Source organism: Rhinolophus hipposideros, assembly GCF_964194185.1.
Source record: "Rhinolophus hipposideros genome assembly, chromosome: 9".
Classification (NCBI taxonomy): Eukaryota; Metazoa; Chordata; class Mammalia; order Chiroptera; family Rhinolophidae; genus Rhinolophus; species Rhinolophus hipposideros.
Window position 1 is genome coordinate 71,477,331 of NC_138055.1, and position 121,896 is coordinate 71,599,226.

The 121,896-nt window shown below is 36.3% G+C and overlaps 2 protein-coding genes across 7 annotated transcripts; one reads left to right on the forward strand and one right to left on the reverse strand.

Moving 5' to 3' along the window:
- The first annotated feature begins 11,076 nt into the window (after positions 1-11,076).
- ZDHHC17 (zDHHC palmitoyltransferase 17) lies at positions 11,077-95,631 on the forward strand. Of its 5 annotated transcripts, none has more exons than XM_081060784.1 (17): positions 11,077-11,354; positions 37,150-37,253; positions 43,188-43,310; positions 51,436-51,513; positions 52,100-52,244; positions 57,176-57,240; positions 57,896-58,058; positions 64,699-64,824; positions 73,323-73,465; positions 74,823-74,923; positions 82,171-82,295; positions 83,307-83,369; positions 86,071-86,164; positions 87,020-87,103; positions 88,311-88,468; positions 89,128-89,222; positions 92,748-95,631. In XM_081060784.1, the coding sequence occupies exons 1-17, from the start codon at positions 11,262-11,264 to the stop codon at positions 92,884-92,886; spliced, it is 1,899 nt and encodes a 632-aa protein (XP_080916910.1). In that variant the 5' UTR covers positions 11,077-11,261; the 3' UTR covers positions 92,887-95,631. The 5 variants fall into 5 exon arrangements, with proteins under 5 accessions (XP_080916910.1, XP_080916911.1, XP_080916913.1 ...); XM_081060785.1 differs by lacking the exon at positions 11,077-11,354 and adding an exon at positions 11,562-11,927; XM_081060787.1 differs by lacking the exon at positions 11,077-11,354 and adding an exon at positions 11,583-11,846.
- Positions 95,632-100,337: 4,706 nt separating this feature from the next.
- On the reverse strand, positions 100,338-118,601 carry CSRP2 (cysteine and glycine rich protein 2). 2 transcript variants are annotated; one of them, XM_081060789.1, is made up of 6 exons: positions 117,902-118,601; positions 107,889-108,001; positions 105,603-105,771; positions 102,186-102,315; positions 101,466-101,559; positions 100,338-100,651 (listed from the first exon to the last, which is right to left on the reverse strand). In XM_081060789.1, exons 2-6 carry the CDS (start codon positions 107,998-108,000, stop codon positions 100,575-100,577), a joined length of 582 nt encoding a protein of 193 aa, XP_080916915.1. In that variant the 5' UTR covers position 108,001; positions 117,902-118,601; the 3' UTR covers positions 100,338-100,574. The 2 variants fall into 2 exon arrangements, with proteins under 2 accessions (XP_080916915.1, XP_080916916.1); XM_081060790.1 differs by having other exon boundaries at positions 117,226-118,601.
- Positions 118,602-121,896: the final 3,295 nt, after the last annotated feature.

Genomic DNA, 121,896 nt, shown 5'->3' on the forward strand with positions numbered 1-121,896 from the left:
TCTCTCTTTTTACTAATTTCTTCAGCTCCAGGATTTCTATTTGGTTCTTTTGGGTTCTTTTTTGAAGTTTCAATCTCTTTGGTAAAGTACTTATTTTGTTCGTTGGTTTTCATTTCTGAGTTCATTAAACTGCTTATCTGAATTTTCTTGCATCTTGTTTAGTTTTTTCAAAATTGCAATTTTTAAATCTCTGTTATTTATGTCATATATTTCCATGTCTTTAGTTTATTTTTTGAATATTTTTCATTTTCTTTCTGAGCTGCTTTGTTACCTTAGTTGTTCATGGTATTTAATGGATCATTTCTCTGCCTAGGAATTTATGGGAGTAGGTTGGTAAGAAGAGGTCTTTCTTTTACTTTCCAGTAGGTGGTGCTGGAGCATTTTATTTTCTCTTGCATTGCTCAGGCTGGCGTCTTGGCTCTCTGCTGGTGGGTAGAAGATGACTTGTTTTCCTTGGAGAGGTATCTCCATCTCGGGACATCACCCCATGGTAGAATGTCATGGGCGATAGGGTTCTGAGCCCCTGAAATCCCAGTGCTGTCCTGCCTGAGCAGTCCTACGTGCCCCCACTGGGATCAGCTGTGAAGGGTGGGGGTAAGGTTGTCTGGAAGAGGCCACTGTTGTGTTTGTAGCTCTGTTATTTTCCTGTTAATGGTGACTGCCAGACCTCAACTGCCTCACTTCTTTTTTTTTATTGTGTATTTATTTATTTATTTATTTATTTATTTATTTATTTATTTATTTATTTATTTATTGGGGTGACAATTGTTAGTAAAATTACATAGATTTCAAGTATACAATTCTGTATTACATTATCTATAAATCCCATTGTGTGTTCACCACCCAGTCAGTTCTCCTTCCATCACCATATATTTGATCCCCCTTACCCTCATCTCCCACCCCCCAACCCCCTTACCCTCTGATAACCACTAAACTATTGTCTGTGTCTATGAGATTTTGTTTCTCATTTGTTTGTCTTATTCTTTTGTTGTTTTTGGTTTATATACCACATATCAGTGAAATCATATGGTTCTCTGCTTTTTCTGTCTGACTTATTTCACTTAGCGTTATACTCTCAAGATCCATCCATGTTGTCACAAATGTTCCTATTTCATCTTTTCTTACCACTGAATAGTATTCCATTGTGTATATATATACCACAACTTCTTTATCCATTCATCTATTGAAGGACATTTTGGTTGTTTCCATGTCTTGGCCACCGTAAACAAATCTGCAATGAACATTGGAGCACATGTGTCTTTATGTATAAATGTTTTCAGATTTTTTGGGTAGATACCCAGGAGAGCGATTGCTGGGTCATATAGTAATTCTATTCGTAATTTTTTGAGGAACCTCCACACTGCCTTCCATAGCGGCTGCACCAGTCTGCATTCCCACCAACAGTGTTTGAGGGTTCCTTTTTCCCCACAGCCTCTCCAACACTTGTTACTATTTGTCTTGTTGATGATAGCCATTCTGACTGGGGTGAGGTGATATCTCATTGTGGTTTTTATTTGCATTTCTCTGATGATTAGTGATGTTGAGCATTTTTTCATATGTCTGTTTGCCATTTGTATGTCCTCTTTGGAGAAATGTTTCTTCAGGTCGTCTGCCCATTTTTCAATTGGGTTGTTTGTTTTTTTATTGTTGAGTTTCATGAGTTCCTTGTATATTTTTGATATTAGCCCCTTATTGGAGGCACTGTTTGCAAAAACCTTCTCCCATTCATTTGGTTGCCTCTTTATTTTGTCGATGGTTTCTTTTGCAGTGCAGAAGCTTTTAAGTTTCATATAGTCCCATTTGTTTATTTTAGCTTTTACTTCCATTGCCTTTGGAGTCAAATTCATAAAATGCTCTTTGAACCCAAGGTCCATAAGTTTAGTACCTATGTTTTCTTCTATGCAGTTTATTATGTCAGGTCTTATGCTTAATTCTTTGATCCATTTTGAATTAATTTTGGTACATGGTGACAGATAGCAGTTCAGTTTCATTCTTTTGCACATGGCTATCCAATTCTCCCAGCACCATTTATTGAAGAGGCTGTATTTTCTCCATTGTATGTTTTTTGCTTCTTTGTCAAAAATTATCTGTCCATATCTATGTGGTTTTATTTCTGGGTTCTCAGTTCTATTCCATTGGTCTATGTGTCTGTTTTTCTGCCAATACCATGCTGTTTTGATTATTGTAGCGCTGTAGTACAAGCTAAAGTCAGGGAGTGTGATACTTCCATTATTGTTCTTTTTTTTTAAGATTGCTTTGGCTATTCGGGGTCTTTTGTGGTTCCAAACAAATCTGATGATTTTTTTGTTTGATTTCTTTAAAAAATGCCATTGGGATTTTGATGGGGATTGCATTAAAGCTGTATATTGCTTTGGGTAATATGGCCATTTTAACTATGTTGATTCTTTCAATCCATGAGCACTGAATGTCTTTCCATTTCTTTGTGTCTTCTTCAATTTCTTTAAAAAATGTCTTATAGTTTTCAGCATATCGGTCTTTCACATCCCTGGTTAAGTTTTTTCCTAGGTATTTTATTCTTTTTGCTGCAATTGCAAAAGGAATTTTTCTTGTATTTCTTTTTCTGAGATTTTATTGTTAGTATATAGGAATGCAATGGACTTTTGTACATTGATTTTGTAGCCGGCAACTTTACTGTATTCGCTGATTGTTTCTAATAGCTTTTTGGTGGAGTCTTTAGGGTTTTCTGTATATAGCATCATGTCATCTGCAAAGAGTGACAATTTAACTTCTTCATCCCCAATTTGGATGCCTTTTATTTCTTTCTCTTGCCTGATTGCTCTGGCAAGGACTTCCAACACTATGTTGAAAAGCAGAGGTGAAAGAAGCTGCCTCACTTCTGTATCTCCATCCTTGTCACTGGGATTAGCTGTTCCGAGCGTCTGCTACTCAGGAACTGTCTGTCCAGTTCTCAGGGCTGTAGATATTGTGCTCTGTAACCTGACACTCACTGCTACAGTTTCTTCTGGGGCCCACTGCTAGCTCTGGGAGGGTGGGGGTAAGCATCCAGGTTCCATGGCATTATTTTTTGCCTGGTGATGGTGGCTGCTAGGTGACAGGTGTCACGCTTTTGTATTTAGTCTGTGTCCCAATTGCTGGGTTCAGCCATAATAAATGCTGATCACTCAAGCAGGAATGCTGAGGCCCACAGAGAGTGCACCTGCAGCCTGAATCCCCCCCTCCCAAGATGTGCAGTGGGCTGTGTCTGTAGCACTATCTCTACTATTCTCCCTTCCTGTCTCCCCCATTTGTCCCCATTTGGCCACCTTCCTATGTTTGTTTGTTGTTGTTGTTGCTTTTTATTTTTATTGGGTAATGTTGGGGAACAGTGTGTTTTTCCATGACCCATCAGCTCCAAGTCAAGCCATTGTTCTCACTCTATCTAGTTGTGGAAGGCACAGCTCACTGGCCCATGTGGGAACTGAACCGGAGACCTTGGTGTTATGGGCACTGCACTCTAACCAACTGAGCCACCTGGCTGTCCGCACATTCAGATGTTTTGATGCGTGATCAGATATGTTTGTGTGTTGCACAGGGAATCCTTTGTTAAATTATAGCTGTTTAACTTGTAACTTCAAGGGGAGAGATCAAGGGGATCTCTCCCCATTCTTCCACCTTCACTCCCATATGGGCATTTCAAGGCTCAGTGGATAAAGGGCCTGAGCTGACACTAATACCAAGAAGCTAGAAGCACTATAAAGCCTCCAGGTAGAGAGGGAAACCAGATGGCTCAAATTCCTCTCACACTGTTCCAATGGAGTCACAGACCCTCCTTTGCTTATATCTCTGGTTTCCAAGTGAACAATTGGAATGGAATGTGCTTAGCACCTGGCAGAACCCTCACTTTGTTTTCTTGACCTGGGTAGTAAGAATTATTGTAATAGGAAGGACCAATGAGGCCCCTCAAACTGCACATGCTTACTGGCTAAGATAGTGAATCAGAAGGAATACAACATCCTGAGAGCAAATATATGGAGACTCATGCCACCATCAAAAAACTAAAGGATTCAGAGGATTCAGAGGATTCAGAGCACCCATCATTTTCTGTTCAACTTGCCTATTTAGCCTGTTTGGCCACTGCAGAAAACCAGATCCATCATAGAAAATGATGATGGACTACTGTAAACTTAACCTAAGGATAGCCAAAATCACAGCTGCTATGGTATATTTACTAGAATGTAACCACACAACCTTTTGGCACCTAGTACATCGTTGTTGCTCCAGGGAGTAGAATCTTCTCAATCCTTGTCAATAAAAGGGAGCTAAAAGCAGTCCCCATTATGTGGGAAGGGGAGCAGTGTACACTCACTGTTTCCCCAGAGCTTTCTGCTCTCTGTTACAATGTGTGTGGTCCTGAAGGACATTGATCAACTTGACATTCTATAGAACTACACCGATGACATTATGCCAGCTGGACCTGCTAGGCAAGGTGCTTCCACACCAAGTTCTTAGGGCTTCCACATGCAATGATAACCATAAAAGGACAAATGCAACGGTCCTTACCCAATCAGGCTAAAACATCTAAGGGCTCAGGCCCCTTGAAGACAAAGAACTGGGTAACCCACCAGGCAAACAATGTAGATCCAGCAGAGTGGCAGAAGAGAGAGAAGATGAATTGATCACTTATGGCATTGAGACCAATTATAGCTTCAGGGCATGTTGCTTGTTCCTCTAACACTCCTGTATCGATTCTTATGTAGGCATTGCTGTTAGCTACCACCTTGAAAGTTCTGTGATAGAACACATATAATGCAGGCTACCAACAGATCTGGGGAATGCACATTCTGGAGTATATCAGATGTCTCTTATGCCCATTTCATACTCAAAGCTGCCGGTTGAGCCAAGGTGATACTTGATGGCTGCACCAGGTATCTCTTACTTTCTACCATCAGGCTTCGCTGCTCAGGAAACACGGAAGTATGAGAGAGTGAACACTTTCTGGGACAACATATATTAATAGGGGATGAGATGCTCCCTTCTTCTGTGTCTCAGCAAACAATTTTGAATTCTGGCCTCTCAGAAAGTCTCCAGCAGGGCCGAGCCCCCATTGCCTATTAAGCTAACTAAATCAATAATATACCTCTGTATTGGTTTTCTTCTTATTCTGTTTTACTCCTAGTTCTCTACCCTTAACTCTTGTTCCCTGGGATTACATCCCGAAATAAATGGATGTGAGGAACCCTTGTCTCAGGTTCTTCTTTTTAGAGAACCTAAGAAAGACAATAAAGATAGAGCCTCAGATGTGGTGCTATAAGGTTTTTTGGAGGAAATAACAAATGAGTTATGTCTTAAAGTCTCACCTTAGAAATTTTCCATGTGGAAAAGAGGGAAGAGTGTTTAGATAGAGGCAACAGCATGGATAAGAGCAAAGAGGCAGGAAAAGGGTTGATAAATTCAGGAAGCTTTAAGTGTTTCACAATGGGAGAAGCAATAGAGTCATGTGCTGGAGGTGGTAAGGGATCCTGGAGAGGTAAGTAGGAGTCAGATTCAGAAATTTTGTGTGCCATGCTAGTTGGGACTTCTTTTCATAAACAATGAAGAGACAATTACAGAGTTCTTATACCAAACCTGCCTAGCCTAAAGCAATGTGAAAACCAGCTCACTTTCCACCATTGAGACCAGAGTTGCCCTTACCTGTGAACATTTCAAGATGAATCTGTTCTGAGAGAGCTGATTGAAATTTCTAGGGAAAATGTGTGGTAACATAGAACAGACATTGTCGACTACCTAGTCAAATCCATTTCTTCTCCCCCTTTTCTTTCTTGCTGAGAAGAGCCCAGATTTTGTTTCTGCTTACTGACCAAATTGTCTGGTTCCCTGACCTCTGGTGATAGTCTAAATCAGACGCCAGCAAGCTTTCCCTGTAAAGGACCAGGTAGTAAATATTTTAGGCTCTGTGAGCCATATGGTCTTTGTTCCAACTGCTGTTGTAGTGTAAAGGACAGTCTTTAAGAATACTTAAACTTTATTTATGGACATTGAACTTTGAATTTCACATAACTTTCCTATGCCACAAAATATTATTTTTCTTCTGATTTTTTGCAACCATTTAAGACTGTAAAACCCATAGCTCACCAGCCATACAAAAACAGGCAATAGACCAGATTTACCCATAAGCCACAGTTTGCCAATCCTTTGTATAAGCTAATCAGGGTGGTCTCGTTTTCTTTGCCAAAGATTGACTGTAATATGGACAAGTAGTCAAATCCTGACCAATGTGACTTGAAAGGTGGTATTCTGCAAGCTTTTCTTGATTTAAAAAAGGGGCAAATAAGAAGGAACAGTCCTTTTTATTTCCTGTAGATACTGCTGCGGTAAGAGATGAATAATGCCTAGAGCTGCTCAAGCCATGTTGCGTTGGTGGTTTTCTCACCTTTTTACTGAGAATAGCAGAGTAGAAGGAAGGAATCAGATTGAATCTTCATAATAGAACTGAGCTGTTGAATTAATTTGAAAAATACGGAATCTTCATGAAATTAGTGAAATATTGAATTAACCTGACTGTAAACTTCTTGTTGTAAGAAATAATAAAGGTCCTTATCATATAAGCCCCTTTTAGACAAGTTTTCTGTTACTTAAAACCAAAAATATTCAATATTCTAACTGATATACAACAGTTAGAATGTTGTGAAAAAGGTCCTTCTGATATACAAGGACCTGGGAGAATATTAAATAAGTCATTAAATAGAATAAAATAGAACTATAAAGGCTGCAATGGAAATATTCAAGACAAATTTTTTTAAAAAAGATATATATATACACACATATATGTGTATATATATACATGTAAGTATATATATACACACACATATATATATGTATATATATACACATATATATCTTAAAATTTGGGGAAGACTTTGATTAACCATGGTTATTAACTCTGGGAAGTATTCTTGGGATGAATAGGGAGGAAAAAAGGCTTAATTTTAACTGCAGATATTACTTTATTATTTACATTTTTAAAAGAATGTGAAATTATTACTTTTAAGATTGAAAATATGATTTAAAAAAAGAGAGAAAATTGTTCATTTCTAGATAGACAGGTACTTTGAATAGGATTCTGCAGGAGTCTGGGGGTGTAGTAACTCAATATTGATGCCTAAAATGGAATAAGGCCCTAGCTTCAGATAAATGATTTCACTTCTATTTTTGCATTTCTTAATGTGGTATCTTTAGCTATGCCATCTTCTCTCTGAGTGAAGCTTAGAAGGGTATAATCTAATAGAAAAGAGCAGGGAATAGCTCTCTTAGATACTACAACAGTTTAGCTGCTCTTATCTGGGAGACAGACTATCTAATGGACTGCCTTTGGGTGTTAGGACTGTGTCTTGTTTCAGTTACCATATGCATTAATGATTTAGAAGTGGGAAAAGGTGTACTTAGTGATGGAAGTCCTTCCTTAGTTTTCACTAGTCCAACTTTACCGGTCTGGGAATGATTTAGGTAAGGAAGATAAAATAAAATATTAAGAAGTTTGAGAAGAAAATAAAATGAAGGAGACCTACAGCATGAGAGGTTTAGGATAGAAATCAGGAAGAAATTTCAGGTTGTAAAAACTACCAGAGACAGAACAGAACAGAGGTTAATTATAGACAGTGTAAACTTTTCATTCTGATAGTTAAAAAGGAAATTATCATCTGTTGAGGATGGTATTATTACAATTAGAATCATAAAGATAAAAGAAACTTTAGAGAACACCTATTACAACCCCCTTGGTTTTACAGATGAAAAAACTGAAGCTGAAAAATTAAAGTGACAGAGATCATACAGTTAATTAGCTGTAAAGCTAGAACCAGTATTCAGTTTCTTATAATACTCATTCTTCTATATCACATTTACTGAGAATTATTTCTTTTGAAGTCACTATGATAAACTACTAATAGATGAGCTCTCAAAATCCTTTATAGGTTAAAGACATTATTCCAGAATTAAAACTATGATTTATAACAATCAGGGATTTTTTTCACATGGGGTCTGTGGACTATGCTCTGGGAGTCCTGAACCCTCCAATATTTATGCAAAACTGTGTGTATGTATGTTTGGAAATCTGTAGTTCTCAGGATATTCTAATGATGGACTAATCTAACAGCATGTATTCCAAAAGCTGCATTTGAGATTAATCTCAGAGAATTAAATTAGGAAAAATCATGGAATGAATGGAATAACCAGTTATAGAAAGAGCCCAACTCAGCAGTCAGGGGTGGAGGAGTTAAGGAGACTCTCAGGTTCAGTGATGTGAGAATACTTTCTACATCTAATTATGTCACCATCTGATTATATCAGCATCTGATTATATCAGCATAACAGAAGCTGAGCGGGTGTGAAGGAAAACTCCTATGTGTTGGGGTTTTTTGAAATGTCCTGGTGACCAACTAAAACTGCACCACAGATTTCCTACCCTTAATAGCTGTCCACTGTCTTGACTGTCCTTTACAGTACCTTGAATATATTGTCTCAAATCTGGGTGAAGAACTCTGTAATTACCAAAATGGCCTCTGATTGTATCTACAGAGTTCATTTTGGTCCACACTGAACAATCCAAGCCTCATCTTCAACATATTTTTGCAAGAATGGCTGCTCTTGTTCCTGGTTTCTTTCTTTCTTCATGTAATAACTATTTATTTCAGTCTTACAGAAGTAAGCAAGGCAGATATAGACTCTAGTTGAGTTGTTTCAAGTTTTTACACCTACTTTTAGTATTTTCTCTGTTTAAGTTGTAGAATCCTCAGAAGTCACAAATAAAAATGTCTACAGCAGCCAGGCACGTAATAAAAATGAGTGAAGCAGATTTCTCATGTTTTCCAGGTAAACTAGCAATCTAGATTTTAAGGTAAAAATCTCTTGGCTTATTGAATTTTGGTATCTACTGAAAATATATTTGGAAAACTCCCATGTGGGCCAAATGAAACATTTTTGCTGGCTGAATCTGGCCCTTGATCCTTCCATTGAGGACCTTTGTGAGCCTAGGATCAAGATCTTCACTTTTTGAAATTTCCTTATCATACTTCTGCCTCCATGTTCCTAGTACAGAGGCACCCATGAAACATCCTTTCCATTCTCCATGCCTAATATCTTCACTCCACTACACTTCAATACTTTCTTTACCCCATCTCCCAACTTTTCACTGTTTCCATTCTTTAGTCCCATATTCTCTCTACTCCCAGTAAATGCATTACATAAGGGTAAGGAGGGGCAACATGAAACTTGAAGTGAAAATAACTTCTGTCCGTATTAAAATGTGTCTGAAAGCAGTTTGGAGCATTCAAGGCAGATTTCTAATTCTGTCTAGTTCTTGGTTTGAGCCTGGACCAAAAAAAAAAAAGAAAATCAGCTCAGACTGAAATGGGAAAAGGCACCAGTCCTGGGAAGATAGACACAGATAAAACCAGTTGCAAAGTTATCAGAGAACCCTGTTTTTCCCACAGCAGCTGTAAAATGCCATATCCACCCTTCTTTGAGTGATACTGCTTTCTTACCAATGACATCCAGGCCTACTTTGAGATTTCATTGATTACTGGGCATAGCTAATTAATAAATGGCCCTCTCTTCATGATAACATCCAGTCCCTGGTTAATCTCCGCTTTTAATCCCGCCTTAGAAACAGCATCCAATCCAGAATTGATACCCGCTCTCCCTACACACTCCTGACTCCTTTGGCGGGAACCTAAACCTTACCAAAGATGCTTCATCCTGCCTTTTCTGGTAGTATCCGCACGTCCTCTGGCGTGCCCTTTGTCCTGATATACAAATAAATCTGATGTTTGCAGATTGTACGCTTCTTCCTGATTCTCTTTGGCTGATTTGGCTTTAATGTGAGATAGGTTAAGTGTCAGGATCTCTAACAGATCATGTTTCATGATCTCTGCTAAGTCTTCCTCCCGGCATTTAGATTTACAATTTTTTTAACTCTTCCCCCCCCCCCCTTCTTCCACCTCCCACCTCCACTCTGGTCCAAGCTGTTGTTTCTCAGTCTAGCTGTGCAGGACACCCGCTCCCTGGCCCATGCTGGTATTATGGTGTTATGAGCCCGGTGCGCCCTCACCCCCCCACCCCCCCCAGGCAGTCGGTTGCCGGTAGGCCACTCACAGCAGCTCTCCCCGGCTGCCGGCCGCTCACGCTGCCCACCGGCTGCTCCTGGCAGCACACAGTAGCCCGCGCCAGCACAGCAGCAGCAGGCCTGGCCAGATCGTGCCCACCTCTGGCTGAGCCAGTTGTTCACCATCTTAGCTGGAGAGGGCGCAGCGCACGGGCCCACGTGCTAACGGAAAGGCGCTCCAACCACCTGGGCCACTCGCCCGTCCTACAGTTTTTTAACAGCTCAAAACCTATAATTGTCCCATCAGTACACTTTGAAGAAGAAATGTCCCCCACACGAATACAGCCCTAATATCCGCTTTTGAAAGTGGCGTTAGTCATTTTATCTGGTTCGCATTTCAGCACGTTCAGTTTAAGTCACTTCAGTTCTGAATTCCTGGGTTATATTAAAATACAGGAGACGGGAGTGTATGGGCCTTGAGGGCGTAGATTTTTGACGTGGTTACTGTTCATTCAAGACCAAGGAAAACAGGTTGGGATCATTTTAAAAAGGCTTTTTTCGGAGGACGCCTCAAGCATTATCCGTCTTTTTCCCCGGCGGCCCCTGGGGGCATACATTTCGGAGCGACCTTTTTGATCATGGAGGAAGGGGGTGCCGGTCTTTTGTCTTCCGCAGAGATGCACGTCTGGACTCCAGCCTGAGAGCCCCAAACCTTGCAGCTGGAGCCGTGTGATGGTTTCGCCCCGGGTCTCTTAAGAGGGGTCGCGGGGATCTCGGGGCGCCACAGTGGATCTTGCGGTCGGGGGGCCGCCTCGGCAGCTGGGGCCTCCGACCTCCGCTACGCGGCTCCGGAGCTTTGTTCTCGCTCCCGAGCGGCCGCTAGGTTTCCCACCTTAACCCCTCGCTGGGCCCCGCCGCGCACCGCTGGGGAATCCAGAGGCGCACATCTGCCTCCGGCCCGGGCCCGCCCCCAGCGGCGGCGCCCACGCCCACAGCCTTCCGCCCGCCCGCCCGCCCGCCGGCCCGGCGCAGTGCAGCAGAGCGCGCTCCCGCTCGGGCCGGGCCGGCTCGCGCGCACGCGCGCAGGGACCCGCGCCCTCCGAGGAGGAGGCGGTCGCGTCGCCGCCGGCGGGGCTCGCGCCGGCCCTCGCGCTCGCCCTCCGCCTCACCCGAGCCCCGCGAGGGTGAAACGCTTTCTCCCGGCATGCAGCGGGAGGAGGCATTTAACACCAAGATGGCGGACGGCCCGGATGAGTACGATCCTGAAGCAGGCTGCGTGCCTCTTCTCCATCCAGAGGTGAGCCACCGCGCCGAGCGCATTCCTCGCCCTCAGGCCCCGGGACCTTTGCTCCCCGGACTCGCGGAGGGCGGTGGCCTACGCGTGGGGAGCAGGCGGCCGTGCCGAAGTTGGGGAGGGCGGGGAGGCAGCTCCAGGCCCGAGCGCGGCGGCGAGCGGATAACGGGGGAGGAGATAGCGGGGCGGGCCCGTCCGGGGCGGGCTCTGGGACGCGGTCTCGGGCAGAGCGTGGAAGGCGGAGGGGGAGATGTTGATGGTCCTGCTCTGTCGCCGCGCTGCTCGCGGGGGCACAGCCTGCGAGGGCCTGCTGCTGGTTTGGACCCGAAGCTTAAGTCTCTGGTCCTGCCCCGAGCCTCTCCGGGGCGCGGAGGAAGCCCGTCTCGTGTGGATTTTTTCTCTCTGCCTTCGCCAGGGTGAAGGACGCTGTCTGTTCACGGTGGGGGAGTGTGGGGTGAGGACCCAGCTTTTTGGACAACGTGATGTCCTTTCCAGGTGATGCCAGAGGCAGCCCCTCAGGCACCTTTTGTCGGATGCCTCGTGTGAGCATTTGTCCTTAAGCAGTGAGGAAGACAGGTCAGAACTTTTGCCAATAGACCCACGCTCACATTGGCTCTTCCGAGTACCTTCTTTTGTTGTTGTTTGTTTGTTTGTTTGATTTTGGAGTCGGGGAAGATAGTGCAACACGTTTCCCATCACAGGAGCATCTTCCCCTGTAAGTAAACGGTGCCCCGCTCCAGGATCGGTCACGTCATGGCCTTGCTTACCCCTTAGTTTATAGCTGGACGAGGGCTAGCTCCGGCCTGGAAACAATTCTTGATGCACTTCTTGTTTTTAGTGACCCACGGTGACGTGTGGATGGGCAGTGGCAAAACTTCCGGAAGAACTGGAGTTTTTCTGAAGTTAAAGGAGGCAGACGATCTTTGTGTTGTAGTGGGGTGAACAGACATGGAAGTCTCTGCCTGGCTATTTCGCATTAGAATGATAATGTTTTTTTCTGGGTTTTGATTTGTAGCATGCTCACATTATTTATTAAAATACGAATAAAGACAAGCACTTACCCGTGTTATATATTAGTACTCAACTACCCTCTCCTCCATCACTTTGAAACAGATGAGACAGTTCCTTAGGGATATACTTGGGACAGTCTCAATAGAAAAGGCTACTTTGGATTTCTGGTAAACTGTACAGTAAGAATCACTATTTTTTTTTTTTTTTAACCAAAGTGGTAACATTTTCAGAACTGGAATTGGAGGCACCTGTCTTTTAGTTCACACTTAGGCCCTGAAAAAGGTCAAGAAATAAAGTAGTTTTCAGATGATGCATTGAAAATGTCATCAAGGAATATTTGTATTCATCTATTCCTGTGAAAGTATTTCAAATACTTAAATGTTGATTGTATGTATATTTTAACATACTGTGCTCTCTTCATAAACTTTTACTTTGTGAAATATAGTACATTGTTTGGTATTTTAAGAATAATTTTAGCTGGTAACAAATCTGAAGATTGCCTGTTATAATGGAATGGTCTGTAGGCTTGAAGTTTAGAGACCAGTCTTCAGGTTGGCGTTTAATAGGATATTACTAGAAAATTGACTTCCTCAGACTTAAAAGTGGAAGTTAGTATAAATGATATCTACCAATCCTTTTCACCCAACAGATACAAGGGCTGATTAGTTGAGGCGCTTTGCATCTTAAGCTTGTAACTATAGGACTACAGTCTTTCTGCATTTTTCCTGTGGTTAGTGTTGCATCTACACCTGGTGCAGAACTGGTATAGTTCTGCTTTCTTGCAGTGCATTCTCGGGCAAGCTACTTCTCTGAATTCTAGCCTGATCATTTATAGTAGTGGGATGAAATAATAATAACTAGTAGGCTATTGTGAGGATTAGTGAGATAATCTTTTCTTTTTTTCTTGTAAAATAAGCACTGTTTTCAGTCTCCGTTGGAAAGAAACTCATATTCTGCCTTGGTGAGCAAATAAAATAATAATACTTTTAATCCCCTTTTGGAGAGAACATAGACTTTTGGTCAGACAGATTTGGGTTCCAGTTCTGGATTTGTAGTTATTCAATTATCTAAATAACCTGAGACACGTACTTAATCTCTTAAAGCCTCAATTTGTTCATCGGAAAGTGGAGATGTTGCCTACCTAGTTCACTTGGCTGTAAGGGATTAGGTGAGACTATATGAGGTGTGATCAAACAATACGGTGAATGTTTAAATAAAAAAAAATTATAGTAAAAGACACATTGCCATTAATCCCTCTCAATATACTCCCCCTCGCTTCGAACACACTTATCCCATCATTTTCACCACTTTGTGAAGCCGTTCTGGAAGTCCTCTTTCAAGAGTGTTTTTAGTTGCTCTGATGTGGCTGCCTCGATGTCCTGACTCATTTTGACTTTGGGGAAGAGCCAGAAGTCGCGTAGTGCCAGATTCGGTGAATAAGGTGGTTGAGGACACACCATAATGTTTTTATTTGACAGAAATTGCCGTGTACCAAAAGCAATGTGTGACACGGTGCGTTGTCATGATGGAAGATGATTGATGGCACACTTTAAAACACACCTTCTCTCAACCGTAGCTCACACCCGACTGACTGCACCAAACAAGTTGAAACATCACAGTTACTAAGGTTTGGCGTGCTCCTTCCCGTATTGAAGATTCCTGTCTTTCTGTTGGATGTCACTTGGCAGCAGCAGTCACAGTATTTTGTGATCACAACAGAAAGGCTCTGTGTCATGCATCACTTCTGGTATGACAATTTCTGTCAAATACAATAAAAACATTATGGTGTGCCCTCATCCACCTTATTCACTGAATCTGGCACCATTTGACTCCTGGCTCTTCCCCAAAGTCAGAATGACCTTGAAAGGTAAACATTTTGAGTAGATTCAGGACATTGAGGTAGCCACAACAGAGCAATTAAAGACACTCATGAAAGCAAATTTCCAGAAAGTGGCAAGAATGATGGGATAAATGTGTTCGAAACAAGGGGGAGTAAGGTGAGGGGGATTAATGTGTCTTTTACTGTAATAATATTTTTAAAATTTAAACATTCACCATAGTTTTTGATCACACTTTGTTCATGTTCAAGAACTGACACATTGTTGGTGCTCAGTCAATGTTGCTTTTTCCTCTGTCAGAGGAAGGAGAGAACTGTTACACCTTTAATTTGGTTTTGGTGAATGGTTTATAAACTTGCGTGAGTTTTAATTTAGTAGATTGGGACCTTGAAGGAACAAGTTTTATTTTACTGTTCATCTTCAAATTTAACACTGTCTCACTAAAAAAAAATAGTTACTCACTAAATATTTGTTGAATAGATGAGTTGTTTGTAGGATAAAGAAATTAGCCATTCCTTAAATTTTCTGTTTGTACGCAAACTGCTTACCTGTAAAACCTTTCTTAAGGGATTATATAATTAGATGAACAATGAACCCCCCCCCCCTTTTTTTTTACAGTGAATCCTTTTTAGAGGTATTCACTATGAGAGCACCTTACTTTTTGATTAATTAAATAATCCATTTGTTTAGTCAGTCATTTAAACATTTATCCTGCTTGGGTTAGGCACTGTGCTGGATGGACTCTAGACTTTGGAATTTTTGTGGTAAATTCACTGAGAGGCAATATAGGATACTGATTAAGAGAGCCACGGCTTTGGTGACAAACTGAGAATGTAGGTTCTGCCACTTACTATCATCATGGGCAAATTACATTTTCTGCATTTGTACAGTTGGCTTAATAGTGCCTACCTCTAAAGTTATTGTGAGTATTAAACAATGTTTATAGAGCAGTCATACTGATCTAGGCACATAGTATGCCAAGCAAATCTTAACATACTAAAGTTCTTGACATGTAGTGAGTACTGGTGCTGCTACTTTGTTTTCTGATGAAATGGATGATTATTCATTTTATCATAATGGAAGAAATTAGAGGCTGTTTGGAAAAGGATGAACTGATTATGAGGGGATTCGAGTGCTAATCCCGGGTTTGTGACTTTAGGCTAGTGGACATTTAACTACTCTTAGTTTCTTTGCTTTTAAGATAAAGAGGCTAGACCAGATGATCTCTTAAGATTTCCTCTAATGTTCTGATTGAATGTTGTGACCTTTCAAGATCTGTAGGCTTGAGCACCTACTTACTAGCTGCATAGCACTGTGCTAGGTTGTATGGGTAGAGGAAAATAAATAGGATAGCTTCTGCTCTCCAGAAGTTAATGATTTAGTTGGGAAGATACATGCATAGGAAACACTTAACAGAATCCAAATAACTGCTGAATTGAGTAGTGTAGCCCATAAACTGTGTCAGAGACCTATCATCTAGAATGGCTAGAAGAAAGACTTCAGCGGAGAGATGGAGACCATATGTTGGTCTACAGGTTCAGCTGACTTGCTATCCCCAGTCTTCCATTTCACCCACTGGTACGTCCTCAGCAAGCTGTCTCAGCTCTTTCCTAGAATGAGGCCGCAATACTCCCTTCTGCCAGAGTGGTGTTACAGGGGCTCTCTGTTTCAGCGAGATCTGATTCAAAGCTTTGAACTAGATTGCCTAGGTTATCTAAGGCTTTCATCTCTTGCTCGCTTCCTTTTTTTTCTCAGTTTCAAAACTTTTATTATTGCCTTTTCTTTAGTTTCTCATTTTTTTTTAATGGTCACATTTTTTGCTTCACATTAATTTTGTCCACATTTATGTCTCATTTTTTTATTTAGAATATTAAACCGAAGTATTACTATGTCTCTTGTCTTCACAGATTTTATAAGTGATTTTGCCTTTTTCCATTACTATTTTTTTGCCCTATTGTGTAGAGATATATATGTGGTTACATGTATAAATGAATTCATTTGCTTCAGAAAGCAGATATAAAATTACTTTGAAAATTGTTTTTCTCATTCTGATTGGTTACTGGCACACTCTTACCTTTCAAAACAGCTTTCTGGCAGTCTTTAGGATCTCATGCCTATCAGTAAAATGCTGTCGGTCATTTAAATGTCATTTAGATTCATAAAGATATACCTTAAGCATAGTTCCCAGTGAGTCAATATATATAAAATGAAGATGCAACTAATTGGTTACCTCATGGATTGGGGCAAAGCCAAAGTTGAAAATTACTGACCTGTGGAACCAAAAAATTATGTTTGGTTGTAAGAAATACCATTTTACTGTTTTGATTTCTTTGTTTTATTTTGCTCACTATTTTTTATTGAATTTGAGATAATTATCCCAAAATTATTTATTAAGAGTGGACTGTAGAGTGGGTAGATACAAGAGCAGATAAGTTAAAAGTGTGAATGCGAGTGTATTGCTGATTGAGTTCAAATCCTAGTTCTGCTGCTTACTAGCTTATGTGATCCTGGGCATGTTATTGAACTGTGTGTTGATTTTCCAGACTAAAATGGGGATGTAATAGCAGCCTCCTCATGAGGTTTTGAAGATTAAATGAGATAATATATACAAAGTTCTGTGTCCGGCACTTAGTAAGGCAATAAATGTTAGCTGTTGATGTTGTGGTGAGAAGTTAGTAACATATCAAGCAATAGTAATACATATATATATATACACATGTACATGTATGTATTAGATATGTAGACAACTGACTAAGCTAATTAGAATCAGTTGTCTGGGTATTGAGGAGAGGATGGGCAGAGGACTCTATTACAAACCTGTTTTGCACTGTGTTCTTAAAGATGTGTGCTATGATTTGAGAAGTATTTATTGAGCATCTAAGTATGGTCTTGACACTCTGTTAGGCTATAAAGTAATGGGGAATACAGAACAGGGCATTGCAGAATAACAAGATTAACTGTAGGCCTACAGATCCCTCAGTATAGATAAAGGTGAGTATGTGTGTGAGTACATGCACATTTTGGTAAAAATTAAAAAATGCATCTTGACCTCTTTTCCTCCAGAGTATCCTAAGAGTATGTTAGGGTGATTAGGCTTAGCTAGTCAGTTAAGGGGGTCTTGATGTAATGTGTTTTTAACAGAATCCCCACCAACCACATTATCCAAAAACGTGTTATTTCAATATCAAGGTTATGTGCAATTCTCTTTCAAAGCATCATCTAATTCTATCATTACTTTATGATTAGATTGTATTACAGATGAGTAATTCAAGAATAAAATATCAAATATTTTAAACTTCCAACTCTGAAAAATTGAGTCAGGGCAATATTATGTTTATAAAATATGCAAGTAAAATTTTTACCCAGTGTAATAATTGTTCAATCATCAGATAATATCTTCTACTAAAAACTCTTTAAAGTAAACCTACAGGCAGCTAATTTGAAAGTACAATGAAACTTCAGCCTTCTGTAAATGAGATACTATGAAGAACTTAATTTCCCGAGTTACAGAGGGTTAAACAGAGTATTTTTCAGTTTTGTATCAAACGTTGAAAATTTGCCAAATGAATTACTCCATTTTCTAGGTTTAATACATACTAAATATGATAGAATCTTTCTTTGGGAAATCAGAATATATAGTGTCTTAAGCTCATCTCTTTGATTACCAATGATTATTGTTGAGGAGATGGAGCTGATAGGGCTAAATGTACCTGAAGGTTTTTTGTGTTTTTTTGGTATATATGTCAAATAGCTTGTGTTTTTTTTTTTTTTATCAGTTGTTGTACACTAGAAAAAAATCAAGTGAAAAATAATAACTACTGATTGAGATGTTACTATACTAAAGTTTTGTTCAGTTTTAAAAAATAAGTTTCTGATTATGAACACTTGTTAATTTATGCAGGATTTAATGAGGGATGAACAGAACTGGTGACCAAAACTATCCCCATTCTCATGAAAATAAATAAAATAAAATAAACCATTCTGTGAGCTGAAGACCGAAGTCACTTGTGTTAGAATTCTTAGGTTTCAAATATTTCCAACCCATTTAAAACTTATTGGCTCACCCAAATTCAGGATGCCAGAGGTGCAGTAGAATTTAAGGATAACTGGAAGCTGAGCTGAGAATGTCACTAAGACTCTCGTGTCTCTCTTCTCATCTTTGCCTTTTAACTCCGTGTTCTCCTAGTGTAGAGTATCTTTTTCTTCCATGTGGTGGGGCTATGGATGCCAGCAGATTTTTTGCCATACATCTCAAGTCTCAACCGTTAGAGACGGTCTGCATACCTTCCTTATTCCACACTGAAAAGTAGCATAGGGTGTCCTGATTTAGGTTATGTGCTCACCCCTGTGGTCATGGGAAAGGCACTGTGATTGGCCAAGATCTCATGGAGTTAGGATGGGAACAGTTTCCTTAAAGAAGGACTCTATCAGGCAAAACTATTTCTGTCCTCTATACTCTTACGTAAAGAATTGTTTATTTGCTTTAATTACATTGAAATCATTCTTAACACTATATGTTCTAGTTGAGCTACTGAACAATATTCTATATGAATAATCTAGACCAAGGGTTGGGAAACTTACTCCATGAAGGCCAGATAATAAATACTATTTTCAAGTTTGTGGGCCATATAGTCTCTGGAGCAGCTACTCAACTTTGTGGTAGTTGTATGAAAACAGCCATAGACAATATGAATTGGTGTACTGTGTTCCAATAAAACTTTATATATAAAATCAGGTGGTGGGTCAGATTTGATTTGTGGGCTGTTTTTGCCAGCCCCTGATCTAAACAGTACCTAGAAACTCCAAGAAATGTATATTAAAATATGTGGTATTTCAATGCATTGAATCTCATTAATCACTAGTGTGCAGTAACTTCATCAGAACTGGATTTGTGTGAGAGATGGGTTAGGTGAATTAAGAACGTGTGTTTGTGTGTGTGTGTGTGTGTTAGTGTTACAATCTTGGAGAATGTTGTTAGAATACACATACACATCTCTCAAAGTTTCTAATTTAGTATGTGGATTTGTGGTTTGTATATTTTCAAAATGTTCTAGAGGTGATTCTGATAAACATTCCCACACTCTGATACGCGCATGATATGTAGGAAAAGTTTTGTTACAGGAGGAGAAAGGAAGCTAATTTGATATTTAATGTATGAGGCATTGTATTGTATGCTTTTCATGTTACCTCCTCAATCTGATAGTTAATAAATGGGAATTGCTAAAACTTACCAAATTATAACCATGAACTAGGCACTATCCTAAATAGTTTTACACATATATTCATTTTTCAATTCTCATACTTTTTTTATATCTGTTTTACAAGTGAGGCTATTGAGGTATAGAGAAGGTATGTTGCTGGTAAGTGGCGGAACTGAATTTCAATCCAGGTTCAAAATGCTAACATGCAGTTGCCTCTTTTTTTATAGCGCAGCACAATGTGATAGTGATGATATAGAGTAGTTATAGAGTTGATTGAATATCATTTGCCAGCTACTGGCTAGCTGTGGTTGCAAATATCCTCATTCACTTAAAAATTAAAAAAAAGTTTTTTTAATAGACTTTATGTTTTAGAGTAGTTTTAGGTTCACAGCAAAATTGAGCAGAAAGTCCAGAGATTTCCCATTTACCCGCGGTCCCCACACACTCACAATCTTCCCCACTATCAACATCCGGCATGAGAGTAGTGCATTTTTTTACAGTTGATGAACCTATATTGATTGACACATTGTTTTCACCCAAAGTCCATACTTTACAGTAGGACTTTTAGGAGACAGAGATCCGTCATATTGCTTTTGTGTCCCCACACTAATCTCAACGCCTTTGTGTACCCCTACTAATCTATTCTTCATTCCTATAATTTTGTAATTTTAAGAATTTTTTTTAAGTGGGATCATGTAGTGTGTGACCTTATGGATTGGTCTTTTTCATTCAGCATAATTCTCTGGAAATTCATCCAGGTTGTAATGTGTATCAGTAATTCATTCCTTTTTATTATTGGGTAGTATGTTGATGTATCACTGTTTGTTTAACCATTTACCCATTGATGGACATGTGGGTTGTTTCCAGTTTTGGGGTATTATAAATAAAGTTGCTTTAACCATTTATGTATAGGTCTTTGTGTAAACATAAATTTTTATTTTTCTGGGATAAATGCCCAGAAAAGTGCAGTTATTGAGTCATATGGTGGTTGTATGTTAATGTTTTTAAGAAACCGTCAAGCTGTTTGCCATAGTGGCAGTACATTTCACATTCCAATCAGGAATATGCGAGTGATCTGATCTCTGTATCTTTACCAGCATTTGGTGTTGTCACTTTTTAATCTTAGCCCATTTTAATAAGTATGTGATGATAAATCATTGTGGTATTTCCCTGATAGCTAATGATGCTCACTGTTATTTCATGTGCTTATTTGCCATCTGTATATGAGCTTGGGTGAAATGTCTCTTTGTGTCAGTCTTAGTTTGCTAGGGCTGCCATAACGAAATACCACAGATTGGGTGGCTTGAATAACGGAATGTTATTTTCTCACAGTTTTTGAGGCTAGAAGTCTGAGATCAAGGTATTGACAGGTTTAGTTTCTTCTGAGGTCTCACTCTTTGCCTTACAGGTGGCTGCCCTATTGTTGTGTTTTTCCTTTGTGCACATGTGCCCTTAGTGTTACAAGTCTAGGTTTTTTCTTCCTTGAAAGTCACCAGTCATACTGGATTAGGGTCCCCCTTTGATGGCCTCATTTTAGCTTAACCCCTTCTTTAAAGGGCCTAGATTCAAATACAGGAACATTCAGAGGTACTGGGAGTTGGGACTTCAACATATTTTTTGGGGGACATAGTCCAGCTTATAACAGTGTCTTTTGCCAATTTTTAAAATTGATTGTTTATTTTACTGTTGATTTTTTTTTTCTTTCTTAGTAGGGAGAGACTTTATTTGAAATGATTATTGCAAGAGAAGAAAGAACTATTGCAGTAGGGAGAGGGAAGCTTTTGCCCTAGGAGAATGCTCTGACCATAACATTTACACATGTCTCCAGCATTAGGCAAAAATAGTTTTCCTTTCATAGGGAGGAGTAAACAGGGCTAGAAAGAACTGGGTGTAAGGAATTAGAATGACCAGCAGTGGCATGATAGGACAGTAGGTCAGAGAATGCTTTACTCTGAAGCCAGCCTATTTTCAGGAGGGGTTGTGAAGGAGGGGTTGTGTGCTGGCTTTACTGTTGAGTTTTGAAAGCTTTTTATTAGGTTGGTGCAAAAGCAGTTGTGGTTTAAAAGGTTAAAAATAATTGCAAAATCTGCAATTACTTTTGCACCAACCTAATATATCCCAGATACCAGTCCTTTGTTGTGGTTTGCAAATATTTTCTCCCAGTCTGTAGCTTGTTTTCCATACTCATAACAGGATTGTTCTGGGATCATAAGTTTAAATTTTGATGAAGTCCAATTTTTTAATACACATACACACACACACACACACACACACACACACACACGGTGCCAAAAAAATGTGTACACATTTTAAGAAAGGAAATCTAAAATACATACTGATAACAAAAGATGAACACAAGTCATGTTTGACTTCTGCAATCACAAGAGATGCTCAAAGTGGTTACCATCAGCGTCCAGACACTTCTGATCACAATGAACTACTAGAGCAACGTTGACCAAAGTGTCCACTTGCGTACATTTTTTTTGGCACCCCAGGGTGTGTGTGTGTGTGTGTGTGTGTGTGTGTGTATGGTTTTTGTGTCAAGTCAGATCTTTTTGCCAAAATCCCAAACATTTTCTCCCTTTTGTTTTTTACAGTTTGTAGTTTTACATGTAACATTTAAGTTCAAATGTCAATATTGAGTTATTTTTATGTCAAGTGTGAGAATTAGCTTGAGGCTTGTTTGTTTGTTTATTTTCCTATAAGATGTTCAATTGCTCCAACACCATTTATTGAAAAGCTTATTTTTCATCTGTTGAATTATTTTTACGTTGTCAAAAATTAGTTGAACATATTTGTATGTTTTTATTTGAGTCCTCTGTTCTTTTCATTGATCTATGTGTCTATCCCTCAGCCAATATTATGCAATGTTCATTACTGTAGCTATATAATAGGTCTTAAAATTGAGTAGACTGCTTCTTCCTACTTTATTCATCTTGTTCACAATTATTTTAGCTCTTTTAGTTTCTCCCCATATAAATTTTAAAGTAACGTCTATGTCTACAAAAAATCTTGCTGGGATTTTGATAGGAATTGTGTTAAACTTGCATATCAGTAAGGGGAGAATTGACATCTTAACGTGTTGTGACTTCCAATCCATGAATATGGTATGTCTGTCTATTTATTTAGATCTTCCTTGATTTCTTTCATCAGCATTTTGTGGTTTTCATCATAAAAATACTGCATGTGTTTGTTTACACTAATTTCTATCCTCTCATGCCCATTAAGGCATCTCTCTAGCAGTTCTTGACTCATACTCCTACATCATCAGTTTTGGGTCTCCCAGATAATTTCTAATAGCCATCATTTCTGCCATCCAAAAACAAAACAAAACAAAACTAAAATTATATTTTTCTTTGATCCCATGTCTATTTTGTCTATTGTCCTATTTGTAGCAAAACTCAAGAGTTGTCTGTATTTGCTGTTCCCAATTCTTGTCCTTCCATCTTTTCTTTAATCAGTTTCAGTCTGGTATACATATGCCCCCACCTTGTCAAAGTAACACAATATCTATATTGCTAAATTCAGTGGTCCTTATCCTTCTTGACTTTTCAACAACATTGATATAGATGATCATCTCTCTCAATAACTTTTTTATTTCGCATCAGGGAATTACATATCAAAACAAGATATAATTTGGTATCTATCAGATTCCTCCCAAATTAAGAAGTCTGGTAAATCTAAGTATAGTAAAAGGAAAACTCATGCATTTCTAGTGAGAATATAAGTTGGTACAATCACCTTAGAAAGCTGTTTAATTGTAGTAAAGTTGTAGATACTCAGGTCTTTTTATCCAGAAGTTCCACTACTAGGTGATTACCCTAGAGAAACTTTTACAAATGATACCTTTATAAGATTGTTCATTGTAGTATGGTTTATAGTAACAAAAAGTCTCTTAGAAGGGGAATGTATGTGGTTTATATAATGGAATATCATCCAGCAATTGCGTTGAATAAACTAGAACTTTATATGTATGAGCACAGATAAATCTCCAAAACATGTTAAGTGGAAAATACTAGGTATGAAAGGATAAGTACTTTATAAAGTATTCGTGTATAATAGGATATTAAGTGGGACTTTTCTTGTCATCTAAGCATTTTTCCTGGAGCTCGTAGCTGACAGAGGATTCCTGCAGTATAAATAGTGGTGCTGAACTTGCTGGGAAATGGCCATGATTTGCCCTGGAACTCTGTTACTTCCAGCCTATACAAGGTAAAGAGAGACTTTAATGGGAGGAAGTATTCTTTAAAAAATTTTCATCCCAAGAGGGAATGCTGTAGTGTTTATATTGTCCTCCATGTGGCTTGCAAACGATTCCTCAGGAACACTGGGACTTTTCAAGACAAGATGTTTCTTTGGTCAAATGCCTGCTAACTTGCAAGAAAATAGTTAGGCCTCCCTGGCATACTGAGTGGAGTGTTAGAGATTCTTTGGAAAAGTGTGATAAGGGTCCCTTGGAGTTATTGAAGGCCCAAAGACTGGGGGCTGCTGCTGCTTTACTGGGGAAGGATAAAGGTAAGAGATATAAAGTAATGTTGCAAAGGAGGAGCCAGAAACAAGAGCTTCCTCTGTGTATCCAGTGATACTGAATTAACAGTGTTTCCGTGGGCCACACACTTTAGAGGTTAGATAGGCTTGAACCACCTTGAAAGAAACTTAGCAGAGAGTCGTCTGCTTGGCACAAGCAGCCCCAGGGTTATACTACTGGCACAGGGGCTGAGGAATTTTTGGAAGTGATCTGGAGAGTATCTCTTCTGCACCTGAGAATGTTAGAGAGGGAGGATCTGTCAAAGAAAACTTGAGCTGGACAGGAAATAAAGTGGTCAAAATGGATTTCATTTAGATATTTTTACAATAGGGAACTGAGCTCAATTCCAAACACAACAAGGACAATTGGGGATTTAAAGCCAACAAGCAGAGTGAAAGTCACTGGATGGAAAATACTTAGAGGAGACATCAAGGAAAGGGGATTCTTGCTAAACCAACTTAACAGAATTCTTGCTGAAGGCAGGCCAGGGTGATCACATATCAAGGATGGGAAATTCTCTCTAAACTGACTTACCAGCAAGGTTCTTGTTAAAGCTGGACTGTGCAGTTCCAGTAAGGATGGGGACCAAGTTTGAGGTCTAGTTGAAAAGAGAGCTCAGAGGAATTGGACTAAAGTTTGGTCATAAGAGAGTCTTTGTTTCCGTGGGATGAATTTCAGAATTCTCAAAATGCTTTCTATGAGAGAGTCAACAGTTGATATTGCCAGTGATTGAGGTTTTGATAGCCGAGAGAAAATTACAACCTTATGAACTTTGTCCCTTTACTTGTCTGTTTTCCAACTTTATTCCCATCCTATGGTAGGCAGAATACTGGCCCCCCTCACAACCCCAGATATCAAGTCTTAATACCTGGAAATTTTATGTGTTACAAGGGAAAAAGATTTTATGAGGGCTGATAAAATTAAGGGTCTTGGGAAGATTATTCTGAATATCCAGGTATCTCGGAAATGTATCTCGGTTTTCGAACGTCTCCATTGATGAACATTTCAGTTTATGAACGCCATAAACCTGGAAGTAAATGCTTCGGAAATCGAACATGTCACGCAGCTTCCGCTGAGTGCAAGACCCTGAGGCCTAGCTGTCGGCTGTTTTTGAATGTTTCAGAACTCAAAGGGTCTTCTGGAAAGGATTACGATCGAAAACTGAGGTACCACTGTATTCTTATAAGAGGCAGGCAGAGGGAGATTTGAACATACACAGAAGAGAAGGCTGTGTGAAACAGACCAGAGAGATTTGAAGATGCTGGCCTTGAGTATTGGAGTGAGGTCGCCACAAGCCAAGGAATACCAGAAGCCCACCAGAGCTGGAAGAGGCAAGGAATGGCTTCTCCCATAGAGCTTCCTGAGGGAGTGTGGCCCTGCTGACACTTTGTGACTTTGACACTTGATTTTGGATTCTGACCTCCAGAACTATAAGATAATAAATTCCTGTTGTTTGTGGTAATCTATTATAGCAGCACTAGGAAACTAACACATGCACTGTAATAATTTGTTTGCATGGCAGTGGGAACACAGAGCAGGACAGTTAACTCTGCCTGAGGGAAACAAGGAAGGCTATGGTGACATTTGAATTGTGAATTGAAGGATCTGTAAAAGTTTTCCAAACCTGAGATGGAGTGTGCCTGCTGAATAGAATAGCTAACATGAGCAAAAAGCTACTGAGATTTTTTAAAGTACATGACTTCTTGGAATGGCTGGTGTACACATCGGATCCTTAGAAGGGAACAGTGGATACTAAAGCTGGAAAAAGTAAATTGGGGCCAGTTTATGTGATTGTAGATTGTATGTGATTGTAGAATTGCTGAAATTTTCTCATTTTACCCTATCTGCATGATTTTAAGAATTTTAAGCAGAGGAGTGATTGGAACAGCAATGTGGACTGCAATGTGTTGAGAGAATATTACAGAGTCAAAACAGAAAAGGACTGATAAAGATTTGTTTTGAGAAAAGAAGTATTAAGATTTGGTAACTAATTAGTTACTCCTGAGATTTTGGGACCCTGAGTCAAGGTTGAATGGGTTGGACGTTTGCTAGTTGGAAATGCGTTTAGTAAATAGTACAGGAAGGAGGAAGAATATATTGAAGTGGTGAAGAGGAAAAAATTATTAGATTATCTTTTAAAATTGCATATCTGATGTTACTTCCTTGCTCAAACAAAACTTCCTGCTTGAGTCTCTGTTGCCCACTGAACTAGATGCCAAAAGTGCCTTTGTTTATTCTCAATTGGATCTCAAGATGGGATGTGTACATTTCTTCTTTTAGGATTTTCAGTGTTTCTTTGTCATCTATATTTGCATTTTGGTAATTAAATTTAAGTAATTTGCGTGTGCACTTGATCTATATGGTTAAAAAAAGTAAAACAACTTGCAACTTCTAAAAGGTACTTCCTCAGATGTTCCAGACATGGGGCATTCTGTCTGCTTTCTGGGTCTAGTTGGAAATGTGGCCAGTTCTTGAGTTAGGGCTGCTGGTATGAAGAGTTGGCTGTGTGTGTGAAGGGTAGGAGGGAGCGAAGGTGACTTCCATAATCAGTCCAACAAGGAAATATATTAAAAGAATGCTAGTCAGAGTTCTATAGTTGGAGGATAAAAATGGGAATTAATCTTAAGTGAAATATAAAATCGCACATATTCTCTAATGCAAGGGTGTGGTGGTCAAGTGGGCATTTACATCCAAATGCAGTTATTCATTCTTTGGGATGTATTTGAATAAGGGCAATTGAACAACTTTATAAATAGTGGAGAAATAATAAAAGCATTGCCTTTTTAAAATGGACAAAAATATAAAGGACTAAGGATGTACTGTCATTATTATTGTTATTGTTTTTACCAATATTGTGTTTGATGTTTTTGCCAATGCCATGGAAATGAAAGACTACACTTATTTGCAGATTTGATTTTATTCTTAGACTGTTCAAAGAGATCATCAAAAAAAAATCAAAGAGATTCTATTTTACCTTGTGTCCAGATACAAGATAAATCTGAACCTTAGCGGTACTCCCCTATACCAGTTATAACCATCTCCAAATACAGTGAAAATGGTTCGTGTAGAACCCCATCTGCATACAACGTATCAAAATAACTCTCAGAGCTGTAAAAGTCACCATTAACTATGTTTTGCTGCAGTAGCAACCCTATAATCTTATAGTTTAAATGTTAGTAGTTCAGCACACATGCATTGTAAGTTGGATAGTGGCTGCTCTCGGACCCGGACTGGACATCTACATGTCTCTTATTTGTATTCTACTGGTTAAAAACAAAAGTCAGTCACTTGGACACACTTAACTTTCAAGGGACCGCGGACATATATTTCTACCATGTGCTTGGGAAGAGAGCTGGAAATATTTGATGGGTAGCACTAATGATTACAGTAGTATTTAAATATAAAAGTTAAGATCAAAAAGTCCAGGAAGAAGATTAATGTATGTGATTATAGAAGGTATGTTCCTTGAAGCATATTGCGAGCTAAAATACTTCCAAAAATGGAACAGAAATCTTTATTTAGATGAGTATGAAAAAGATTAATATCTGATCTTCTATATACATAAAAGTCTGATTCAAAATTATTAAACCTATTTCAGGACTCAGAATAAAATGGCCAAAAGATAGGAACAGGAAATTCTCAAAAAAGGAAAATATAATTAAAGTTGAAATTTCTGTTTAAATTAGGGGAGAATTTAAAAATACCAAGTGCTGGGGAGTTTATGGAAAAATGGTTAATCATATATTGGTGGGATTATAAACATAATCCCTTTGCAAAAAACAATTTAGATATTGTATCAAGAACCATAAAAATATTCATATCCTTTAAGAGTTCCTGTCCAGGAAGTTTACTGCAGTTAAAAAAAAGAAATATTAAAGTATTTTTTAGTGAAGAATAATCCATCCATTTATTCTTTCATTTCATTTAAGGGCACTAATGTTATGCCATACTCTGTGTGTTCTAAGCTCTGGGATACACAGGTGATTAGAACAGGATTCTTGCCCTGTCATAGCGTCTGGTCTAGTGGTGAAGAGAATGTTAGCGCAAGACAGAAGAATGTGTCTTGAGAAGTAACATGAGTTTAGTTAGGAAATATAAAAATAACATGAATGTTCAGTGATTGGGAAATGTTTTAGTATGTTTCAATATATCCGCTTAATTAAATATTTTTCAGTGGTTAAAAGCAATGTAATACTTATAAAAATTATGTGTAATGGCATGAGGAAATATAAAAGGGAAGAATATAAAATATATGAGCACTATGATTACATATGACATGAAATATATAAACATTTGACCAATAGAGATTGTATAGTAGCTTTGAAAGAACTTTGCAAAATTAGGTACATTAAAAAACAATGTTCCACATCATTCCAGTCTATTAATGAAAAAAAAAAAATCAGTCAAATCCCAGTTGAGGGGCATTCTACAAAATACCTGATTAGTTCTCAAAACTGGGAAGTTTATCAAAAACAAGGAAAGTCTGAGAATTGTCATAGCCAAGAGGAGCCTGGAGAACCATGGTAATTTATATGTAATGTGATATCCTAGCGGGGATCCTGGAACTGAAAAAAGGTCATTATGTAAAAACTAAGGAAATCTGAATAAAGTATAGACTTCAGTTAAGAATAACATCAATATTGGCTCATTAATTGTAACAAATGTAGCATATTAATATTCAATGTTAATAACAGGAAACTGGATGTGTGGAATGTGGGAACTCTGTTTTGTTTTTGTAAATCTTAAACTATCCTAAAAAATAAAGTTCATTTTTAAAAAGATAGGAGAGGGAGAAAATATACGTATAGGCATTTGTTCATCAAATGTCTGGAAAGAAAAAATGTGTGCCAAACTTATGCATATTGTTACAAATACATATGTACATATGGATTAATGCCAGAAGGAAATCAAGTGAAAACCAGTTTTTAAAGATGCTAAAAGATAATGAGCATATTCCTAGCCTAAAATTTGTTGAAAAGCAGTGTTAATTTGATAGTTTGGATTGAGTCAATGGTGATACCGTGTTTCCCTGAAAATGAGATCTAGCCAGACCATCAGCTCTCATGTGTCTTTTGGAGCAAAAATTAATATAAGATCTGGTATTATATTTATTATATCATACCCGGTATTATATTAATATTATATTATACCTGGTCTTATGTTATATGAGACCCGGTCTTATTTTAACATAAGACCGGGTCTTATATTAATTTTTGCTTCAAAAGGTGCATTAGAGCTGATGGTCTGGCTAGGGCTTATTTTCGGGGAAACACTGTACGACGCCATAAAAAGAATGTGTGCTTCAATTTGGACTCTTTATTAGAAGCAACACTCATATAATGTTCGCCTGGGATCAGGGGCCACAGCAGAATACGTAACATGAAGACATCAGTTGCTTACTGAAAAAAATTATTTGAAATTTTTCCATTACATAACCACATCATTTTTGTCCAATCTTCCCTTAAAAGGTGTAACGAATCAGTTAGTAAAGGATTCTATCTTTAGTGTAGTGCCATCTGGTGGCACTTTTAACTAAATACATTTTTAAAGAAAGTTTTATAATTTTGGGTGGCTAGTGGTTTTCCTTGTTTTCATTGTTCACTTGGTTATATGTTTTATACTTATTCTGTCTTTTCATTGTATGTAATCAATATTCCTTTTTAAAAATCCTTGTGGTATCCCTAGAATTTAATTAACCACTCCCTCAGGTTTTAAGTAGGTCTCATATTTGGCTCATTGATTTTAGTTAGGACTTAGAAATGAGTCATCTATTGAGACCTTTTTTCCTTTCCTATCTTCTAGTTAGCAACCCTATATAGTACTCTAATCTAATCTTACACATTTAATGGAATTAAATTTCAGCAGCTCAAAATTATATAGTTAAGTATATTTAGCGTTTCTTAAATCAGAGTCCACCCTGTTAGAATGATACCCAACAGCAGACGTTTACAATGCAAGTCATAAGTATATGGTTAAGCCCTAATGGGTTGCTGATTCACCTGTTGTATGGTCTATGCACCAAAGGCAGAGGCAGGTAACATGTGTTTTGTAGGTAACACGTATGTGCCCTAGAATTTTATTGATTTCTTCTCCCCCACCTTTTTTTTTAGTTTGGAAATACATTTAATTGATTTAGGATTATGGCATCTCATTTACCATTGTATTTTGTCCTCTCTGGATTGTCTTCACATCCTTTGCCAATTTTTCAAATGTGTTGTTATTTATGGTTTTTTCAAAGGTTTTTTGTTTTGTTTTGTTTTTCATTTTTCCATTAGGACTCTTTTTGCCAGTATTCTTATACCTAAATCTTTGGTCTGGCTGAAAGTTATCTGGTATAAGGAGTGAGGTGGGATCTATAGGAAGAGTCCTTAGGCAGACTGTGGCCTGGTCCTGCCAGAGTATAGTTAGGTCTCTAGGAAGCCGGGAAAATGGATCTTCAGTTTACCCTGTCTTGCAGTCAACATTGAGAAAAAGCCCTGGAGTGGTCTTGGACAAGTTACTGAGACCTGATGTACATCAGGCATATGGCCAGAGTCTCCAGAACAGTCTTTAATCCAGGGGGCACTAAGACTCCCCAAGAACAGGAGGATGTGCATGCTTCTCTCACCAGGGAATGGTATAGGCATCTGTGTGTTCTCGTGGGGAATGGGGCTGACCTGGAAATCTTCCACCTGGGGTCATCCTGCCCTGAATTCTGCTTTGTATGGCCCTGCTATTTTCACATTCATTTCAGTGTATTCTGCCATTAAAGAAACTATAGCCTTGGCTGTATTTGTTGTCATCTTTCCATCAAGCATATCACCCTTTTATGTGGAAGCCTGTTGAATTTTTTTTTTTTATCTCAAATGGTTAGCCAATTGTCCGTTTATACCATTTATCGAATAATATATCTTTCCCTCCTGATTCTAATTCTCCTTCTTCAAGCTCTATTCTGTTGCTCTGATTATAACTGCACTGCCCCTATTTTTACATTAGTTTGCTTTCTAATATATTGTAATTGCTGGTGGGGCAAGTCCCTTCCCTTATCCTTCTTTCTGAATATTCCTGAACTTACCCATCTTGTATATTTGTTTTTAGATATGCTCTACCATATTCTTGGAGAACCTATTCTTGGAGAACCTATTCTTGGAGAATCTTTTCTGATAGAGCACTTATTAAACACCTGTATTTGGTTGGTAGTAAACTTAGAAGCAGTAGGTCAACAGTGGATTCTTTGGTGAACTCTGCCTCCCTCTTTTTTTTTTTTTTAAATATTATGTATTAAACTAAAGATTTAATAGGTCTAGCATTTTTAAAAAGTTAACTAGATTGCACACAGACACTTGGCAACTAGTTCATTGGTTTTATAATTCTTCCCGGGCATGTGAATAAATGTATTGTGGTATCTTGTCATCTTGACATACAAGCCAGCATTTGCCTACACCTGCTGTGTAAGTTTGAGTTCGGACAGGTTGATTTCTCCTAGCAGCAGTGTATAGCAGCTGAGCTTATCCCAGCTCCTCTTATTCCTGCCTGCTACTTCAGCGGCAGATTTTGGAGGTGTTTCTGTCCTTACAATTCTCTTCAACAACAGCCAGGGCTGTAAAAACCTTTTGCTGTCGCCTAGGTGCTTTAAGGCACTTCCTCGTGGCTGTAATTTCCAACATATATTATGTTAACCTTACAAAGGGTCTTGGAGGACTTCAAATCAAAAAGTAGTTTTTGAACTTTAAAAAGCATCTGAATATTTTTTTAAAGATTAAATCTGATAGAAAGCTACAGTATCTAAAAACAGGATAAATAACAGTGCTTTATTTTAGAAGGGAATGAATTAAGTGGGGCTTGAAACCTGCCAGCTCTTTGATGCCTTGGTACTGATCCTTGAAGCAACTCAGATACTCTATGCAGATCTTATTCATCCTCCTCTTTTTACAAATGAGGGACCTGAATCCTATAGTAGTTAATTAATTGCCTTGTTGGATTGCAGCCGAGATAAAAGAGTGGCAGACTTTCAATTCAATAGACTCTTGATCAAGAACTTTTTCTATTACACCAAGCTATTTCTAATGGAATTACTTCATTTTTAAAAGTTATAATACCTTACATATGTATTTTAAAATTATTATTTTCTTGGCAGAACTATCAAATAAATCTTAGTTCCCGTCAAAATCAAGGAAAAATTATAGAATTTTAAAGAGTGTCATTAAATACTGGGGGTGCCAAAAAAATGTACACATTTTAAGAGATGTTATCTATGTATTACTTTTCAAAGTTGAATTACGGTAGCAATGTGTAGTATGACATTCACTCAAAAGATGGCATTAATCAAATGATTGCTAGTCATTCATCATATTACAATTTTAATACAGTTTTTTCCTTTCTTAAAATGTGTATACGTTGTTTTGGCACCCTCTATATAGTAGCAAATTTGTAATTTAAAAAAATTAATATTATGATATATGCATTTATAAGATACTTATTTACGTGAGCACAGCATTGTTTTATGTTTTTAAAGTTTAAAAATTACCGTTGTTATTCCTAGGCCTAGTGATAGTGCTGGTTATCTTGCTGGACAGTGTTGGCATTTATCATATTGACAGGGTACTAGTTCTAGAGATGAACCAGTTTCCAATCTGTTTAAAAGTGGGAAAAATAATGTAAGTTCTCTGTTGTAAAATTCTTTTTGATAATAAAGCAGGTTGGAGATTTGATTAAATACCATTGCTTCTACTTTATGATGGCCATAACTCTACCTCTGGAATTACTATAGGGATATGTTTATGGCCATCTTTTAAAAAATCGTTTCTTTTACTAAAAAGTGAAAACACAAATGAAAACCTTACAGATGGGGTAAAACAGGTACTGGTATAGGTTTAATATAAAAAGTTACTAGAAAAAAGTTATTTTTAGTCTATTTGGAAGATTATATTTGGCAATGTCAGTGAGACAAAATGGACTGTAGAGAAACTGAGAATACAGTTTAATCATGTGCAGTAGGTGAGGTCTCAGGATAAAAATGAAATTAAAGCTCAAGAAAACATTAGAGTAGTAAACCTTAAATATAAATTCATTGTTTGTTTTATGAATATTTGTTATTTGTCTGTAATAGCAATATGAGAGGTTTGGCAATTAAGTTCGTGAACTGGCCTTCTTGTGTTTCCATTGGCAGCACTGTACAAACAGCTCGGTAAAGTTTCATAACCTTGGTATATCAGTGTCGTAGCTGTGTTTGCGTCGACATGTGGCGGTGTCTTGCTGAGTGGTGTTCATTATTGTTGTGTATTTTTGTGTGCCTTTGCAAGAATGACTGAGCTTGAATTAGGGCAATGAACAAACATTAAATTTCTGGTTAAAACTGGCAAGAATGGAAGTGAAGTCAGGAACATGTTAGTCCAAGTTTATGAGGATAGTGCCATGAAGGAAACAACACTGTAAAAATGGATTAAAAGTGTTTCTGAGGGGAGAGAAGGCGTCACTGATGAAGACAGGTTAGGGTGACCAGAAACGAGCAGAACTGATGAAAACTTTGCAAAAATTCATCTGTTAGGGTCCGGAGTCAACCCCTCCTCAAGTGAACAGAAGTCACACGATAATGTAAGTCACACAGCGAGGTTTATTTCCAGCTAGCTGGGGTCGGAGTATCTGCCCGACGCAGCGGGTTTCAACAAGGACCCCAAACACTTAAAACCCAGGGTTTATATAGCATCTTCAAGGCACACAGTAATTAAACTACAGGACTTACACAGCTTTAAGGAGTATATGATAAACTGCAGGACTTACACAGCTTCAAAGAGTATAAGATAAGCTACAGGGCCGCTTGTCTCCTCGCGGTCACTGCCCACATCTTGGAATTTACAGTCAGGTTGTGTTTACACTTAGGTTGTGTTTCAAGCCAGTGGCCGTTAACACTGACCTTAAGATAGCAGTTCTCACTCTAATAGTCTCTTACACATCCAATTGTGCGTCAATATCGTCGGCTGACTGTGAGAAGAATAGCAGACCAAGTAAACATTGATAGAGAAACAGTTAGGAAAATCTTAACTAAAAATCTTGGCATGAGAAAGGCGTGTGCAAAAATGGTCCTAAGGAGCTCACCGATGAACAAAAGCAAAAGGAGATTTGAAGTTTGCCAAGACCTTCTGGAGAGGCAAGATGATGTTTTGGGCTGTGTTGTCACTTGGTGATGAAACATGGGTGTGCCAATACGACCCTGAAACAAAGCGTCAAAGTGCACAATGGAAGTCAGCCACTTCTCCACTACCGGAAAAGTTCTGTTAGTCCAAATCAAGAGTCAAAACGATGTTGCTAACCTGTTTTGATATCAGAGGGATTATTCACTATGAATTTGTACCAACTGGACAAACGGTTAACCAAGTGTACTATTTGGAAGTGCTGAAAAGGCTGCGTGTAAAGGACCTGAACTTTTTGCCAACAGTCCATGACTCTTGCATCACGACAATGCACCAGCTCCCACAGCAATGTCTGTGAGGGAGTTTTTAGCCAGTAAACAAATCACCGTATTGGAACACCCTCCCTACTCAACTGATCTGGCCCCCAAAGCCTTCTTTCTTTACCTGAAGATAAAGGAAATATTGAAAGGAAGACATTCTGATGACATTGAGGACATCAAGGGTAATACGACGACAGCTCTGATGACCATTCCAGAAAAAGAGTTCCCAAATTGCTTTGAAGGATGGACTAGGGGCTGTCATCAGTGCATAGCTTCCCAAGGGGAGGACTTTGAAGGTGACCATAGTGATATTCAGCAATGAGGTATGTAGGTCTTTTTCTGGGATGAGTTTACGAACTTAATTGCCAGACCTTGTGTTTATCCTTAGTAAAAAAGAACAGCAGTTTGCCCAAGCAGATTTTCAAATTGAAGTAGTATTTAAAGTTATCAACTTTTTTGGAACTTTATATTGTCTTTATTTAGGTTTTAACTTATTATTGGAAGGTTCTTTTTTTTCTCAATTATAGTTGACATTCAATATTATGTTAGTTTCAGGTGTACAGCTTAGTGGTTAGACATTTATATAACTTACGAAGTCTGGTATCCACCTGGCACCATACATAGTATTACAATATTATTGACTGTGTTCTCTGTGCTGTAATTTACATCCTCATGACTATTTTTTAATTGCCAATTTGTACTTCTTAATCCCTTGGCAGGTTCTTGTTTCTAATATTTGACTTAATGTTTCTTACCTGCTTTGTCCTTCATTCTGGAAGTATGGATTGTAAAGTCCTTGAGGGCAAGAGACCATATTTGGTATATGTTTGCAGTGCTGCTCTGAGCTACAGTGGAGCCTGGTGGATACGGAAAAATCAGCAATACTGATGCTGTCTATATTTAAAATGTTGATGTTTGGGATTTGTCTTTCTTTGCTTTGGTTTTGATTTTTAAAAGATAACCCATTAAAATATCCTAAAATCTTGATTACTGAGTTTTTTGGTACCTCTTAAACTTTGTACTGGCCTCGTACTGCTTTGGCCTGGGATCCCAGAACATAGGAGAGTGATTTATGAATAGTGGGCTCTCAACGCTTATTTTGTGAGATATACGGTATTCCATTCTGCTTGTAAACTATGACTGGTTTTTATTTTCCTTCAGATTTCTTACAGCATTACAGAAGTCAGAATCGAAAGTTTAAAAAATTATTTTCCCACTGGTAGGGGAGAAGAAAATCAGAAAAGAAAATTTAGAAAAGAAGTGTCCCAAGAAGTGTCTTCACTTAGCTCCACTGACTATAGAACATAGAGAAGTTGAGAATTGTAATTCAGTGGAAAAATTAGATAGAAAAAGTTTAAAAGTATTAAATGGGTCTTATGTATCGGTTTGCTTCATCAGTTATTTAGAATGTTGCACGTACCCAAAATACTATACTTTCCCATGTTCAAATTTAACTAGTTCTACTTTAATGGAGTCTAAGAACAGTCTCTCAAATCACTCGATAAACTATGTGCATTATGTATGTTGTGAATGTTAGCTTAAGACTGACATCTGTTTTCTTCTGATAACGTGGTTTTATGATTATTAATGTGGTATTTTAATAGTGGCTATAGCATTTTCATAAGGAAGCATTTATCAGTTGAAGGTTATATACTAAGTAGAATTTGCTTTTGTGAAACTTTTTAATTCCACATCCTTGAAAATATTCAGATTAATAATCTTCTAAATTTATGGCTCAAACAAATTAATTTTGGAATATCCCACTCAAATTGAATGGTTAGAGTAATCTAAAAATAATAGCCTTTTTCCTCTAATAAAATGCCATTAAATTTGGCTTATTGAGTATTAGTGGGCAACAGAGCATGAATTCTTTTAACTATTTCTTTCTTTCCAAATACCTTGTTATGCCTTATCCTTTTACTTATATTTACATTTGTGTTTGTGTGTGTGTGTGTGTATGTGTGTGTGAGAGAGAGAGAGAGAGAGAGACACCAGAATCACAGAAATTTGAACACATGATATTAGTGCTGAACATGCTCAATTTTTCTGTTTGCATATAAAAATATAATTGTATCTTAGTGCTACATTATATTGAGGAAGCTGAGTATTCATAGTAAATTTTGTAATTTTAAGTAGAAAATTGCACATAGCATGTAAGCTTTGAATGGATGTAATAGTCTATGAAACTGTTGTTTAATGGCATTTTTATATAAAAAGTTACTTTCTTTAAGAGTGTTGATGTTTTTAGAACTATTCAAGTGGATTTACATTTTATCAGAGCTGCTCCATTGTTCCTTATTCACCTAATGGTAGATGCTTAAGAAGTTCTCAGCCTGAAGTAGAATAAGAAAAGGTAATACCTGAGAATAATAAAATAATAATATCCCTGCGTTCCTGTTTTTAGGACCTGAGAATTTATTTGGCATATAATAAAGGTTTTAAAGTGGGATGTTAGAACTAGGGGTAATGCTAGAATCATAGAAAAAGTGGTCTGAGAGATTGAGAGTTGATTTGATAAGAAGATAAGAGTTTTATGGAGCTAAAGATAAATTTCAGTTACTAGTTTGTTACTAATTTCTAGTCTTGCTGTTTTTCTGTTTTGAGAGTGTGTCTAAAGGGTAGATCTATTTGAACATGCTTTTTCTCTAAAGAGTACAGACTTGAATAAAAGGTAAAACTTAATCATTTCAGTAATGAATATTCTTCAAATAGTGCAAAAACAGTAGAAAAATATTGAAATGTTTTCTGTACCTTTTCTCAGTTCTTACCTCTGTGATTGTCTCTTTAACAGGAAATCAAACCCCAAAGCCATTATAGCCACGGGTATGGTGAACCGCTGGGACGGAAAACTCATATTGATGATTACAGCACCTGGGACATAGTCAAGGCTACGCAGTAAGTTTCTGTTGTAGTTGATTTCTTCTTTGGCAGCTGTGTTTTAAGTGAAATATGGACACATTTATTTTTGTCTGTATTTATAATTCTTTTTTTGGTGAGACGTTGTTTTCATACTTTCCTTTAGTTCTTTAGACATGGTTTCCTTTAGTTCTTGGTACAAATTTAAAATGGCTGATTTAAAGTCTTTGTCTAGTCCAATGTCTAGGATTCCTCAGGGACAGTTTCTGTTTCTTGCTCCCCACCAACTTTGTATGAGTTTTACTTTCTTATTTCTTTGGATGTCTTACAATATTTTGTTGAAAATTGGACAATACAAATAATATAATGTGTCAATTCTAGATAACAGGTTCTTCCAGGGTTGTTGTTTGTCACATTTTTAAACTAATTTTGTTAAGTCTGTGTCTTTGTCTTGTGTGGCCACTGAAGTCTTTACTTGGTTAGTTAGTAGTCAGCTAATGACTCCTTAAATCCCTGGAATCATTAAGTCTTGATCTTTGTTGAGGGATTCTCTGTGCATGTTGGGACACTAGGTACTTAGCCAGGCAGCTTCCAACTCTGACTTAGCTTTCACTTGCTGCTTACACAAAACCTCATGGGAATCAGAGGTGAGAGAGCCTGGGACCTTCTCAGGTTTTTTTTGAACATGTACACACAACCTTGTGCGAGTGCAAGGCCTTCTAGATTCCCAAGAAAGAGTTATGTCCAAGCTTTCAGAGCCCCTATCGTCGTCTCATTCCTCAGGTTTTGCTTTGAAGCTTTTTGATTTACCTGTTGTCTGTCCCAACTGTTACCCACCCTCTCAAGCAACTGTGATGTTAAAACATTTGACAAACACCCCCCAGGGAGAAGCTTTTAATAAATTTGGGTGAGGTCTAATTGGTAAGCCTTTCAACTAGACTTTTCCAGAGAATGTCCAGACAGGTCAAATAATGACTCCTCTTTGGAAATGAAGCTTTGAAAGAACGCCGTCCCTGTCATGCTCACTGCAGTACCAGTACCAGGAATATAGACTTATTTTTCAAGGCTGATGGGACCACAAAATGTTAAAATGCCACCAAGATCTCTGTTCTACTGAAGTTTAGTTGTTTTTCTTGAATAAATATTCCTTGGATTGCTGAAAGCCTTTTGTTAATTTCTGGAGTTCTGAAAAAGTTGATTGTGATATTTTTGCTAGATTTGTCATTACTTTTGTGGAGCGGAAAACTTTCGAAGGTCCTTAGGCTACTGATGTCATTCTGCTTTCTTGACTGTTAATGTATCAAAAATCAAAGCACATTGTGTCAACTGTATTTAGCAAATAAATTTTCTAATCTATGCTCATTTTTTTCTTTTTTTTAAATTAAAGTTTATTGGGGTGACAATTGTTAGTAAAGTTAATAAATTTCAGGTGTACAATTCTGTATTACATCATCTATAAATTCCATCGTGTGTTCACTACCCAGAGTCAGTTCTCCTTCCATCACCATATACATTCATTTTTTTCTTTTTGAGACTTTGCTCCTTTTGATATCTCCTTTCACTCCTTTGTCATTAACCTCTTTCACCCTAATGCATCATTGCCATCAGCAAATGTATTCCAGCATCTTTCATTTTAAGAAAAAACCAACCACCTTTCTTTATCCCTCACATATTCTTGTAACTGTCCTATCTTGGAAAGTGTCTAAGTATGCTGTCAATATTTTATACCTTTAAAAACATTTATTTAAATTTTGAAACATTTCAATCCTGCAGAAAAGTACAGAGAAGGATAACTCTCAGGTTAAGCAGATGCTAACATTTTGCTGTAATTGCTACAGGTTGCTCAGCCTGTTTTTTCCCATATCTCCCCCAAGGAAACCTCTTGAAATGGCTGTGAATAATTCTCATTGAACATTCTTGTACATTTCTGCAAATGTCGATAAAAGTATGCTATTGTAATGTATGTTGTATTTAAAAAAACTATATAGCTTTGTGATTTATCATTGTTATTAGATATAGACCTAGTTTATTCTGTATAACTGCTCTGAATTAAGTAGTCCCCCCTAATCCACAGTTTCACTTTCCATGGTGTTAGTTACCTTTGGTCATCTAATAATCCAAAACTGTTAAATGGAAAATTGCAGAAATAAACAATTCATAAGTTTTAAGTTGTATGCCATTCTGAGCAGTGTGGTGAAATTTCGTGCTGTCCCACCTGGGACCTGAATCATTCCTTCGTCCAGCGTATTCGTGCTGTGTAATCTCTGTTAGTCACTTAGTTGCTGTTTGATTATCAGATTGACTGTCTAGGTATCGCAGTGCTTGTGTTCAAATAACCCTTATTTTACTTAACGGCCCCAAAGAGCAAGATTAGTGATGCTGGCAATTTGGATATGCCAAAGAGAAGCTCTACAGTGCTTCCTTTAAGTGGAAAGACTCTTAATCAGTCCTTTTATCATTTTATCACAAGAAGGATGAGTACAGTACAATAAAATATTTTGAGAGTGAGAGAGACCACATTCATGGAACTTATTACAGTACATTACATTACAATTTTTCTATTTTATTATTGGTTATTAATCTCTTACTGTGCATAATGTATAGATTAAACTTTATCATAGGTATATATATACATACAGTATATATAGGGTTCGCTACTATCGGCAATTTTAAGCATCCACTTGGAGTCTTGGAATGTCTCTCCCAGGGATAAGCGGTGGGGAGGGAGGGGCTACTGTATTCTATCATTCCTTCCTAAGGGACACTTAAAATCGGTTCTACTTTTTAATTAATTAGAAACATTGTGTCAGCAAATGTCCTTTTCACCGTATCCCAGTGTACATAAAAAAGAGTTTTTCTAGGGTAGACAACTTAAGTGGAATTTTTGGTTTGTTCAGTATGTTCTTTTTCAAGTTTAGCAGTTATTCCAAATTGATTTCCAAAGTGGCTGTGTCAGTTTATACTTCCACTGCAGGAATAGAATTCTTTCACTACATTCTTGCTAAATCCTAGTTTTGTCACACTTAATTAAATTGTCAGTTTGATGGTTGTAAAATGGTTTTTCCCTGTTTTGATTGGCCTTTCTCTGATTACAAATAGTGTTGAATATATTTTTTATGTTTATTAACCACTTGAGTTTCTTCCTGTGTGAATTGCCTTTTTAAATTCTTTACCCATTTTGAGTTCTTTTGTCTTTTTGTAATTGACTTTTAAAAGTTCTTTATGTATTTAGATGCAGTGGGATCTGTGTCCCTTTAATGCCCTCTGAGAGTCCTATGTGCTACTCTCCCAGACTCACAATTCAGTACTCCTCTCTAGGTGTGTTCACATTTATCTATTTTTTCTGCAATGACGTTCTGGAACTTCTCTGGAAACCTGGACTTCCACAGAGACTCTCTCATGTGACGGTGATTGTCTAAGACAGTGTTTTCCAGAGCTACCAGACCACAGCCGAGAGGGACTGGAGCCAGTTCATGGATCATTGTAGGGTCCACAGCTGGGATTGAGGTCTGTATGCCTATTACCCAGCACAAGCATGGGCGAGACTCCTCCCAGCTCCTTTGGCATAAGCTGCTGGAACCCACAGCTCCCACAGGCACTTTTGTCTATTGATATCTGCTGAATTATTGTGGGAGGAAGGACAAAATGAGTGATGGTTAATGCAACCATCATGCTGATACCACCCTGTGGTCCATTTCTAAATACTCTTTTCCCTTCCATTTGTTTCATTTTGTGCAGTTCCACATTGTTTTAATCATTTCGTAGTCTTCAGAATTTTCTCAGCTGTTGTTGGCTTTTACGCTCACAAGTGAGTTTTAGGGTTCTGCTTGGGAAGTTCATGGCATTTTCACTTAGGATTTTAATTAGAATTTCATTGAATTTGTAGAGTAACTTGGGGGAAATTGGTGTATATATTTTATGTATATATTAAATACATACTTTAATGTTTTTTGTTAATCTTATTTACAGTGAGAGTAGTATAATTAAATATGCTTCCTCGTGATTATTTTAGGTGGTTTAATATTTTATGTTGCAATGATATGGAAATCTGATCCTAAATTGGTTTTATTTGGATACTTGGCTCTAATAATTATTTTTGCTGAAGAAAGGATAGCCTCACAAAGACATGTAATTCCCTAATGGAAGAATTACAATGTATGCTGCAGTTACTAAGTCACAGCAATTACTTTTTCAGTATTGTCCACTAAGCAAAGATTTTACTGAACTTTTCCTTGTAAATATCCATTTTCTGATGACAGTTCTTGCAAACGAATCAGCATTTTTATAATTACAACAAATGGGTTCACTCATTAGAAAATTGTATGAAATGTTTTTAGTGTGTTTCCATGAGAAAGTTTTTATAGGTGACATGTTAATATTTAGATCTTTCAGAAACTATATTATATCATGATAGAAATATTTCCAAACACACAGTTTTTTAAAAAAGAATATTCTCTATAGCAGGTGTTTTCTGAAATAAAAATAATTAACTTTCTCACTATTGTTTAAAATATTCCCGTTGTCTTGAAGGGGAACAAAATAAATATCTTTACCTTTCTTAAGAATATATGGTTGATAGTGTACTACTCACAGTGATTTGTCATCACTACCTTTCTCCCTGCCCAAAAAGCCAGCAAATTTGAAACACTTGTCTTTTTTGTCTTTCCCTTTTGTAAAGGGAAAATGCATACTCACTTTTAAGTGTTAGAAAAATAACCAATGATTCTCTGTATGGTTAAAAAGATTGTTGTGGTCACTTACCAGCTCAAAGTGTGAGGTAGATTCTGCTCTTTATAAGGTAATGTGCCTAGTTAACTGGGCACATGTAAACAATTTTCTGAAAAAGAACAAGAACTGAAGGTACCACTGTCATCTCCTATGCATTGTGGAACTCTTGTTCTTCCCTTAGATGGGTTACCTGTGTGTGTGTGTGTGTGTATGTGTGTGTGTACACTTGTACTACAGTATTAGTGAGGACAGCAGTGTGAAGGCTGTATTAAGTATTAGGAAAGCTTAATTTTTTTATTAACTAAGATGTGGATATAGGTACAAGTTTTAATATTTGTTTCTAGTGCTCCATTAATGTGCCGCTTCTGCCCTAGCCTCACTCTCTGGTGTGCCTTCCCCATTTTGGGGACCATTCTGATTAAGAAATTATAGTTAAAGCTCATTTAAATTTGTTTTGTGTCTCATATCTTTCAGGAGCAAATATTTTGTTTAGGATAACATTGATGGTTCTTGACGCTCGATGATGGATTCTTGGTGGTTTATTGTACTATTCTACTTTTGTTTATGCTTGAAAATTTCCATAATAATTTAAAAATATTTTATGCTGCCTCACAATGACCAAAAGAAGAAAGGCAAAGGATCGGGCTCTTCTTCTTCATCAAATGAACATCTTTCCTAGAACTCTCCCAGGAGACTTCCTTACATCTCATTGACTTGAACTCATAGGACTCGTCCCCTTCCCAGAAGACTCCCCACCTCCACTCTTACTTTTTTATTGGCCTTCGTGAATATCAAAGCTAAATTTGTAAAAAAGAATCCTGGGGTTTGTAAAGCATCCTTTCTTCTTGATGTTCTTACAAATCATGGATATATTCTTTGTTACTGCTTTTTATGTATTTAATTATTTTTAAAATAATTGTGTGTATTTTTATAAGCTGCCTCAAGTGTTTTGTGGAATAAGTGGTGATATAAATAAAAGCAAACAACTGATAAATATTTTATTTCTGGTATCCTCTTCCACCTAATGAGATGTTGCATTCTTACAGATGACACATTTAAAATGTAAAATGGATTAGTAAAAGCTGTTGGAATATTGATACATTAAAAGTAACATTTTATGTTGAAAAATTTCTCTTAATTTCCAGGTATCAAAATGGAGCCTTGTTTTCTTCTGAAAATGTTATTTTCGGCTTTAAATTGCTTGTCCAATAATAGTAACAATCTCTATTTTCTTTTCTTTTCGAGATATGGAATATATGAACGTTGCCGAGAATTGGTGGAAGCAGGTTATGACGTACGGCAACCAGACAAAGAAAATGTTACACTCCTCCACTGGGCTGCCATCAATAACAGAATAGATTTAGTCAAGTATGTGTTTTCTGTATTGTTAAGTATTTAGATATAAAAATTAGCAATTTCTAGTAGCTTTTAAAGTATAGGTTCGGTGTACCTTTTTTCGTTAAAAAAATTGTTTTTAACATATGGAATGGTTATGTGCCAGGTACTGCGCTGAGTGCTTTCCCATGTGTATTTCCTTTAATCTTAACTCTTGAAGTAACCCTATGTGAAAAATGACCATTACTGTGGTCCTGCTGATGGGGAAACTGAAACCCAAAGAGGTTAAATAGGCTATCGATGCCATATAGCTAATAAAGATTGGGATCAGGACATTAATTCTAGCAATCTAATTTGCAGCCCACCTTCTAAATATGAGTTCTGTAGGGGGAAAGCTATAAAAGGAAAGAAAGGAGTTGAAAAGATAATAGGCAATAATAATCCGATTAACTATTCATACCAGCATAAGGGATGAATACTTTACATACTAAATGTAAAATTATTTTTAGTACTTACGGTTAATCTGCTTATTTATTATTAGTGAGAGGTAGTTAGATAAGCAAGAATCAGATGGTAGAAACTTAGTAAATCTAGTTTACTAGACTCTGATAATTTGGACACAAGATATTTAGATAAAGACAAGAATCTGAAATGAACTGCTTGCAGATGTGCAGGTAAGTACACAGCACGCAGAGTCGACAGGAAATTTGGATATTACTGCCAGGTAAAAGAATTTGCCCTTATAGTTCTAAAGTTTAAGCAAGTAATATCTAAAGCATTGAACTCCATGAATTACTTTCTTCCAGAGAGTGTATTTCCATTTTATTTATTTCTTTTTTCCTTCAGTGTGGGTCTCCTGATGTCTAATTCTGTTTTGCTTTTTGGAAAATGTTTTTTTTATTTCATCTTCATTAGTGAATAAAATTTTCACATGGTATAGAAATCTAGGTTCGCAGTTTGTATTTGTTTTACTGTTGTTTTTCACCCATTGAAAATAGCATTCCACTGTTTTCTGACTTCTGTTAGTTTTGAGAGATCAATCTAAGTATTGTGCTTTTGAAGGTTTCCCCCTCCCCGGCTGCTTTTATGATTTTCTCTTTGATTCTGGTTTTCTGCAGTTTCATAATGATGTATCTAGGGGTGGATTTCTTTTTATTTACCTGAATGAGATTGCAAGGAATTCTTGATTCTGTGGATTGATGTTTTCATCAGTTCTGGAAAAATCTCAGCCATTATTTCTTCGAATATTACTTCTGCCCATTCTCTTTTTGCTCTCCTTCTGGAACTTCAGTTAAACGTATGTTTGACCTTTTCATTACATACTGTATCTCTTATCCTCTCTTTTGTGTTGTTCTAGCCTTTTGTTTCTGTTTCATTCTGGAAACTTCTTCTGGCGTATTTTGCAGTTCATTTATTCTCTATTTATATATAATCTGTTAAAGTTATTCAGTGTGTTTCTAATTTTATTTTTCAGTTCTGGAATTTTTATTGTTTTTTAAACATGAATTAACATTATTTGTGACTGAAATTGCCAGTCTTGTCTTATATACTTGAACATAGTAAATACACTTATTTTATAATCTGTTTCTGAGAATATAGCAGTTGGAGTCAGTGTGGGTTTTTGTTTGTTATGTTGTTCTTTGTGTGCCTGATTATCTTTGAATATGTACTAGCTATTGTTTGAAAAATTATTTGTTATTGAATAAGTTGAGGCGTAAGTTGGATTTGATCCAACTTTAATTTTAAGGCTTAGATTTTTTTCGATCACTCGGGTTGCTGCAGACCACGTTGGAACCAGTTTTGCTTCTGGTTCTTAATTACTACTGCAGTACAATTTTTTTGGATCCCAGCCCCTATTTTGCTTTTGTCTGCTTAGCTTGCCTTTTGGCCAATTCTTCTGCATCACCAAAATGTCTCTAGTGCACATGGTGCCCAAGTGGATTTCTAACTTGTCTGGGTTTTAACATTATCCTGAGTCTTGACCTGGTTAATGCCCTTACTCTTCACAGGCTTTGCTTTTTAGGAAATGTTTCTTACATTTCATTGAGCTTTTTTAGTTGTCTTTAATGGGAGGGTTGGCTCAAACGATCTAGACTTCCACAGCCTCTAGTTTTTCAATTAATGTTATTTTAATCAAAATAGTACATAAACAATTTGAAAAATCAAATAGCACTTAAAAGTTTACAATGGGAAACAGCAATCCATCCCCACTCTTTGGGTCCTATATCTCAAAAGTAACTATTTTCAATACTTCAGCGGTTTCAGTATTTACTCTTGATTTTACATATTTGTATTGCTACTTTTATCTAGAAAGTTATTTTTCTTACACAAATGATAGCAGACACTTTTCTGCTTTTCATTTAATTTATATATCTTGAGCTTTTTCGTATCACTATAATTAGAGCTGCATCATTCTTTTTATATAATATTCAATTATATGGATTTAATTTATTTTTATTATATATAATATTTTATTATATATAATATTCAGTATATGGATTTAATTTATTTTTTTAATGATTTCTTTATTGATAGACATTTAGATTGATTTTGGTGCTGTTACTATTACAGAGAGTGCTGTACTTGTTCTCATATCATTTTGCTTTTATGTTCATATATATCTGTTGAATTCTTAGAAGTAGGAAAGTTAGAAAGATGAATTTTGAATTTAAATAAATATTGCCAACTTCTATGCTGTTATTTCTTGATTAATCAGTTATTATATTTTGACTTTCTATTTTAGGTTAACTAAATGTCCTAGATCACCTCACCACTAATGTTTCTTTCTCCATCCTTTATTATGGTTTTACTTCAATCACTATGCGAAGTTTAAATTGTTGTTAGTATGTAAATTCTCACTGCTAAGCTCAGAACTGCTAAGCCCAGATATGTTCTATGATTATCTGTTCTTTCCTGCAGAATTCTGATTTTTGTTTGAAGTAGCAGTTGCTTCATTTTTTCTTTCTTCATTTCATTTTTTATATATTGTAACTAATTCTTCCCATAATCTTAGAATTGTAAAACCCCTTTGTATGCAAACAGTAACAGATAATTTATCAGTTCTTTTTTGGTGGAGGAAGGTGTATGAAATTGTTCCTGGATGTCTCCACCTTTCTGTTCCAGCCTAGACTGTTTGGTCTTTAGAGCTGCTATGAGTCCCATTGTCATGGGACTTTCCTTCACCATCATCCTGGGAAATCCCTTTGTTCCAGTGTTGGTCTCAGTTTCCTGGATCTCAGGTTTTTACTTCTATTGGTTTGCTTTCTGGTTTTAGTAGAGAACATTTTCTGATAGCTTTCTTAAGAGAAAGTACTGGGGAGGTTAATGTTTTGAAGTTACAATCTCTTCTGCTCTCACACCTTTTTGTTTATTTGGCTGAGCATAAATTTGTAGATTAAAAATAGTTGTCTCAGGATTTTAAAGCATTACTTTGTTATTTTCTTGCTTCAAATCTTATAGTTGAGATGTGTTTGATCTCCTTCTGTTGATCAAAAATTCACACTTGTCTTGTGTTCAAAAATAAGAAAATCTAAAATGAGAAATATAGACAAAAAGTGTTGATGCTGCCTGCCTTACTAATTGTGTCAAGCCACATATAAACTAGTGAGATTGCAGAATAAAGTCAGTAAACTATAGTTCACTAACTCAGTTAGTAGTTTACTCTATAGAGTGAGTTAGTAATCATAGTGTCTGTATATATTATATCTTCAAGTGGGTAAACTTAATTTCTTACAGTACATAGTCAAGTAAGTTACTTTCCTAAAACAAATATGTGGTGAGTAAATACACTTTTCAGTGACAGCTGGTAGTCATAGCTTCAAGATTAATTTTTACTATTGGGTCTGGAATTACACCCTGCAACGTATTAGTAGTTTATGGATGCTGGTAGAAGGTACATGACTCAGGTAGAGACAAAGGGCTTGATTAGCCATAGCGTAGCAAATGGCACGAACATCATATTTGCATAGGACCCTCTTGTTCCCTAGGTGTTATGGGAGTGGCTTAATATGGTCCAGGTGGATATAGCACACACAGTGGGTTTTTTGTTGCAGCTTGGGGAATTCAGTGCTTTTATAGTAAATGGTAAGTAAGCTTGCTCTTTGTCCCAGAGGAGGACGTGACCTCATCTCTCAAAGTTGCTTGATGCAAACAACTCTGAGAAAAGGCCTGTGTAAAGAGTGGTCAGGGACTTACAATTTTGATACACCCAGCAAGACATATGGGAGCACAAGAGACCCATGGAGAAGTATTTCTTCTAATAGTTATGTTCCATCAGGATGTATTAAAGCATCTTACTGCAAGCAAAATACTGTATTTTGCTGTGTATAATACACGCTATTTTGCCGAAATTTGTGAGGGAAAAATAAGGATGCACATTATACATGGGTAGCACTTATTCTGTATCTACTATATAAATGTTTTTAATTCTTTTATTTATACTTATGAGATAAAAGTGTAACTCTAGAAATCAATAACGATATCCGTATTCAAAATAATACCCTGGAATACGATAATCTGTTTTATTGAATTTGCGATGAACTTGCAACAACGAAGAGTTCTTGGCCTTCTGTGTTGTGTTAAATATCGTAAATTTGTTACTGGTACATAAAATTTCTTGTACCTTGTATCTCTTACTGTGTTTTGTAATTATTTGTTACATAAAATTTATTGTACCATGTTACAAAATAAATATTAAAATTCCTTTGTAATACAAAAAAAGTACCTACATGTAAACAAATAAAAATTTGAATTAAAAAATTAAAACGAAAGATTTTTTTTCTCTGAAAGTTTGAGCCAAAAACGTGAGTGTGCATTATACATGGGAGCACATTATACACGGCAAAATACAGTAGTTGGGTCACTTACATAATAAGATATAAAGTAAGTATAATTTAGAAAGGAGGAGGCCTTCAGCCGGGATTAGATTTATATTCAAGTGAAAGTCAACTGTTTCTCAGCTTTTACCCTAATATAATAAAATAAAAAGGATTAGCTCAGTCTCTTGTCTTCAACAGTCTACTGTTACCTTAAGATTCATTAACAAAAGCTAAGAATGCGTGTAGTCTCTGATTTCAGTTTGATTTCAAGTCGAGGCTTTATTAAAGAATATGGACTTTATTAAAAAATATGGAGTTATAATTTTCTGAGAACATACTGCAAGTGTGGCTTATTCTTCTGGCAACATGTAAGTTTTTTTCTTTATCCTCGACTTTGTGAAACTTTATTATGCATTGATAGTGTTGTTTCTATTTATTTATTTTTTTAAATTGAGTTTGTGGCCTTTAAGTTGCCACTTTTAGTCTGGAAACGTGCCTTTTTAGTTCAGGGAAGTATTCTTGCATTGTGCTCTCAAGAGTGCCTCATTTTCATTTTCTCGTTTTTTGTTTGTTTTTTTGTTTTTCCTCAGGAATTCTTATTTGTCAGATACTGGAACTAACCAAATTGGTTGTCTCTTTTTCTTAGCTTTATTCCAACTACCCTTTATCTCCCTGTATAGCAATTGTACTTTGGGGAGATTTTCTTAATTTATCATCTAATCATCCATTTGAATTTCTAATTTTATCTAACATTTTCAATTTTCAAGCATTCTTTCTTGATCTCTGTTCTCTGTTTCCTTTTTCTTTTAGGTATTTTGTTCTTACATGATGGGTATTACCTTCTCTTAATTTCTGGAGGATATTAGTTGTAATTTCTGTTTGTTTTTAAAGTTTTCTCTATATTGTGTTTATTTTAGACTTCTGCTTTATTTTGGTCTTCTCCCATATTTGAAGCTTTACAAAATTATCTGGTCATATTTGACCATTCATACTTAGGAGAGATATGTAAAGCTGACTGGAAGTTGTGAGACTGAGAGGGTTCACAGCAGGAACCTCCCAAATGTCCATGTCTGGAGGATTTTCTCTCTAATTGTTCAGTTTCTCTTAGAGAAGAATCTTCTAATCTCTTTGTGGGGAGGGACTGAGCCATCTGTCTGTCTGCCAGCTGACCTGAGCAAGGAAAATGGCCTGGGGTTCTTATTCATATGTAAACTTTCATTGAATGGCTACAAAATTGTTTCATGTGGTTCTCTGATTAATTCCCTGAGTCTCAAACTTCTCTGGTAAAGGTTCACGGAACACACTTTTTGGCAAATGCTGAATGGTTAAATATTAAAATCAACTTGAGCGGAGGCTGAAGCCCAATCACTGTCTTACAATGAAGTTTAAGTATGCAAGAATGAATCTGAACTTTAAGAGTTTGAATTATTACTACAATAATATTCAAAATTGGAGTAGTCAAATTTTAAGATTTAACATTACAGTACACAAAGTGTACAAAGAATACTTTTCTATCACTGTCAGTTGCTTGTTTCCATATCGCTAAAATGCTTATTTGTGATACTAAATAAATGCTAACTTTCAGTGAAAATACAAGGTAGCAAACAACAATTTTTCAGCAACTTACATTGACTTTCAACCAGTGTTTCTATTTACAGCCCCGCTTCTTAATACTTTTTTCAGAGGTAATAACTGAGTTTAATCTGTTAGCTTTTTTAGGGTTTTGTAACATATTCTGGTTTGTTTCTCATTGGTATACCCCTGGAGACATTTGAGTTTTAGCTATTTGCTTTTCATCTTTCAAATGCTTGTTGATATCTCTCGTTCATTGATGGTCCCATCTCCAAAGCGGGGATCATTAGTACGTGCAAGAGCATTCCTTGATAATAACCTTGTCGTATTGCAGGGAGGCTTGAGTTTAAAAGGAAGAATTATATGATCTTCTCAGGAGTTTATTGTTTTGAGCTAGGGGCTTAAAGTGACAAAGAATAACATGTTATAAGGGATTTTTTTTTTAACATGCAGAAAAAAGTTCCTCTATCCTTGTGAAAAAAAAGTTGTACTTTAGAACCAGGTTGGCAATCACTTGTTGTCAAAGCCCTAGTTTGTATTTGAATTGTGAGTAAATATAACTTTCCGGAGCAGATATGTTGACTACATACAAATTGGAATTTTTAAGAAAGTATTTCCTTTTAGAGCTGTTCTTTGGCTGAGCTGTAGCCCATTTCTCTTTGGGCTCAAAAAAACATTTTCAACTATTATAATAATGTCTACTAGTTACCTTAAGGAACAATTTTGCACTAGTTAAATATTTGCGTTCAGACTACATTCTGTATTTTTGTTCAGAATATACAGAATTCAAAATTGTCTGATGTTTTGGACTGAAAATATTGTACGGTAATATGGAAATATTTTAAGATACTTCAAACTATTTTACATGATAGATTTGGGTCCTTCATTGCATAATGCTTTAAAAGCACCAATTTAACAAATACTTATATAAAGCAGAACATTTCTGAATAAACTGTGTAAGTATGAGTACGTATGTTAAATGTTAGGACTATGCACATTAAGAGTGAATGCATTAGTGATGTATATCAGTAATCACTTAGCACAGTTTAAGAGTCTCTGTAATATACATACATCAAGAATTTGACATCAAATGTCTTAAAATCATTTGTACTCGAGAGTCACTGTATTGGTTATTTTCAAAGGAAGCATTATAAGAAGCAGTGAGGTCCTGTTCATTTCAGAGGATATCAAGATGTTATGACATTAATACGTTAAGCAGTGAGGTTGCTCGTTTTTAAAGCAACAAAGCTTTAAAGGCATAACAAATAAGGCATCATGAAGAACATTTATGTTATACTTTACAATTTATAAAACTTTTTTTTACATATATCGTTTAATCTACAGGAATCTTGTGAGGTAAGTGAAGCTTAAAAAGCTGAGCTTCTACCCATGATAGAGTAAGTGGCTTATTCTGCAACTATTCTAATTCCAAGATGCTATCTGCTGCTGCTTTCTGACCCAAATCTTTGTGGTTCTGACTGCCTTCTTTTTTATATGATTGTATTTGGCATTGCTAGGTTTTTTTGTTTTGTTTTTTGTTTTGTAACTTTAAAAAATTATTTTCCTTTTACTTCTAGAATGAAAGAGAGTGATGTGTTTGATATAAAATTCTGCAAAATATATTTTTTTAATTATCACAAAAGCTTGTTTATCTTCAGAGGCATAAACTAGCATGAGATCTAAAATGGAAATTTTTTTCTTTATTTTTCACATAATTTATTAAAATGAAAATGAAAGTTGTTTAAATTATTTAAAATTTTGTCTTATAGATACTATATTTCGAAAGGTGCTATTGTGGATCAACTTGGAGGAGACCTAAATTCAACTCCACTGCACTGGGCCACAAGGTTTAAATTTGCTTCTGGATTGTTTTTCCTTTGGTTTCTTTATTAGCCTATAACTAACAACTTTTTAAAAAATGATATTCTAAAATAAATGGGAGAACTTATTAAGCCAATAGTTAGTATCATTAATATACTACTGTATTGCTGTCCAGTGTTACCTGCATTAGAATCAAAGTTTATTGTCCAGTGTCCTTAGGGAATTAACCGTGCTTATATTAATCTTGTTATAAGATTGGATTAAATTTTGGATTTGTAAATATAATACTTTTGTAGCCTATGTATATTTATAGTTAAAGAAGTTGCCCCGTTTGTGGGATGATTAAGATCATATTGAAATAGGATTATTAGAATATAGTAACCACTTATCACATATTTAAAGAAGTTACAAGTATCCCTAAATTTTCAAGGACTGTTATTCCAGTTATGGACCGTAAAACCCTAAATGGGTCTTGACATGTACCTATTTTAAAATAACTTAAAAAGATATTTGTATAATCTTTCCTACCATTACCCTATTTAAAAAAAATAGATGTTTCTGGAGGATACTATTTGAAATAACTACATATCTAAGTATTTATTCTTTTTTTAGACAAGGCCATCTATCTATGGTTGTGCAGCTAATGAAATATGGTGCAGACCCTTCACTAATTGATGGAGAAGGATGTAGCTGTATTCATCTGGCTGCTCAGTTTGGACATACCTCAATCGTTGCTTATCTCATAGCAAAAGGACAGGTAAAAAGATCACAGTGGTGTGGGTGTTCTTCCTGGTTTAAATGCCTCATATCGTGGGTGTTACAAGTGTAATGACCTGGTGATATTTAAATAGTACTTTGTGATGGATGACGAGAATAAATTATTACGATATTGAACTATTCAATATTGTAGTTCGATATTGAACTATTTAATATTAATGTAGTTAACATAAAAATATTAAGTTGGGCTTTTTTATTTATGAGAGTGATAGAGATGAATTCCACAAAGTAAGGGAGAAAATTTATAGTTTTTGAGTAGGTCATCTGAATTCATTTAAACTTCTTTGAACGTATTACTGGCTGTTTTCCATATTAAGTGTCTCTAGAGGGGGATAAATGCTTTAAGATCAGTTTTTCAGTTTCTGCTGTATAAATAATGCTGCTTCTTACATGTCAGAAAACTTCTCGTGATTTAAGTAGTTCTTCCTGATTTTTCCTGAATGTGCAGTTAATATAATCATGTTACAGATTACCAGTTTATATGTACCATGTTTTTGTAATAAATGTATTTTGTTAAAAGTAATATCATTCAGTTTTTCTTTCATGTGTTTTCTCTGGTTATACTTAAACATTAGTTTTATAGCTAAGGATCTCGTCGTAAGAGTAAGACATGATTTTAATTCATTGCTGTTAACATATTTGTTATTTTCATTTAAAATTTTATGCTGATTTAGAATTTGAATAGTATTTTATGAATCCTTTAAGATATTTATTGGCAGTTCAACCAACGACAGTGGTGTGTTGTACATTAGGAAAAGAGGCATAAAAAATTAATTGCTAGAAAGGGGAGTTTATTATCTATTACTGTGTTAACGAACTACCCCCCAAAATTTAGTGGCTTAAGAACAACAACACCCATTTATAATATTTCATAATTCTGTGGTTTGAGTGGCCTTGGCTGGGTGGTTCTTCTGTTTGTAATAATGGCGGGGGCTGCAGTCATCTGGGGTCTAGAGGATAGCTCGCGTAAATTTGTACCCTTGTGGGAATGACTAAAAGGTTGAGCTCAACTGGGATGCTGGGACAGCTTGATCTCTTTTACTCCATGCAGTCTCAGAACTTCTTCACAATACCCATCCATGTAGTCTCTCCAGTAGGGGGAGAGCACTTCCTACACGGTGGCTCAGTTCCCAAAAGCAGAAGCTGTTCTGCCTTCTTTTAAGTCTTAGGTCTTGAACTGGCACGGCAGCATTTCTCCATTCTTTCAGTTAAAGGAAGTAACAGTGCCAGACCATGTTCACCGTGAGAACACAAAGGCTTGGAATATCAGGAGGTGAGGTTTATTAGTGGCCATCTTGGAAACCAATTACCGCAGGGGATTATTATCCTTGTTCTCCCGCAGTTTATGGTGCTGTAGCACTTGACAGCATCTTTAGTGGCCTTCTGAATTGCAGATATAAGTTTACAATATGTATTTACTTTTTTCCTTTCCATTTTTAACTAGGTAGAAGAAGTGGTGTAAATTTTTGAGTCTTCATGGTCTTTTTGTTACCTTATTGATTTTGGAGTTCGGATGATTTTAGTAATGTTTTTAACTGGCTTACGTATAGACTATAAAATTTTTTAAGTACAGATTTCTACCCATCACAGTACCTTTTGTATAATAAATGAGTGGTACTGATAATAAATGTCTGACAAATAATTATTCTTTTTCATGAGTAAATTTTTTTCTGCTTACAAAAGTAACACATGCTTACTGTAAAATATTCAAATATAATAGAAGAGTATGACTTAGAAAATGAAATCCTAACTTCTCCCCTTACTCCCTTCCCCCAGTGAGGCCACTTCCTTTAACAGTTTGTTATATATTTTTCCAGAAATTTTTCCATGTATACTCTACTCTTTTGTAAAACACACCCCTCTAATGTACATTAATTACATCATACTTTGAATGAGGTTCAAAGTCCTCTGGCCTATAGAACCGTGTGTGCTGTAGCCCTAGATATACCTCTCCAGCTTATCTTCTGTCATCTCCCCCTCACATACTCTGCTTTAACCTCGCTGGTCTGGCTGTTTCTTGAGCAGCTGTGATTACCTATTGTCTAGGGCCTTTTTGCTTGCTGTTTCTTCTGCTTGGTAAATCCTTTCCTCAGATAGTTCGCAGTTCTCTTGTTTCAGTCAGATGTTCAATCAAATCTTATTAGTTCTGATCAGTTCCCAACTATAAGCAATAATAAAATAAGTATATTTTTATTTATTCTTTCTCTTCCCTGTCTTTTCATCAAGATTGACTTTAGTCAATAGTATTTTTTTTATAGTATTAACTTTGTTCTGATAAATAGAACTACATTTCTGCTACTTGATTTTTCAACTTTAACATCCTTTGACTTACGATTACAGATTAGGCACTCATCATATTTTTTTACAAGCCCCCCATTTTTTTGTTAATTGTATCAATTTTACATTATTTGGGCATATAACATTTCCATTCAGTTTGTCGTTCTATTCTTCACAATTGTTTCATTTTAGTTATACTATTAAATAATTTAGTGTTCATTACCAATTCTTTTGGATGATTTTCAGGAGAAAAGGGGGAAATGCTAAGTTATGGAGCCCTGTTGATCATGGAATTCCTATAAGGTTTTGATCTGGGCTTGTTAATTCTTTCTAGTAGAGAACACCCATACGTCCAGGCTGAACGTGGAAAAGAAGTACCAAGTTTTAAATCCCTACCCAAAGAGTGAAAAGGTTGAATTTCATTTTTCTTTTAGTACTCTAGCGATGTGGCATAATTTTACCTTTTTAATTTTATTTATTGACATTTTTAATACCATCACTTTTAAAAAAGATATGAAAAAACAAGGAAGAATAAACTTCAACATAAGAATTTACGTATTTGTTTTAACTGGGCATCAGATTTAGTTCAGCTTTCTTGAAAACAGGACGGTGAAGGAAGTAAAGTAAGTTACAGTACTAAACTCTCAAGTAAGAAACAAGGAAGCTTGTCGTTTTTTTTCAGAAGATTTTTTAAAAAAAGATTTTTATTGAAAAAGAAAATCAACATGTATAGTATTGGAAATATTGTGAGGTTACCTAAGATGTTCCGAACAACACTTAAAGTAAATCCAGAAATTTGTAATGGATAAGGCATAACATTCAAATACAGTATTCATGAGGGAGGGGCTAATGATGTCTAGATGTGCGTTCTGGTTTGTCTAATGTGGTTCTCAGCTTTTTTTCTGCCGCAATACACATGGATAATGTTCACATTTGAGACATATTCCCACAGTAATAGTGGCTCACAGAAAATTGCTGCAGAGATATGGAGTGTTTTATTTACAGTGTATTCACTATAACTCTGTCCTCTCACCACTGACTGATACATTAGATAGCACAATTTGATTAGAACTGCTAGTTTACTGTAATCCAGGAACTGGGGAGAGAAGATGCAAAAACTTTATTGAATGTCTGTTATGTTCTAGGCTTTGGACTTGGTGCTTTACACACATTATTCCATTTAATTATCACAGGGGTCTTATATGAAGCCATTATTTGTATTTATATTTTTAGCTGATGAACATGAAGCTCAGAATTAAAGTCATTTTGCCAGTCTTAATAGCTATTAAGTGATGGAGCTACGAATTCAAAACCACATCTGTCTTTTTCTAAAGCCTATACCTTTCCCAAGCCTAGAAGAATACATGGATAAACATGTCTTATCCTTTAACGAATGGGTTTTGATCATATACTCTGCTGGGCACTGAGAATATATGAATTTATTAATATAATTTTGATCCCCAAAGAACTCCTGTTGTAGTTAATGAAACAGATGCCTCAGGCATATAGGATAATCAGTCCAGATTGGAGTGCATTAGGAGAGAGAATTTTAGGGAAGTGAAACTGATAGAATCTTTGTACCTCAGAAGGTCTTGAAAATACCAGTAGATTTAAATAACTGGAGAAGAGTTTTGGTTGAGTAAGTGGTAGTTTTAATTCTAATTTGCTAAAAAACCAAACCAAAACAAAAAACACCTAAGCAAAACGGGGAAAAATGACAGTGTGAAGGAAGGCCAAAAGTTGAGTAGGAGAAGTAGCCATGGTTTACTACATGATTTTCCTGGGAATAGTATTCATATTTATAGTAATCTAAATGTCAGATATTTTAGAATCCCAATTACAATAGTGCAGTTGAGAGGAAAGACTAGGAAAGGTGCATACTTGTGATGCGGCAGGGAAAGGAAAGAGAAATTCTCATTCTGCGTACTGAGGAGTCTCAGAAGATAATGCCTAAAATTGAAAAATCAAAATAGTAGCAATTCGAGCATCTTATTTTTAAGACGTGGAAGTAATGCGAAAGTAATGAACTAAAAAGGTGAAAATAATGGGGAATAAGGCAGAGAATTGCTTTATCACATTTCTTTTTCACCACAAATTGCAGAATGTTTAACTCTAAAAATGTCCATGCCTAATGATAAAATGAAAAGCAAACACTAAACTCTTTTGAGTTTGTTAGAAATATAGGTCTTTTATTCGAAATGCCCTGGGTATTGAAATGCCCAGGAATAAACAGGGTTTTATTATTCCCTCCTATCATGAATTACTATCATTAATAAGTTTTTCAGAGACTCAAGTTATTTCATGTATGCTTTGTGGCTGAAAGATGAAGAACAGGTCAAGGTCTTCAAATGCAAAACATGGAAAGGCTGATTGATGTATCTTAAAAGGGAAAACTAAGTATATGTTAATTAAATATCTAATACATACGTCAATTAAATATTTATGTACACATTAATTAAAATATTTAGTGACAGTAGTTTTATTTTAAAGCTAAGCAAGAAAAAGTTTCATAAATTACCTGTGATTGAGTAGTAGTATATTGGCTTCTCCTTTGATGTATAAATTAGATGTTTTTCAAGTAAATTTGGTAGGAACTTAGAAATTTTTACTTTTGGCTTTTTTTTTCTTTATCAGGATGTAGATATGATGGATCAGAATGGAATGACACCTTTAATGTGGGCAGCTTATAGAACACATAGGTATGTAATCATTGTAAAATACTTAATTCATATCATTTGCAACATAATAAAATGTAAAATAAGTGATGAGAGAAAACAGTTAATGTTATACTTACTGATATTTAAAATTTTGTTACGACTACATAGTATATAACATAAAGTACCTTTTTGGTTGTGTGAGTCTCTATGCTTACCTTTCCCTTGTTAATTGCAGTTTCCTTAACCTATTTTCATTCAGCACTTCCCCAAAATGGAAGAAGATGTTACCTTTTTTTAAAAAGCACCTAATTTTGTCATGGGATTTGCATATTGACAAATATAATATATTAATTAGTAAGTTGCCTTAATTACTTTTAGAACAATCCAGATTTAAATTTAAAAATATAATTATTTAATTATATAGATACTAATAACATTTATCCCAAGATCAAAAAAAGCAAACATCAGGAACAAGTATGCTTTCTTATGGAATACTATTACTTTATATGGTGTTGCACATACTTACTACTTCATATTTAAATGTCTCATTAGTGTTTATAAAGTTGTTGAGTATAGGTTAGAATAGAAGTGTTCCAAGCTGGAATGCAAATACAACCACACTCAGTTTAGTATCTGTAATGATTTCTATAATTGAAATTAGGGTTGTTGTTGTTGTGTTTTTTTTTTTCCTTTTCAGTGTGGATCCAACTAGATTGCTTTTAACATTCAATGTTTCAGTTAACCTTGGTGACAAGTATCACAAAAACACTGCTTTGCATTGGGCAGTACTAGCAGGGAATACCACAGTCATTAGTCTTCTTCTGGAAGCTGGAGCTAACGTCGATGCCCAGAACATCAAGGTAAAAATATGCTATATTGATTATACTATGTGAAACGTGGTTACTAAGATGTGAATAGCTCAATAAAACGTAGGATTTTTGTTTGTTTTTTCCATAGACTATCAACGATGGAAGGAAACTACTTATCTAAGCTCAACCTTTTGCTTCCATGAAAGAATTTGTTTTGAAAGACTCTGGTTTATTTACTTTCAACTTTCAGTGTTGAAGTAATTTTCAGATTTTGGTGGCCTTTTCATTAGTGAATTTTTACTTTTAGAAATTAAATCGTGTAATCTGTATTTTTATACCTGAAGGGAATAGTTTTCTGGTTTCTTTAAGAAGATCATTACAGAGAACCACAAATTTGTAGTTAAACCATATTATGTATAATAACTTTTAGACATTTTTCGACGACGTCATTTATTGTCTTTTTTTTAAAAGGTCATGACTTTTAAATTTGATAAACACTTCTATGATGTTTTAGGAGAACCTCTATCCTCCAAATGCTGGACTAATCCAGGAAAACCATACAAAATTATGTAAGCGCAAAGCACAATTAATATTTACACTCTGAACATGTAGAAATTTGTAGACATTTTATGAATACCTACAAGAATATTCTATTGATAGTCTTAAAATTTGGGTAACCATTCTCATTTTCAAAGCTTAAGGATCTACCGTATCTTTCACAACAGATTCTTTCTGTGAAATGACTTTAAAATTTTAAACATCATCTTTTACTAATGTACATTCTTAAATGACTTTGTGCCAATGACAGATGTCCTTTAATTTTGACTATGAACCATGGGATTTTCTGAGTCATGGTTTTTTTTTTTTAATTTCTAAGGGATAAATGCTAATTAAATATGCAAAGGGTTCAAGCCAAATAATAATCTGAAATGGTAATCAAAAAGTTGGTTATCTCCTGCTGGATCAGGGCATCTGTTTATGTTTCAATGAACAGTTCTTTCTCTAAAAAGCAAAGGTAAAACTACTAAAATAAGTTGTAAGAAGCCTTAAATTTAGTTAAGATTATAAACAGTAGTTAGAAGTGAGTCTAATTAAAACTATTTAGTTGACAGTAAATATCAGGCATCTTTCTGAAACTTAAGAAATTGAGAAAACCATATATTTTCTCTCTGTCTTTTTTATTTCAAGTCGTATCTTTACCCAAAGTGATCAGAATGGCCATCGTGCCTGACACACGATGGGCACTCTTAAGTGTTTGTTGACTGACTGAATGAAGATTTGTGTAGTCTTGAGGTGTAACACTGTTAGTTTTCATGACTCTGGTAGTAGTATACCTCTCTACTTCTGAAATTATAGAGATAAATTTTTGTTTTTCCAAGTATCTTTAAATAGGAAGCTCTGAAAAGTTCATAACACTGTAATTAGTAAATTAGGGCCTAAGGCCTAAAGGATAAGGAAGGAGGAGTTTCACTAAATCTGACCAATATTCCCATAAGAAAAAGTTAGTGGGAATACCTACATTTTATAACCTGAATTGCTTTAGAGTGCTTTTTTTGTTTTGTTTTTTTGTTTTTGTTTTTTTTGCTACCAGCCATTCCTAAAATGATCATGCTCCAGGAATACATTTCAAGATGTTTAGTGTTATAGTGTTGAAAAAATAGAACCAGTTTCACTATGGCAAATAGTGTGTCTCCATAGACTCTGCTAAGAGCCATATCAGTATACCACGTTTCCCCAAAAATAAGACCTAGCTGGACAATCAGCTCTAATGCGTCTTTTGGAGCAAAAATTAATACAAGACCTGGTCTTATTTTACTATAATATAAGATGGGGTCTTTAATATAATATAGTATTATAATATAATTAATATTTATACTAATATTAATCATATTATATTATATAGTTGATACATATTATATATAATATAATATAATATAATATATACTGGGTCTTATATTAATTTTTGCTCCAATAGACGTATTAAAGCTGATTGTCCGGCTGGGTCTTATTTTCGGGGAAACATGGTATTAAAATTGCAGTAATACCTAAGAATTATGACAAGATGACTACACAGTATTGGAGTTTGAAACTAATAGGGTATATTTTTTGAGCATTTGAAAACATCTTTTGTATTCATATAAAATTTTAGATAACTGCTCTTTGATCATGATCTTTAAGTATTTGAAGTGCGGTTTGTAAATTTAATGTTTTTTCAAATAGTAGTGAACACTTGCACTCCACATTAACCATTGCATAAACTTTTGATTAGTCTTAGTAAAAAAAATAATCTATAATGAATTTCAACAGAAAGGTAATGGTAAGAGTAGAGATATTTGAAATGACTTAAGTGGTTTGAACCTTATATTTTTAATGTTGTATAGGTTCAGACATGTTAATTGTTTGGTACCAAGATAGGATAAACTGGAATGCAGGCCTCTTAACAAGTACAGTTCATGTGAATATCTATTATGCCTGTAGAACTTTTATTTAAATTAATGGTTTTTTTCTGTCTCTTTTTATGAATGTTTTAATTTTATGTGACACATATAATCAGGGTTATCTGTTGATAGAAAATAAGTTATTTTAAATGTAATTCCCTGGTAGCTTCTGCAATGACATTATTTTTAACAAAAATAAAGTCGAAAAGTTGCTTCAGTTGCTCAGGGAACACTTATACTTTCAGAGTAAAAATAATCTTTTTATCGACACTGGCGAAAAAGTAGAGTTTTGTTTTAAAATGTACTTTTTCTTTAATTAAAATACTGAAAAAAGTATCAGATGCCTTTTTCTCCTGGAATCTAGCATTCCTAAGATGTTAAAGTATAGTCACCACATTCTAATGAAAATCATCTATTCATTCATTAAATAATGTTCAGTGCTGAGAATTCACAGTATTTAAGACAGATAAGTACCTATTCTCTCGGAATTTACATAGTATTAAGGAAATAGACACTAGGAAATTTAACACAAGTATGTATACACACACAGTCAAATGTGGTAGAGTGGCGAGGGCTGAGGGGGCCACATCATGTAAGAGTGTTTTGTGAATACCTCTGAGGTGATGACATTTGCTTTGAGACTTGTCTGATGAGAAGGGATCAATTATGCAGTGACATGTGGGAAAAAACTTGCCGTGTAGAGAAACCTGCAAGTGCAAGGCCAGGGATAAGCAAAAAGCCAGGAATAAGCTTGCCATATTAGATGGGCAGAAGTAACACCTGGACTGAGAGCAGGTAGCAAGGGGTGGGTGAAGTCAATTGAAAGAAGCAGGTGCCAGATAACGCAAGGCCACGATGAGCTAGGCTGCTTATATAATCTTTGTGTTTTAAATATTTTTAAAAGATTACTTTGGTGGTTGTATGGAGAATACATTAAAAAATTAAGAAAATGGAGGGGATGGATGAAGGTCAGTTAAGCTATTGCTGTAAGTCAGGCAAGTGATGATTTAGTTTAGTAGATGATTGTGGGAGTAGAGATGGTGAGAAATGAATAGATTGGAAAAGATAGGTGGGAGCAGAAATGAAGAGGTAGATTATATATGAGGGTGAAAGAAAACAACATTGATGACTTAGGTTTTGGTTTGAAAAAACTGAACATCTTGTGATATATATTGAGGTTGTGAAAACGGAAGGAAAATAACTTTTTTGGGGTGAAGGTGATAGGAATTGGTTCTGTTTTAGTCATATGTAATTTGAGGTGGTGCCTTTTAGGTATGGGGAATGCCAAGCTAATTAAATAAACTTAAATTGCTGCAAATTTTGAAAGGGAAAAATTTATTAATTAAAAAAAAACCAAAACAGCTGAGATTCTTTGTCCGGGAATTTGACAAATTTAAAGTTGATTTATACCTGTATACGTTTTCATTTAAAAAGTCTTAAGAGAGTCTGGTGCTAATCATGAATTATAACAAAAATATGTAGCCTACAAATCTGGATATGGCTTTAACAGCTAGTAAAAATTACATTCTTCAAAGAATATGAAAAATTGTACTTTGTTATAATAATTATGTAACTATTAGTTGATCATAGTTCTTCAAAAATGGCTCTTTTCTAAATAGGGTGAAACTCAATTTTCTTAGAAATCTGTCTTTATATTAACTATTTACTCTTGTAAATTAGTTATTTGAGTAAGAAATTCAATTCTTTTAATGTATAAACAAATGACTCTTTAATCAAAACAAGACAAGTTATTCTGGAGACGGTATTAAATGGTAGGTAATTTTAAAATGGCTATCTTGATCCTTAAAAGAATAAGGAATGGCTATCTACCTTAGATTAGAGGTTCTTAATCTGGGACCCACCAGTGGATTTTGGTTAAGGGGTGGGCCCATGGACCTCTGAAATTGATATTAAAAATTTTCATGTTTCAGCACTTTTTAAGGAAGAGGGTCAATGGCTTTCATCAAATAAGAATCAAAAGAATTTAAGAACCATGGCCCTAGATAATAGTTATATAGAATAATTTGAATTTTAAGTAATAACATTGGAGGGAGGGGATAATTTGGGATACTAAGAATTTTTTTTAAATGACGTATATAGTTACGCTTTTTATGGTAGCATCTGATTTGTGAATTTTTAAAAAATAATATTTTACCTTCTTGCACAAGTTTTCAGTTGTACAGATAAATAGATGAATTTTGTGGAAACAGTTAATCTCTGAGTGATACCCAACCATTTGTAATTTTTTCTTTCTACACTTAATCAAAGGACATAATTTTTAGCTTGTGCAGAAGGTAAAATTATGAAGCTTTTAATTAACATATTGGAAATGTCTTATATAGTTTCTTGAAATGAGGTAATAAACTGTTTGCAGAAAACAGTTTTCATTACCTCTTAAGCACCTGACCTACATGGTCTCCAAGAAAGAATTTTCCATAGTTTTAATAATGGAATTCTACCTTACTTAGGCAAAATATGATCTTCCATCCTCCACCTTCCATAATGTTTATCTCACCAAAATTCTTGATGGATTTCTTTTATTACCAGTTACATAGTCCATAAATACTCCATGATTCTTATTGTTATTCCTGTTGTCATTGTCATGTACTATTTTGGCTAACACATGGAGTAATCAAATATAGACTTGATTCAGAACCCTGATTTTTAGTACAGTTCTTTAAATTAATTGCTTGTTTATTTTACCAGCTGAATAAAAGAACTATACAAAAGTATAGTCAGATGACTAGAGGAGTAGTTGAAAGATTTCTTAAAGCTCCCTCCATCTTTTTGTCTAGGCAATCCTTAGGTGTCACATGGCCCTCTAGTGGAAGGGATGCTCAGCTGGACCGAGGCAACTGCAGGATATTCTCTGGGAGTTGTTACTCAAGGGATTGCTTTTATTCAGGTAATCTTTATAGTTTGGATTAATTAGTTGGTTCAGACAACTTAGGTGATAGAATCTTTGAATAGGTAAGAGATATTTTGAAGTAAATATCCCTATTTGTGGAAGACCCTCCTTCCTAGATTAGCCCATTCTTATTAAATACTATTGACCTTTTTGTTAAAGGATTGGTTGAGCTTTTTGTTGTTAATTGTTGTGTTGTTAATATTAAGTTGGTGCAAAACTAATTGTGGTTTAAAAGGTTAAAAATAATTGCAAAAACCGCGATTACTTTTGTGCCAACTTAATAGTTTTTGCTATTGGTGGTAGGGGTGTGTTTTGTTTTTATTTTGTTTGCTTCTTTTTATTTTTCAGTTTTTTAAAAAAAATAAACTGTACTCCATACTTGATACATCATCCCTCTAACTAAGACACCCCAAGACTCTATTCCTTTATTTTCATCCATTGTTTTAAAATAAAATTTCAGTGTTTTTTTAAAATAATTGGAATATTCATTCATATATTCTTGTAATTTTGGGGAAACTGTTATTTTGTCTTTAAAGAAATAGATAAATAGTGGAGAATATTAAATAGAGTAGATATGTAGGTGCCTAATTTAAATGAGAAATAAGACTGTAAATTAATAAAGGCAAAAAGAATCATAAATCTAGAATTAGGGATACTTTTTCTTGTTTCTTACTTCCTTTAAAACTTTTAGTTCTGTTTATTTATATTCTTTGGCATTCTTTTTCTTGAGATAAAAGGGAGCTACAAGTCCATAACTTGATTTTCACTTTTTTTTTTTTTTTTTTTTTGTAACTACTCTTATTCTTTTCGGAAATTTCTGGATGGGTGAATGAATTTAAGGTGATCAAAAATGCCAGTAGAAGTAGAAATTGACTTTTATTTTTCCTTTTCTATTCTCTAATTCAGACTTTCGCCATCGCTGAAATTAAACTGAAAGATTTCTGATAATTGGTATTATAGGTGGGCATTATGTAGCCATAACTATTACTAATGAAACCCTTATATATAATATGAAATAACTAATAAACTTCATGATAGCCTCTGATCCAGCAGGTGCTAAAATACCTACTTTTTGATTTACTCTAATGTAAGTCAAAATGCAAGCAAAAATATAATCTATATGAGTAAATACATTTTCTGATTGTACCTTGAATGGAAAACCATAATAAATAACATGTCCTGATTTAGATTATTTTAGTAATTGACTTTGCCCAGCATAAACACAGTATTAATGAACTGATAGTGCAGTCAATTTATTTTTATGGACATGCTTTAAAAGTTAGTAACTAAAATATTCTTTTTATTTTATTTTTAATGTGAATTTCTTCTGTTTACATATCATCAGGGTGAGTCGGCACTTGATTTAGCAAAGCAGAGAAAAAATGTGTGGATGATCAACCATTTGCAAGAGGCAAGGCAAGCAAAGGGATATGATAATCCATCTTTCCTTAGAAAGCTGAAAGCTGATAAGGTAAATTCATGACTGAAGATTTTCAAGTACATAATCTTTTAAAGTAAGATTCGTAAGCATACTTTCTTGTGAGTATTTACAGCCTATAATTTTGGCATTGACCAGTGTCATTTTTAAAATATATTTCATCCAGGATAAAATGAAGGTAGATAGCAAAGTTTCTTGGGGCCCTGCGTATTTGGTCAATGGTCTATTTGTGTTATCTGATAATTAAGAAGGGTATATGTGAAATTGTTTAAATCTCCATAGTCTGCTAACATACATGTTAGTTCATTGGTTCAGCTGGCCTTTGATAAGTAATAGAAAATAAAATTTTTTCCTGTTTAAGTGCATTTGTTAATATGGTAATCAATTGTGAAAAATCTTAGTCCTAATACATATCTTTTAAAACTACTCACAACTCTAGTTCTAATTAATTTAAGCTTTCCATTCTTTTGTGATATGTTGTAACTCTTTTCAGAGAGGAAACATATATGGTATAAAAATGGTTTATTACTTATTTACCTTGATGTGCTCTATCCTCCAGGATTTAGAGCAGTTTTGCTCCACGGAGTGAAAAATGGCTAATCTCTCATACTAATTAGGCTCATAATAAAAGTCCCATAATCTTTATGCTTTCATTTTGTTTAGTGTAAATATTCTAAAGTTTTTAAAAAATACATTGTCAGATAAAAATGATTTTGTAAATTCTAGATGTTCATTAACATATAAAGTTATTTTCTGGTAGCAATAATGAACTACATAACAGGTTTATGTGTTTGGATATGACTGGCTTTCAAAAGAGCTTCATTAAAAAGTTTAGAACAGTTTTATTAACATTTGTATATTGTGATCAGTTCAGAAGTCAAGTGTTGTGTTTTTTGTTTTGTTCTGTTTTTTTGTTAGTAGATAAAAATATATGATGGTTGGGGGCTTTGTGAAATCAAGTATTTATAATTACGTAGACTGTTTTTCTCTTTCCATCTCACATTGGAAAAATTTAAATCGTGATCGTGACTTGATTTGCTAGTCTGTGAAGTATGTTCTAGATTTAAAACAAAACAAAACAGTGGCATCTAGGACTCAATAGTATTTGCTATAAACAAGTCATCCCAAAAGGAAAAAAAAAAATTTGGACAGTGCTAATAAGACAAAATTTGGACAGTGCTAATAAGACAATTAGATATGGGGGGAATCTTGATTTCAGAAAACTGTGTTAAAAGATCTTGGATTTTTAAGGTGAGAAAATTTTAGACAGGCAGATTTATGGTTAAATAAGTGTTACTTGCTTAATAAGAAGTGAGATGGAAATCTCTAAATTAGTATTTCTCCACATTTAAAAACCCACGATCCCTTTTGTTAACAGTGGAAATCTCACGTATCTTCCTTATTGATTATCTGAAAATAAATCTGGGAAGATAGAGTGGATGTATTTTTCCTTATTCCTCCCCGCTAAGTACAACTAAAAAACCTGGACATTACATACAAAACAAATGTAAGAAGACTCTGGAAGATGGAGAGAAGAAGGCAGCAGAATGGCTAGGGAGCTCAGGACCCAAAGAATGACATGGTGTTGAGTTTCCTGTGTTTTCTTCTTCTTCTTTTTTTTTTTTTTTTTTTTTTTTTTTGCCTTGTATATCCCAGAAGAGGAGCTGACAAAGCCAACAACCCAGAATCAGAAATGGGTGCAGAAAGAAAAAGTCCGCAACAAAAGCCTGCTCTCTAGCCAAAGGACCACAAAAAAGGCAGCTTAGCAAAATAGAAACTTTTAGAAAATAACATTCTGCTATAGCCAAAAACTGTAGAAAAAACTGCATCCCCACTCTGATTCACACCAGCCTAGACTTCTACCCTTATGAGGAGTTTCACCTTCTCCCAGGTGTGGTGTCAGAGAAGGCCTAGTAGAGTTGGGACTTTCATCTCCATTGGCTGTTAATGAGATTCCATCTCCTGCTGTATCAGTGGAGACCACAGAAAACAGTAAGGAGGCACTCCTAATCCCCCTGAGCCAGGGAGGTATCAGAGTTGTAGTGGAAGTCCCACCTTTGCGCAATAGTAATGAGGAACCCCATCTTCAGGTGTTAGTGGATCCTAAGTTGGAATCCTGGACTTCACCCCACGTGGTAGTAATGAGAAGATGTCTTACTCCCTTCCCCCTGCCAATCTACATAAGAGGAATCTGTCTAAAAGAAAAGGTTTAAATAAGATCCTGTGTCTCACAATATCTCAAACATCCAGGTTTCAAATAAAAATCACTCATGATTCAAAGAACCAAGAAGATCTGAAACAATGAAAAGAGAATCAATAGATGCCAACAATATAGCAGAGATGTTAGAATTATCTGGGAAAATATTATAAAGCAGCTGTCATAAAAAGTCTTCACCGAGTAATTCTGAGTGAAAAATAGAGTCTCAGCAAAGAAATAGGACTATAGAAATAGAATATAAAAAAAGAACCAAAAGGAAATTTTGAAACTGAAAATTATAGTAACTAAAATAAAAATCTCATTGAATGGGCTCAACAGCATAATAGAGAGGACACAGGAAAGAATCAATGACCTTGGAGATGGAACAATAAAAATTACCCATTTTGAACAACAAAAGGAAATAATCTGGAAAAAAAATGAACAGAGGGACCTATAACCTCAGGGACCTATGGTTATAAAAGAATGTCTATCATTAATATAATTGGAGTCCCAGAAGAAGAGAAAGCGAGTGAGGCTGAAAAAGAACTCAAAGATACAATGGCCAAAAAAATCCCCAAATTTGGAAGAAGATGAAACTACAGATTAGAAGTAGAATGGACCCTGAACAGAATAAACTAAAAGCAATCCTCACCAAACACCTCATAGTCAAACTTTTAGAAAAAATAAAAATCTTGAAATCCGCTTACTAACGGGGGTAAAACAATTCAAATAACAATGGATTTCTCACGAGAAACCAAAGAGCCCAGAAGGAACTGGCACATTTTCCAAGAGCTGAATGGAAAGAACTGTCAACCCAGAATCCCATACCTAGTAAAACATCTTTCAGGAATGAAGGATAAATCAACACATTCTCAGACACAGGAGAACTAAGAAAATTTGTCACTAGCAGACCTATCTTAAAACAGTGGCTAAACGAAGTTCTCTAAACAGAAAAGAAATGGTAAAAGAAAGAATCTTGGAACATAAAATCATGGTAAGCAAAATTATGAGTAAATACAGTAGATTTTCCTTTTCATATGTCTTCCAAATTTTTCTTGACAGTTGAAGCAAAAATTATAATACTATCTGATGTGGCTCTAAATGTATGTAGAGACTATATTTGAGACAATTTATAACATAAATAGGGAGTGTAGAGGGACATAAAGGGAGGTAAGTTTTTCACACTTCACTAGAATTGGTAAATGAAGACACCAGTACATTGTGATAAGTTATGTTTATATAATGTAATATTTAGAGTAACCTCTACAAAACCTATACAAAGAGATATATTCAAAAATAACTGTAGATAAATGAAAGTAGAACTATAAAAAGCTTTCTAGTAACCCACAGGAAGGCAGGAAAATGAAAACAGAAACGAAAACAGAGAACAAACAGAAAACAAAACATAAAATTATAAACTCGAACCCTAACATAACAATAATTACAATATATTTAAGTGGTCTAAATATACCAATTAAAAGACATATTGGCAGTGTGGATTATAAAGTATGACCTCATTATATGCTATCTATAAGCTACTCACTTCACATACAAGAATGTCAAGTTGCATATATGGGTAAGAAACAGAAAGGAAACAGTATGTTTCCCTGATACCAAAACCAGGCAGACAGTACGAAAAAGAAAGCCATAGACTAACATCCCTCATGAATATAGACTCCAAAATCCTTAACAAAATAGTAACAAATAGAAGTCAGCATATATAAGAGGAATTTTGCACCATGACCAAATAGGGTTTATTCCAAGTATGCAAGGCCCACTTAATATTAAAAAATTATTTAACATAAGTTATCATACTAACAAAAAAGAAAAATCTCATAATTATATCAATCAAGCGTTTGATACAGATCAAAGTCCATTTATGATAAAACTTAGAAAAATAGGAATGGAGGAGAATTTCCTGAACTTTATAAAGAGCATGTATAAAACCTTTAACATTTTTAATGGTGGAAGACTGAATACTTTCCCCCTAAGATCAAGAAAAAGGCAAGGATATCCCTCGTACTGCCCTTATTCAACATAATGCTGGAAGTTCTAGCTAGTGAAATAAAGAAAAGGAAATTAAAAGGCATGTAGTCAGAAAGGAAAAAAATAAAAAATTTCCCTATTTTTGGTTGACATAATTGTCTATATAGAAAATCTCAAGGAATCTGTAAAGTAAACTCTTAGAACTAATAAATGAATTCAGCTAAGTCATAGGATATAAGATAAATATATAATAATCTATTTTATTTCTATATACTTGCAATAAACATGTGGGCACCAAAATTTTAAAAAATACTACTTATAATTGCTAAAAATAAAAAATTTAAAAACTTGGGTGTACATTTAACCAAATATGTAAAGTACTTGTATTTTGAAATTTTTAAAATGTTAGTGAAAGAAATCAAATATGATGTATATAAGTGGAGAGACATACTGTGTTCATGAATTGGAAGACTCAACATAGTAAATGTCAGTTGTCCCAAAATTGATACACAGATTTGATACAATTAAATAAAAATTCCAGCAAATGTTTTGTTTATATAACCAAGGTTCTGAAATTTATGTGGAAAGGCAGTAACCTAGAATAGCTGAAACACTTTTGAAGAAAAAAAATCACTCTATATAATTTCAAGACCTGTTATTTAGCTATAGTAATCAAGACTATGTGATATTGCTGGAAGAATAAACTCACAGATCAATGAACAGTCTAGAGAGCCCAAAAATAGAACTGCAGAGATATGTCCACTGACGTGACAGAAGTGCAGAAGCAATTCAATTGAGGAAAGATAGCCTTTTCAACAAATGATGCTGGAGCATTTGAACACGCATAGGCAAAAAAATAAAACCATGCTCAAATCTCACATCGTATTAAAAAAACTCAAAATGCTTCACAGACTTAAATGTAAAACATAAAACAATAAAAGTTTCAGAAAAAAAAACAGAAAATCATCAGAATCTAGGTCTAGGCAAAGTGTTAGACTTGACACAAAAAGCATGATCCGCGGAAGTAAAATTGATCAATTGTACTCATCAAAATTAAAAACTTTGGTTTATGAAAGACCCAGTTAGGAAGAAAAGACAATCTACAGACTAAGAGAAAGTATTTGCCACATTATCGAATAAAGGACTAGTTTTCAAAATATATAAAGACCTTTCAAAACTCAAAAGTGAAAAATCAAACAATCCAATTAGAAAATGGGCTAAAGGCATGAAGAGATATTTTACTGAAGAAGATACAAAAATGGCAGATAAGCATATGAAAAGATTTAGTCATTAGAGAAATGCAAATTAAAACCATGGTGACTTATTTTCATGCACCTATCAGAATAACTAAAAAGTTGTGAAAACTTGGGTGAGGATGCAGAGACTGGATTCCTCACATGTTGTTGGTGGGGAATGTAAACTACCATGTTTCCCTGAAAATAAGACCTAGCTGGACAATCAGCTCTAATGCATCTTTTGGAGCATTAATATAAGTCCCGGTATTATAAATATTATATTATGTTATATTATACCCAGTCTTATAGTAAAATAAGACCGGCTATTATATTAATTTTTGCCCCAAAAGACGCATTAGAGCTGATTGTCTGGCTAGGTCTTATTTTCGGAAAAACATGGTAATACAGCACCCTAGAGAACAGTTAGGCAGTTTAAAACACACACACACACACACACACACACACACACTTAACATGTAATTAGTATACAACCCAGAAACTGTACTCTTAGGCATTTATCCCAGAGAAATGAGAAACTTAGATTCGCACAAAAATCTGTATGTGAATGTTTATAGCAGTTTTATTCATAATAGCCCCAAACTTCAAACAACCCCAAAAGTCCTGCAGTGGGTAAATGGTTAAACAAACTGGTACATTCTTGCCATGGCATATTCCTCAGCAATAAAAACAAATAAACTAATGGTACGTGTAATAACCTAGAGGACTCTCCAGAGAATTTTGAGTGAAAAACCCAATCCTATAAAGTTACATACTGTATAATTCCATTTATGTAAGATTCTTAAAATGACAGAATTCCAGTAATGTAGAACAGATGAGTGGGTGCCAGAAGTGAATATGGGGGTGAGGGTAGGATAGGAGGCCAGTTGCTATAAAAGGACTACATGAGGACTCCTGTAGTCGTGGAAACTCTCTGGATCTTAGCTGTATCCTGTCAGTATCCTGGTGGTGGTATTGTATACTGTTTTGCAAGATGTTAGTCATTGGGAGAACCTGGTTCAAGGGAACTTGGGAGCTTTCTGTGTTATTTACAAATGCATGTGAATCTACAGTTGTTTCAAAACAAAAAGTTTAATTAAAAAATAGATACTGAACTGTAGAAGGTAGGTGGTGGATATACAAGTATTCAATATAAAATTCTTTCAAATGTACTATATATTTGAACATTTCCATCATAAAATAGAAGAGAAAATAGATTTCTCGTATCTACAAAAGCAGTGCATCACAATTAGACCTTTATAATATTACAATATGTATTTTCAGTGACAGTTTGAAAAAAACCTAGAAATCCCACACATAGGTATTTATACAAATGAAATGAACGTATGTTATGCAAAAAACTGTATTGTAAATGTTTATAGTGGCTCTGTTCACAATCATCAGAAACTGTAAACAACCCTAAATCCCTCAGCTGGGGAATGGATATAAAAAACTGTAATGCATCTTATAATGGAATACTACTCAGCATTAAAAAGGAACGAACTACTGATACACACAGCAACACGACTGAACATCAAATGGCTCTCTGTGTGAAAGAAGCCAGACATAGAAGACTGCATTCAGAATCATTCCATTTATATGACATTCCTATAAAGGCAAAAGTATAGGGACAGAAACCAGATAAGTGTTTGCCAGGGGCTGGGACTGAGGGCACAGGGTTATTTCAGGGCTTGATAGAACTGTTCTGTCTTGATTTCTGTGGTAGTTATCTAACTGTGGCTGTTAATCAAAACTCAGAGAACTATACACAAAGAATGGTGAATTTTACTATATGTAAATTGTATCTTTTTAATAGTGGGAAAATGTGGTTATTGCTGAGGGAAACAAGTATCTTGACTAAAAAGAAGCTCAATTACAGATAATTTAGAAAATTCTTTTTCAAATAACACATGTCCACCCTCTCTCCTGCCAACACCCACCCTTACCCATACACTTTTTCCTCCCAGTTACAAATTTTCTCTTACGTCTTGATATAAAATTCACATGTACTAGAAATGCAAAAACAAATTGGAAGGATTAGTTATTTTACTACAACATAAAATTAAACTCTGAAGTTGATAAGTTTAATTATTAGTGTAAGTTAAAATTACACATTTAGTTCAGAAAATGAATTACAATGATTGAATTGAGAAAGACATGGCCATTTATATGAAAAAGTATTTATTTCACAGTATAAAAGGGGTGCTAACAAAAAGAGTGTAATATAACCTTAGCTTTCAGAAAGGTAAGTATTCAAGGAGAAAAGTGATATTTATTTACACTCTGAGCTTTGTTAAATCACAGCTGGAATATCTTATATAGTTTTGTTACGTAAGATAACTCAAGAAACTTGATAACTGCTTATAAGTTTGTGAAGGACTGTTATATGGAAGAAGCATAGATTTATGAGTACTTTGTGTTGCTCTGAAAATACAGTTGTGGTAGATGTTGTAAGAAAGCAGATAGGGTTTCAGTACTTAGAAGCATGGACTTCCTAACAACCATACCAGTATAAAAATGAAATGGAACTACCTCTGGAGTTTTAAGTGCTCTGCTTTGATATGCGTTAAAAGGCACATACTCTCCATTCTATGAAGTGTGGTACCCCATAGATTGATTTTATTCTCTCTCTCATTTTATGGTTTTGATGTACTGTTTATACGTGTCATTCAAAATGTCTTCTTCAGGCTAAGCATCCTCAGTTTCCTTATCTGATAGAGTTCTTAGACCATCAGTCGTTCTGGTTGTCCTTACCTCTAGTTACCAATGTCCCTGGTAAAATGGGATGGTATTCATCATACACTATTTTCTAGCCTGTCCGTGTGTTACCCGGTGGCACTGCCCTCTTCTATAAGGTGACTATGTAGACCCAGTTCTATAATTTCTGTTCTCACTTTCCACAATTTTAACCAAGTACTTTAACATTATTAATTTATTTATTACCTGTCTCTAGAAGACAGAGGTCAGCATCTTGAATAATACCTGCATATAGTAAGCATATTTGAATGAATAAATTTCATTCTCCATTGCATGTTTTCACAAAGGTAACTTGAAAATGGTTCACGTTAGGTTATTTGAAACAAGCAAAACTTACTAATTGTTTTTTATCTGTACAGGAATTTCGACAGAAAGTAATGCTAGGAACGCCTTTCCTAGTTATTTGGCTGGTTGGGTTTATAGCAGACCTAAATATTGATTCTTGGCTCATTAAAGGGCTAATGTATGGTGGTGTTTGGGCTACAGTACAATTTCTTTCAAAGTAAGTATTGTTTTTAACTGTATTTTTAACTGAACATGAAAGAATGTAATTTGGATCCTGCTTTATAAAATTAATGTTTCGTATGTTTAGAACAATGCCTTTATGTAACATGTTTAATCTTAATGTTAAGTAATTTTGGCACATTTATATGTGAAATATTTTAAAATTTTAACACTGTTAAACTGATTGTAAAGGTGCTTTCAGTGACAGTCTATCATCTAATTTTTAAGGCAAAAACACAGTTTTAGAATATTTCAATAAAAGTGGACTTGAGTTTGTTGAGCTCTAACTGTAATATATGTGTTGCTTATTATTTCTAGGAAATTGTGCTGGAGCTTACTTTTCCATAGAAATTACATTTTCTTTGTTCATAGGCAGTATACAGAAAGAGATTTGATTTTAATAGCAAGGTAAAGTCTAAGCATATAAAGGAGGTTCAGTTTATTTATTTTTAAAAAAAATTTTCTCCTCCCTCTTTTTTCCTTAAACATTGTGACCATTCCTTTTTCTTCTGTTCCATTGCCCTAAAGTTGCCCATCCAGCAAACCTAGTCGGGTGTCTTACATCCAGAACTTCCCACCTAACTTCTACTCCTTTAGTACTTGGTCTTTACCCGAATTTCAAAAAAAGTGTTTTGAAAATAATTTGCACAGAGATGAGAATGACTAGTAATACACTAATGTGTTAACTCTCCGGAAGGGGTTTAGTTCTAGGGAATTAATCCCATTTTAGTATTTCTGGGAGCTTTGAGGGCTATTACAGATAGGAATTCACCAAGAATTTCTGGTTAGTTTACATGGATGATTTATCCTGCTTCTGTTTGATAATATTTATTAATATTTTCCTGAATTCTAAATACTGTAAATAATGATTTTCAATTTTACTGAAGTAACAATTGAACAGATGTACCAAAAGCTTAACAGGAATGTGTAGGTAAGGAGCAATGATGAAACAGAGAAAAACTTGAGGATTATTTTGTACTTATTTGTCAAAACTATAATACATCATCGGAGAATATAATATGCTGAATGATAGAGTTATTATACTAAAGTTGAATTTTTGATTTAAGAGCATAGGAGTACACTGAAATTTTGAAATTGAAAACTTAGTGGAATGTGATTTTAACTTTTGGTGAATTAAAAGGACCTTCAAAACCTTACTGAGTCATTCAGCTGTAAACTCATTTATTATTGATTACTATGAAAACAGTCTTGGTATTTAAGCATCCAGATTTCTGGATTTGTTTAAACCAGAGTTTACTATACAAAATGTGTGTAATTTTCATTTAAATATGTCAATATTCACCTTTACAGTGAAATAATAGAGTTCAGATTTTGTAAAACTTGTGTTTTTACAGATCCTTTTTTGATCATTCAATGCATAGTGCATTGCCCCTTGGAATATATTTGGCAACCAAATTCTGGATGTATGTGACGTGGTTCTTCTGGTTTTGGAATGATATCCTTTGGTTATAAAGGTCGTATCTAAAGCAATTTTTGTTTGTTATTTAAACAAATGTTTAATAATAATTTAACGTTAGGACTGAACTATTCATGATTAGCTACAGTAGAACAGTATTTCTAGAAAAATAAGTATGAACTAATGAAGTACTGTTTTAAAAATATTTTATATTGACTAGGTTGCTTTTGAAAGCTGCTTTTAATTAACAACATAAATAGTAATAATTGCTGCCATTTATTGAGTGTTTAAAGGGTGTTTCCTTAAATATTTTGTACTGATTTAATACACATTTATATGTTAGTATTGTTATCTCCATTTTGAAGATGAGAAAATTTAGGCTTAAATAGGTTAGGCTTTTATCCTTTCCCAACGGTGACACAGCTAATCTGGTAAAGTTGGGATTGAAATAACTACTTGTCTGAGTTTACAACACATATCCTAAATTTTCCTTCTAAACTGTGATTTTTATGTTTTAGTATCAAACTATTTCCTCTAAATATTTTCTTAATTTTACAACTCATTTTGCTATGGTAGGTAACAGTCAATTTTCTCTTTTGCTTCATAAAAAGCATATAGTACCGCATCTTCAAATATTTGCTAACTTAAGCAAATTATTTCAATGTGTAGTATGCTTTTAAAAGTAGCATAATTTCAAATTGTAAAAGTGTGTGTGCATGTGTATGTATCAAAGAAGTAAGGCCAATGTCAACTTTTAATATTTTTACATAGAGAAGCTCAGTCAGTAAGATAGTCTGATTTATTATAATAAAGGCACATGTTTCATAAGTGTCTGTTAATAAATCATTTTCAAAACATTACCATAAAGTATATAAGATAAGTTTTAAATGAGTTCAGTTTTCCATGACTTGTAACTATCCTGAATGATTTTAATTGTTACTTGGTTTCACTTCACAGTCTTACATGTTATAATACTGTATTCTTTTTAAGTTGTCTTGTATTTTAGTTGGAAAACAAAATATGCTTATTTTTGAGAATCAGGCACAATTGTAGCTATACTTGTAGTTCTTATATTTTTATAGCATATGTGATTACTTGCAGAAAGTATAGTACTTTTTAAATACTTCCTTAGTGTAAGTATCTACTGGAATTTTTCCATGTGACAGTTTTCACTAGCTTATTCTGACCTTGTATTTATACTTTGACATAAAAATTGTTCTTCAAAGATTACACATTAGAATTGTCTTATTGGGACATTTAGTAAAACAGATTTGCTTGTTTTTATTACCTCATCTATTTTAAATTTATAAAAAAACACTGACCTTTGAGATGACTTTATTATTCCAGGCATATTTTCTAACTTTATTTCCTAAATTGGACAGTAAATTTTGTTCAAGAAAATAATTTAGATTCTCATCTCAAAATAATTTTAGACTGTTGCTGAACTCTTAATCTGTTATGCATGTAAGTAGAAAAAAGCAGGAAGACTAGTAAATCCCTTACCAAATAATGAAAACTTTGTGCCAGACAGTTTTATATAGTATAATTTGAATTTATTTTTTCTTTTCTTTTTTTGGATATAGTTAAAAAAAAAAAAAACTGTGCAAGTTTCCAGAGCTGGGGTGTTGAGACTGTGAGACGTAGTAGCTTTCAAAGGAACAGCCAGAGCTATCAAGTGTGTTTAACTGTCCTGTTTGAATAATTCTGTCTTTAAAATAGATTGGTATATAATTAATTTTTAAATACACTGAATAAATCAGACATGTTAATTTTGCAAATAAAAATTGTAGTATGAGGATACTAAGCTTTATACTCGTCTGTAAAGGACAGATGATCATAGTATTGTCTGTGAGAATTCTTGAAAAGATTGATATAATTTAAGACATACCTGACATGTAAAAAGTACTAAATAAATACCTGTTATTATTTATATATGACTTTCAAAATCTAAGTGTGTGTCCCAATGGGCTTTTAAATGTGTATTTACATATTTGAATGTTTGTGTATATGCGTATGATACTCACGGAATGTGGAATGAAATCACAAATAACTTTAAGTTCCGATTATGAAAAAAATCTTTTTACACTTCTCTGTGTTATCGAAAAACCATATCTCTAGGTCCAATATGATTTTCGAGCTACATTTTTTATTTTTCAGTATTATATTTCTGAGGCCAGAGAGAGATACTCAAGAAACCTTTAGGAAGGGAACAGTAAAGAGTCCAGATTAATTCATGAAGGACACATAAAGGATGTGAGACAGGAAAGAGCCATGAGGTTCATGATACAAGGGAATGATTCAGGTACAGAGCTAGAATAGTGCTGTCAGGGACTACCTCTTGCTGACCTCAGTCTCCCTGCTGTTGTTTCTACCACTTTCCTCACGGAACTAATGACTACGTATATCGTCACTAAAGCTGATTAGACTAGTTTTAAAAATAGAGCTAGTCAGTTCTCATGATTCATGGTAGTTGTCCTGTAAAGTCTCTGTTGCTCCTACAAGAAGAAGAAGGCTAGGTTCCTGTAACTGTTTACCCCCAAACTGATCAGTACATAATCTTGTTTTACACGTGTTTTTGTTTAAACACCACATTTAATTATTGTTGATTCATTAACCTTGAACTCGTAGCCAACAGCACTCTAACCCAGGCCTGAACAAAGCATATCTCACACACGTGTTTTCTCTGTAAGGCCCTTCACAGCCTTGCACTTAGGAACATTACCTGGCACTTCAGCACTACACTTGGAGGCCATTTTAACAGGCAAAATCACCAACAAAAAGCACAAAAATACAAAAGTACGGCATTAAATAGACCATGCCAGGACACTTGTTTAGAGTCTGAGAAGTGAAACAGGAAGGCAGTGTCACTTTGTCCCACTCGGCTGGGCCCGTGTGCGTAGGCGGACACGTGTTAGTATGTGCCATCGTGTGCACACCTACAAACAGCCGCACAGACACCGAGTATTGACGGGGGGGCTGCAAGTAGATTTGTGGTGAGTAGGCGTGACGGTCACCTTTATATTGTCTTTCATAATATGATACACAACTTAAGTGTTTTTATGGTGATAATGAATTTTATGTAAACTATTCTAATAAATAAGTTCTTATTCTTTTTTACTATTCATTAAATAATTATCACCCTATTGTGCACCTTACATTTATTCAGTGCTTTTTGGTTTAAAGCTCTTTGATGTAGTTTACATGGTTCTCAGAACAATTCTTTGAGATTATAAAAATACATTGCACAATTGTAATACTGTTTTCTAACTGATGGAAAAACTAAGATTCAGGTAAGTTGTGCGTCTTGCTCAAAGTCACATAGGTAGGTGATTGTCAAGAGTTTGACCTGATATAGTGTATCTTCCAGTATCCTTATGTCATACTCTGAACATAATTTTAAGTTAATGGACTTTTCCTGTAAAGCAGTTTGGCATCCTCTAGAAAAAGCTTTAAAAATACCCTTTGATCTCTTAATTATTCATTAAGTAAGTGATCAGAGATCATTAAGATCAAAGATTTATTTACTAGGATGTTTATTATATTATAGTACTATTATAGTAGGGAAAAATGGACACACCCTAAATATCCAACCTGAATACAGGAATGCTTTTATCAGTTACACTACATATTGTATGGGATAAAATAGCCATTAAAGTGCTTTTGACTTAAAGTGCAAAGACTTAATGATATGAGCTGATACTTAGGATATAATAAGTGAAAAATCACTAAATTGTATTTACAGAGTGATTCTAATTTTAAAATATACAAGGGTTATGAATTGGAAGAGTATATGTAATTTTAGCAGTGGTTGCCTTTGGGTGTTGATTCATGAGTGATTTTATTTTTGTTTCTTGTCCCTTTATTTATTTAAAATTTTGTTCCTTGACCATGCTGCTTTTACAATAATCAGCTCTAAAATTCACTATCATAGCCAGTACAGCCAATTGTGGTTGGCACCACTTTTGAAATATTGATATACGTTATTGGAAATTTTGTGTGTAAAAATTTTTCAGTCAGGTTTTAAGTTCAGTTAAGTTTTTAAAGTAAACCTAGATATGAAGAACTTCTAGAGCCTGGGATGATTACACATGTAAAAATGAGGAGAGTGCAGAATTATCATTTTTGCTATTTTCTTCTATGCATTTTCCTTTTAAGCATTTTTTCCTATAATTTACCCTTAAGATTTCTTCAGTTTTCTGTTTATCTAGGCTAGTTTCCTTCTAATATCCTCTAAGTTTTTTAATACCTATACCTTCAGGTATCTAATCACCAACTTCTGTGAATTCCAACAATATTGCTGCAGATGTTCTTGTATATCTTTTTTTTGTGAACATGTGCAAAAGTTTGTCTGAAGTCATTGAAGATTTTTTAAATTTAAGTTCTTGTGTGTATTTAACTACTTTGTATAATGAATGATGTGATAGGAGGGGTTGGTCTCTTCCTTTTTGCTTATAGAGAAGTCATTGCCCCAACACACCCTAGCCTCACTCAGTTGCAGTATCGACCTTTGTATTCCTGGTTTACCCACAACTGCCACCTTCTACATCCTCACATGGCAGGAAGAAAACAAAACAGATCTCTCTCTCTCTCTCTCTCTCTCTCTCTCTCTCTCTCTCTCTCTCTCTCTCTCTTCCTCTTTTATGGCCTCAGTTCTGTCATATTAGGGTCTCACCTTTAGGACCTCATTTAACAGTAATAACCTCCTGAAGACAATATTTCCAGATATAGTCACATTAGAGGTTAGGGCTACAACATAGGAATTTGGCATGGGGGCAGTTGAAAATTCTGTTTGTCTTGTCTACATTTTTCATGCTACTTAATTACAGGTGAAGATGGGATTAAGAACTTCCCCGGGCAGCCTGCCTCACTAGAATCTTCTGTCCTTGAAGTCTAGTTTCAAATTTATGGTATAATGTGGCTTGTCCCCTTTCTAGAGTTCTGGTATTTTGTGGGGCAGCTGGTGGATTTGATTTGCTTTTTTTGGTTCATTTTGTTGGGTATTATGGTAAGTTAGACCTGCAATTAACAGTAGGCATCAGAATAATATTCAAGTAGATTAAAGTTAAATGTAAAAAAGATTTTGTAAATATTTAAATGAAAATATTCATGATAAATATTTTGTTTTATCTCTGATTGGAAGGCTGTTTAAGCATAAATGTAAATTAAGACAATAAAATAACACTTTTACTTCTAAAATGGCAACACTTTTTTTTTTCACTTAGTGCTAATGCAAATGTAGTAATCAAGAAATAATGTGTTCCTAGTGGGGTTATACATTGGTTTATCTTTCTGGAAATAATCTGACAATATAAAATAAATATCAAGCCTTAAAAATGTTCAGACCTAAAGATATTGTTTCCATAATATTTAAGGACATTCTGCTGAGCACTGGGGAGTCAGAATAGTGTAGATATTAAGAACCTGGGTTTTAATACTTGCTCTACCTCTAATTACAATGTAACCTTGGACTACCAAATTAACCTCTGCCTCAGTTTAATCATGTGTAAAATGGGGATAGCAGGATTTATCATAAAGCTCCTGTGCAGCTTAAATGGCACATAGTTGATAATTAATATATTATTTATTTTATTAATGTTATTAAATACACTGTCATCCCAATTTTGATAAAAAATGCGCAGTGCCCCCCCCCCAAAAAAAAAGTTATCTCTGGGTTGTGGGATTATTGTTTTTGTCTTTATACTTCTTAGTGTTTTCGGAATAAGGGTTGTTTTAAACCTTTACGAAAAATAACCATGTCATTTATAGAGTGCCTGATTCAGTTAAATTTTAAAAATTAGCTGGTCTGACCTATTGCTAAAGCTGTAATAAGTTCAAACCATCATTTGAAGATATCTAATCTCTTTACCTTTAAAAGAACAAGCAAAGAAATTCTTGAAGTTCATTTTTTGATATTTAATTCTTGAATATCCCTTTTAAATTTGTAGTTATTTATTGAGCTAGTAGTTAGTCCCCTGCAAATTTCATCCAGACTAGAAGAACCTGACCTATTTATTCTCATGTTAGCAACTTTTTGAAAGTGTGTAATAAGTAAAGGGACTGCGCCTGAAAAATGCCAGGGTTCAGCATTCTTTGCACACACATTTATTCCAATTTTAGTCTCAAAATATTTTTAGCTATTGGAACAGCTGGAAATTTGACTTCCTATTTACTCTCTGCAATCAGTACCAGTGCATTTTCTGAAATAAGGATGGTGAAAGTTGAGAGAGATAGGGGATGGAGAAAGATCACTTTTGTACATATGCAGGTGATTAATTACTCTTTTTCTTCTTCCTTTTTTCTCCTGTATTTTAAGTAGTTAGTGTTTTGGTATTTACCAAACAAATAGAGGATCATTTTATTTCAGAAGCTGTTCTTTTTCTGTGCTTCATAAGAAATCTAAACTGTGTATATATGATAATGTCTAAAATTCTTAGAAAATTATTTTATGATACTTGTACCTACATAAAATCTTGAAAATGAATTCTAAGTATTCTAGATATTGTGTCTCATAAATGTACTGTTCTAGCAACATGCCTTATTTTTCCTAGGGTTATTTAAAATATTCTCTGATTCTACACTTGTATTTATAAATGCCTAGTACATTTCATCTATTTTTGTTAGATAGAAAAATATGAACGTAGAGACTACTTCTGTTTTAAGCAACTTTATAAACATCTTCTAAAATTAAGGTCAACTTGAACATGTTCAAAAAAGGCAATGGAAAGAATTTAAAAGCAATCTTTTGAATATTAATATATGGGTTTCATATCTGAAATGTTTGGTAGATATATAAAGATTTTAATGCAAGTAAATAAAGTAATATGCTAATAACTTTGAACATGAGCAGTCCCTTCATTTTTGTCAAAAGAAATAGTGCTCATTTTTAAATGATGTATTCCATGAATTTTTAATGTATTCACTGACTTTTAAAAAATGAGATAAGCCTACATGATTTAAAGTTTATAAAGAAATCATTTTCACTTTTTACGTTTAGTTACGAACATAATGAAAAAATGTATCTATTTTGATGTAATAGATCAGCTTATCTATTTTGATGTAATAAACAAACCAGCCTATGTAGTAGATGTAATCTAGTTCAATGTAATAGTAAACCAGCTTGTATAGTAGATGCAATCCATTTTGATTTAATAAATAAACCAACTTGTAGTTTTTGATTGGTAGGTGGGTGTTTTTTATTTTTTCCTGTGGTAACAGTTTATGAATTGTAAGTTTACCTATAAGAGTACATTTATCATTGCTTCTTTAGATTCCTTAACTTTAGGCACATCTCAACTTTTTATTTATCCATCTTCCATTCCTTGCCAATAGTGTTGCACTTTTCTACAATTTTGGGAAATCTTGGAAATCAGATCCAGGGATAATTAAAGCTACAGAAGAACAAAAGAAAAAGGTAGCAAGATACAATCTAACTAGTCATATGTTTCACTGCCAAACTACCAGTATTTATAGCAGATATTAGAATACAAAGGAAGAATTTAAAGAAGTTTCCAACCAAGCAGATTATGTATAGTTGGTACTTGCACTTGGTGCTTTTGTGATGCCTGTCCTTACACTTCCATGGCATTTTAGTTTTATGTTTCTCTTATTTATAAGGCTGTGTGATCGCTTTATGGGATGAATCCAGTGTTTGAAACATCTCTGTAAACACTCAGCAAATAATATACATTTAGTAAATGTTTGTTGAATGATCGTGTGAATTGGAAGGCCAGTAAATTGGTTAATAGTGCAGATATATTGCTCCAGTAACTGAAATATTTGTATATATGATCCAGGGCATCCCTCACCTATAACACAGGTACATAGGACACCAAATTTATAATCCAAAGATGTCAAGTCAGTAGAGAATTGGACTAGAGGCAGTTAGATTATTTTAAGAGCTATTTTATCCAGTTTCTGAAAGCAAAACAAATCCTGGTGAATTATTTCTGTCTACAGTTGACTAACACAACTGGCATGTTCTTATGGTCTAATCCTCCTTTTCTAGGCTACATAGAGATTGTTGCTCTTATGTTACAGTATTCTTCAGACATTTCTGCTAATTGGTTTGCCAGGTTTTCTTAGTCATAATCCAGTTCTGAAGATTCAGTTCCTTATTGGACTTAGTTTTATTTTCGTCTTAATTATCAAAACCTATTCAGTGCCTAGAGTAGGTAACTTAGTTTTATTCTCAGGAATATTTCCGTAACTAAGTTTAGGGTTGCCTTTTCATATATCCAAGAAATAAAATTCCTATATTCATACTGTAATGAGGTAGCAGAAGTAAATGAACAAATTTTATTTGAGCTGAAAACATTGGTTAATTAAAGATGAACATCGTGTTTATTGATTGATATTGACGACACAATAATAGGTGAACATTGTTCAATTTTGAATAAAATATATATATTTTTTTAATTCACAGACAATAGTTGAACTTGCAGAGACAGGAAGTCTGGACCTCAGTATATTCTGCAGTACCTGTTTGGTAGTATTTTTTTTCTTTATTCTTCCCTCTCTCCTCTTCCCCTAGCAGTGGCATAGCACAGAGGGTGTGGGGAACAAGGAGAATGGTTTCTTTTGCTGAGCATATTCCATGCCCGCCAAAAAAGGGATAGACCATGGTCCAGGAGGAAAGATGGTAAAACAGTGTCTCCTTCCCAATGGACTTATTCCCCCCCGCCATGGTAGAACTTGACTACAGTTCTGATTCAGAAGATGCCATTCATTTGTATTTATTCTTACTCTTTCTCTCTTAAAATGTAATTCAACAAATAAAAAAAACTAAGTAATAAAGTGTTTAAAATCAAAGGTTTAGTATGATTCCCTAATAATAATTTTTCTAATTGCATTTTAAGAAAATTTATTATACTTTAAGGTCATAGTGGGAAAATTCATTACACAACTTTTAAGACAACGTGGCCTCTAAACTGATCCAATCCGTATTAAGAGTGTTTATGCAAGTTTGAACACCATTTCATCATTGATATTATCTTCAACCAGATCATAGATAAAGATATATATGAAATAAAATAGCATTTATTTAAGGAATTAGGTATAGTAATAGTGACGTTTTATGATTTTATGACATCGAATTTCTATAGAATAATACTGTTTAGTGTTTTCATTATTTTCTGCTTAATTTTTATAATTAATTCTTGTGAAAAATGTATAAACTACCACAGTGGTTACACCATGTTTTTAATAGATGGAAATTGAAATATCCTCAAATCATACTTGAAACTAAATGCTCTTTTATACCTTTGTTAATACATTTCAACTGAACTAGTGTCTTAACATTTGAGTAATAAAATAACTATGTTTAGGGTTATAGAATGAGTTTTTGAAACTGAGCTCCAGTGTTACAGATTCTTTGTTTCACTTAACATTTAAGTAAACAGTCATGATTTTGAATACTCAAAATATATACTGCTTTACTTTTGGTAGCAACTTTAGTGTGCTGACTAAATTCTTTTGTATTTTTAAGTATTCTTTAAAAAGGTTTTTGTTTCTATGCTTTACAATGCATCCTTTACATGATTGGCATTCTTAACATTTAGAATGTTTTTATACTCTGGTATTCTGTGGAAATATTATTCTGTACCTTAAAGTAAAGAATGCATTGCTGATGTATTTGTCATATGACAAATTCTTTATAGTCACCCAATACAGTTTCATTGTTAAGTAAATACTTAATGGCAAGAACAAGACTATTTTTGTCATCATATGTAAACATTTTATGTTATTGCTATGTTATTGTAAGCTGTGTACTTCTGGATAATTTAGTGTTGTAAAGAACATATCCTATTATAAAATGATTCAAATAGACAGAAATATTTGTCATCATATGGATATTCTTCGTTTTGATAAATAGACAAGTCCCTAAGAAGACACGTGGAGATCAGAATTTCCTAAAAGTTAATTACTCTGTAAGTGAACTGAGGAGACTTATATACAGGAGTCTTGTGTCAGTCTTTAGTTCAGAATTCACTGACAAGTGAATTCCCAAAGGGGGCATGTAGCTGAGGGCATAGAAGTGGGCATAGAATTTGTTTGATACACCCGGCTGCTTTTTTTCTCCTAAGTAGATATAGTCTCATATCTGTGGTGAAGAATAACTTACCCTTTTCTTCAGTCCACAGATCATTTTAGTACATGTGAGAACTACATAGTCCACCTGTGACTTTTTCTTACTACTACAAAATAGTGTATAACCTTATGCAAACTATTAGAGAGATGGCAGTGCTTTTGTGGAAACACCGATGAAGGGTATTATAAATTTCGTTTCTGGCCTCGATTAATAATTCTAGCGCTTGTGCATCCAACATTGGGACCTACCAGTTCTTCGAAGATCACTAATGAGTTCTTGTATTTACTTGTTGATTTAGAGTAATGTAAAGTAAATATGTTTCACAACACTTAAAATATTAAGACATCATAAACATGAATTATTTATTGCTTGTCAGGAGCTCGATAATGTATTTCATGTTTTGGGTTTTTGGTTTTTTTTGCAAGAAATAGGGACTACCTAAATTTCCTAAGCATATTGTACTTTCTGAATGGCCATGCATTTCAGCGGGGTACATGCTTTACTTAATCTGAGTTCACAAGAGGCACTGAAAAAGAAAAATGTGTGTCAACGTTATGCTGGATGTGTCACTTTGGGAAGGCTCATATATTAAATGATTTTGAATTTTAAAAGCCTTTTTTTGTTCACTTCTGACTTCACCTTCCTTTTAGTAAGGAACAGTTTCATTTTATTAAAGAACAATTAATATCATGACCGTTAATCACAATAAATTTTCATTTAGAAGCCCAGAGACTGATGTTTTTATTATTCAGAAATTTGAGGGATGTGAATTAAATATAGTACCATTCATTGAAACAGCAAATTTGATTCTTAATCATTTTGCAAATTGCCAAATGCAGTTCTACTCCATTCTTAAGAGCTTATATTCTAGAGTAGAGTAACCTTATCCTTTTCTTCTTTGTTGTTGCAGTTGAAATTTCGTTCAATAAAACAATAGTGATTTTTGTTTGTTTTTTTTTCCCCTTTGGAAACCTTGGTATAAATCTTTCCAAAAAATATAGATTTATTTTTTTCATAATTGTATTTTGAGAAAATAATTGTTCAGCTTTCCTCTCTTAGGTATAGTGCCTTTCATAATCTTTTACATACCTATTAACAGATACGGAAACCAGTGAGGTCCAAACATTGTGGTGTGTGCAACCGCTGTATAGCGAAGTTTGATCATCATTGCCCGTGGGTGGGTAACTGTGTAGGTAAGTTTTATTAGTAATTTCTAAATATATTGTTCACTTAACTGATTCTAGGTAATTAATAAAGTACAGTATTAAAGCAGAGAGTAGAAAATTCATTCTTGTAACCTACCACACCCTCTCCATTCCCATAATTATCGTCCTGTTGACAAACAGCAACTCAGTCGAGTAAGAGTGGAAAAACGTACAAAATCAGTGTTTAGAAAAGATTGATATCATTTCTCATACCTACTCTTTCCTATTTTCTTTACTGGATAATAGTGAAATTGATAAGGAGGCAGATAGTATTGCTTTTTAGTTAAACTAGAGAGAGTAAAAAATACTTGAAAGAATTTTATGTACAGAGTCAGAGAGGAATGACAGTTAAAAACTGCACATACCTCTGCATTCAAGAATGGTGTGTTCTGAGATGAACTAAGTGATCTGAGAGATGGCCCTGGGAATTTTAAGACGTGACAGCAGGGAAACATTACAAAGACTGTGTGACTGTGTTGGACAGAAGCCTTTGAAAAATTGGATTATAATGTTTATAAAAGTAAAGCTAAAATGGGTAAACAGTAGGATTAAAGCGCACAATACTGATTTATTTGATTCACTGGGACTCTTTTGCCTTTGGAATGAATATCATTGCAGTCTCATCACGTGTATGTATAATTTGTAAGAATACTTATTTTAAGACTGTTATTAAAACATTTATTTTCTTGAAGAACATTTTCTAAAATAATTAATGTATGTGATACTGTCCAAGTTCTATTACACCTTTCATGACAATCTCCCCAACTGCACCCAACCCTTTCCGGTGGATTTCCAGTTGTTTTTTTCATAGCTGAAAAAATTTGCTTCTGTATTGTTCTTTAGGTGCAGGCAACCATAGATACTTTATGGGCTACTTATTCTTCCTGCTTTTTATGATCTGCTGGATGATTTATGGTTGTATTTCTTGTGAGTACAATTAGTTTTTTACTATTCTTAAAACACAAACATTTGCATACTCATGCTTACCGTATTGACAAAAAATACGACAAAAGTCTTAACTAAAAATTATGGTTTGGGGCACCTCACTGCAATGAAGCATAAGGAAAATAGATAATAGAACTATCAAATATGTTCAACATACAGTATAAGCAACAGAATGATCAGTTAAGTACAGTAGTACCTCAATTTTCGAACATCTCCATTGACGATCATTTTGGTTTATGAACACCGTAACCCTGGAAATAAATGTTTCGGTTTTTGAACATGACTCAGAAGTCAAACATGTCACACAGCTTCTGAGTGCAAGATCCTGAGGCCTAGCTGTCGGCTGTTTTCGAACGTTTCAGAACACGTGGATTATGTTCGAAAACCAAGGTACCACTGTACCTTTTAATACATGTGTACCCTGAAAAATGTGTTGACTTTATAGACTGTGAAAAGCTTCTGGGTAAAATACACCAACATTTTTCACATCACTTGCTTGCTTTACTCTGGTAGTTTATAGATTTTTATGATTGTGCTAGTTGCTTTTTCTTACCAAACACTTGGGAAAATATAGTTGCACTTTAGTTTGCACAGAACTTGAAACATTTTGAAGACTCAGGTATAATAAGTATTGCCTATTAGTGAATAAGTATTGCCTATTAAAAGGTATTAGAAGTTACTCTTTTAAAAATATGTTGTCATTCATTTGATCATATGGGCTGAGTATCTTAGATGAAATGATGGGTTTTTATTGCATTGAGATCATAATTCAGAAAGAGTTTAAATGAATATATTAGTTACTGTGCTTTAGGATTTGGTGGTACTTAGCATAAAGATGTATTATCCTAGCTTAAAAATAAGTCCTGGAAGAATAATCTCTGTTATTGCTCTAATGAAAAAGGAGACTACATCCTCAAACTTATGTATGGAATACCCATCAAATAAAAACTATTGTTATAGTACAATTTTTTGTTAAGATTGGCTGCTTTTTCTATTGTTATCTTTGATATGTTCTTCCCACTAATATATAATGAGATTATTTCAGAGTATAAAAAAATTTGCATTGAATGTCACTTATTAAAGCTAACCTCTTGGATACTGTTCTTTTAACTGGTGCCTACCACAAATACCTACATGGGGCACTTGGATGATTACTGAGTAAATGTGAGCACTTCTGTTCTGATTTTAGACTGGGGACTCCACTGTGAGACCACTTACACCAAGGATGGATTTTGGACATATATTACTCAAATCGCCACTTGTTCACCTTGGATGTTTTGGATGTTCCTGAACAGTATTTTTCATTTCATGTGGGTGGCTGTATTACTCATGTGTCAGATGTACCAGGTATGCACAAGTACATTATTCATTCTTTGGTGTGCTAATTGAAAAGTTATAAAATGCGCTCCTTGCTTAAAAGATAATCTGTTCCCTTTCTAACCACTCTTACTTTTCAGGGATTAAAATTTTAATTTACCTTTCTTTCCTACCTTTCTCTTTCCTGCTTCCTCTCCTCCTCCTCCTTACAGTACGAAATTTTGGCTCTGAATACTACTCTTGACAGAACTTTTTATTTCTGGTTTTCCTGATTCAAATACATCCAATTGGATATAATCGTGAGCTTAGACCGATGATGCCATTAATTTTATTTTCTTTTTAATATTAATAATACTAATGTTTTATTACCCACAAATATCTATTTGAGTCTTTCAATTTAAGGATTTTTTTAAAAAAAAACTCATTCTTACAGGGGCTGATGGAGAGGTGTCCTATGTATATCGTGTCCACCTCCCCACATGCACAATGCCAAGTTACCTGTTTTTAGATATTTTACCCCCATTTAACTAGCTACTTTTTGTGGATTCAAAATATCATGTAAACTGGTTTCATGATCTCCTGATGGAAAACAGGCTTCATAATTTTTCTCTCCATCCTGGTCCTCTTGAGAATTAACTTTTACATAAAATATTCAGAGAGTTAATGGTTTGCTTTCCCTTGTCTCCTAGATATCATGTTTAGGTATTACTACAAATGAAAGAATGAATGCCAGAAGATACAAGCACTTTAAAGTCACAACAACATCTATTGAAAGCCCATTCAAGTACGTACATATTTATAAATTTAATATTTTCCTTTGGCATGTAAAGTTCCTTACTAAACCAAACTCAGCAATTATCCAGTGACTACATCAAAAAGAAGTGTTTTCTTTAGGTATGGCAATAGAATATTAAACAGGAAATATTTCTTTTACTTCATAATATGTAAAATAGCTTATAAATCCTACTGAATTCTGGATTTCTGCCAGATATAGCATTGGTTAGTTTACCATAACTTTAGAATTCATCACATTAACTGTTGATAAATTTGTGATACTATTTTTTTCTTAATTGCACAATTCAAACTTTATTGACCTAACATTTAGTATTTGTTCAACCTTTCCATCAATTTACAAATTTTCATTAAAAAAAGAATATCCAGAAAAGTGAAATAAGATTTTTAAAATTACATTCAGTTGAAATTCTTAGAGAAATTTCCAGACCTAGGGCAGCTACTTTTCAGTGCAAATTATTTTATTTCCCCTCTGAATGACACAAAGATTCCAACACACATAGTTTTATATTTTTTAAATTGAGGTGTAACTGACATATTAATATCAGGTATACAACATAATGATTCGATATTTGTGTATACATTGCAAAATGATCACCGCAATAAGTCTAGTTAACATCTGTCACCATACATAAAGAAAATTTGTTTCTTGTGATAAGAACTTTTAAGATCTACTTCCTAGCAGCTTTCAAATATGCAACACAATATTATTAACTATAGTCATGATGTTGTATATTACATACCCATGACTTACTTATTTTATAACTGGAAGTCTGTACCTTTTGACCCCCATCACCCTTTTCGCCCACCTCACACCCTCTACCTCTGGCAACCACGATACTATGTTCTCTATCTATGAGCTTCGTTTTTGTTTGTTTAGATTCCACATATAAATGAGATCATATGGTGTTTGCTTTTCTCTGACTTATTTCACTTAGCCTAATGCCCTCAGTGTCCATCTATGTTGTCACAAATAGCATTATTTCCTTCTTTTTTATGACTTAATATTCCAGTATGTGTGTATGTGTCGTATGTATACATACTACATCTTTATCCATTCATTCATCAATGGACACTCAGGTGCTCTCCATATCTTGGCTGTTGTAAATAATGTTGCAGTGAACATGGTGGTACACTTATCTTTTCGAGTTAGTATTTTTGTTTTCTTTGGATAAATACCCAGGAGTGGAATTGCTGTAGCATACAGTAGTTGTATTTTTAATCTTTTGCGAACCTCCATGATGTTTTCCATAGTGACTGTACTAATGTACAATCCCACCAACAGTGCATGAAAGTTCCCTTTTTACCACATCCTCACCAACATTTGTTATTTCTAGTCTTTTTTCTTTAATTTTTTAAATAATTTATTCAAGTAGAGTTGATATACTTCCACTCCTTTCTTAAGAGTCATTTGTTGAAGCAAGAATTTTGTTCTGGAACTGTTTTAACTTCCCTTGTGATTGTTTGGCGTAGCTATTGTCAAGCTGCATTCCTCTCTTTGATTCTGTTTTTTTCACATTTAAAATAATTTTTAAAATTTTTCAATCACAGTTGACATACCATATTATATTAGTTTCAGCTGTACAACATAGTCATTGGACATTTATATAATTTACAAAGTGATCACCCCAACAAATCTAGTACCCATCTGACACAGTATAATTGACTATATTCCTTATTCTATACCCTACATCCCCATGTCTACTGTGAAACAACCAATTTGTTCTTCTTAATCCCTTCACCTTTTCACCTAGTGTTTTTGATAACAGTCATTCTAAAAGGTGTGAGGTGATATCTCATTGTGGTTTTGATTTGCATTTCTCACATGATTAGTGATCTTCATCATCTTTTCATGTACCTGATGGTCATTCGTATGTCTTTGGAAAAAATATCGATTCAGATCTCCTGCCCATTTTTTACTCAGATTGTTTGTGGTTTTGTTTTTTTTTTTTGCTATTGAGTTGTAGGAGTTCTTTATATATTTTGGACATGAGTCGCTTATCAGATATATGATTTTCAAATATTTTCTCCCATTCAGTAGGTTGCCTTTTCATTTTGTTGATGGTTTCCTTTTCTGTGCAGAAACTTTTTATTTCTATTTATTTTTATTTTTTTAAAAATTGTATTGGGGAATATTGGGGGCCAGTGTGGTTTTCCAGGGCCCATCACTTCCAAGTCGTTGTCCTTCAGTCTAGTTGTAGAGGGTACAGCTCAGCTCCAGGTCCAGTTGCCGTTTTCAATCTTTAGTTGCAGGGGTTACATCCCACCATCCCATGTGGGAATTGAACTGGCAACCTTGTTGTTGAGAGCTGGCGCTCTAACCAACTGAGCCATCTGGCTGCCCCTCCAGAAGTTCAGCGGCATCTTGTTGTCTTGAATCTAGTTGTCTTGAGTCCAGTTGTGGAGGGCACAGCTCACTGGCCCATGTGGGAATCGAACCGGCAAGCCTATTGTTCAGAGCTCGCACTCTAACCAACTGAACCACCCAGCTGCCCATGTGCAGAAGCTTTTTAGTTTGATGTGTCCCACTTGTTTATTTTTGCTTTTGTTGCTTTTGCTTTTGGTGTTAGATTCAAAACATCATCACCAAGACCATGTCAGGGGGCTTCCTGTCTATGCTTTCTTCTAGGAGTTTTATGTTTTCAGGTCTTATATTCAAGACTTTAATCCACTTTGAGTTGATTTTTGTGTATGGGGTTTCATTCTTTTGCATGTGGTTGTCCAGTTTCCTCAACACCATTTATTGAGAGACTGTCCTATTCTTTATATGTACATTTTGAAAATTTGAATTCGGTTTGATGCTAAGAAATAGTGGTTTCCTAATTATATGAAATATTTAAAACTTGGAGTTTTACTCAAGCCACTTGCCTACCAACTTCAAGCTTTTGCAGTACTATCAATTATTGCATACTTGTGGAAAGCAAGCAAACCTTTAACAGAAAGCAAAATAAGAGTCAATAGGGTAGTTTTGAGGATTCTCCCATAGGCATAATAATTACATAAGATATAAACTGATTACTTTTCCAAAGGTGTTCTTGAAGTCCTAAAATTCCCTGAACTTATCCTGGACATTTCCTTTTTTAAGGTGTTACTCTCAGGTACACTACACTGCCAGATTCACTGTTATTTGTAATTATTTTGTCATTTATTTTCTCAATTTTGAATGTAGTTTGTTACTTTCCGAAGTCATCTATCAAGGAAGTTTTTATCAAAAAGTACATATGACACAAGAATGAAATACAAATTTGAATAACTTTAAAATGTAATTGTGGAACCGATTAAATTAGCAAGAGAAAAGAAAAACCAGGGTTGGCCAAGCTGTGAAGAAACATGAATGCATATATATTTTGTAGAGTTATAAACAAGTTCTTTCTAGCAAGTAACCTGAGTTTTTAAGTTTAGAAAAATATATAACACCAAAATTATATTAAACTGATATATTAAATCATTGTCCTAATGAACTTTCTCTTTTTCTTTCTCTCTCTCTTTTTTTTTTTTTTTTTGGTGGGGTTGTTAGCCATGGATGTATAAGGAATATTATAGACTTCTTTGAATTTCGATGCTGTGGCCTCTTTCGTCCTGTTATCGTGGACTGGACCAGGCAGTATACAATAGAATATGACCAAATATCAGGATCTGGGTACCAGCTCGTGTAGCAACATCTTTATCTTATGAAGCATATTGCTGAGTGGTGCCTGAAAATTGTGTCTGTCCGTGTCTCTCTCACACTCGAATCCACATCCTTTGAACAACAGCATGCTATATGTAGGGCTAACAGTGAATTTTACAGTCTTTTTTCCAACACTTTTATTAACAAAAGTGAACATGGACAGAACACACTGCCACTTCTGGGAAAGGTAAAGATCTTTAAAAGAATTTTAATGGTTCTTAATGTGGGAATTCACAACATACTCAACTTTTTGGTTTTGTTCTCATAACATTTTTCACGAGACGAGTGAACTTACTCTGTTGATGAACATGGTATACTAATCAGAAATGTTAGGGTCTAGCTAAAGCTAAATTTATGGTATATGGCTAAATTTTATGATGCAATCTACTAATAGTATTGCATTTAATTCCACGACGGTTGTCTTAAATTGATTCAGACTAGCATTATGTACGTTTTAGAATGTACATGTAAATACTTTAATGAAAATCATGTGGTTTTCTTAGGGATCCTATAATGTGTCCTCAAAGGCACGAGAAAATAATGTTCACAAAAAATGTGCTAACAATATTTTATTGCTATCAGCTGTTGCAGTGCTGATACATTGCTAGTTCAGTGAAATAATTAGTAACCTTGCTCTGAGGTTTCATGGTCTGATATTAAAGCACTTGCATGAGTATAGTAAGTCACGTTATTTTGTTCAAACTTTAAAGCCCTACTAAGTGCATGATACACCTCATAGAATGTATGCTAATACATACTATCCAGTGAAGCATAAATTAGAATTTAATTTGATGTGCAAACAGTCCAATTTTTAAGAGTTGAGGTATTTTCAAGAAAAGGCAGAACAAATAAGTTATTGCAAAATTCTCAGTAATAGAGATAAATGGATCTACTTTTAAAATTCTGAGAAAAATAAATTGTAGACAAAATAATGGAATTTGGCTAAAGATGGAGCATGATCTCTGTACATAGCACATGTGAGTAAAAGAAAAGCTAATGGTATATTCTGGTTTTAAAAATATGACCTATCAGAATGAATTTAATCCCTAGATTATTTTAATTTTCTCAATTTTGAATGTTTTGAAATTTGTTAATGCTGTTTGAAACAATGTCAGAAAGATTTTGTTAAACGTGATGCACTGATGAATTTTGGTTGCAGCATTTTCATACTCATGGTGAACTATTAGTCACTGCTTCCATAAATATTGTTTACAGACTGAGACTTGGTTTAGTCCTCTTAAGTGCTGTAGCAAACTGTGGTTCGAGCAACCTGTGAGAAACCTATGAGAGGGATGGGCTGGGGGAGGGTGGGAAAAGGGTGGTCAGACGATGACAGATCCTAGACCAGTGTAAAGATTGTGTATCTGTATATAAATAATTTATCAAATAGTTTTCACTTTGTGTCTGTATGTGTTAGTGTGTTTAAAGCTGCTCATTTCATTTTATCCAACCAAAAAAAAGGGGAGATAACTAATGAGCTTCTAGTGATGTTCAATATTGCTGTTAATAGGCATTATACCCTGCAAGTTCACTGCATGTCTGATGCTTGGTAAAATTAGTATTCCCTGTAAAAGGCAGATTACAGGTATAAAAGCAATCTAGTGGTACACCCGCCCCTTGCCTTAGTAAGAGGAGCAGTGAAAATGTATATAGTTGATGTTCAGTATTTCCAAGTACCATTTTTATATAGTAGTTTCTTTGACCGTAAGTCACACATCAAAAAGATTACCTGTAGTATATGTGAGTGTTTTAATATTAGAAAATTGGCATACGTACTTTATTTTTGAAAAGGGAAGAATTGGGTGTGGGGTGGCAATAGCATTGTGCCATTTTGTCATAGAGTGTAAAAAACTGGTTAACTTTACAAATGTCTGCTAGTTTTGACTACTAATTGGGGGAAAATTTAGATAAATTTTAAATTCAAAGTTATTTATAAAAGGCTAAACGTTTCTTTTAATTTTTTTGTATTTTGAGCCACTTCACATGAAGACTCTGTTGCAATTTTTATTGAATACATTTTTATTAACAGGCAAATACAATGGTGGTTTTCTCAGTTTCAATAAGAGTATTGTTACCATGTTCTTTCTTTGTGGTACAATATTCTTTTCAGTGCAAACGATAAGTCTTTCAGTTAAATAGAAATTAAAAACCTCTAGATGTATAATTACATGGGAAATATTAGCAATGTTAATGCTTTAGTACTAACCATCCATAGTACCAGTGAAATGTATAACTCAGAAATGGTCAGATGGTCAGGAGCCAGCAATGCAGCAGCGTACCCTCTGTTTAATTATTTTGTAGGTTTTGTGTGTGGAACCAGCTTAACCCAGTTCTTAAGTTGTGTATGAAGGTGATCTTTTGGGGAATAGTTCACATCGGCTTAATTGGATACATTTAGTAAATAGGAACGTATTTCTCAGCCCTGAACTTGATTTTCTTCTTTGGAGGTTTTTTTGTTTATTTTGTTTTGTTTTTCTTCCCCTTATATTTTTGTTGTCCCTGGGAATTTATTTCAAATTAATAGGCATAAAACAGCATCATTATACTTAAGCTATGGATATTTTTATTTTATATTTTATTTATAACTGTGCCAAGTATTATTTTGCTACTTACCGTGTTACTCTGTGGAAAGGAAAACCTGTAAAGTGTTTAATAAATTAGCTCTCCTTACATAAATTAAACCTGTCAAAATTTTGTAAAATATTAATCAGAATAAATATTGACTCTTAAATGTGTGCTTGTTTGTTATTTCGCTCGATTCACTTCAAGAAATTGATGAAACATTCGTAGTGGTACCTATGATATGAAAAGCTTATTCTATATATTTATATCTGGGTCAACTAGGATTCAAGTTACAAGACTGTAGAAATTTGCAAAAGTAAAAGATGGGGTAATTCTAAAACAATATTGTGTGTATTTGTGTGTGTGTTAATGTAATTAATATTTTTTTAATAAAGAGAATACATTTTTCTGTAAGAATTTTGGATTCCATGGAGTTAATTAGGATCCTCAAGCACTGTATGAATCTCCAAGTTTTAAATATTAATATGTCTAAAGACACTAGTAAAATACCGAAAAATGAAACCTACCAAACATTGATATTAGTTACCTGAGAAGCTATGCATGACAAAGAAAGCTTCATTTGGAAATTTTACAAAGGAAAACTTATGTATGAACACTTTCCTATTGTTCACATGGTTGTTTATGGTTTAATTGAGAACCCAGTAGTATTAAATATTTTCATAGTGGATTAATTATTTCATAATTAATAGTCATAATTTTAATATTGAAAATAATGCCTCCAGAGCTATGTAGAGCTCAAGTAATAGTAGTGTGAACAAGTATGTAAAGTAAAGCAAATTCCACAGCAAGCCATCAGTTTTCATTCCATTTAGGTACTTTCCTTCATTATTCACTTGTTTATGTGTCCCCCACTCCCCACCCCAAATCCTTCCCAGATTGATAGAGTGTACCTGTGATATGGACGTCTGGGTCTAAGAGTTTGTAGAGCTAATTGGGAACGAGTGTTACATACCAGAACTAGAAATCTTAGCTTCTTGTCAGAAAGTCAGCCTTCAGTTTCAAAACCTTAAAGTTCTTGGTATAAGAGTTTCCTATTAAATACCTTGATGTGACTATTAAAATAGGAAAATCTGTAATCCCAAGTGGAACACTGATCATGGTCAGCTAGGTACAAATAATGAAAACAGCCATATCTCAGAAAATTCTTTGCCTTTGGAGTGTGAATGTTTTGCTCAAATTTTACCAGAATATCTGGCATCAGACCTTTACTTGGATGGAAAAATCCTTTTTAAATAGACAGCAATGTTTCTAGTACTGAGAGAGAGGCACTGTTTCCTTCCAAAGCCTCAGAAAGCCTCATTGCTACTGCTGCTGCTTGGATCTGTATATTTATAGTTTTCATCAAATTTGTAAATGGTTTCAGTTATATTTCCTCAAATATTTTTCCTTCCCCCTTTCAAGAAACGCCAGTTACACGTTAGGCCACTTGAGATTGTCCGACAGCTCACTAATAATTTTTTAAATTCTTTTTTCCCCAGTGTTTATTTTGGATAGCTTTTATGCTTTTAAGTTCACTTAAATTTTTTCTGTACTGTGTTAATACCATTCAGTTTAGTTTTTATCTCTAACATTATAGTTTTCACCTGCAGCATTTGATTTGGACCATTTTTATATCTTCCATATTTGCACTTCTTGAAAATATGGAGTACAGTTATAATGAACTGTTTTAATATCCTTATCTGCTGATTTTCACATTTCTGTCAGGTCTTGGTTGGTTTGGATAGATTTTTTTTTCCCTTCCTCATTACGGATCATATTCCTGCTTCTTTGCATACCTGCTAATTTTTGGTGACATGATGATGCCAGATACTATGAACTGAGTGCTGGATATTTTTGTATTCCTATAAAAATTCCAGAGCTTTATTCTAGGATGCAGTTATTTGGAAACTGATCCTTTCAGGTTTTGCTGTTAACCAAGATTTGTTAGGTAGGACCAGAGCGGTGGTCAGTGTAGGGGTAATTCCCCATCACTGAAGATGTGTACTCCATCCGAGCCCCATGAATCATGTTTCCCAGTCTCACTGATGAGAACAGGCACTCTTCCCAGCTCCATGTCCCTGTCTTTTAGATGGGTTTCTTCCATGGTCTTGGGTAGTCACCTCACGTGTGTGTGTGTGTGTGTGTGTGTGTGTGTTGTCAGAACTCAGCTGAAGACGTGCAAAGTGGGGGTTGGGCGGTGCTCTGCATATTTCTTGAGTTCTTTGTGCAGCTCTCTCTAGTCCCTCAACTCTGGCCACCTTAGTCCTGGACTTGCAGCTTTATCTCCTTAAATTCAGGGTGCTTTCTATAGTGTGTTCTCCCACCTTGTATGATAGTGTGGAAACTCAGAGCAGTAAACTGCTCATCCTAAGACACCTCATTTTCCCCATAACTCCTGTTGTCCAGTGTCACAAAAACCTTAATTTTTCATGTCAAGTGACAGGATAAATCTTGTTCAACTTGTCTATAAGTAGAAGTCAGAGTGTGTGTGTGTGTGTGTATGTTTAATTTTGTTTAATTTCTAATGTAGAAAATATTGGTAGAAACAACTCATAAACTAAAGCTCTTTGGCATCCTGAATAATCTAAGAAAGTTAAGGGGTCCTGAGATAAAAAGTTTGGGAACCAGTGGTCCAGACCAACATTGCCCAGCGTTCCTTAAGATGTTACTGGTTCCATAGACAACTGATTTAGTGTAAGTTTTTCAAATTAAAGCAGACTCTTCAACCATAGGGTCTCAAGGCCTTCAACATGCTCGAGCACACTGTGAATCTACAGGAATGTATACAGAGAGCGGGATGACAGCTGCAGCACTCCCTCAACTTAATCAGAAGGCATTTGGAACCAGAGTTGCTAGCAGTCCCATAAATACACCAAAATCACAAGGGGTGAAAATATCCCAAATGGGTCATTTTTAGAAATAAAAATATGTATTTACCATGCAGCAGTTTAATATCACATTTGGATTACTTTGGGGCTACCCTGTCAATTTACATCCAAATGAAAGTAATTCCTCCCAGAAGAGTCTGCCCAAAGCCAAATTCCCTTCTCCACCCCTGAAACCACTGGAAACATGACAATTTTAGAGTAGCTGTTTTGTCATGGCTCCCAAATTAAGAATAATTTTAATTATGAATGGATGTCTAAATTGTTTGTCAGGCAGAAATCTCAAATTATCAGGCACGTGGCAACTTCATAGAGTATTTTCCTCTAGGACATCTACTAGCATCTCTGATACAACGTGGGAGGCAGAGTAAGTGTGGGAAATGTTGGCTGTGTGGGGAACAGGTTAATATATATAACATTCTGGTTATCTATTGCTGCCTCAAACCACCCCCAAATTTAGTGACTTAAAATGGTATTTTTGTTCAGTTCTGCAATTTGGTCAGGACTCATGTTGCTCTACTTGGTGTTGGCTGGGATGGTTCAAAAACGGGGGACTAGAATAATTGAAGGTTCACTCACTCACTCACATGTCTGTCTGATGGTTGATATAGGCTGTTGGGGGAGATCTCAGCTGAGGCTATGGCTGTAATACCACGTGTGGCTTCCCTTGTAGTCTGGGCTTCCTTGGAGCATGGCGACTGAGTTCTAAGCATAAACATCCTAAGAGAAAAGCAGGCGGAATCTGTATTGTCTTTTTTTTTAACCTAAGCTTGTCCATCAGATTCTGTTAGTTAAAAATTAGTCACCGAGGTTGCCTTCATTGAAAGGGAAGGAAATTAGGCTCCATCTTTTGATGGGAATGTCAGAGAATTTATGGACATGTTTTTAAAACGACCACATATTAGAAGTTACTCCATGATTATCTCCATTATTGCCGATTAACTTACCCAGCCTGCTTAAGGAAAAGGCCCACCTCTCCCACAATGGAACTGATAGGCCCTGTAGAACATGGGAAATGCTCAAGGCTATTGTGTAAATAAAAATGAGTTTTTTCCCCAGGTATATATATGTATACCCTCAATCGGCTTCTTCCCACTATGTTTCTGCCTTTTTAGGTTTTGGTGTAACACACTCCCCTTTTGCTTTTCAAAATAAGCAATATAGTATGTTAAGACAGGTTTGGGAAAAGATTAAGATGTGTTCCCAGATCAGGCTGGTTCAGTTTTACTGAAACACAGACCAATTTCACGCCCTGCCACTGGGAAAATAAAAGATGGGATTGAGTCTGGTAAAGAACTAAAATTTTCTGGGGAAATAATGAAAACACCCCTTAAGTAGTCTAATGCTCATTTTCTACTCTGAGCCAGCTGAATGTGCCAGGTCAATTCCGCATTCTTTGCTACTTATGCAGAATTGAAATGTGTGAGAAAAGCACTCATTTCCAGGATTTAGTAGTAGAGTGGAGAGTGTAAAAAGTCACTTCGAGCCTCAGATTCTATCACTGTTGTTAGGCAGCGGTTTGTAATAATCTTTAGGTAGAGAGAAATCAGAGGAATTTTCAAGTGTTTTGTTTCACAGTGCGCCCCCCACCAGCCCCCCCCAGGTCAGCGCGCCTTTCTGAGGAGCTTGTTGGAAGGGCCGTGGCCTTGGCCCTACAAATTCCACTTCCGGTGATTCTAATGCAGGCTGTCTAGGAGCCATGTTTAAGGAAACTGCTGCAGAGAGAGAAGAGTAACCACCACGCTTCAGGAGGTGCCTGCTCTGAGGAGTCTGAACGCTGAGGCCTGTTGCCTAGTAACCTTTACTCTTGAGGCATATGTGCTATCTAAAAAGAGATCTTTTCCAACAGCTGTAATGCAGACATTAATCTAGTGAGTCAGCGGGGTAACTGGATGGACTCTCTTTAACGAATAAAACTTAGGTCAGGATTGTCCACTAACTGAAATCACAGTAGCTCTTCCTAAAGGTTAACTGCGAGACACTGAAAACGCCAATTCAAGCTGCAGATTTATTTCAAATGTAAAAGAAAATGGTTCTTGAAAATGCTGATGAATAAAGCAAAAGGATACAGTGCTCTCTTCCTACTAGTCAGCCAACCTATCCAAGTACAAGGTAATATACAGTACGTAAGTGCTGGTAGAATTTCACAGTAATTTAGTGCAAGATTATCTGTGCCTGGATTATGTAGAGATTCTCAGTGTGTGATCTGGGTTGTGGGTTGACACCATTACTGAGCGTGAACAAGGGCTCCTGCTCCTTGGCCATAGCCAAATCCCTTGGGCCCAAAGTTCTTTGCATAGCATCCTACAAAAGAAAAGGGAGAGTTAGTGCAAGTCCACTTGCTAGCATTGCTTAAGACCCATGCAATCACAGACCCACACAAATTAACACATACTGTTGGCTATGCCAAAAAGAGTTCAACTTATTTAAGATGTAGAATGTTCCACACAGTAAATGTGAGGGCCATTAGCTGTGAGGGCCACATCCAAGCATTCCGGCTCCCTAGTGTTCAGCTCATAGTCCCAGAGTTACAAGCATGAAGATCAGGCCAGGCAAGTTATATATTTGTCTATTACCTTATATACTATAAAGCATATACTCATAGGCTTTGCTTAAAGTTGAAAAACCTATGTGTCATGGGGTTTTTATTTGTTTTTATTGGTAAGGGAGTTTTAAGTGATCAGCAAATTTATTGTATCATTTAAGATTGTTCTACTGTGTTTCCCCGAAAATAAGACCTAGCCGGACCATCAGCTCTAATGCGTCTTTTGGAGCAAAAATTAATACAAGACCCGGTCTTACAAAAGACCCGGTATTTTGTATTGTATTGTGTTAAAGCCCCAGTCTTATTTTAATATAAGACTAGGTCTTATATTAATTTTTGCTCCAAAAGATGCATTAGAGCTGATTGTCCGGCTAGGTCTTATTTTCAGAGAACCAGGGTATGGTTTTGTCATCTGTAAGCATCTCTAGATCTTTTATTTTCAAATAGCCAGTGACGCTATCCCTCCTTTGCCCCATTTTCAGAGTACTACTTTGTTCTTTTTAATGCTGGTGACATCTCATTAACCAAGGGCGGGATATTCATATGGATAGCAATAACTGATATTAAGTTTACCTTTACAATAGATTTCACCTTCTTTCTCCGTCAGAGTCGTTGATTCCAGACTCTTCCCACACTTGGCACATCGGAAACAGTTTTTGTGCCAGGGCTGGAAGACACAAATGCGTAAGTTGGAGAGGCTGGTTTCCTGCAGCACCATTTAGATGCTCAGGAAGGTCAACCCAAAGTGAGCTCCCCACTTTGTGGACCTGACCTCCCACTGTCTACGTTCTTGGTCACCCACAAAAGGGGTGCATTCTGACTTCATTCAGAAGCTGTACCATTAAGGGTCGTTTTCCTAAGAGCACTCTGAGACCTGTGCAAAGTCCTGCTGTGACCTTGAAAAGGCCATCTCCTGTACGGCCGAGAACACCACAGCTCAGGTGACATGGAAGTAACTTCCAAATCCACCCACCAAATCAGCACCGGCTTTTATCCCCACTACATTAAATAACTTGCAGAGTCCAGATTTTTTAACAAGCCTGGCCCTTTGAGTTAACAGCATTCGGGAGCACCTCCTATGAAAACAACTTTCTTTTAGACAGAAATGTGATTTGTCAAGTAAGGATAGCACTTCAAAAGAGTAATGGTTCACATGTAAATGCTATTAAGAAAAAATTTAATCCAAGGCATTTATTTATAAGATGGAGTGCCTGAGCGGGATGTGGAGGGTGAAAGGGAGAAACGGAGCAGAGAGTGGACATTCACTGTCATTAATGAAAAATAGCACTTTACCTTTCCCGCTCCAATTATCTTCTCGGCAGCATAAACGGAATCCCCACATCTGGAACACTTCTCAGCTCCTCCGTATTTCTGAGCAAATTTAGAAGTGTTTGGATTTGTTGTAGGCCTGTGAGGTTGAACACTTGTGGAAAGGAGAAAAAAAGAATTAGATATTCCAATGAGCCCTTATAAGTCCATAAGGCAGGCATAAGGGAACTCTGGGGCTTACTGCTCTACCGTCTCATGGCTGGAGGCCTTCACAGGCCAGCAGAAGGGAAGGAAGAAAGAAATTAATCCCAGGTGCCAGCCAGAGTTATTGTTTTAATCTATTTATGGGCTCATTCTTGTTACAAAAAGACCCAAAGTTAAATTTATCTATCCTAAGTCTGAACTCATCAAAATGCATTTAATCCCAGGTCTAGCCTCTCCACCAAACTATTACCCCATGCTTTATAAAAACCCTATCACAGCACTTATTTTTAACCCAGAGTCATATTAGTACCACGAGAATCACACCTAGCTTTTTACTTCACATGAGACTGACTAATCAGTGTTAACTTCAGCAGTTTTTGAATAGCGGTCAGTTGATTTAGATAGTCCACAATCAAGGAAGTCAAGCATGTTTTACAAATTAATTTTGCAATATATCTTCAGTAGGGGAAAGGGTGAATATACCACTTTGTGGGAAAATGTTTTAGAAAACCTACCTGTAACTATGTGATCTATTTACCTTTACTTTCTCTCTGGATTGAGTGGCATTTTTGTTACTATTACAGGTCACTATTCAGTATGTAGGTGTACCACCTACTGTGCAGAACACCATTCGGGGCTTTCAGAAGACTTAAAGGCCCTTCTAGAACTTTGTAAGTTAGTTGAGTAGATGAGATACAACAACAGCTGGCACTCAACAAATGGTAGCTAATTATCAATTTTTCCTACTGGAAAAAATTATACAGCATTTTTTAAACCATGTTTGATGTGGTCACTGGAAATTTTATTCTAAGCAACAAATTCCAGTTCACCGTACTAATTCACAGTATTGGTTTTTCCAACTGTCCCTAGTGTGGGTATATTTTTAAAAAATGTTTCCATAACCTACTCTATATTTACTGTTACAAGTGATTTTTAAAAGCTGGTCACAGTGATATCCAACACTTCCAGTTTGGAGTTTCCCAAAAAAATTTCCAAATCTGTCACTGATTATGTTAATTAGGTCATACACATTATCTCCCACCTGCATTCTAACAACTTGGTAGTGTGAGGATAAGAGTTACCTCATGTTACAGATGAAGAAATGTTAATCTGCTGAAAGGCTAGAGACTCAGGAAACTGTGAGCCTGAACTGAAAAATGCAGGTCAGCCTCAATGAAAATGTTCCTGCCAACCCAGGGTGCCTCTCCAGGAGATCCTTGGGAAAGAGCTTGGTCCCCATAACTGTGCCACAAGGGTGGTCCAGACCACAGGTGCTCCCAGAGTTCAGTCATTAAGAACGGCTTCTTGGCACAGGACGTCCCCACACCTGCTCCTGAAGGATAAGCAGCCTGTGGCCAAGCTAAGAGGGGAAGGGGCAAGGGCACTGGTTGAGACAGGCCAGCACCGACGGCTTGCCAGTTAGTGTTGAAGGAGGAGATAAGTGGAAGGTCCACTGGTCTTTGTGACTTGAAAACTATGGCCACAAACCATAACCCTACTTTTGGGGTCATGGATGAATTTGGTTTTCTTTGGGAGAGGGTATACAAATATATGTTTTGAAAGGTTTGAAATAAGATCCCGTGTTTCCCTGAAAATGAGACCTAGCCTGACAATCAACTCTAATGCATCTTTTGATGCAAAAATTAATGTAAGACTGGGTATTATGTTACATTATAAAGACCAGATCTTATAGTAAAATAAGACTGGGTGTTACATTTATTTTATATCATATCATATCATATATCATATCATATCATATTTATATTATATAAGACCCGGTCTTTTTGCTCCAAAAGACGCATTAGAGCTGATTGTCTGGCTAGGTCTTATTTTCAGGGAAGCAGTCTTAAGAAATGAGTGAATTTTAATCATTTGAAAAAGGAGAGTGAACAAGAACAATGAACTTGAACTAAGACAAAGGTGAGCTGGCTGCTGCCAGTGATGGCATGCAGCAATGACTGAGTTGGCCCTTGCACAACTGGTCACAATAAGGCACCATGGCTCAGAAATCCCGAGTGTGGGAAAAAAACAAGAAAAGAGAGAAAGGTGGGCCTCAGTGTAGTTCACACTGCAATGGAAAGAGCATAGGTTTGGGAGCCAAATGGACTGGCTCTGCCACTTATCTGTGTGTCCTGAGTCTTAGTGTCCTACCTATAAAATCAGCACAAAGTACCTAAATTCATAGTAACTAGGATTATATATAATGAACATAAATATTCCGCAGACAATAGGCAATCAATAATTATTATTTCAGTCAGGCCATAATGTACCATGCTTAAGATCATAAGCTTTGGAGTTACACTAGGTTTAAGTTCTGGGCTCTACAATTAACAAGCAGTGTGACTTTGGGCACATCACTTAATTCTCACCGTCTCAATTTGTTCTCGAGTGAGATGGGAAACCATACTTTGTATGGTTATTGTGAAGTTTCCATGAGCTAACGTATGGTAATACTACATGGTACCCAGCCCACAGAAACGGCATGATAATGGTCTCGTTCAGGGGAAGGCCATCTTATTGGAGTATTACACCAGTTTTGGCCTCTTCAATATAAAATGGATGTGAAAAAATGTGAAGTTCAAATGAGGGAATTATTGAGTCAAAAACAGAAATTAAGAGAAAATTCCCAATGAAGACATAATGTAGTCTGATCATGAACTACTAAGTGAAGTTCAGCAGACTTAGCACTTTGCTACTTTTGTATTGAATCCTTTCAAGTTTAACACTAATGTCTCAAAGAATCAAAAATGGAGGAAAATTCCATTTTTAAGTAATTTTAAGTTAGAGAAAAATAATTTCCTGATGAGGAAATATTCTTACATGAAAGGAATGACTGAGGAATTTTCGCTGATCACTTAGTTGCACATGAGAAATGCATTACATGATTCAGATACCACAGTACTTTATCATTTGACTTCATGACATCTGGTCTCCAAAGTGCTGGGAAATGGAAGTAAGTTTAAGCCACTTAATTTTGAGAACACCATGACTCCTTGTTATACCTTGGAATGCTCTCAAACCAGGACTAGAAATCACTGGAAAACTCACTTTGTTAGGTCCAAAACTGTCAATATTTTGAGCTTAAAGAATAGTCACTAGTTTACACCAGAAAATCTGAGAGTCTTTTAGTTTATTTAATTTCAGCTGAAAATCTGAAAACTCCCAGATTCCTGTTTACCAAGCAACATAAACTGTTATCAGTCATTTCTGAAGGTAACAGATACGGTCCTAACTCACCTCTCCGGCTTGATGCCCAGCCTCTCACCCCGGTCCATGTTGAGCGTGCCAGCACCCTGGCCGTAACCGTACCCTTTTGGCCCATACTTCTTTCCATAGCAGGATTTGCAATAGATCTCTTCATCATGAATTGTCACTGTGGTGCTATCTAAATTTTTCCTGCAAACCACTGAGGGGGAAATAGTTAGAATTTAAAAATGTGGCAAAGATACCTTTTTCCTGAGAACCATCGGGGCACATGGTCTACAAATAGTAAAGGCACACGCTGTCTCCCATGCCTAGTTTATTCTGCGGTTTCCCAAAAGCCATGAGACAGCGTCTGGACTGGTCAGCTACATTTGACAACTATTTACCTTCCTCCATGGATATGACAGTTGTTTCAGAAATATAGCAGAATTTTAACATCCTGAAGTCTCAGACTTTTCAATATGATTTGCCTCTCGGGCAGGAGGGAGAGAAGTTTGAGATGGCTGTAATTACACACAAAAGGAACAAAACTAACACTTTGCTCCCAAACTCACAACACTCAAATCTTCTCAGCCTCCTAATACCAAATATTGTTATCACAACCTAACAAAAGGGTGGCTGAGAGCCTTGGGAGAATTGTCTCTGTAGCCCCATCTCCCCAAAAGTACCCTATGGGATAAAAACCATTTTGAAACCAGAATTCTAGTTTTCATCACTAGTTTTAGAAGAGAAAAACTATTATTCTTTCATCTCTCCACCAGCTTCTCCAGGAGTGATAAGTATGTCTGAAAATCATCAAGTGGTTTAATGTTTGCTGTGTTTTCCCTTCGTGCCAAAGGAGAACACATTCTTTCTTGATGGATTTCTTACCACAAGACATCTCCACGTAGCCCACTTCATAAAATTGCCAAATGGCATCATGTTTTATCCAGACATTATTTCACTCTCTAAAACTTCAATTAAGCTTGAGGAAAAAAGAAATTGTGAGGGAGCTCATTAGTAGCACAATCATGCAACTGGAAATCCAAGATTAGTGTAGTAGAAGAGGGGATTTTACCCCCACCTAGATGAAACGTAAGAAAAATTTCTAAAGTATTTGCATTTGCTCTGTATTCACGTACTCTTGGGTACAAACCTACTGAAAAATAGATTCCTCAAAAAAAATAATAATAATAACTTAGAAGAAAGGGTTAAACCAAATCTGAGAAATGGCAGCTATCATGGAAGGCATACATAGCAAACATTCATATGTTGTATTTTTATTCTTTGTAGCTGTGATTTTCTGTTGTCTCTTATTCTCTGTGAAGCAGTTGCAGAAGTTTTTTCTGAAGATTATTTCATAGTATAACCAAATTTATTTTTAACATCGGCAGTTTCTAGCTAACTTTCACTGCACAGAACTATAGATATAGCAAATAATTGCATGTATGGGTGGGTTCCTCATAACAAAACCTTCATTAAAGAAAATTTTGTCATTTGAATCAGAAGATGGTTAATGAAGACTCTTCTGAAGTGGCTACTCTCCTGTTTTAAAACTGAAGACTTAGTTGTCATTACAGGAAATATGCAGGGGTGAGGGGGCTTTTCTCCTGTTCTGTTTCTCTCATTATCAGGTATTTACTGTCTTCCGAGCATATAGGCATGTGTTGTTTTATGTCCTACTTCCCGTCTGTGTCAGACAATCTGATGAATTTTCCATCTATAAACAATCGTAGTTCCCAACTTGCCTCAATGGGATTTTCATATCCTAAATTCCTTTCCCTCAAACTTAGGATATCAATAACCAGAAACAACTCTGAATAGTCACTACCAGAGAAGACAGAATTTGAGCTTCTAGAGAAATTGAGCTTCTAGACTTCTGAATTTGAACTAAAATTGTGCCGAGAAACAAGCAAGACAGTTTCAAAGAGAAATAGCCCAGCCAGGAAGAGAAAGCTGGGGTGGATGGGGAACCATCCTGTCACAGAAATCAGAGCCAAGCCCATACATACGCCAAGCCAGAAACTGCTGGGTGCCAGATTACAGATGGCACTGAGCTCTCAGTGGATGAGGCAGGGGAGACACGCATCATAATAAATAAAGTAAATGCCAAACGGAGGCTAAAAGCTATGGGGACAGAGAAGGCCAAGTGTCTTGGGTCATCTGGCTGCCCTTGTTATGCTGAGCACTTACAATGTCTAGGATAACAGACAAGTAAAAACCATTTGTGCTTCTAAAATCATCTTCATTAACAAAAACCATCGTTTTTCCCTTAAATAAGTAAATGGAAGCTTCTTACACGTAAGTTCTGTCACCGGCCGAGCACTGGGAGATACTTACTGCACAGAAAGCAGCAGCGGTGGAAGCTTCTCCCATCACACTGCACCTCTTCGGCATGGTACACGGTCCTCCCGCAGGCCCCGCACTTGTTTCCACCTCCCCAGACGGGCATTCTGAAGGAATGAAGTATTCATGAGAATGTCCCCATCGCCTTCGATATGTCTTCCAGGCTTCCCACAGCGCTGCTTAAACCCAAGGGACAGCTGCAGATTTTGTTTCTTCATGAACCGCTCTAACCACACATTTAAAAGGCCTGCGTTCCTCCAAAATAACCTCATCTCCTCTCCTAAATTACAGGTCTCTCGTGAGGAAACTCTGGCTTGTCATGCTCAAGTTTTTTTCCCTACAGGACAAAGGACCTGCATTCAGTACAACGTTACAGGTTACGGGCCACAAAACAGACTATGCCACTAGAATCCACAGGAGTTAGGAAAGGAGAGTGGAGAGCGGAAAAGCAAAAACAGCCCCACACCCACCCTCAGTTATAACGAAGGGCCTAACAAAACTCAGCTGAAGAACTCACACTGGGGTGGAGATTTTTATTACATTGAATTTATTGTTACCACCACCCAGTTCTTAACATTGAGCATACACAAACTAGGACACACTTCCTAGGGAGGTAAAAAGTGTTGTATTGCTCTGTAAGAACAAGTTTTATATTTGCCTACTTATGTGAGATTATAACATAAATAGTTGTATGTGTGACTAGCACAACTGCACACATGGAGCCTTACTGTCACCACAACAAACACCCATCCAGATGGTTTCTGTGCTTCACTAATCCCAGGGTCCTCTCGGCCAGCCAACAGTTGGCTTTCCCTCTTGGACGGGGCTGTCAGTCCATACAGAACATGCTACCAAGAACCATTCCCGGCAAAGTGACTTGTTTGTGGAGTGTGTCAGAATGACCTCTGAGCAATGAGGCCTAACGTGGTGGCAGCTGGAAGTTGAAATCCCCGGCCATCTTGTTGTGAGGTACAGACAACATGTTCTAATCTCCTCAACGAGTTGGTCTGCCAGGACCCAGTTTAAATACTTAGCTCGGAGTGGCCCACGGACTCAAGTGCCCTTGCTGGGACAGGAGGCTCTCCAGCAAGAGCAGTGTGTCCTGTCTGCCCTGCCCTGAGTGGAATGTAAAAACACAGCAAAAGAGTTCCTTTTTACCCCACCATCATTTTCCGGCTTCCCTTCTGTGAGTGGTATTTGCAGCCCCTGCCTGTGACACCTCCTCGGATGGGTGGCTTGCCTTTCTAGGAAATAGCTGGTTAAGAAAGCTGAGACCTCCTCACTAACTCAAAGCTGGCTAGAAAAAGAAGGGAAAAGGAGGGCTGCTAAGCTAAAACTGAGGAATCTTCAATCCTTAAACAGGAGGATAGTAAGTTCCCATCGTACAACTCTAAGGCTTCCGGAACCCGATGACTTCCTGAACATGGAATGAGGCCTTTCCAGAAGAAAGCGTTACAGAGTGAATCACTATGTTGGGTATCTTTCTGGCACACAGCAGTCATTCTCTTGTCCCTCTTCTGATTAACGCTTTCCTACGTTTTCTTTAGGGAAGCAACCATCTCTTTCTCGGTCCGTGTGGTTTAGAGAAGTACTTAGTATTAATAAAGGTGGTCTCCTGGTGGTGGTCCACCCTGCTTATTACCAATTCAAGACAAAAGTCAGGTAAGCATTTACAAACTTATAAATATACAATTTACAAACAAAATTATATAATTTTATGCCACAACAATCAAGAGCATGACCAATGAACTCCTCTGGTTGAAGAGTGTAGAGTCAGAGAACCAATCTGTACTTGGAAATTAGCACAGAAAATGATCCTTTACCACAGACAATTTGAAAAGCATTGGTTTAAAAGGGATTGACTCTACCTTCAACTCAAGGGCTGGGCGTGTGACGCAGTCATGGCAACCAGTTCACACTGCATTCTGGGCCTACTAGAGTGAATGGGTTAGGAACAGGCACGAGCCCCAAGCCAGTTCAACGGAAGTTAAACCCGGGGCTGTGGTTTAGAACTGTGGGAATGGAGGATGGAGTTGCTAGCAGCTGTCTTAGCCACGAGGAGGACCTAAGAATGAAGCCCGCATAGAGGGAAACAGAAAGATGGAAAGACTAAGTGTAAACATTTTTAGTTGTGCCTCATCTTATCCTACACTCTTTCATCGATGTGAGCCAGTAAATCCCCTTTTTAAGTCATTTGGAAAGGGAGCTCCTGTTTCTTGAAACAAACAACAACAATCACACACACATACATGCACAGAGACCTAACTGACATGGCTAGTTATCACTAACCTATCAGTCTCAACTTGCAAGAAGCCTACTTCCCTTATTCAGTAATTCCGAGGGTCCACAAGTGTTACCAGGCTACTGTGAAGGCATCCACACAGTATCCGTATCTAGCAACAACAGAATGTATTTGCAAGCTTTCCTTTAGTAGTTGCATAAATCTCTTATTCCCTTCCCTGGAGACAGGTGCTTCATTGTTCAAATCCACAGTGAAACCTGACCCTGACTGTAAAACCTGACACAAAGCCTTGGCTCCGGCAGCCTGCACTGGCTTGAGTTGGGAGTGCATTTAGTGATACTGATTGTGCCCCAGGGCTCCGAGTTACCCGTGATCTGGAATGAACATCTGCTGGAAGTACCCTCATGATTCCCAAGGAAACCAAAAACCGAATCCAGGCGTGCAGGTAATGACATTACAATTACTTAAAACTGGATTCTAACAATTAATAGCCCAGCTGGCTTTTAAAATATTTTGTTAATTGTCTAGGCATTTTTCATCATATTCGAAAATATACTGCTTAATATCAACCTGGTAGCTTACATTTCCACACATGTTTACTTCGGAGCAATCACCAATAAGGCGTCAGATTTCTATCAAGACTTTCACTGTCCTGGGTTGTCTCTGAATGACATTTAAAAAAACATATTTTAAAAAAACTAACTTATCACTTCGTTATTCTCTATTAAATGAGCAGCTTGGACTTTTTAAAAGAGAGTATCTGCCCTTTCTCTATGTAACTCAAGGTTACTTAAATTTACGTCTTGTAAGTCTAGTTTAATTTCTATTGTACACCCACCCCAGCCAGATGTGAATGTGTCCCCTTTTCAGGAAATACCTATCAAAGGTCTACGTACATCATTCAGCTTACTATGTTATAAGTTTCTTCCCCTCGGGGGAGGGGACCACATCTCTGCATTTCCCACCCCATCAAACAGAGTACCTGGCACATTTCAAACTACTTCATTTCTATTGTTTTATAGAATCTTTCCCTTTTCAACCTGTTAGTACAATTCCCAATTAGATCTTACGCTTCTCAAGACAAAGGTAGCAATGTCCTACTTCTCTTTGTCACATTTTTGGATTCTAAGTAAAATTTCTAAGTCATTAACTTTTTACAAGTTCCATTCAGTTTAAAAGCTTTCCTAAGGCTTTATGAATAACCCTCTCTGTGGTCCCGGCAAATGGCGTAATAGAAAGAGCATCCTCAGAAAGCTTCAGCTGGATTTGTGTCTTATGTTTTAAGCTGGATAGTGGTAGTTGAGTGTTCCTTATATTCTCTGTTTTGTATGTCTGAAATATTTCACAGTGGAAAGGAGGAGGAAGGGAGGGAGAGAGTTGGTTGATTGGTTTAGACAGACCTGGGTTAACCTGACTATTACAATGGTTGTGCAACCTTGGTCTTCTCTGTAATTCACATAAAATAGGGAAAGGAAGCTCTCTCTACCTCTTAGATATTGTGAAGAAAAAGCAAGGTAAACAAATGCCTTGGCAGACATCCGATCACTTAGCTTGAAGATGGAGGGGGCATCTCACACTGCCAACCCTGCTGTCAGTATTCCAGGAGGAAAACCCATTGACTAGCACCTATGGTGCAAAGCTCAGAACAACAAAGAGGGTAAAGAAAAAACTTATCTGATTAGTCACTCATAAACCTTCTTTTCTTGGGACATTGAAACACATTGCAAGTATAATGATAGCTCCAATTGTGACTAAGAAATGAAGTTCAAAATTATACTTTTAGGGTGAACTCCTATGGACATTTCCTGCGTTTGGCAGGGGAAAGTGTGATGAGCTTCTATTTCTGTCACTCTTGGCATTGCTACGCATAAAAAACAAAGCCCAAAGCTTCATTTTTCATACACGCATTTGGCTGCACATCTTCACAACAGCTGACATTAATCCCAGCAGACTGGGTTTGCACTGAGCAGTCTGGGCTGCATGCTTCTCCCCAATCCCATGCATTCATTTACAGAATGGTAAGAGGAGTAATCAAATCCCACTTTACACACATCTCGCAAAAGGGGCCACACCCAGGCTTATTCGTTCTCAGTCTTGGTCTTTGGTGTTCAATGTCTGAAAGAGTTCCAGCAGGAGGATGTATCCATTGCGTTAGATTAAAAGGCTTGGTTTACATCCGAACACCTATGTGCCATTTCTCTTTGCTGCTTCTCCCTAGTCAAAGACACCACCCCAACTGTGTAAGACCTACCCTTACCAGAAAATTACTATCGTCTAACTCTGAGTCACCTTGTGGTAAAATTACCTCATTCTCTAGATAACCAACTAGCCACAAAATGAGCGCATGAATCATTCTCATACCACCTGTGCTGCAGTCACTGTCTTATTTTAGAATCTCAGTGACTTGAATCCATGATTTTGAGTCTACATGTCGCGACTTGCAGTTTAAATGATTCATTCTAATACCAAAGGTTTGGAGTGAATCCGTCTATAATCCCAGATTCTAAATGCTTCCAGAAGCTTTGGCATTTTATTACTGCATACTGGGCTTTCTTATTACACTAGAACCTGGTTATAATCCAATTTCCCGAAAGGGAGAATTTATTATAAACCAGTTTTATCGTGAGCCCCACCCATCCAGAGGGGTCACTTATTAATGAATATGTAGGTCACTAGCATTGTCCCCAATTAGAGTGATTATTTAACAAGGCCAGAGTTTGAGAGCTGTCATTAATTGGAAATTAAGCTTTACTCAATGCCCGTTCTAATTTTTTTTTTCCTTCTGATACCCATACCACCTGCTTAGTCTACTTCCCTTACCTAAGTAAATACCATGGACGGAGGATAGACTAGACTCCATGTTCCATTTCGCTCCTTCTACCAAAGCCAAATACTCAAGCTGGCCTATAAGACAGCTCAGGCTAAGAGTGAATTAAGAGCATGGATTCTGGAGTCAACAGAATCTCATTTCCCTCACATGTACAATGAAGATAACAGTACTTTTCTTGTAAAGTTGTTAAGGAAAGGAGATGAGAAAATGTTTATAGTAGGTTGTGGGGACAGAGCCAGGAGTGCAGTTTCCAGGCTCTCGGCCTCATGTGGAAAGGTGCTGGCTCAGGTGGTAAATGGCCATTATCTGTGATTGGATGGCCATCAGCTGTGGCTAGTTGGCCATCAGCTGTAACCAGTGAGCCACTGGCCACTAATATAATTGCTGTGGCTACACTAGTAGGAAAATGGGGGCGAGCAAGAAGATGGTGGCTGAGCTTGCAAGAGTGGATTGCAATTAGCAAGTGAGGTTGGTTGGCAGAGAGAAGTGGACAGCAGCTAACTCCTGACTTCTTTTCTGTATCTCAAGTAATTTTTCTAGAGGAAGGACAGCTAAGACACAATGTACAATGTTTTACTGTTTATGAAGCTCTCATATAAATGTAGTAACTCAACCTTTTATGAGTCATATCCTGGGTTAGGTGCTGAGGATAAAAGGGTTATAAAGACAGGTGCCTGTTTCTGTGTGGGAGTTCTACTGTGGTGGTAGAAATATGTAAACAAACAACAGTAGTCCAACACAACTAATGACGTAGAGGCATGTAGAGAGGGCTCTGCATGGTCTGCTTATACAGAGATGGCAGAACGATTTCTTCTTGTAGATCCACTGATAGTGGGTTCCTGGAACTATGTTGAGAAAGATTCTGAAGTTCAATCAAGGTTCCACATTAAAGATTATTGTGGTTACTAATGTCTGCCGTGGAAATTGCACTACGCATGCTACCTTGAAGACATTCCTGGTACAAGAGAAAGGGCATGGAACTTAGAATCAGACAGACAACGTTTAAAAGTCAGTTATCAGCTCTGTGATCTTGGCCAAGCTCCTTCACCTCTGAGCCTCCACTTCATTAGCTATAACTTGGAAATGAACGAGAACTCGCATAGCGTGGTTGTAAGGATCTAATGAGCTCATGTTCGTAAAGTACCTGGCAAAGAGTCTGTGCTCCACAAATGTTGGTTTCCTTTTCCTTCAGGAGCGCTACTGGGTCTGAATGGCTACCCAAAATTCAGTCATTAGGTGACCTGCTAAGGTCACTGACCTCCAAAGAAGCAAATCCAGGCTCAACCCACTCATATATTTGACTCCAGAACCACAAGCTGCTCCCAAAACTCCCGTATCTGATTTAAGGGTTGAGACCATTTAAGTCACCTGAGAATTATCAGTCTCTGAGTTACCAAATTACTTGCATACAGGAACACCTCCCCTTCTACCCAGTCTGCATCCCTCCGACTAGTAGGTAGTAAGTGTCCTCTATGTGCCAATCTCACACCCAAACTGTTACTTTCAACCAAAAGGCTCCCTACCACTCCTCTCTAACCTAAGCCTATCGTCGCTCCAGAGGGAAAACTCCCTTCCACCTAGTAAGCTCTCCTGTGTTCACCCCAGCCTCACCATTAATTACTAATTCTGTATCCTGGTACCACTCACATCTTCCACTTGGATTACAGCAAAATCCTTGACAGCGATTTGGATACTACCTGCCAAATCACATATTGTAATTAGAATGCAACTATGCTATAAACTCAGTCACTCTGATCTCCAACATCTGCCATAGCAATTCACAATCGGTGTCAACTACAAGGTATTGAATTATCCAAACAATGTTTGTGTGATTTTTACATGGAGTCAGACCAAGATTTACATGCCAAGACTACTGTTTATTTGCCGAATGATCTTAGGTTGGTTATTTGATCTGGTAGTTTTCTCATTTTAAAAATGGAGATATGCTTATTTATATCATAAGTCAGTTCCGAGATTAAATATACGCAAAGCACGTAGAATACTGCCTGCATATGATACATAAAAATAGTTGCTACATTGTTATTTGCTTATTGTAATATATTATTATTTACTTACATAAAGCTTATTACATGTTTTAATTATGCTAAGTAGTTTACTGATAGTAACTTATTTAATCCTCATAAAAAACGAGGTAGACATTTTCATTATCCCCATTTTATGGGTGGGGAAGCTGAGGCATAGAGATAGTAAGTGACATAACTAAAATCAAAACAAAATTATCAATTCAGCTTAAAAATTAATACCAATAAAATTCAAATGAACTACATTGAGTTTATTTGATATTTTGCTAAAACTAAACTACTGCTAGCAACACAAATACAGTACAGGCTTCTATGTCTCTGGCACAGGTTCTTTTTAAATTAGGTGTTTCCTGTATTGTTGTGTTCTGAATGAGGGTTCAATTCTCTCTTCACTTTTCTCTTTTGGGAGAGAAGCCACCATGAAACCTTTTTTCCTATAGTGAACTGAGAAGTCCTTTGGCCTAATGTATCGCATGGTATGAGTCAAGCACAATTAGTAGTACTGTTGGCACAATGAGATGGTAAGAAAAAAAGCAAACAACCTGATGATATCCTTTACAAGTGATTCACAATATACATTTATTGGTTCTCCCTCTATGACTTACACCAATACTTAAAAGTTTTAACAATCAGAACTTGTGCCCAGCTCCTGCACAATTCAGTTTGAGAAAACTTCCCTACATTAGGATTTGGAACCCAAGGGTCCACAGATCCATGGAAATTCTGGGGATCAGTGAACTTGGTACTGTATAATTTCCTTTATGCACTTAGGAACATTTTGAGAAGGGGTCCAGAGGCTTGACCAGGAAGGTCCACGACACAAAAACAGTTAAGGAACACTAACGTAGGTGATCACCGTCCCCAGGGAATCCAGGGATCCCTCACCCAACAGAACACAAATATAATGCAGCAAATACCAGCCCAGGAAATGATGAGGTGCCCCAGGAAACCTGTGACTATCTGCAACGGGAAGAGAGCTGGCCTCTGGCCTCCCGTAAGCCCTAGGAGATAGCATTCCCGTCTGAGGAGTCCTCTGAATCACCATTTTCCTGGAAGAGGCTTTCACTAACTGAGCAAAGCACAGAACAATGTCTAATTACAAGGAACCTCTCCAGGCTGGGCTGGCCTTTGTATATACCAATATACGCCTTACGACAACTCTGCAAGGTCTGTGATATCACACCTATTTTACAAGATAAGGTAACTGAGGTCAGAGAGTAACTTGCCCAAGGTCATCAAACCAAGTGTGCTGGAGCTGGGATGTGAATTTGGGCCCAACTGGCTTTAGTCCTTCCCTTCTCACCATGCCATGATGCCATGATTTGCCAATTTAATCAGGACAGAACTCCAAAGAGTACCGCTTTCAGCACAGTATTTAGCAGATACCAATGTCAATATTTGTTAAATACATTTGGAGGAATCCATTAAAAACTTATGATAGAAATCTGGGATCAAATTTGTATATATTGCTTGAATCCAATGTAATCTTTGTTCACGATAAATGCAACCTCACTCATTCCTTCCTTCATTCAATTAACCAATGTTGGCTCTGGCCCAACCATATTTAAGGCACCCAAGCAAGCAAGGATTCATAGGGCGCAGATCCTGTCTCTACCCAATTTCACTCTGACAGAGCAAAAGAAACTAGAATACAGAGTAGAAAGAACCTTGAGAACTACTGATAAAGTATCAGTGGCAATCAGCCCGAAAGAGTAATGACCAAGAAGGCAATGGGGGGAGACCACGGAGGATTTGATAAAATTGATTATAGTTTGGTATGCAGTTTTGATATTATGTGAAATTCACCCTTTTAGAATCTATTGCCCATCTCTTTCCTGAAAAATTTGCGTCACATTAGCCAATTTTGTGGTTGTCCTACTTGAATTCTTGGCGTTTTAAAGGTAGAGCTTTAAAACAGGTTAATCAGAAAAGTTAAGACCATTCTTACTGTCTGAGTATAAAAATTACCCCAAATAAAAGGCATCTGTAAAATGAAAATGTACTTGGTCTGCAGACTGCAAATAAAACAGGTTAAACATTTTGGGTAACCATTTAAACAAATGTCCTAGTGTGGAGGGGCTGAGGTGGGTGCCTCACGACTTAGAAACCCTCCCTCCCACTGAGGTTGCCTACGTGGAGCTTAGGAACCCACGATGTGATTTTCAGGACCTGTTGCAGGATTTCACAACCAAGCATTCCTGCTTCCCTCCTGTGTACCTGAATAGTAGAAACTTCCGGAAAAAGCTGGGCGGGTGATCGATCTGACGTTTCACTGCTTCAACATTTAAGGTTCGGTGCTTGGTGGGCAGAGACCACCAAACAATGGGGATGCCAGGAGCTCTCGCACCGCGGCAGGGGAAGGATGCTGAGGTGTGCGGGTTGCAGGAGCCCCCACCTCACCCCCAGGGCTCCGAACCCGCCACTGGGAAGGTCGCCCTCAGCGCGGACCACACTCCGGGCAGAGGAGACCTGGAGAGTCGGATCCCGCCCTCCCCGCCGCGGAGAGGGAACCGGCCTCCGAAGGAGGGGGCCCGAGGCTACTGAAGGGAGAAATAGCAGCCACGCGAAACTCTCGACCCCGCCTCCCTCCCAGAAAGCCCGTAGGGACAACTGGTATGGAGGTCACGCACAATTATTTATCTGTCCCGCGGGCCCAGGATCCGAGGACAAAGCCGGGGCGGCCGCGGGGAGCCGGGCAGCTGGGCGGAGTCCCGGGAGTGGGGGCGAACCAGGGAGCAGGGCTGAAGAGGCTGGCCGGAGGCTTCCAGGGGGTCCGTAATCGGGATGTCAGGGGAGACGGGGGCGCCAGCAGGGTGCCCTGAAGCTCCCGGGAGGTTGTGGGGACCTTCCCGCCCGCGGGGTTGGCGGAGACACCCCCAGCGCCGCTACTCACTCGAATCCCGGGCAGGACCAAGCACCGCCAGCGGAGCTAGCGAGGCCGACTCGGACGGAGCGCGCTGCGAGTCCCGGAGCCGCGGCCAGGACCGCGCCGGCACCTTAAAAAGACCCCCTGGGGGCGTGGCCTGCGCGAGCCCCGCCCCCTGCGCGCCGGGCGGATTCCGGGACCGGCTCTGGAGCGCCGGGGGCGTCTGGCGGGAGGGGGCGCGTCTGGGCCCCCCTGCTTACGGTTTGAAGACCCAGAGACAAAAGGCAGGAATCCCGCCTCTTCCTGCTGCTTCCCGCCCACCCGACCGCTTCCCACGTCCAGGGACCGCTCCCGCCGCCCAGCCCTCTCCCCCCGTGGGGACCCGACCGTTTCCAGTAGTAAGTAGGAGTTAGCAAAGGAGACGTCCGTGCTGTGCAGAAGCCGGGCCGCGGGGGCGGGGCCGTCGGGAAGTAGCCCCCGCCGCCCTGCGACGTGCCCTTTCCACGGCCGGCGCCAGTTCTCCTTCAGGAGGGAACCATCCAAGGTCTAAAAGGCTCCCGCAATAGAAAATCTGCCAAATCGGGGATTTCCACCACCCTCTCCCTTGCCTTATCCTTGTAAGTAAAAACGTGATTAACTTCCCCAGTAGACAAATATTCTCTGGTTCGATTTCCAGCTTCTGGGAATCTGAAACCTTCCTGTTCTTAAAGAGCAAAATTTCTCATCTAGACTAAATAAATGACGTTACGAAAACGCCTCATTCCCCAAGTGTTTTGCTTGTCCCACCACGAGGGCACGGCTGCACATGTTGCTGTGGGGGAAGAAACCTAAACCCCGCCAGAAAACCCGGCGCCAAAGTGCGTAGGTTTAGGTTTGTTGATGTCAGAAAAGTCCGGGGATGCCAGTGACATTAGGGGACCTGAGCTACACGATAATTGTTGTTTTAAATGAAAAGAATACTAAACAATGCCATCTCTCTCTGGTTCATGCTCTAGACCTGTGGATGACCTTTGTGCCACAAGCGATGCTCCCTGAGAATTGATCTTTGGGTGAGTGGGAGCTCAAAAAAGAGGCGGAGCAAAACTATCCCTCAGGCCACAAATGCAATAGTCTCCTCTGGTCCAGAGCTTGCTTCCCAACCTCCACACTATTGACGTTTTGGGCTTGGTAATTCTTTGTTGTGGGAGCCTCTTCCCTGCATTGTAGGGTGCCTCCACTCACTAGATGCCAGTAGCACCCCTCGCTCCCCTTGAAACAATCAAAAGCTCTCAGACAGGCCAAATGTCCTCTTAGGGAGGGGGCGGAGAGCATTGCTTGAGAACCACCGCCCTGGTATATATCTGCATGACAAAGTGTAGAACAAGCTTATAATAGTATTGTTTTGTTTCATATGTTGGGGCCAGTCCAGGATAAACTCATTATAATAGCAGCCTTATTCTCTACCAAGTACTGTGCAAAATCACACAGGGGTGATTGACATCTCCTGATATTGTGGCAAGAGTCTGGAAATATTCCTTCCTGCTGTGAGCTTTTCTAAATATGGGCAATCTGTCTTTTCATGATACGGTATCAGCTCATGTAAAAATGATTTGACTCCTGGGGACAGACATGAAAAGTCTGTCCTTCAGATTCTACATTCACTTCAGCTTTGCTGCTTACAGCACTTATTTTTTTCTTGCTTAGGTTTATGTAGTATTTCTACTGAATGAAACTGTATCAGTCAATTTCACTGCCAAACTGGTTTTCAGCAAACCATTGTCCTTTCTCTCCTACCCTTGGGTTCTTAATGCTTCCAGGACCTGACCTGTTTGCTTTCTCTCAAGCCCACGTTGTTTCTACATTCCATAGCCATGTCCTATCATTTGAAGTTGGGCTTATCTCTGACCTAAAAGTATTTCTGCTATCTGTCCCTATCTGTATTTGTCTTAGTATATCTCTCAGGGAATCTGGGGATAATGCACATTTGATTTTAAATAAATCTGTATTTGTATTTAGTTGTCAACATTTTTAAAAGTATTTGATTTCCCTTTTCTGTAAACATTTCTTGAAACTGTTGACTCTCTTCGTTATAAATGTTAAGAAATTCTTTTCATTTGTTTAGACAGAGTGGTGCAAAAGAAAGAGTGTGGGCTTTGTAATCAAACAGACAGGGTTTCAACACACAACTCTGCCACCTACTAGCTCTGTAAGTTTGGCCAATACTTGACTTTTTTTGCACATGTTTCTTTACCAGATGATACTACACACCCTGTAGGATTGTTAGAAGGATTAAATCAGATGGTGTCTGTAAAATGCCAAGCATTTACCTGGCACATGGTAAATACTTAGTAGATGATGGTTGTTCTGTTAAGCAAGGATATCTTGATGTCCTTTTCTGCCTTGAGAAATAAATAGAAACTGTTTTGCCCAGCATTCATCTTATGTTGCCTGCTGAAGGCTTGGGGATTTACAGGGTATTGTTTTCCAAAATAATTAAGAACCTTCCAGTAGAAAGTAAATTGTGTGCCTAGGGAAGAGCTGGTGAGAGAAATTTGCCTTCTTGGAGAAGAATGAGCCCTTCTTAATTCCATATGGTCCTCATCTGTTTGACTTCAACCTTATAAAAGGCAAAATTAAAAGTTAAATGTGTCCACCAATTTCTTTTTCCCCAAAAATCCCCATTATACTTGTAACAACTTCTTCATTCTCTGAAAGCCATTAACCGATTTCGAATCAGTCTTGTCAAGGTCACTGTCCTAAGGCAAGGTGAACCAAGGTTGCCTTTCTTCATGACCTTGTGCTCCAAGTTCAGATTTTTCAAATATTTTTAATATTTTTATTACATGCTACTTTGTCTTAACCAAACCCTGAACCAGATGAGTGTGAATATAAACATAGGGCCTCTTTATTTTATTTTAGGGCAAGAAATCCTGCCTAGAAGCCAGTGAGGATATGGTGGAGAGGAATTTTTTAGTATATGTTAAATAAAGGAAAAAAAATAATTCTCACTTTGCTAATCTACACAGTTTATATAATAATAATAATAAAAAAACAAGCAGCTGTTCCAACTTATTTCTTAGCCAAGATTTAGTAGCAGTGATAGGAATTAAAAATTGCTCATACTCTACGCTAATACTCTGATACATTTTCTGGCACAGAAAAGAATAATGTTAAGTTATATATGCTTAAAATTTGAAAGGTGGATTAGAGTATTTTATTCTTGATATTTGTCGTAGATTTATTTTTCGACTTGTTTAAACTCTCACTTCCTTATAGATTGCATCATTTCTTTTCTTAACCCTTTTCTCCAATGATTACTATTCCCTTTAGTGCGATCTTGTTACAGCATTATTTGTTTTCTACTAGAGCTTCCTAGCTTTTCTAGCTCTGCTTATGCTTTCCTCTTACAGTTTTTCTAGCTCCACTAGTATGAAAAAACTTGAAACTCCAAGACAGTCTGTCCCATCCATCTTACCTCAATCTCTCAAATGACCTATTTCACTTTTCTCCCTTATTTGCAGTTGGTAACATCACTTTCTCCTTCATTAGCATTCACAACCACCAACCAGCTTTTCCTCCACCTTCCTCCACTTTGCCTGTAAGCATCTCTGTTGTCTCCAGTGTTTACACTTGCTGTCCCTGATCTCAGTGGAATGGGTGGTTCTCCAGCGCTGAGAATATCCACTGGGTATCTGCAACCCAGAATACCCACTCTGCTTGTGCTTTGATCCACTTCTTTGGCATTCCTAGTTACATTCCATTGCTCTTCTACTTCTCTGTCTCTACTTCTTCCTTCCTTTCCAATTAAAAAAATGCTGCCAACCCCATATTTAAAAAAAGCTGACAAAACTTCACTGACTTTTGTAGTAGGCATTCGTGGTTGCCTCTCCAGCATCCATTCCTCCTTTCCTAGAGGACCAGGTTTTTGTTTGGGGTTGGAAGGCCTTGATTGGTTCCCGTGTTCCACCAATCAAGGCCTTCCTTCCGACCCCTGGTTTGGATTGGGTGGTGGGGTCATGTGACCGGAACCCATCCAATCAGAG

Excerpts from the sequence above, each read along its gene's own strand:
- ZDHHC17 (XM_081060784.1), top strand. The coding sequence starts at position 11,262 with ATGCAGCGGGAGGAGGCATTTAACACCAAGATGGCGGACGGCCCGGAT. Across the intron at positions 82,296-83,306 it reads CAGAAGAACAAAAGAAAAAG|ACAATAGTTGAACTTGCAGA; the intron begins GTAGCAAGATAC and ends TTTAATTCACAG. Across the intron at positions 87,104-88,310 it reads GATTTATGGTTGTATTTCTT|ACTGGGGACTCCACTGTGAG; the intron begins GTGAGTACAATT and ends TTCTGATTTTAG.
- CSRP2 (XM_081060789.1), bottom strand. The coding sequence starts at position 108,000 with ATGCCCGTCTGGGGAGGTGGAAACAAGTGCGGGGCCTGCGGGAGGACC. Across the intron at positions 105,772-107,888 it reads CCGCTGCTGCTTTCTGTGCA|TGGTTTGCAGGAAAAATTTA; the intron begins GTAAGTATCTCC and ends TTTCCCCCTCAG. Across the intron at positions 100,652-101,465 it reads AGGTGAAATCTATTGTAAAG|GATGCTATGCAAAGAACTTT; the intron begins GTAAACTTAATA and ends TTTCTTTTGTAG.